The sequence below is a fragment of the Papio anubis genome, chromosome 4, assembly GCF_008728515.1.
Source record: "Papio anubis isolate 15944 chromosome 4, Panubis1.0, whole genome shotgun sequence".
Taxonomy (NCBI): Eukaryota; Metazoa; Chordata; class Mammalia; order Primates; family Cercopithecidae; genus Papio; species Papio anubis.
The window spans coordinates 136,933,816-137,073,013 of record NC_044979.1 but is presented as its reverse complement, the minus strand read 5'-3'; the positions used below and the strand labels follow the sequence as shown (position 1 = coordinate 137,073,013).

Sequence of the window (139,198 nt, the reverse complement as noted above, 5' to 3'; positions counted from 1 at the left end):
CCAACACTTTGGGAGGCTGAGGTGGGTGGATCACCTGAGGTCAGGAGTTTGAGACCAGCCTGGCCAACATGGTGAAACCCCGTCTCTACTAAATACAAAAATTTAGCAGGTCATGGTGGCACACACCTGTAATCCCAGCTATTTGGGAGGCTGAGGCAGGAAAATCGCTTGAACCCAGGAGGTGGAGGTTGCAGTGAGCTGAGATCCCACCACAGCAATATGTCTCAAAAAAAAAAAAAAAAAAGAACACGCCATAATTTATTAATCATTCCCACATTGATCGACATCTGGGTCATCTCTAATTATTTATTATTGCAGTAAATGCTGCAATGAATAACTTCTCAAATATCTACAAGTTAGAATCCTAGAAGTGAAATTGATCAAAGATATGTATATTTGTCATTTTGATAGATATTGTCAGATTCCCTTCTACAGAAATTGCACCCAGCCAGGTGCGGTGGCTCATGACTATAATCCCAGCCCTTTGGGAGGCCAAGGTGGGTGGATCACCTGAGGTCAGGAGTCGAGACTAACCTGACCAATATGGTAAAACCTCATCTCCACTAAAAATACAATTAGCCAGGTGTGGTGGCATGTGCCTGTGGTCCCAGCTACTTGGGTGGCTGAGACAGGAGAACTGCTTGAACCCAGGAGGCAGAGGTTGTAGTGAGCCGAGATCATGCCACTGCACTCCAGCCTGGGTGACAGAGGGAGACTCCATCTCAAAAAACAAACGAACAAACAAAAATTAGCCAGGTGTGGTGGCATGCACCTGTAATCCTAGCTACTCAGGAGGCTGGGGCAGGAGATTCTATTGAACCCGGGAGATGGAGGCTGCAGTGAGCCAAGATCGCACCACTGCACTCCAACCTGGGTGACAGAGCAAGACTCGGTCTCAAAAAAAAGAAAAAAAATTGCACCCATTTTCGATCTCATCAGCAATGTTTTCGAGTGCTTGTTTCCCATTCCTTCTAAAACATAAACGGGTCATTAATCATTATCCTCCCAGCTTAACCTCTCTAAGCAGCTTCCCACTGTCCTTGGAAATAGCGTCTACTTTCCTCACTGCGGCCTCCAAGGGCTTGCCTACATTATCTGACTCCTACCATGCCCTGCTGAAGGCAAGTGTTGGGGACATCTAAGGGATGCCAGCCAGAAGGGTTGGGGGGAAGTTGGCATTTCTTCCCAAGAGGATGTGTGCTTGGGCAGTGGACTTGTAGCCTGTGCCCATCCTATGAATGTGGGGAAAGAAAGCATGGCACATGAATGCTAGGGAAGGCAGGCTGCAGTTTCATAACTTCGGGGGATTGCCATCCAGTACGATGGACCTGGGGAAATTGGGGCATTGGGGTGCCTGTTTAAAGCCATCGTCTGTAAGTGAGCCATGTCATAGGCCAGCCAGCAGAGGACCGTATTCCGCTTTGGGATGAGGCCATTTCTCCATCAGATCAGAGGAAGCCGCACACAGCTGTCCACCAGGAGGCAGTGGGGACCCGGCATGGGGGCTGCAGAGCAGTTAAACGAGCTGGAGTCCAGAGCTGGCAACCGCCCCCTGCGTTCTACCGATGACAGCCTCCAGTTGAACAAGGACCCGCGCTGTTCCCTGGGGCATGGGCCTGAGAGGCTGAGACCACTAGGGTGGGGGGCCGGAGGGACCTGATGTCCTGTTCCCCTGGGATGCCCGGGGGTGGACGAGGTCTAGGTCCCACCCAACCCTCAACCATTCCATCCCTGCAGTCATTCCGTGCCTTCCCAAGGGGTCTGCAGATGTGCAATGGAGTTGGGGGGTCAATCCAGGAACCACTGGCTAAGTGGGGTGCCTGGCACTGGTCCCAGAGCTGTCTTAGCTGTGCAAAGTGAGATATCACCTCCTAAACCCTACGATGCACCTGTAAAGGGAAAATGTGAAATCTCAGGACCCCTGAAACTTATGCCAAAGGGAAAGTTAAGCTTAAAGGCTGAATCACGCAACACACTCTCTGCTCTCTGTGTCTCCGTCTCTCTCTTTGTGTTAGACAAGGTCTTGCTCTGTCACCCAGGCTGCAGTGCAGTGACACGATCATGGCTCACTGTTGCAGCCTGGACCTCCTGGACTCAAGCAATCCTTCCTCCTCAACCTCCCAAAGTGCTGGGATTACAGGCGTGAGCCACGGCGCCCAGCCGGGAAGAAGTATTGATACAAGCAACAACATGATGAATCTCAGATCATCTGGCTGAGTAAAAGAAACTAGACCAAAACCACAAGTGCATATTATATGATTCCATTCATATAACATTTTAGAAAATCTAAATGAATCTACAGTGACAGAAAGCAGCCATTGGTTGCCTGGGGATAAAGAAAGCAGGGATTATAGAGTAGAAGGGATTAAAGAGGGGCGAGAGATAACTTTTTGGGGTGGTGGATGTGTCATTATCTAAATTGTGGTGATAGTTTCATGAGATTGTGTGTATATACATATATGTCCAAATTTATCAAAATCTATACTGTAATTATATGTAGTTTACTATAAGTAAATTAAACTTTTTTGGTTTTTTCGAGATGGAGTTTTGCTCTGTTGCCCAGGGTGGAGTGCAGTGGCACAATCTTGGCTCACTGCAACCTCCGCCTTCTGGGTTCATGCGATTCTCATGCCTCAGCCTCCTGAGTAGCTGTGACTACAGGTGCCTGCCACCACGCCTGGATAATTTTCGTATTTTTAGTAGAGACAAGGTTTCATCATGTTGACCAAGCTGGTCTTGAATTCCTGACCTTAAACAATTCTCCTGCCTTGGCCTCCCAAAGTGCTGGGATTATAGGCGTGAGCCACCACACCCGGCCTCAGTAAATAAAATTTTAATAAAACTTTTTTTTAAAATGCCAATATAATCATGCCTGTAATCCCAGTGCTTTGGGAGGCCAAGGCAGGAGGATTGCTTGAGGCCAGGAGTTCAAGACCAGCCTGGGCAATATAGCTAGACCTTCTGTTTGCCAAAAAAAATGCTGATGTGTCAAAAATAAACATTTTTCATCACTGGCTCAAATTTTAATATCTTCCTTTGCCATGTGTACTGAATGAGGTGGGCAATGGGGGAATGGAATAATCTGGGTCAGTAAAGATGATCAAGACTCAGTGTCAATCCTACAATATACTGCTTTTATTGCTGAAACCGTGCATGCTTATTACAGCAAAGTCAGGACAAGATTGAGACGGGGTCTCACCCTGTCGCCCAGGCTGGAGTGCAATGGCATGATCTCGGCTCACTGCAACCTCTGCCTCCTAGATTCAAGCAATTCTCCTGCCTCAGCCTCCTGAGTAGCAGGGATTACAGGTGCGTGCCACCACATCCACCTAACTTTTTATATCTTTAGTAGAGATGGGATTTCGCCATGTTGGCCAGGCTGGTCTTGAAGTCCTGACCTTGTGATCCACCTGCCTCGGCCTCCCAGAATGCTGGGATTACAGGCATGAGCCACCGCGCCCAGCCTATAACATTTTTATAAATGTTTTTGAATGAATGGAGAAATTAATTACTCTGTTCTGTGATGCTTGATGTTTGTCAGCTTTAAATCCCCCATAGCACTCAGATCTTAGAGACAGAAGTTTGGTCTTCATGGGTGAATTACAACCAATTCCATTTACATTACTTTCATTTCTCTATATGCCAAAGGTTACCTATTTTTTTGTTTTTAGACAGGGTTTCAGTCTATTGCCCAAGCTGGAGTGCAGTGGTGCGATATCAGTTAATTGCAGCCTCCAACTTTTGGGTTCAAGCAATCCTCCCACCAGCCTCCCGAGTAGCCGGGACTACCGGCATCTGCTACCATGCCAGGCTTATTTTTAAAATTTTTTGTAGAGATAGAGTCTCACTCTGTTGCCCAGGTTGGTCTCAAATGCCTGGCCTCAAGCGATCCTGCCTCGGCCTCCTAAAGCACTGGTATTACAGACATGAGCTACTTATTGATAATCTTCTGGATTATAGAGGGTCATATAGGTTTAGATTGATAAATTGAAACCAGCAGATTTCCGGCATTTAGAATGCTTCCTCAACACCTTTCCAAGAAGGCTGGCTATGGCCAGGCATGGTGACTCATACCTATAATCCCAGCACTTTGGGAGGACGAGGCGGGCGGATCACCTGAGGTCAGGAGTTTGAGACCAGCCTAACCAACATGGTGAAACCCCGTCTCTACTAAAATAGAAAAAAAATAGCCAGGCGTGGTGGCGGGCACCAATAATCCCAGCTACTCAGGAGGCCGAGGCAGGAGAATGGCGTGAACCCAGGAGGCAGAGCTTGCAGGAAGCCGAGATCGCGCCACTGCACTCCAGCCTGGGTGACAGAGCAAGACTCCACCTCAAATAAGTAAGTAAATAAATAAATAATAAATAATAAATAATTTAAAAAAGATATATCACAGCCCCATCCTCCCACCCACATTTTTTCCCTTGTGCAGTGACTCAATTGCAAATGCCAAGTTCCTCTTCTTCATCCCCAAGTTACAAAGTGAAAACATAGTGTAGGCGAGTTGTGGGGGGCCTATTAATTCACAAAGTTTAGGAACCCCTGGTGTAGCGAGAACCATGAACCTACCGTCAGGTGAGCTGCTGTGGATTCTGCCGCTCTATGGCTGTGTGCGCTTGCCAAGTCACTTTACCTCTCTGAGCCTTGAGATTCTCCTGAAAATGGAGCTGTTATATCCAATTTCCAGATTTGCTGTAAAAATTAAACATGGGCTAGGCGTGTTGACTCATGCCTGTAATCCTAGCACTTTGGGAGGCCAAGGTGGGAGGATGGCTTGAGCCCAGGAGTTTGAGACCAGCATGGGCAACATAGTGAGACCCTTCTTTACGAAAACATTAAAAAAAAAATTAGCCAGGTGTGGTGGCACATGACTGCGGTCCCAGCACCTTGGGAGGCTGAGGTGGGTGGATCACCTGAGGTCGGGAGTTTGAGACCAGCCTGGCCAACATGGCCAGGCTGGTCTCTACTAAAAATACAAAAAATTAGCCAGGCATGGTGGTGCATGCCTGTAATCCCAGCTATTTGGGAGGCTGAGGCACGAGAATCACTTGAACCCGGGAAGCAGAGGTTGCAGTGAGCCGAGATCTTGCCACTGTACTCCAGCCTGGGCAACAAGAGTGAAACTGTCTCACACACACACACAAAAAAGGTGGTAAGTGGTACTTTTGGAAAGTGCTTTGTAAACTAGAAAGTCCTCAAAAAGACTCTTCTGTTGTCCTCCTTTTGTAAACCCAAAGTGCTCAGCACAAAGTGCTAGGCACACAGGAAGCACTAAATAAATCAGTGGCCAGGTATAGTAGCTCACGCCTGTAATCCCAGCACTTTGGGAGGCCAAGGCTGGCAGATCCCTCAACATCAGGAGCTTGAAACCCGCCTGGCCAATATAGTGAACCCCTCGTATCTACTAATAATATAAAAATTAGCCGGGCGTGATGGTGCATGCCTGTAATCCCAGCTACTTGGGAAGCTGAGGCGGGAGAATTGCTTGAATTCAGGAGGCGGAGGTTGCAGCAAGCTAAGATCACACCACTGTGCTCCAGCCTGGGCGACAGTGCAAGACTGTCTCTGAAAAAAAATAGAAAGAAAGTTATCTCTTAAGTCAAATGTGTCTCCGCATCATTTCTAGCTTCCTGCCTTAGCTCTCCCCTCTGGAGTGATACAGAATCAACTGTCTTCCTCTCCTCCCAGTGAGGCCTTCAGATAGTTCAGCCAGTGGCCAGGACCCCTGAAGCTTCTCCAGGGAGGCCTCCTGGTCCCTGTAGCTGTTCCTCATCAGACGTCATTGGAAGGTTCCCCTCTGTCCCGGTCCTGGTCACTTTTTATTGCACAAGTTCCAATTTGCCTACCTCTTTTTTCAGAGTATGTGTCTAGAAGAAGAACCAGACTGAGTGGTTCTTAGGGTGGCCTGACTGGCACAGAGAGGAAGAGACCACCCACCTCTTCCTTTTTCCAAGCCCCAGACCTCAGTGACAACAGCTCAGCATCCAAGTTCTCAAGATGCTATTTTCAGCCCGCTCTTGATTCATATTCTACTTCCTGTTGGGTAAAACCTTAATTATATAATTATATTTTTTGGCTGGGCATGGTGGCTCACACCTATAATCCCAGCAGTTTGGGAAGCTGGGGCGGGCGGATCACTTGAGGTCAGGAGTTCAAGACCAGCCTGGCCAACATGGCAAAACCCCATCTCTACTAAAAATACAAAAAGTTAGCCGGGTGTGGCGGCACATGCCTGTAGACCCAGCTACTCAGGAGGCTGAGGCAGGAGAATCACTTGAACCCAGGAGGTGGAGGTTGCAGTGAGCCGAGATTGCACCATTGTGCTCCAACCTGGGCACAGAGGAAGTCTCTGTCTCCAAAAAAAACTTAATTTTTTTTCATGCCCACTGCTGCGTTATGAGCAATGTCAATTTAATCTTTAGCTGAACTTTAGCAATTTCATCAGTTATGGATATAGGCAATCAAACACAGTCCTATTACCAGTACCAGTAACTTTGTCACCAGTAGAAGTCACAGGTATGTTCATACCATGTTGCACTTATAGAGAACTCAAAAAAATCACTTATGCTTCAAAATTACGGTAGCTATCACGCCTGCTGTTAGATCTTATTATTTAATGCATCCATAAAGCAGCATATAGATACAGTTTGAGAGATGAGTTTTGCTCTTATTGCCCAGGCTGGAGTGCAATGGTGCAATCTCGGCTCACCACAACCTCCTTCTCCTGGGTTCAAGCGATTCTCCTGCCTCAGCCTCGCAAGTAGCTGGGATTACAGGCGCCCACCACCACACCAGCTCTTTTTTTTTTTTTTTTGTATTTTTAGTAGAGACAGGGGTTTCTCCATGTTGTTGGTCAGACTGGTCTTGAACTCCCAACCTCAGGTGATCCACCTGCCTCAGCCTCCCAAAGTGCTGGAATTACAGGCACAATATTGTTTTTATCAATATTTTGATAACTACAGGCTTCCTTGATAATTCAACATATTTTATTTTATCCATTTAAAAAGCAACATTCTTGGCCGGGTGTGGGGGCTCACTCCTTTAATTCAAACACTTTGAAAGACCCAGGCGAGAGGATTGCTTGAGGCCAGGAGTTCGAGACCAGCTTAGACAATATAGTGAGACCCTGTCTCTACAAAAAATACAAAAATTAGCCGGGCGTGGTGGCGCATGTCTGCAGTCTGAGCTACTCAGGATGCTGAAGCAGAAAGATCACTTCAGCCCAGAAGTTGAAGGCTGCAGTGAGCTATGATTGTACCAAGCACTCCAGCCTGGGCAACAGAATGAGAACAGAATGAGATCCTGTCTCAAAAAAAAAAAAAGCATCGTTCACATGAGGAGTCCCTAGGTTTCATCGGATATGTCAGATATGACAAAAAGGAGTAAGAACTGCCAAAAGTCAAAGGATTCAAAGAGACTTCCTTCCTTCCTTCCTTCCTTTCTTCCATCCTTCCTTCCTTTCAGACATTTCCTGAGGGCCTACTATGTGCAGGACCCTATATGGTCCTGTCCCTCAAGAAGCTCCCAGTCTGGGAAGAGAGAGAGACACAACAACCAAGACTTCTTTTTAAATAATTTTTTAAATATAATAGAGATTGGGGTCTCACTATGTTGCCCAAGGGCTAGTCTCAAACTCATCGCTCAAGCAGTCCTCCTGTTTTGGCCTCCCAAAGTGCTGAGATGACAGGTGTGAGCCACTGCACTTCGCGTTTCTTTTTTGTTTGTTTGTTGTTTGTACAGACAGGAATCTCACTGTGTTACCCAAGCTGGTCTCAAACTCTTGGGCTCAAGTGGTCCTCCTGCCTGGGCCTCCCAAAGTGCTGGCATTACAGGCGTGAGCCACTGTGACTGGCCAAAAACTAGGACGTAAATACCATGTTATAACTGCCATGATAGAAATGTGTGTAGTGGTAGAAATAGAACAACTTGGCCGGGTGCGGTGGCTCACGTCTGTAATCTCAGCACTTTGGGAGGCTGAGGCGGGCAAATCACTTGAGGTCAGGAGTTCGAGACCAGCCTGGCCAACATGGTAAAACCCCGTCTCTACTAAAAATACAAAAATTAGCGGGTGTGGTGGTGCGTGCCTGTAATCCCAGCTATTTGGGAGACTAAGGCAGGAGAATCACTTGAACCTGGGAGGTGGAGGTTGCAGTGAGCCGAGATCAAGCCACTGCACTCCAGCCTGGGCGACAGAGTGAGACTCTGTCTCAAAAAAATAAAAAGAAATAGAGCAACTTTAGAGACCTAACGACCCAAGTTCAAATCCTAGCTCTTCCACTAACTCGCAGTGTGACCTCCTCACATCCTGTTAGCCCCTCGGTCAGTCTTCTCATCTGTTTTCTTCATCAAAACCCTGCAAGATAAGACTTAGCTCCCATTTTACAGATGAGGAAACTGAGGCTTCCTTACGCAAGATCACTCAGGCAGTGAGTGAAACAGCCAGATCACTTGAGGCCAGGATTTCGAGGTCCTGCTTCTTCCTGACTTCCAGCCTGAGCTCCACCAGCCCCACACTGGCCTCTTCTCAAATGCTAATGTAGGAGCCATTAATGTTTCCTTTAAGGGAACATTACAGAAAATGGCCAGTATAACATGGTATTTATGTCCTGGTTTTTGGCTGGACACAGTGGCTTGTTCATACCTGTAATCCCAACACTTTGGGAGGCCCAGGCAGGAGGATCACTTGAGCCCAAGAGTTTGAGACCAGCCTGGGCAACACAGTGAGACCTCTGTCTATATAAACAAACAAACAACAACAACAAAAAGGCCCAGTGGGCCAGGTGCGGTGACTCACACCTGTAATCCCGCACTTTGGGAGACTGAGGTGAGTGGATCACCTGAGGTCGGGAGTTCGAGACCAGCCTGACTAACATGGAGAAACCCCGTCTCTACTAAAAATACAAAATTAGCTGGGCATGCTAGCACATGCCTGTAATCCTAGCTACTCGGGAGGCTGAGGCAGGAGAATCGCTTGAACCCGGGAGGCGGAGGTTGCGGTGAGCTGAGATCATACCATTGCACTCCAACCTGGGGAACAAAATCGAAACTCCATCTCAAAAAAAAAAAAAAAAAAAGCCGAGTACAGTGTTTCATACCTGTAATCCCAGGTTTCCTTTAAGGGAAATGTGAATATATTCTGCATCTGCCCTCTCCGAGCCAAAACCCTCTGCACAGCAAATGTAGAAAACTCTTTCTACAGAGAGCTAGGTGGGCTAACTGGTCATGCCATCCTAGACGGGTGCAGCCCTGGTCTCCTCTCCAAAAAATATCTTGAAATTCTTGCCAGAAATCCAACGTCATGAAATGCATCCGGGATGGTGGCTGTTGTTATAACAGTCCCCAGGGGTCTCGATTACATGAGAACCCTTGGCTTCTGGAGAAGAGACAAGGAAGAGAAGTAGAAGGTCACATTCCAAAGGCATCAGGGCTAAGAACTTTGCATTGAACATTTTCTGTGGCCCCACCGTGTGTTAGATGCCGGGGCTGTGGATACAGACACAGGTATAAATCAGACATGGCTTCTGCCCTTGGTTAAGCTCACAATTACTGGCACAAATACGCAATGATAGTATAATACAGGAAGTGCTACCACAGCTATGATGTCACAGGATGCATGATGGAAACTCAGGGAAGATCAGAGGGGAAGAAGTCTGAAAAGATTCCTGGAAGAGCCTGGGCGTGGTGGCTCACGCCTGTAATCTCAGCACTTTGGGAGGCCAAGGCGGGTGGATCACGAGGTCAGGAGTTCAAGACCAGCCTGGCCAATATGGTGAAACACCGTCTCTATAAAAACACAAAAATCAGCTGGCCATGGTGGCACGCCTGTAATCCCAGCTACTTGGGAGGCTGAGGCAGAGAATTGCTTGAACCAGGGAGGAGGAGGTTGCAGTAAGCAGAGATTACACAACTGTACTTCAGTCTGGGTGACAGACTGAGACTCCGTCTCAAAAAATAAAAAAATAAAATAAAAAATTCCTAGAAGACTAGTTGCCTAATTTTAAGTTACTTAACTTCTCTGTATCTCTATTGCTTCATCTGTAAAATGGGGGTAATTACAGAACCAGCCTCACAAGCGATGTGAAAATTTAATGAGTAACTATGTGAAAAGCACACAACAGGCAAGGCATGGTGGCTCACACCTGTCATCCTAGCAATTTGCGAGGCCAAGGTGGGAGGATTGCTCAAGCCCAGGAGTTCACAACCAGCCTGAGCAACAGAGCAAGATCCCATCTCTACAAAAAAGAAGAAGCTAGCTAGGTGTGGTAGCACGCACCTGTGGTTCCAGCTACTTGGGAGGCTGAGTCAGGAGGATCCCTTGAGCCTAGGAGGTCAAGGCTGCAGTGAGCTATGTTTGTGCTAATGAAGCAGAGCACACAAGCCCCAAAATTTAGCCTCCTTCCTTCAGAGCCAGCAGGAGCTTCTAAGCTGTGGGGGCAGCAGTTACAGCTGAGTCAAACCAAAGCCTGCGGCCACAAGCAAGGAGCTGATAACACTAGGGTGAGTGTATGGGGAAGGAGCCAAATACCTCTACCATGTGAGGGGAGGGAGTACTGGGCAGGGTCAATGGAGAAAGAGAAATAGGGCCGGCCAGGCGCAGTGGCTCACGCCTATAATCCCAGCACTTTGGGAGGCCGAGGTGGGCGGATCACAAGGTCAGGAGATCGAGACCATTCTGGCCAACATGGTGAAACCCCGTCTCTACTAAAAATACAAAAAAATTTAGCCGGGCATGGTGGTGAGTGCCTATAGTCCCAGCTACTTGGGAGGCTAAGGCAGGAGAATGGCATGAACCCAGGAGGCGGAGCTTGGGCTTGGGCGACAGAGTGAGACTCTGTCTCAAAAAAAAAAAAAAAAAAAAAAGAAAGAAAGAGAAATAGGTAGTACCCTTGAAGGTACCGCTGGGCACGGTGGCTCATGCCTGTAATCCCAGCACTTTGAGAGGTCAAGGCGGGCTTATCACCTGAGGTCGGGAGTTCAAGACCAGCCTGGCCAACATGGTAAAATCCCATCCCATATCTACTAAAAATGCAAAAATTAGCCCGGCATGGTGATGCACACCTGTAGTCCCAGCTACTCGGGACTCAGGAGGCTGAGGCATGAGAATTGCTTGAATCTGGGTGGCAGAGGTTGCAGTGAGCAGAGATCGCGCCACTGCACTCCAGCCAGAGTGAGACTCTGTCTCAAAAAAAAAAAAAAAAAAGGAAAAAGGAAAAAAAAAGGAAGGTCTAACTGAAAAAAAATAAAAGATGTTGCAGAGTTAAGGAGAACAAAGAACAGATGGTGGGAGGATTCAGGGACTAGCATTGGCAGGGAGCCTCTAGCACTCCTAGTCTGAAAGAGAAAAGGAGGAAATGATGGGTTCAGAGCTCACAGGAGGTGACCTCGTGGAAGAGGGGTTGGGTGACAGGATCCGTATCTGGAGAGGAAGACAAACACTGCGTGAACTGCAGAAGGGGTGGATGGGAAGGAGAGGGTCAAGAATAGACCTGTTGCACTTTGGGAGGCTGAGGCAGGCGTATCACCTGAGGTCAGGAGTTTGAGACCAGCCTGGCCAACATGGCAAAACCCCATCTCTACTAAAAAAAAACAAAAAATAGCCGGCCGTGGTGGCAGGCACCTGTAATCCCAGTTACTAGGGAGGCTGAGGTGGGAGAATCGGTTGAACCCAGGAGGCGGAGGTTGCAGTGAGCCAAGATTGCGCCATTGCACTCCAGCCTGGGTGACAAGAGCGAAACTCCATTAAAAAAAAAAAAGGGGGGGGGCCGAGGTGGGTGGATCATCTGAGGTCAGGAGTTCAAGACCAGCCTGGCCTACACGGTGAAACCCCGTCTCTACTAAAAATACACAAAAAATTAGCTTGGCATGGTGGAAGGCGCCTGTAATCCCAGCTACTCGGGAGGCTGAGGCAGGAGAATCGCTTGTACCCAGGAGGCAGAGGTTGCAGTGAGCCGAGACCGCGCCATTGCACTCCAGCCTGTACAACAAGAGAGAACTCTTGTCTCAAAAAAAAAAAAAAAGAATAGACCTGTTATCCACCGTATCAGCACAGAGAGTGAAGCCACCAGTATTTTTTCAGTAGTCTATGCAGCCTCAAGTCAAATTTATGTACAGTCGGTGGGCAACATATTTCAGGAAAACAGTGAAAAGATCAGAAGGCTGGGACTCAACAACCTTGTATTCAAATCTTAGTTTTAGGGCTGAGTGTGGCGGCTCAGCCTGTACTCCCAGCACTTCGGGAGGCCAAGGTGGGTGAATCACGAGATCAGGAGTTTGAGACCAGCCAACATAGTGGAACCCCGTTTCTACTAAAAATACAAAATGTTAGCTGCGCGTAGTGGTGGCGGGTGCCTGTAATCCCAGCTACTGGGGAGGCTGAGGCAGGAGAATCACTTGAACCCGGGAGGTGGAGGTTGCAGTGAGCTGAGATCGTGCCCCTGCTCTCCAGCCCGGGCAACAGAGTGAGGCTCCGTCTCAAAAAGAAAAAACAAAACGAAACAAATCTTAGTTTTACTACTTCCCACTGGTGACCTTGGGCAAGTTACCTCCCCTTTAGAAACATCTGTAATTGGGGGAATGACATTCCAGCATACAATTGAATGACATTTCAAACTGTAAAGTTTGAAAATAGATCTCGATTATGAGTGTTCTATTACATCCCTAACTTTTGAATCCCTTCCATAGAATCCCTCACCCATTTCCTGTCCCTTTTCTTTTATTTTTCTTTTTTTTTTCCTCCCCCCGAGATAGTCTTGCTCTGTCACCCAGGCTGGAGCGCAGTAGTGCGATCTCCGCTCACTGAAACCTCCGCCTCCCGGGTTCAAGCAATTCTCCTGCCTCAGCCTCCCAAGTAGCTGGGATTTTAGGCACACACCACCGTGCCCAGCTAATTTTTGTAGTTTTATTACAGACGGGGTTTAACCATGTTGGCCAGGCTGGTCTCCAACTCTTGACCTCTTGATCCGCCCGCCTTGGTCTCCCAAACTGCTGGGATTACATGCGTGAGCCACCGCGCCCAGCCTCCTGCCCCTTTTCTTCAATCTGAAGATGAAGCCGCGCCTGGCTGTACTGGAGGCCAATTTCAGGCCACAGCAGGAGGAACTGAGTTCTAATTCTGTCTTTGCCATGTAACTGAATTACCCAGGGCCCTCCCTAGTCCTGTTCCCTCTTTGGTGTAATAGGGATGAATACAGATGGGGCGATCGTGATATGAAAGAGTTCTGTGAGCTGTAAGACATAATCATCATGAGGTATTGTTACAGGACCAACAGGTGCCTCTGCCCGCTGTGCAGTAACAGACCAGTTACACTGAAGAAGCAGGGTTATCAGCAGAAAAAGGGTTTAATGATGGCAGGGTGCCTAGGAGGAGATAGGGGGAGACCATCAAATCCATCTTCTCTAGGGAGTTCTGGGCTAGGATTTTAAAGGGCATTGTGAAGGGTGAGGGGCTGGAAAATTGGGGTCATTGACTGGTCAGGGTAAGGAGGATGAACTCCTCAGGATATGGAAACTGCAGTCCCCAATGAGTCTACTTCTGTGAGCTCCTTCAGAGCAACTGATGTAATTATGCTGGTATGCGGGACCTGAAAGAATACCTCAAAGGGAAAACGTTTCATAATGTTCAAGTTGTTACCTATGGAGTTAAGGGGAATCGTTATCTTGTGACAGGGTCTACCTGATTCTAGGACAGACGATGGGCACCTATCATAGCTGACAGGCAGAGCTATGAGCAAGCAGGTAGGAGAGGAAGGTGACCTAGTGATGAACGCTGAGTGTGCTGCAAGCTTCCTTTATTTTTGTTTTCCCCCCTCCCTTCTTCCTTGATTAATTTCATAAAGTTTATAGGAGCAGTTTCAATTCCAGCGCGGGTAGGATGGAATCAAACACGGTGCTGGAACATTCCTGCCCGGAAGTGGCTCCGACCTCCCCCAACTCCCGGCCTCCCATGCGCGGCGGCGGGCTGATCGGCGAGACCGGATTGGGCAACTTGGCGTGGGGCGGGGCCACGGGGAGGTGTGGCTTCCGGCCGGCTCCTCCGCTGTTGCCAAGGGAAACTGCCGCGAGGAGGCGGAAGGAGCAGAGAACCGGCGGCCGGCGTCGAGGCGGAGCGCGGGAACGACCGCGGCCATGGCGGCCTCGGGGCCCGGGTGTCGCAGCTGGTGCTTGTGTCCCGAGGTGCCATCCGCCACCTTCTTCACTGCGCTGCTCTCGCTGCTGGTTTCCGGGCCTCGTCTGTTCCTGCTGCAGCCGCCCCTGGCGCCCTCGGGACTCACGCTGAAGTCCGAGGCCCTGCGCAACTGGCAAGGTGAGCAGGGGCGGGCCGGGATCGCGGGGCGAGCCCTTGTCCTCCGACTTTGCCAGTCCCTGGGCTCCAGCCTCCAGGACTCGCCCCTTCAGGCCTCACCGCCAGTCTCCCCCAGTCTCGCTCCGCATCACCATGCCCGCCCCCCGGAGGACCGACCTCCAGCACCGTCTCTTGCTCTCCATGTTCCACACCTTTGTCTGCAGACCTCATCTTCGTCATCACTGTAATCCCTTCCCTGCCCGAATTTGTTCCCTTCCCTGTCGCCACCAGACTGGTCTAGGCCCCAAATCCATTCGCTAGCAAACCCATGCTCGCTTTCCAAGGGTAAAGATTTTTCTTCTCCCCCTCCCGTTTCACATACACACCTACGTCTGCTTTAGGCCTAAGCCCCACTGAAAAACATTTTCTCTCACCTACATCACGACAATTGGACTTTATCTACAAACCCCTATAAGCCCTATAAACGTCCTGCCCTCTTGAGATTTGGAATTTCTTGTGCTTTTTCATTTGTATCTTAATCTTGACTGTCATTCCCAGCTCATGGGGGTACCAGGGTATCTTCTGCCTTTAGAGAGAAGTGTTTGTTTTTCTCTAGCGAGAGACGTTTTGCAAACCAATTAAGTATAAACATCCATTCCTAAAAGACATTCCTAATCTCCGTGTCTTCCTCAGGAACACAGGAAATTTGTGTATCTCCTGCTGTTTTGCAAAGCACACACGCTCATATGTGTTAATTTCATTTAACCCTCACAAAGATCCCATGACGTAGGACCTAGATAAGATTGAGGTTTCATGCAGAGAATGGCAGAGCTGTTGCGTCGTACAACTGAGATAGGAATCTAGATTTTTGTTTTTATTCTGTGATGTTTTGGAACTAGAGCCTTCGGGTAGATAATCTCCAAATTATGTAGAGTTGCTTCTAGAATCTTTTCATGTTTATACTGGGAATTTCAGTTTTGGAAATACTCAACAAATAATGAAGTACTCTTCAGATAATGAAGCCTCTGGAGATGGCCAGACTGAGGTATATGGTTCCATAGCCTGCTTCCCTACTGAAATCTAAAACTGTTCCCCCCACCCTAAACAGACCACCTCACGGACAGAAGCAAAATGCCAACCCTAACCTTAACCTCCTACTTTCTGGAGTTCACTGCTTCCCTGGGTGTGAGTTTTGTGGATATGTGATCATTAGATACGTAAGGGACATTTAAAGGCCTCAATCTAATTCTGTTACTTTACAGTGAGGAAACTGATGCCTAGAGGACCTGTGACATGATTAAACTCAGCCAGCCTGGATGTAATAGAGCCGAGATTCCACTCCAAGTCTTTAGACTCCCAAGTCCAGTACTACTGTCAGTTCTTTGGTCTCCCTCCTTGAGTGTAGTCGTGTTTTGGCCTGCAGGGACATAAAAGTACTTAGAGATAACCACTTCTAAAATTTTTTTAGAGATAGGGTCTTTCTCTGTTACCCAGGCTGGAGTACAGAGATGCAATCATAGCTTACTGCAGCTTTCAACTCCTGGACTCGAGCGAGCCTCCTGCCTCAGCCTCCCAAGTAGCTGGGACTACAAGTACACATCACCACACCTGACTAATTTTTAAAGTGTGTTTTTAAAGACAGGGGTCTCACTGTGTTACCCAGGCTGGTCTTGGACTCCTGGGCTCAAGTGATCCTTCCACCTAAGCCTCCCAAAATGCTGGGATTACAGGTGTGAACCACCATGCCTGGCGATAAGTGCTTTTAGACAAATAAAAGTAGGCCAGGAATGATGATTCAAAACATACGAATTCATTCATAGTTTCAGCACTTTGGGAAGTCAAGGCAGGAGGATCACTTGAGGCCAGGAATTCAAGGCTAGCCTGGGCAACATAGCAAGACCTCATCTCTACAAATAAAAATTTTAAAAAAGGAAAAAGGAGGATTCTTTGATGTCTTATTACATATAAAGTATCAGTCTACCTGTAAGATCGGATAAGCGCTTTCCAGGGAGACTTCTAATTTCTATAACCTTTGTTGTTAATGATAGTGTTATAATTCTTACAGCTGCAGAATAATTCATCGTCCCTTTTTTCTTCCTCTGAACAGCCACTATGGAAGGAGGGGTCAGGATTACAGCAGAGGAGACTGGCACACAGAGTGTTAAGTGACACCCACTCAATCCACCCCGAAGCTGTTACACTTAATTAACCCTCAGACTGCCTAGTGAGGTAGGTCAGTATGAAAACCTAAAAAAGGATTATAAAGCACTTTACAAATTCAGAGACTGCCCTCTACCGAAAAGTATTATTTTTTTCCCTCTGGAAGTCAGTTACCACTAAGAGTTGCTCCAGGCCTGGGGAAGTGTAGGAATTAGATATTCCTGCCTCTCCTTTGAGGCTGTGGGTCCTTCATTGTGGAACGCACTGCTTGTATCGCCTCCTGCTGTGACTCGCTGGCTCTCACTTCTCTGTCACGGGGGCTCTCTGCCTTTCCTAAGCAGCTTATAACCTGGCTTCCCTCCTGGGAGCAACCCACCGCCAGGCCTCTAACCCGGCTCCCTCTGCAGTTTACAGGCTGGTAACCTACATCTTTGTCTACGAGAATCCCATCTCCCTGCTCTGTGGCGCTATCATCATCTGGCGCTTTGCTGGCAATTTTGAGAGAACCGTGGGCACCGTCCGCCACTGCTTCTTCACCGTGATCTTCGCCATCTTCTCTGCTATCATCTTCTTGTCATTCGAGGCTGTGTCATCACTGTCGAAGCTGGGAGAAGTGGAGGATGCCAGAGGTTTCACCCCAGTGGCCTTTGCCATGCTAGGAGTCACCACCGTCCGTTCTCGGATGAGGCGGGCCCTGGTGTTTGGCATGGTTGTGCCCTCAGTCCTGGTTCCATGGCTGCTGCTGGGCGCCTCGTGGCTCATTCCCCAGACCTCTTTCCTCAGTAATGTCTGTGGGCTGTCCATCGGGCTGGCCTGTATCCTTCCTAGCAGAGAGCTGTGGAACAATGCATGTCAAAGGGTGAACCAGGCTGGAGGGTCTGGGGTGTCAAGTAAATAAGAGTTAGGCTTATTTTTTATTTTTTTGAAACAGAGTCTCTGTCACCTAGGCTGGAGTGCAATGGTGTGATCTCAACTCACTGCAATCTCTGCCTCCTGGGCTCAAGCAATCCTCCTGCCTCAGCCCTCCGAGTAGCTGGAACTAGAGGTGTGCACCACCACACCCAGCTAATTTTTATATTTTCTTTTTAGTAGAGACAGTGTTTCACCATGTTGCCCAGGCTGGTCTCAAACTCCTGGCCTCAGAAGACCTACCTGCCTTGGCCTCCCAAAGTGCTGGCATTACAGGTGTGAGCCACCGTGCTCGACTCACATCTGATCATAGTTTTTTTTTTACTTTTTTTTCATATCTGATAATTTTTTATTTTATGCTAGGCACTCAATGCTGTATTAGGGGCTCTAGATTTTGTCGTTTTCCTTTAAAAAATGTTGACTTTTGTTCTGATAGGCAGTTAACTTACTTGAAGATTAGCTTGAAACTTGAGGTTTGTTTCTAAACTGTTTTCGGGAGAGTCTAACATAGCCTTTTTTCAAAGGCTGAATCCTTGTGGCTGCCTAATCAGTGGTGGGTGACTTAGGTCAGCCGACCAGGATGCCACCAAGTCACTGGGGATGGTGACAGGGTATGGAGGAAGCACAGCCAGAGAGGCCCACATGAAGCTCACATGGTCGCACTGAGGCAGGTGCCCTCTATTTGGGATAAAAAGACAAGAGGTGTTAGTCCCTCGGGAGGATATTGGGACCGCCTCCCGCCTCATCCCGCTACACGAGCAGAGGCATGTGCTGGTTTCTGACTGACTGCAGTGGCTAGAAGGGTGCAAGTGATGGCACGGGTGGGTGTAGGAGAAAGGACAGCATTAATACCCTCCTGCTGCTGGGCACATTCATTCCCGGTGAATTCTACAGTGAATAGAAACCTTTGGCTCTGGACCGGGCGCAGTGGCTCACGCCTGTAATGCTAGCACTTTGGGAGGCCGAGGCAGGCAGATCACGAGGTCAGGAGTTTGAGACCAGCCTGGCCAATATGGTGAAACACCGTCTCTACTAAAAATACAAAAATTAGCCGGGTGTGGTGGCGGGCACCTGTAGTCCCAGCTACTGAGGAGGCTGAGGCAGGAGAATGGCGTGAACCCGGGAGGCGGAGCTTGCAGTGAGCTGAGATCCGGCCACTGCACTCCAGCCTGGGCGACAGAGCGAGACTCTGTCTCAAAAAAAAAAAAGCAAAGACACATTTGGCTTTGGGTTTTTGCAAACTCTAGCCAGAGTGTGCGATGTGCTAAGCATGAAGTCTTCTGTAGAGTGAGTGGGAACCTGTATTCTCCCTGGGGAGTGTTCGGCTCTCCTCCCTTTGCTGCCTCAGATTTCACTTAACACGCCAACCTCAGATGGCCTCACATACTGCTATTCCATCGACCTCTCAGAGCGAGTGGCGCTGAAGCTCGATCAGACCTTCCCCTTCAGCCTGATGAGGAGGATATCCGTGTTCAAGTACGTCTCAGGGTCTTCAGCCGAAAGGAGGGCAGCCCAGAGCCGGAAGTAAGTGACAGAACTCTTAAGTGCTGTTAAATATATATATATTTTTTAATTTATTGTTATTGTTATTTTTTGAGACGGACTCTTGCTCTGTCGCCCCGGCTGAAGTGCAGTGGCGCAATCAGCTCACTGCAACCTCCGCCTCCCAGGTTCAAGTGATTCTTCTGCCTCAGCCTCCTTAGTGTCTGGGATTACAGGTGCCCACCACTACGTCCAGCTAATTTTTTGTATTTTTAGTAGAGATGGGGTTTTACCATGTTGGCCAGGCTGGTCTCGAACTCCTGACCTTGTGATTCACCTGCCTCGGCCTCCCAGAGTGCTGGGATTACAGTTGTGAGCCACTGCCCCCGGCCAAATGCTCTTAAATCTTACTGTGTTTTTTTGTTCTTTTTTTTTTTTTTTCGAAGACAGGGTCTTGCCCTGTTGCCCAGGCTGGATTGCAGTGGTATGATCATAGCCCACTACCGCCTCACACTCGTGGGCTCAAGTGATCCTCCCACCTCAGCCTTCCAAGTAACTGAGACTACATGCACACACCACCATGCCTGGCTAACTTAAATTTTTTTGTGGGGACGGGGTCTTGCTGTGTTACCCAGGCTGGTCTCAAACTCCTAGTCTCAAGCATTCTTTCCTTGATTTCTCAAAGTACTAGGATTAAGGTGTGAGCCGCTGAGCCTGGCCTAACCTTATTATTAAAGCAACTCCAGGGCATGTAGAGGGTGTGGCTGGTTTATTGCCATGAGTGATAAAGAAATGAGGTGCAGCAGATTGGAAAATCATGCACAGACGTCTTCTGAGCATTCTGGATTCTGCACAACTGCTCCTGAAGTAGCGACAGCAGGAAAGGGAAGGCATTTGAGGACACTTAACATGTGATCCTGAGTGACTTATAGACAGGCTGGGCAGGAGGGCCCCTATCTAATTGACATTAGCCCCCTATCTAATTGACATACCCACTGCAGGTCAGCCTGGGCTGTGACACACAGTAGCCTTGATAAGAAGTGCAGACAGGGCTGGGTGCAGTGGCTCACACCTATAGTCCCAACATTTTGGGAGGCTGAGGTGGGCACATCTTATGAGGTCAGGAATTTGAGACGAGCCTGGCTATCGAGAAGGGCCATCTGGAAGCACGTCCCCTGCTTAGGAGGCCACCTCCCTCCCTCCCCACTGTTCCCAGCGCCTCCTGCCTCTGAGTTCTCCGCTGGTTTCTGTCCATGCCAAGACCTCACAGTGTAGGATTTTTTCTTTCCTTCAGTGGTCCTCCCCCAAAAAAAGGAGCTTGCTGGGAAAGGCGTGTTCATCCATTTTGTATTGCTATAAAGAAATATGTAGGCCAGGTGCGGTGGCTCACGCCTGTAATCCCAGCACTCCGGGAGGCCGAGGCGAGCGGGTCATGAGGTCAGGAGATCGAGACCATCCTGGCTAACACAGTGAAACCCCGTCTCTACTAAAAAATACAAAAAATTAGCTGGGCGTAGTGGTGGGTGCCTGTGGTCCCAGCTACTTGGGAGGCTGAGGCAGGAGAATGGCATGAACCCAGGAGGCGGAGCTTGCAGTGAGCTGAGATCGTGCCACTGCACTCCAGCCTGGGAGACAGAGCAAGACTCCGTCTCAAAAAAAAAAAAAAAAAAGAAATACCTGAGCCTAGGTCATTTATAAGAAAAGAGGTTTATTTGGCTCACAGCTCCATAGGCTACACTAGAAGCATGGCGCCTGCATCTGCTTTGGTTGGGGCCTCAGGCAGCTTCCAATCATAGGGGAAGGGGAGGCGGCACCACACATTGAGAGAGAGAGGGAGGGCGGTGCCAGCTCTTAAACACCCAGCTCTCATCTAAATGCAGAGGGAGAACTCATTACTGCGGGGAGGAAGCCAAACCACCTATGCAAGATCTGCCCCCATGACCCAGACACCTCCCACTCAGCTCCACCTCTAGTGCTGGAACACTGGGAATCACATTTCTTTTTTTTTTTTTTTTGAAACGGAGCCTCACTCTGTGGCCCAGGCTGGAGTGCAGTGACGTGATCTCAGCTCACTGCAACCTCCACCTCCTGGGTTCAAGTGATTCTCCTGTCTTAGCCTCCCGAGTAGTTGGGATTATAGGCGCCCACCACTACGCCTGGCCAGAGATCCATTTCAGCACGTGATTTGGAGCAGAGGAAACATCCAAACTGTATCAGAAGGCAAGGTGCTTGGTCATGGCCCTTTTTGGCCCACCACCAGCTGCAGAGTAAATTTTCTGCTGCACGCTAGCCTGGATGTGGGGTTTTTGTTGAATAGGAAGCTGCCCCGTGGAGCATCTTCCAAGAGGTGCTCCCAGCTGTCAACAGCTCAGAGCCCTTGGACTATTTTTCTAAAAGGCCAGGAGGGCCACTGGGAAAACAGAAATGTGGACTCACTGCATTATTGCTTCAGACAAGTAATTCCTGGGGTCTCAATGTGGGGGAGACTGTACATTTAGGACCAGGTGTTTTGTGGTTTTTAGTCATTCTCATTGAATCTGGAGAACTGTCTGTCACCAAGGAATCCCCTCTGTAATAGCTGATGGTGGTCTCCAGCTGTACGTCACATACCCCTCGTAACGAGCTCACTCTCCAAGACTGCCCCTGATGAGAAAGTTCTTCCATGCTGATTGCAATCAGCCCCACAGACACTGCCATAGCCAGTGCTGGGTCTGATCCTGCCTCGCCGTGACAGGCAGATCTTAGGGTTTAAGAGGAAGATGGTGTTCCTTCTGTGTTCCCCACGTGACATGGAGTCCAGTCCCTCAGGTCTGGGGCCTGCAGCAGACACTCAGAACAGAGTATTGTGTTTCAGGTAGCCTGACAATGGGTTCTGGGCCATGTCACGACACACATGTTTATTTTGGCAGCAAGATGGCCGTTTGGACAGCTTGTCTCCTCAGAGGCTCTTGTTGATAAAAATAATTTTTTTTTTTCTTTTTTTTTTCTCTGTTTTTTTTTTTGAGACGGAGTCTCGCTCTGTCGCCCAGGCTGGAGTGCAGTGGCCAGATCTCGGCTCACTGCAGGCTCCGCCTTCCGGGTTTACGCCATTCTCCTGCTTCAGTCTCCCGAGTAGCTGGGACTACAGGCGCCCGCCACCTCGCCTGGCTAGTTTTTTTGTATTTTTTAGTAGAGACGGGGTTTCACCGTGTTAGCCAGGATGGTCTCAATCTCCTGACCTCGTGATCTGCCTGTCTCGGCCTCCCAAAGTGCTGGGATTACAGGCTTGAGCCACCGCACCTGGCCTTTTTTTCTTTTTTTTTTCTTTAGGACAGGGTCTTGCTCTGTTGCCTAGGCTGGAGTGCAGTGGCACAGTCATAACTCACTGCAGCCTCGAACTTCTGGGCTTAAGCAATCCTCCTGCCTCAGCCTCTCAGTACCTGGGACTAGAAGCACATGCCACCAGGCCTGGCTAATTTTTAAAAAAAAATTTTTCTTTTTATGGAGATTATGAGTCTTGCTCTGTCAGCCTGTGGCTGGGAGTGCAGTGGCATGATCTCGGCTCGCTGCAACCTTTGCCTCCCAGGTTCAAGTGACTCTCCTGCCTCAGCCTTCCAAGTAGCTGGGACTACAGGCGCCTACCACCACACGTGGCTAATTTTTTTTTTTTTTTTTTGAGACAGAGTTTCACTCTTGCTGCCCAGGCTGGAGTGCAATGGCGGATCTTGGCTCACCACAACCTCTGCCTCCCGGTTCAAGCGATTCTCCTGCCCCAGCCTCCCGAAAGAAGTCTGGGATTACAGGCACGGGCCACCACGCCTGGCTAGTTTTGTGGCTCTAGTAGAGATGGGGTTTCTCCATGTTGGCCGGCTGGTCTCTCAACCCTGACCTCAGTGATCCACCCGCTGCCTCCCAAAGTGCTGAGATTGCAGGTGTGAGCCACTGCGCCCAACCTGAATCCCTTCTCTTTGGGCAGGATTGTCGAGCCAGCCACATAGGCACTGGCGGCTGTGACCTAGTCCTGACGCTCCATCTGGTCTGGAAGCTGCTGTGAGCAGGTCATCCCTACGGTCGTCTCAGTGGCAGACACAGTGTCCTTTCATACAACTCCCTTGCTGTAGGACTGCGACTGGTCCCGCCCTCTCTGGGCCTCTGTGGTCTGATTGGTTGAGGTTAACCTTTCTCCCACTTGGTACTTAGAGCAAGTCACAGAAAACATCCAAGGCATATTGTACTAGAAAGCGGGGTCAACCTCAAGCACAACAAGATGCCGTGACCTTGGCATGACTCGCTGAATGACCATTTTCTCTCTCGTTCCATTCTAGGCTGAACCCGGTGCCCGGCTCCTACCCCACACAGAGCTGCCACCCTCATCTGTCCCCAAACCACCCTGTGTCCCAGACGCAGCACGCCAGTGGTCAGAAGCTGGCTTCCTGGCCCTCCTGCACCCCCGGGCACATGCCCACCTTGCCTCCGTACCAGCCTGCCTCTGGCCTGTGCTATGTGCAGAACCACTTTGGTCCAAACCCCACCTCCTCCAGTGTCTACCCGGCTTCTGCAGGCACCTCCCTGGGTGTCCAGCCCCCCATCCCTGTGAACAGCCCTGGCACGGTGTATTCTGGGGCCTTGGGCACTCCGGGGGCTGCAGGCTCCAAGGAGTCCTCCAGGGTCCCCATACCCTGAGAGAATTGCTAGGGAAGTCATCTCACTTGGCCTTCTGAAGGTCCTCCTTAAGATTCTCCTGACAGAAGTTATTTATTGAACACCTCTATGTGCCAGGCTCTGTGTTGGGTACTTTGATCAGTGTCCCTGTTTCAGTCTCATCTGCACTCACGGCAGCCCTGTGGAGTACGGTGTACTGGCCCAACTTAGATGCAGAAAGCGAGACGTTCTGCCATCAGAAAGTCACGTGGCTCTTCAGTGACACAGACAAGACTCCTCGCCAAGGAACTCGTGGCAGAAGAGGGCAGCGGTTGGCAGTGGCTGCCGATGTCTGTCCCCAGCCCCACCGTTCCTCCCTGTGGCTATGCTGTGCTCGTGGTTACAGTGTCCTTGTGTCCTTGCGTCTGCCCTTCAGGAGCTCACAGCTGGTGTGCTTGGTGGTCCCAGGCCTGTGTAGTGTCTCTCTCCCCTGCCGCGGTCGCCCCCACCCCGATTCCTCTCCCCAGAAGCGGTGGGACGGGCCCCCGTGAACTGCAGCAGCATGCGGAGGGGTCCATGTTGTCTGCCTTTGTATAAAGAAACAGTCTCTGACCTGCCGTGCTGACGTGTGTTTCCTTTGTGGTCTGGCTGGGAAGAGGGAGTGCACTGAGATCTGGGCCGTGGCGATGTGTGGTGTGGCAGCAGAGAGGAGAGATGCGTCAGGCCGGGCAGGTGACCAGGGCTCAGTAGATCAGGAGAGGGGTGGTCTCGTGGAGAGTGGGCAACTGTGAGATGGTTACCAGCAGGAGAGGGAGTGTTGCCAGAGCCCGGAAGCTGGGATTACAATTAGGAGGGCTGCTGGCAGGGCTGTGCCAAGAAGGACATAGGCACTGCTGGCAGTGTCCCCTGAAGCAAGATGGAGGGAAGAAGATCCTGGCTTTACCAGCAGTGTCTCCTGTTAACCCTGTTGACCAGGAACTGGGAGTGAGGGGCGGGGGGTTCTCTGTGAGACAGTGCAGGGCACTGATGAGGAGTGTGGCTGAGCTGTCACTCACCTAGCCAGCCCTTGAGGACAGCTGAGGCTCCTCACAGCAGACTGTGTCGAGAAGGCATGCCAGCTGCCTGGTGTTTTGTGGACCTAATAACACGTGGCCTTTGTTGATCCCAGGAGCTGAATGGTCCATTCTAGACTTGCTTTCTGATAGGTCCTAGGTCTTTGGACATGTATAAGACAGAACCCCAAGTCCGTCCAGCCTGGTGAGGGTGGGGCCGTGACGGGCCCACGCCTGGGGGGGCCTCGGACCTGAGTGAGAAGGGGCCTGAGCTGGGACGAGGGGGTGTGCCACTGTGCCTGGTCCTGATTTTTAGATCTTTGTTCCCTGGGACTTTTCCCTGATCTGGCCACAAAGCACAATGCAGCCTGGAGCCAGCTCGCAGTGGGGCCCTGAAGCCGTGGAGGCCATCCCAACCGCTTCCCCCATTTGCCTGTCAAATCATCCGCTAACATGCGCATGTCTAGAAACCATTCACTGATTCTGTGCCAAGCCGGAGGCTGGGGCCAGAGCTCCTCAAGGACGATAAGCCGCATGTGCGCAGGGAGCCCCTACCACGGGGCCTGGCGCTCAATAAATGTGAGCGGAACGAACGGATGAATAGGTGATGCCCGCCCTTGGAGAGCTCAGTGGAGCAGGAGAAATGGAAAATAAATAATCAAATAATCGTCATTCAGGCCGGGCACAGTGACTCACGCCTGTCATCCTAGCACTTTGGGAGGTCCAGGTGGGTGGATTACATGAGGTCAGGAGTTCAAGACCAGCCTGGCTAAGATGTTGAAACCCCGTCTCTACTTACAAAACTTAGCCAGGTGTGGTGGCAGGTGTCTGTAATCCCAGCTACCCAGGAGGCTGAGGCATGGAATTCCTTGAACCGGGGAAGCAGAGGTTGCAGTGAGCCAAGATTATGCCACTGCACTCCAACCTAAGTGACAAGAGACTCCATCTTAAAAATAAAAAATAAAAATAAAAAAAAAAAGCATGGTGGCACATGCCTGTAGTCCCAGCTACTTGGGAGGCTGAGGCAAGAGAATTGCTTGAACCCAGAAGGCAGAGGTTGCAGCGAGCTGAGATCGCACCACTGCACTCCAACCCGGGTGACACAGCGAGACTCCATCTCAAAAAAAAACATTATCATTCAGTGCCCTGCAAAGCTGTGATGGGGCAAAGCAGCACTTCAGGGGCACAGAGGAGGCCCCCCAGCCCAGCGTGGCCCTGGCCAGCTGGGATCAGCTGGATTCTGAGGACCGACCCTTCCGTGGAGAGGGGGCTGCAGAGGGAGGGTGAGAGGGCACACAGCATGTCCTCTGGCTGTGAGGAGGATGGAGAGCACAGCTCATTGAGCCTAAGTGAAAGCATTACTCCCCGCATGCCAGAAACCCCTCCCCTCCCATCCCGGGACAGGGCAGGACCCACAGCGGCCAGAGAAGCTTCCAGACGTGATCAGTGTCCCTGCTCAGTCAGAGGGCAGCAGAGGGCAGCAGAGAAGCAGAATCATGGCCTGCTCGCTCTACAAACCTCGGGTAGCCTCTGCTCCTCAGCGCGGAAATCAGAAGACAGGCTTGCCCTTATACTCTGAGGCAGTGGTCCCCGCCTTTTTTGGTACCAGGGACCAGTTTTGTGGAAGACAGTTTTTCCACAGACAGGGATGGCAATACTTTCAGGATGATTCAAGCGCATTCCATTTATTGTGCACTTTATTATTACATTGTTAATATACAATGAAATTATCGTACAACTCATCATCATGCGGAATCAGTGGGAGCCCTGAGCTTGTTTTCCTGCAACTAGAGAGTCCCATCTGGGGGTGATGGGAGACCGTGACAGATGGGTAGACCAGTGCCAGTTGGTGGCCCCTGGGGTTGGGGACCCCTGCTCTAGGGAACTGAGTACTGTGTAGGAAAGTCGATTTGCAGGTAATTACAAGGCAAGATAAGGGCTGTGGGAGCTGTGGGTCCAGCTATGTCATTCCTTCATATGCCCATTTGTTTACTGAATCATTCATTTAAAGAACACGCCGGGCGCAGTGGCTCACGCTTGCAATCCCAGCACTTTGGGAGACTGAGGCGGGCAGATCACTTGAGGTCAGGAGTTCGAGACCAGTTTGGCCAACATGGTGAAAAATCATCTGTACTAAAAAAAAAAAAATACAAAAATTAGCCTGGCGTGGTGGCAGGCACCTCTTGTCCCAGCTACTCACAAGGCTGAGGCGGGAGAATCACTCAAATCCGGGAGGCAGAGGTTGCAGTGAGCTGAGATCACACCACTGCACTCCAGCCTGGGCAACAGAGTGAGACTCCGTCACCAAAAAAAAAAAAAAAAGAGCAGCAACTGTAAATCCAGTGGTCAAGGGTGGCCTTCCTGGGAAGGTGACATTTCTGCTGAGACCTGAAGGAATCCGAGAAGCAAGTGAAGAGCTTCCGGGTGGACAGGGAGAACAGAGAACCAGGAGGGAATGGGCCAAGCATGTCCACCCAACATGACATACTGGCTGCAGGAGTATGGCATGGGTGATGCAAACAGCAGGTGCTCTATAAATGTTTGTTGCCCTGGACATCTGCACAAGGACAGCGTGGGCTTGGGAGGCCCCACCCACGCTCATGGCTGATGACTGGTCTGCCTGGCCTAATGGGGAACTCACGGCCAAAGGCCACAGATCCCGGGAGCCTGAGTCCTGGTCACTCCCTCCCTCACCCTTTCACACATTCATTCATTCGCTCACTCATTCATTCTCTCATCAAATAATTACTGAGCATGTATTACATTCTGGCCTTATCCCAGGGGCTGGGGACACAGAGATGACTAAGACCTGGTCCTAGCACTGTCTCTAAGGGAAACAGAAACCCACGGAAATGCCAGGAGGCAAGAGTTCTGGGAGAAGCAGCCAGGCCTGTAGGACCCAGGCAAGGTCTCTGCTGGCCTCAAGGGCTGGCCAGACCAATGGAACATAGAAAAAGATGTTACAGGCTGGGCATGGTGGCTCACGACTGTAACCCCAGCCCTTTGGGAGGCCGGGGTGGTTGGATCACGAGGTCAGGAGTTCAAGACCAGCCTGGCCAACATGGCGAAACCCTGTCTCTACTCAAAATACAAAAATTAGCTGGGTGTGGTGGTGAACACCTGTGATCCCAGCTACTCAGGAGGCTGAGGCGGGATAATTGCTTGAACACAAGAGGTTGTAGTGAGCCGAGATCGTGCAACTGCACTCCAGCCTGGGTGACAGAGAAATACTGTCTCGGAAAAAAAAGAAAGAAAAAGACATTCCAGGGGAAGAAGGCGGTGTGCGCCAAAAACAGCTGTGTCCCACCTGTTAGGACAAGAAAGTGGGGTGTGGGAGGTTATAGAGGGCTGGCTCAGAGAGAAGAACGTGGAGAGGTCACCTAGGCCAGGGTGGGAAGGGCTTGGAAGGCCAACCCCGAGGGTTTCGACCTGATGCTGTGGGTGGTAGTGGCCACGATAAGGTTTCTCTGATCATTTTACTGTGCTCAGAACTGGGACCAGGGAGTCTACGCCCAGTGCCTGAGCCCCAGGCCTCTCCCCGGGGGACGGGCTCTTTCATGTGGCTGGCATCTCAGCAGAAAGGTGAGCTGCGCTTTCTCAGTGCCATGTGACAGGCCCACTCTTCCTCTCTACGCCTAGCCAGGGCGCATTCCTGCGGTTGGCAGGGAAGGGAATTTAAAACCCTTGAGGCTCCTGTGAGTCCTTTGTTGCTCCCAGGTGTGGTCCATAAATTGTTCCCTTACAGGGCTCCAGGTGCACAGAAAGGTCACCTACCAATAGAGGTAGGGGAGGACAGAGCCAGACTCCCCACTGAAAGGAGGGAGCCCAGATGTACCACGACCTGAGTGCCCCACACTCTTCCCCTCTCTGCCCTCCCGAGGAAGCCAGCAAAGAGAAGGAGGTTTGCCTCTCACCACAACCTCCACCTCCCAGGTTCAAGCTATTCTCCTGCCTCAGCCACCGAGTAGCTGGGATTACAGGCATGCACCAACATGCCCAGCTGATTTAGGCCAGGTGTGGTGGCTCACGCCTGTTATCCTAGCACTTTGGGAGGCCGAGTTTGGCGGGTCATTTGAGATTAGGAGTTGGAGACCTGCGCCTGGCCAAGATGGCAAAACCCCGTCTCTACCAAACAATACCAAAAAAATTAGCCGGGTGTAGTGGCGGGCACCTATAGTCCCAGCTACTCGGGAGGCTGAGGTGGGAGAATAGTTTGATCCCTGGAGGCAGAGGTTGCAGTGAACCAAGATCGTGACACTGCACTCCAGCCTGGGTGACAGAGAAAGACTCTCTCAAAAACAAAAGGTAGCGGGGAAGGTGCTGGGGAAAGGCCCAGAGGTTCAGGACAGGACAGGGAGAGCTGGAAAGATGAGCTAGAAAGATGAGTGAGTGACAAACCTTGGCATGTGAACTGTATGTGTATGAGTGTGTGTACGTGTGTGTGTGTGTGTTGGGGGTGTGTGCACACGCAGGCATGCCGTTGTGCACTACAGTCCTTGGGCCTGAGCAAAGGGGCCCCTGTCTGGTTCCTGTGCTTCTGAGGGCCAAGGGGACATACCAGCCTGAAACCCAGGCTCCTGGCTTCTGGAGCATGCCCTGGGTCCTGGAATTCTCTGCTCTTAGGGCTCCTTGCCTGGCTCCAGGGGCTTTGTGGACCTCAACCCAAGTCCATCCTCCTGAGGACAAATCCCCCAGCAGCATCCCAGGCCCAGGGACCGCTGTTGGCAGAGGGTGTGCCCCGAGTGTGGCTGTGTGGGCCGGGACATCTAATGGGAGAGGGTGCAGGAGGCCCCGAATGGTGCAGGCTGAGCAGCGGTGGGAAGAGAAGGGCAGCAAGTGACCCATGGGGCTGGGGAGTGGGGACAAGTGACACCACATCCCCAAGCATGGAACTCTGAGGACTAGGAATGTGAACTCGGCCTTCCAGTTTCTCATGAAATTATTATTATTATTATTATTATTATTATTATTTTGAGACAGAGTCTCGCTCTGTTGCCCAGGCTGGAGTGCAGTGGTACGATCTCAGCTCACTGCAACCTCCACCTCCTGGGTTCAAGCGACTCTCCTGCCTCAGCCTCCCGAGTAGCTGGAACTACAGGCGCCCACCACCATGCCAGCTAATTATTGTTTGTTTGTTTGTTTTTGTTTTTTGTTTTTGTGAGACAGAGTCTTTTTCTGTCACCCAGGCTGGAGTGCAGTGGCATGATCTTGGCTCATGCCTCTTGGGTTCAAGCAATTCTCCTGCCTCAGCCTCCAAAGTAGCTGGGACTACAGGCACGTGCCACCACGCCCGGCTAATTTTTGTATTTTTAGTAGAGGCAGAGTTTCACCATATTGACCAGGCTGGTCTTGAACTCCTGACCTTGTGGTCTGCCTGCCTCAGCTTCCCAAAGTGCTGGGATTACAGGCATGAGTCACTGCGCCTGGCCTACCTAATTTTTGTATTTTTAGTAGAGATGGGGTTTCACCATGTTGGCCAGGTTAGTCTTGAACTCCTGACCTCAAGTGATCTGCCCACCTCAGCCTCCCAAAGTGCTGGGATTACAGGTGTGAGCCACCACACCCAGCCTTGTCATGAAATTATAGTTGTTTGTTTAACAATGTGTTACAGGCTGGGCAAGGTGGCCGATGCCTGTAATCCCAGCGCTTAGTGAGGTGGAGGTGGGAAAATCTCTTGAGAACAGGAGTTTGAGAATAGCCTGCATGACACTGTGAGACCCCTGACGCTACAAAATAAAACAAATTATGTGAGATGGGGATCTCACTTTGTCACCCAGGCTGGAGTGACAGTGGCACAAACATGGCTCTCTGCAGCCTGGAATTCCCAGGCTCAAGCAATCTTCTCACCTCACCTGAGCCCCCCAAGTTGCTGAAACTACAGGTGCACACCACCACACCCGGCTAATTTTTGTAGAGGTTGGGTCTTTCTATATTGCCCAGGCTGGTCTTGAACTCCTGGGCTCAAGCAATTCTCCCACCTAGGCCTCCCAAAGTTCTGGCATTACAGGCATGAGCCACCACGCCCGGCAAAAACAAACAAACAAAAAAAATTTTTTTTTTTTTTTTTCTTTTTTCTGAGTAGTCTTGCTCTGTAGCCCAGGCTACAGAGAATGCAGTGACGTGATAGATATTGACTTACTCAACCTCCACTTCTGGGTTCAAGTGATTCTCCTGCCTCAGCCTCCCAACTAGCTGGAATTACAGGCATGCACTACCACGCCTGACTAACTTTTTTTTTTGTATTTTTAGTAGAGATGGGGTTTCACAATGTTGGCCAGGCTGGTCTCAAACTCCTGACCTCAGGTGATCCACCCACCTTGGCCTCCCAAAGTGCTGGGATTACAGGTGTGAGCCGCTATGCCTGGCCAAAATTTTTTGTTGTTGTTGTTGTTGAGACAGAGTCTTACTCTGTCGCCCTGGCTGGAGTGCAGTGGTGCGATCTCAGTTCACTGTAACCTCTGCCTCCCTGGTTCAAGTGATTCTCCTGCCTCAGCCTCCTGAGTAGCTGGGAGCACAGGTGCGTGCCACCACGCTCAGGTAATTTTTGTATTTTTTAGTAGAAATGGGGTTTCACCATGTTGGCCAGGCTGGTCTTGAACTCCTGACCTCATGATCTGCCTGCCTCGGCCTCCCAAAGTGCTGAGATTACAAGTGTAAGCCACCTCGCCCAGCCCCCCAAATTTTTTTAATTAGCCAGGCGTGGCGGCATACGTGTAGTCCCAGCTACTAGGGAGGCTGAGGCAGGAGGATCACTTGAGCCCAGGAGGTTGAGGCTGCAGTGAGCTATGATTGCACCACTGCCCTCCAGCCTGGGCAACAAGATGAGAACCTGTCTCAAAAAAAAAAAGCAAGATGGAGGTGCTATTGCCAGGGCCAACGCTTGGGATGACTTGGGGGCCCTTGCAGGCTTTCTGGCTGCAGAATGAGTAAGAGTGAGGTTGGTGAGAAGCCACACTGTGCACTGGGAACAGAAGCCAGTGCTAGGAGGCATTGGGGTGTACAGAGGCTTTGGGAACAATAGATCAGGTGTTGCAGAGGGCAGTGCTGAGACCAGGCCCTTTATGTCCCCTGGCAGGGACAAGCATGGAGACCTCCCCTAACCAGCTGTGGCTTGGACGAAATGACAGGTTAGTGTCTGCTCCACTCTGTCCCCGCTAACCCAGGGCATCTCCAATACCCGACAGAGCACCTGTTCTGCTCAGTCAGCTGTCGGTATCTGTCTGCCTTCCTTGATGTCCTCCAAGTTCTTTTGGGGCTCTTTCTTTGCAGCCCACAGCCCAGTGCTCTGTGAATGAACATGAGTTTGAAGCCAGGAAGCAGGGAATGGTCAGTTTCCTCCAGCACCAGCTAAGGAGGTTGCCTGCCGGGCTCCCTCCCCTCACCCCTGCATTTCACACATTTTCAAAGGATGGCACCAGGCCCCGGATTTCTGCCCTCAAGGACTCCTAGGCCTTGACATGAGTCCCAGGGAAGGAGAGGAAGCTGAGTCCTGTATTTTTGTTCACTAAATCTAGAACATAGGACACGCGGGTGCTATCTGACCCAGGCTGGTCAAAATCACTGCAAATGCCAGGGCCACCTTTCATCCTGAACCTGCCTGCAGTGAAGGTCATCCTCAGAAGGTCACAATCTAGATAGAGCTGCCTCCCCCGCCACCCGCCCCGCCCAGGAGAGGTCCACATAGGGGCTTCTGCTGGCAGCTGTCTTGGAGGCCAGAGCAACTCTGTCAGCAGCAGGTGCTCTGTCAGCGGTTCCAACCTTTGCTCCCCAGACATCCAGTAATGTTGAAGGCCCACTGTGTGGGGTCTACCCACAGCCTGGTTGCCATGTTGTGATTCAGGCCCCATCAGGGACAAACTGCCTAGTCTTGAGCAAGTCAGTCTGCCTCTCTGAGCCTGTTTCCCCATCTGTAATTGGTTGCAACAGTGAAAAGCTTGCTTATGTGAAAATGCCCAGTTAGTGTGCCTGTGGTCCCAGCTACTCAGGCGTGAGATGAGAGGATCACCTGAGCCCAGGAGGTAGAGACTGAAGTGAACCCAGATCGTGCCCCTGCACTCCAGCCTGGGCGACAGGGCAAGACCCTGTCTCAAAAAAAATAATAGGCCAGGAGCAGTGGCTCATGCCTGTAATCCTAGTACTTTGGGAGGCCGAGGGGAGCGGATCACTTGAGGTCAGGAGTTCGAGACCAGCCTGGCCAACATGGCAAACCCTCATCTCTACTAAAAATACAAACATTAGCTGGGCATCATGGTGCATGCCTGTAATCCCAGCTACTCGGGAGGCTGAGCCACGGGAGTCACTTGAACCTGGGAGGCAGAGGTTGCAGTGAGCCAAGATTGGGCCACTGAACTCCAGCCTGGGTGACAGAGTGAGACTCTGCTCAAAAAAATAATAATAAATAAATAAATAATAAAAATAGTAGGCTGGGCGTGGTGGCTCACACCTATAATCCCAGCACTTTGGGAGGCCAAGGAGTCCCAACTGCTGGGGAGGCTGAGACAGGAGAATTACTTGAACCTGGGAGGCAGGGGTTGCAGTGAGCCAAGATCTTGCCACTGTACTCCAGCCTAGGCGACAGAGTCAGACTCTGTCTCAAAAATGAATGGATGAATAAATAAAATAAAATAATAAAATAAAATAGCCTGTAAGCAGTAAAGAGTGGTGGGCTGAATGACTGGTGAGCTCCACCCCCAGTGCTGCTGTAAATAAACCTCCCCTTATCCTAGAAAGGACAGTGAGGAGAATAAGATCTTGATGGTTCAGGTTCCTGTATTAGTTATCTATTGCTGCATAATAAATTATTCCTAGACCCAGCAGTTAAAATGGCTATGTGTATATATATAATATAGTTATACATTTACAGTTATATATAATTATATATAGTGATAGCTAGCTAGCTGGATGGATGGATAGATAGATTATTTTTTGAGACAGGGTCTCTGTAGCCCAGGCCGAAGTACAGAGGTGTCGTCATAGCTCACTGCAGCCTCTGACTCGCATGCTCAAGCAGTCCTCCCACCTCCATCTCCCAAGTAGCTGGGACCACAGGTGTGCACCACCATGCCCAGATAATTTTTTATTTTTTGAAGAGATAGGGCCTCACTGTGTTGCCCAAGCTGCTCTCGAACTCCTGGGCTTAAGCGATCTTCCCGCCTCGACCTCCCAATGTGCCGGGGTTACAGGTCTGAGCCACCACACCAGGCCTATTCTTATTATTTGTATTTTAGAGATGAGAAAGCCGAGGCTCAGAGGAGCCTCACTTGTTTGAGGCTTCAGGGTAAGTGGCAATTTTCAGGTCTGGCTGGCTCCAGAGGCCCCTGCTCCTCATGCGGGGGCCCGAGCCTTGAAAAGAGGACTAAAGGGAGCTGGAGAAGTCATTGGTACCTAATGAGCCTCACTCCTGGGGCCCTGCCCAGCCCCATGGCTTCTCTTTGTTTTCGTGAGGAGGGAAGGGCCTTGGTTAGGGCAGAGGCTGTTCTGGAGCCAGACCTGGCCTCAGCTGCTGCCTTCAGTGCCTGGCAGGGGCACTCAGGGTGGAGCATTTCTCAGGTGCAGAGATCATGACCTACACCCCTAATCCCTCACACCACGCCTCTCTGGCCCATAAAGAGGCTCAAGTGCAGGGAAGCCAAGACTGCCCTCAGCACAGGACCTGCCCTGGCTGGTCAGCGTTGCCTGGAGCACCCACAGCCCCAGCTTTCCAGGTGGGTGCCTCCTCAGCATGGGGACAGGGCAGGATTGGGGTATGGGGGCCAAAGCGGAGCCATAGGAGGTGGCGGTCCTGCTGCCCCACCCTCCTTGTCCCTCCAAATGGCTCCAGGGAAGGAGGGCAGACAGCAGGCTGGCTGCATGCCTGGCCAACATGGCGAAACCCTGTCTCTACTAAAAATACAAAACTTAGCCGGGCATGGTGGCATACGCCTGTAACCCCAGCTACTACAGAGGCTGAGGCAGGAGAATGGCTTGAGCCTGGGAGGTGGAGGTTGCAGTGAGCTGAGACTGCACCACTGCACTCCAGCCTGGGTGACAGAGTGAGACTCTGTCTCAAATAAAATAAAATAAAAAATAAAAATAAAAATAAAAAATAAAAAATTTAAATAAAAAGGGGGAAGGAGGAAGAGAATCACACACACAAAAAAAGAGACATCCTCTTCAAACCGAAGGTTCGGACAGCCATGTGCCCTCTGGAAGCCAAAGGCAAAGATGGGTGGTTTCTGGGGCTCCTTCCTTCTCATGCAAAACACTAATCCCTCTGGAAAAAACATGTTCTGGGGAATGAGAATCAGGGTGGTGGTTTTTTTCTTTTCTGAGCTACGGCGTCACCTTTTTCTCTTGCCACACTTGCCAGAACCAACATTGCCAAAACAATTAAAATAATCCTGTAATTGTCCCCAAGAATCTACATAAGCGCCCTGATCAGATCAGGTTTCTTCTTTTACGGGACACCAGTGGCACACCAGCGGCACACCAACAGCAGAAGCAAAGTGTTTCTCTTAGGCCCCGAGAGTTTGAGAACCGCCTCCGGCACAAAAAGTCTCTCCTGGCTGGGCACCATCGGGATGGCATCTTGGGAGGCTGAGGCAGGTGGACCACCTGAGGTCAGGAGTTCGAGACCAGCCTGGCAAACGTGGTGAAACCCCGTCTGTACTAAAAAAAAAAAAAAAAAAATTAGCCAGATGTGGTGGTGGGCACCTGTTATCTCAGCTACGTGGGAGGCTGAGGCAGGAGAATCGCTTGAACTGTGGGAGACAGAGCTTGCAGTGAGCTGAGATCACGCCACTGCACTCCAGCCTGGGCGAAAGAGTGAGACTCTGTCTCAGGAAAAAAAAGTCTCTCTGAACCCATATTATGTTGTGCTGAACCTATATTAGCTCCAGTGGGGATGGCACCAGATTCAGGAGGCTGAAGAATAGCCCCAGAGCCAGCAGATGAGACGTAGGGTTTTACTAGGAGCTTCCACACGGCGACAGAGTCCAATGGCAGTGGGCTGGACAGGGGACTGCAACCCTGCAACTGCTTGCAAAAGGCATGCACTGTAGATAGCATTTTAAAAATAATTATTAATTTTTTTATTTTTTGAGACAGTCTTGCTCTGTCACCCAGGCTGGAGTGCAGTGGTGCGATCTTGGCTCATTATAACCTCCACCTCATGGTTCAAGTGATTCTCCTGCCTCAGCCTCCTGAGTAGTTGGGATTACAGGCGCCCACCACAACGCCCGGCTAATCTTTTGTATTTTTAGTAGAGACAAGGTTTCACCATATTGGCCAGGCTGGTCTCAAACTCCTGACCTAGGTGATCTGCCCACCTTGGCCTCCCACAGCTCTGGGATTATAGACGTGAGCCACCACATCTGGCTCACTGCATTGTCTTTTGATAGAGAGCGAATCCTCTGGCCAGCTGGGCTCACTGATTGTCCCAGCAGGCTTTTTTGGAGATCATCCACATGCAGTGTTAAGCTGGAATACCCATCTCTCTCCCCTTGTCTTAGTTAGTATCCATCAACCTACCCTTTCCTCCTATACCCAGACTCCAAAATAGAGTCTCGCTATGTCACCCAGGCTGGAGTGCAGTGGTGTTATTATAGCCCACGGCAGCTTCCACCTCCTGGGCTCAAGCAATACTCCCATCTCAGCCTCCTGAATAGCTGGGACTACTGGCATGTGCCACCAAGTCCAGCTAATTAAAAAAAAAAAAAAATTTGGACACACGGAGGTCTCACTGTGTTGCCCAGGCTGGTCTTGAAATCCTGACCTCAAGTAATCCTCCCACCTCTGCCTCCCAAAGTGTTGGGACTGCAGGCATGAGCCACTGCACCTCGCCTTTTAAATTTTTTTTTTTTTTAAGTTATCTGTAGGCCAGGCACGGTGGCTCACGCCTGTAATCCCAGCACTTTGGGAGGCCGAGGCAGGTGGATCACCAGGTCAGGAGATTGAGACCATCCTGGCTAACACAGTGAAACCCCATTTCTACTAAAAATACAAAAAATTAGCCGGGCATGATGGCGGGCGCCTGTAGTCCCAGCTGCTCAGGAGGCTGAGGCAGGAGAATGGCATGAACCTGGGAGGTGGAGCTTGCAGTGAGCCAAGATCGCGCCACTGCACTCCAGCCTGGGCGACAGAGCGAGACTCCATCTCAAAAAAATATATATATATTATCTGTAGAGATGGGAGCTGCCTTGTTGCCCAAGCTGGTCTCGAACTCCTGGCCCCAAGCTATCCTTCCTCCTCATCCTTGCAAAGTGCTGGGATTACAGGCATAGCCACTGCACCTGGCCTACCTGCTTTGTCTACCTGCAGAGGAGGATGGTAGATTCAGGGGAAATGGGTAGCATAGATATTCCTCCTTCCTCTCATACTTTAAAAATCCATAGATATCCCTCCTTCCTCCCTTACTTTAAAAATCCTGTGGCCAGGTGCTGTGGCTCACTCCTGTAATCCTAGCACTTTGGGAGGTCAAGGCTGGCAGATCACCTGAGGTCAGGAGTTCGAGACCGGCCTGGCCAACATGCTGAAACCCCATCTCTCCTAAAAATATAAAAACAAATTAGCCGGCTGTGATGGCACATGCCTGTAACCCAGCTACTAAGCAGGCTGAAGCAAGAGAATTGCTTGAACCTGGGAGGCAGAGGTTGTAGTGAGCTGAGATCTCACCACAACACTCTAGCCTAGGCAACAGAGACTCCATCTCTAAAATAAATAAAATAATCCTATAATCTCTGTTACAGGGGATTGATTAGACACTCATGTTATAAAACGTGGATTTACATGAGGATATATTTCAGCTCACTCTAAGGGAAACTTAAACCAGTTGGAGATTTCATAAGCTGATGCGTTGCCTGAATAGGTTAGCAGCTCCTCATCACGGGGCGTGTGCAAAAACAGTTTGGAAGTTATTAGTTGCTGAAGAGGAGATTCCAAATTGTGGGAAGGGGCTGGGCACGGTGGCTCACACCAGTAATCCCAGCACTTTAGGAAGCTGAGGGGGGCAGATCACCTGAGGTCAGGATTTCAAGACCAGCCTGGCCAACATGGCAAAACTCCGTCTCCACTAAAAATACAAAAATTAGCCGGGTACAGTGGCACGCGCCTGTAATCCCAGCTACTCAGGAGACGGAGGCAGGAGAATTGCTTGAACCTGGGAGGCAGAGGTTGCAGTGATCTGAGATTGCACCACCGCACTCCAGCCTGGGCAACAGAGCAAGACTCTGTCTCAAAAAAAGAAAAAAAATTGTGGGAAGGAGTGGGGAGTTCAGGCGTATGTTGTATGAGATGGGAACCTGAGAGTCTGTGGGGGCAGGAGTGTGGAAAGAGATCAACCTGGTGTGTCGGTGAGAAGCTCTCAAGACTAGGATTTAGGCCAGGTACAGTCGGTTGCGCCTATAATCACAGCACTTTGGGAGGACAAGACAGGAGGATTGCTTAAGCCCGAGACTTCGAGACCAACAGAGCAAGACCCAGTCTCTACAAAAAATAAAAAAACTTAGCCAGGTGTGGTAGTGTGCGCCTGTAGTCCCAGCTACTGGTAAGGCTGAGGCAGGAGGATCGCTTGAGCCCAGGAGTTCAAGACCAGCCTGGGCAACATAGTGAGATGCTGTCTTTACAAAAAAATTAGCTGACCGAGATGGTGTGAGCCTGTAGTCCCAGCTGCTCAGAAGGCTGAAGTGGGAGGATTTCCTTAAGCCCAGGAGATTGAGGCTGCAGTGAGCTACGACTGCACCACTGCACTTCAGCCTGGGTGGCAGTGCAAGAGCCTGTCTTGAGGAGGGAAAAAAAGAAGAAAAAGAGGCTGGATGCAGTGGCTCACGCCTGTAGTCCCAGCACTTTGGGAGGCCAAGGCAGGTGGATCACGAGGTCAGGAGATAGGGACCATCCTGGCTAATAAGGTGAAAACCCCATCTTTACTAAAAATAGAAAAAATTAGCTGTGTGTGGTGGCAGGCGCCTATAGTCCCAGCTACTTGGGAGGCTGAGGCAGGAGAATGGTGTGAACCCGGAAGGCAGAGCTTGCAGTGAGCGGCGATCATGCCACTGCACTCCAGCCTGGGCAACAGAGCGAGACTCCGTCTCAAAAAAATAAAAAATAAAAAATAAAAAATAAAAAAAAGAAGGAAAAGAAAAGAACAGATCTGTGGTTCTCAATTTTCAGCCTGTATCAGCATCACCTGGAGGGAGCCACAGATGGCAGGGCCCCAGCCCCAGAGTTTCTGATTCAATCAATTAGGGAAGTGGCCTGAAATTTGGCATTTCTTTTTCTTTGTCCTTCCCATCCTCTGTCCTTCCCGCCCTCTCTCCCTTCCTTTTATTCTGTCACGATCTATAACCTCCACCTCCCAGGTTCAAGCAATTCTCCAGCCTCAGCCTCCCAAGTAGCTGGGACTACAGGCACCCACCACCACTCCCGGCTAATTTTTTTTGTATTTTTAGTAGAGATGAGGTTTCACCGTGTTAGCCAGGATGGTCTCAATCTAATGGCCTCATGATCTGCCCGCCTCGGCCTCCCAAAGTGCTGGGTGTGAATCCCACCCCCAGTGCTGGGATTACAGGCGTGAGCCACCGCCCCTGTCTTTTTTGTTTTTTGTTTTTTTGAAACAGAGTCTGGCTCTGTCACCCAGGCTGGAATACAGTGACACAATCATAGTTCACTGCAGCTTCAACCTTCGAGGTTCAAGCAATCCTCTCATCTCAGGCTCCTGAGTAGCTGGGACCACAGGCACATGCCATCTTGCCTGGCTACTTTTTCATAGAGATGGGGTCTCGCTGTGTTCTCCAGGGTGGTCTCAAACTCCTGCCTCCCAAAGTCCCAAAATGCTGGTATTACAGGCTTGGGCCACCACACCAGGCCTTAATTTGACATTTCTTTTCTTTTTTTTTTTTTTTTGAGACAGAGTCTCGCTCTGTCGCCCAGGCTGGAGTGCAGTGGCACAATGTCAGCTCACTGCAACCTCTGCCTCCTGGGTTCAAGCGATTCTCCTGCCTGAGCCTCCCGAGTTAAATGGGACTATAGGCATGTGCCACAACACCGGCCAATTTTTGTATTTTTAGTGGAGACAGGAGTTACACCATATTAGCCAGGCTGGTCTCAAACTCCTGACCTCAAGTGATCCACCTGCCTCAGCCTCCCAAAGTGCTGGGATGATGGGCTTGAGCCACCATGCCTGGCCTGATTTGACATTTCTAACAAGTTCCCAGGTGAGGCTGCTGCTCTTGATTTGAGAATCACTGAACTAGACGAGTACAAGCTGGGATATGAGTCAGCCTGGAGACTCCCAGCCCCTGGAGGCCAGGGACCAGATCTCATCAACTTCCATTTCTGCTAAGTGACTGCTCAGAGGCACAGGCAGGTGTCCTCCACAGCGCTGTTTGAACAGTTCGTGGAAGCCAGGCAGGCTTCTCTTCATCGGCCCTTGCACAACGGTGCTGGTTGCCTTGGCAACAGCCAGCAGCAGCCAAGCAATTTTGGGCACAGAATCATGGGGCTTGTGTCATATTGGGGAGACAGGGCAAAGGTTCTGGCCCATTGGCATGTGGACGCGAATGGGAAGGAAGAGGGGGAGAAAGGGCGTGGCTTCCAAAGCCCCCTCTCACCTAAACACCCTCTCATTTCCCCAGAAGCTCACTCTGGCTCCCGCATGCAAACCCAGAAGAGTTGAAACTTTGATTGCATAACAGAGAGGAACAAAGCATGGGAGTGAAACTGAGGGGGTAAGTGGAAGTAGGAAGGAGAAAAGCCATCCTAGGCTCTGAAGCCGCTGCATGCACCAGGCCACGTCACACACACAGCAACTCATTTAATCCTCACCCAACCGCCTGGGTCTGTGTGCCCAAGACCCATCCACGGCCACACAGCTGGCCGGAAACCTGATCTGCTATAGCTAAAGGCTATGTTTGCTTTCTCTGTTCAGGGCCGCCTCTTTGAAACGGTTAAACTTTGGAACTTTGGCCGTATTAGGAAGACCCAGGGGTGTGGGGCAGCAAGGAGGCAGGAAGAAGGTCTGAGGGAGTTATCTGGACAATGAAGAGAGCCAGGTGGGTCAACCATCCTCTGGGCTTTGCACTTGACAGCAACTGCCTCCCTCCTGTTTCTCATTTTCTTTTATTATTAAATGCTCTCATTTTCTTTTATGATTATTATTATTTAAAACATAGAGATGGGGTTGGCCGAGCACGGTGGCTCACTCCTGTAATCCTAACACTTTGGGAGGCCAAGGTGGGGGGATCTCCTGAGGTCAGGAGTTCAAGACCAGCCTGGCCAACATGGTGAAACACTATCTCTACTCAAAATTCAAAAATTTGCCAGGTGGGGTGGCGTGCACCTGTAATCCCAGCTGCTTGGGAGGATGAGATAGGAGAATCAATTGAACCCTGGAGATGGAGGTGGCAGTGAGCCGAGATCACACCACTAAAAAAAAAAAAAAAGAGAGAGATGGGGGTCTCACTATGTTGTCTGGCCTCAAGTGATCCTCCTACCTCAGCCTCCCCCATGCTGGGATTACAGGCATGAGCCACCATGCCTGGCCACCACTGACTTCTTATCTAGAAAGCGTAATAAAGATACTTGGCTGGGCCCACCGCAGTGGCTCATGCCTGTAATCCCAGCACTTTGGGAGGCCGAGACCGGTGGATCATGAGGTCAGGAGATCGAGACCATCCTGGCTAACGCGGTGAAACCCGTCTCTACTAAAAATACAAAAAAACTAGCCAGGCAAGGTGGCAGGCGCCTGTAGTCCCAGCTACTCGGGAGGCTGAGGCAGGAGAATGGCATGAACCCGGGAGGCGGAGCTTGCAGTGAGCCGAGATCCAGCCACTGCACTCCAGCCTGGGCGACAGAGGCTCTGTCTCAAAAAAAAGAAAAAAAAAAAAGATACTTGGCTGGGCCGGGCACAGTGGCTCACGCCTATAATCCCAACACTTTGGGAGACCGAGGCGGGTGGATCACAAGGTCAGGAGTTTGAGACCAGCCTGGCCAACATGGTGAAACCCCATCTCTACTAAAAATACAAAAATATTAGCCAGGCATGGTGGCACACACCTGTAATCCCAGCTACTTGGGAGGCTGAGCAGGAGAATCTCTTCTAAAAATACAAACAAATTAGCCAGTCATGGTGGCACACGCCTGTAATCCCAGCTACTTGAGAGGCTGAGCAGGAGAATCGCTTGAACCCAGGAGGCAGAGGTTGCAGTGAGCTGAGATCACGCCATTGCACTTCAGCCTGGGTGACAAGAGCGAGACTCCGTCTAAAAAAAAAAAAAAAAAAAAGATATTTGGCCAAGACCATGCATTTGGTTCCATCTAATTGGAATTTGGTCCCTGATCTCCAGATAGAGATTCTGTGCTTCTGCACTTTGGTGATGTTCTTGTCCCTGACCCTGGGTTATCTCAACCCAGGAAATCTGCAAACTCACTTGCCTTGCACCCTCATGGATGCCTCTCAAGGGAAATGAACTGTCCTGTCCAAAGGTCATGGTGTGGTACTGGAGACACATGAGACATGGTGTCGGAGGCCGGTGTGACATCTGGAGTCCTGGGGAAATGGGAGCACCTCCTGTCTGGATCAACCACACCCCTCTAGCATCTGTGGGGGAAGCCGATCCAGCTTCTCTCAATGCCAAGCTAATCTGGGATCCACTTTTTCTTTTCTTTTTTTTCTTTTTTTTTTCAGAGACAGGGTTTGGCTCTGTTGCGTAACATGGTTAAACTTTGGCCATGTTAGGAGGACCTAGGGGTGTGGGGCAGCAAGGAGACAGGAAGAAGGTCTGGGGAAGTTATTCGGACAGTGAAGAGAGCCAGGTGGGTCAACCATCCTCTGTGCTTTGCACTTGACAGCAACCGCCCCCACCCCTCCTGTTTCTCTGCTCTCATTTTAATTTATCTTTTATTTTTTTAAAACATAGAGATGGGGTTGGCCGAGAGCTCTGTTGCCCCGGCTGGAGTGCAGTGGCACACAGTTCACTGTAGCCTCAGCCTCCAGGCTCAAGCGATGCTCCCACCTCAGCTGAGTAGCTGGGACTACAGGCATGCACCACCACACCTGGCTAATTTTTTATTTTTTGTAGAGACGGGGTCTTGCTATGATGCCCAGTTTGGTTTCGAACTTCTGGCATCAAACAATCCCCCACCTCAGCCTCCCAAAGTGCTAGGATTACAGGTATGAGCCACCATGCCCAGCTCCACTGCTTTTATTTTATTTTATTTTATTCATTTTATTTTATTTTATTTTATTTATTATTTATTTTTTTTTTTGAGACGGAGTCTCGCGCTGTCGCCAAGGCTGGAGCTTGCAGTGAGCCGAGATCTCGGCTCACTGCAAGCTCTGCCTCCCGGGTTCCCGCCATTCTCCTGCCTCAGCCTCCCGAGTAGCTGGGACTACAGGCGCCCGCCACCTCGCCCGGCTAGTTTTTTGTATTTTTTAGTAGAGACGGGCGTTTCACTAGTGTTAGCCAGGATGGTCTTGATCATCCTGGCTAACACTTGTGATCCGCCCGTCTCGGCCTCCCAAAGTGCTGGGATTACAGGCTTGAGCCACCGCGCCCGGCCTTCATTTTATTTTTGAGATGGAGTCTCACTCCGTCGCCCAGGCTGGAGTGCAGTGGTGTGATTTCGGCTCACTGCAACCTCCGCCTCCTGTGTTCAAGCGATTCTCCTGCCTCAGCCTCCCAAGTAGCTGGGATTACAGGCACCCGCCACCATGCCTGGCTAATTTTTGTATTTGTTTAGTAGAGACAGGGTTTTGCCATGTTGGCCAAGCTGGTCTCGAACTCCTGACCTCAGATGATCTGCCCACCTCTGCCTCCCAAAGTGCTGGGATTACAGGCATGAGTCACCATGCCCAGCCTGGCTAATTTTTTTTATTTTAGTTTTTTTGGAGCAAAGTTCCCCCCTGTTGCCCAGGCTGGAGTGCAGTGGCACTGTCTTGGCTCACTGCAAGCTCCGCCTCCCGGGTTCACGCCATTCTCCTGCCTCAGCCTCCCGAGTAGCTGGGACTACAGGCGCCCGCCACCTCACCCGGCTACTTTTTTGTACTTTTTAGTAGAGACGGGGTTTCACCAGGTTAGCTAGGATGGTCTCGACCTCCTGACCTCATGATCTGCCCGTCTCAGCCTCCCAAAGTGCTGGGATTACAGGCTTGAGCCACTGCGCCCTGCCGGCTAATTTTTGTATTTTTAGTAGAGACAGGGTTTCATCATGTTGGCCAGGCTGGTCTCGAACTCCTGGGCTCTAGTGATCCTCCCATCTTGGCCTCGTAAAATGCTGGGATGACAGGCGTGAGCCACTGTACCTGGCCCAGATTATTTCTCAATCTTTTCATTTATGGCTTCTGGAGTTTATGTCATAATTTCATAATTTAGAAATGCCTCTTGGGGATTGTTAACACCAATTCTCCTATGGACTTTTGGGGGCTTTTTCCTTCTCCCTTAAAAAATCATTTAAATATTTTATCTATCTGGAATTTATATTAGTGTAATATGTGAGATGTGGATGCAACCTACTTTTTTCCCCCCAGCTGGCCAGTGAGAGTGCTTTTTTGGGATGGGAGTGGGAAGGGAAAGACAGGAAGGTTGGGCAATGAGGAGGACAGTAACTGAAGAAGAGAAGCTTTCAGCTCTGTGTGGTGGCTCTCGCCTGTAATCCCAGCACTGTGGGAGTCTGAGGTGGGCGGAACACCTGAGGTCAGGAGTTCGAGACCAGCCTGGCCAACATAGCACAACCCCGTCTCTACTAAAAATACAAAAATTAGCCAGTTGTGGTGGTGCGCACCTGTGATCCCAGCTACTCAGGAGGCTGAGGCAGGAGAATTGCTTGAAGCCCGGAGGTGGACGCTGCAGTGAGCCTAGATCTCACCACTACACTCCAGCCTAGGTGACAGAGTGAGAGACCCTGTCACCAAAAAAAAAAAAAAAAAAAAAAAAGAAGCTTCCTTGCCAGTGGGTATAGCAGAAACCAGAAGTGTCATAAATAGTCAGGAACCTGGCTAGGTGCAGTGGCTCACACCTGTAATCCCAGCACTTTGGGAGGCCAAGGCAGATGGATCACCTGAGGTCAGGAGTTCAAGACCAGCCTGGCCAACATGGTGAAACCCCGTCTCTATTAGAAATACAAAAATTAGCCAGGTGTGGTGGCACGAGTCTGTAATCCCAGCTACTCAGGCGGCTGAGGCAGGAGAATCGCTTGAACTCAGGAGGCGGAGGTTGCAGTGAGCTGAGATGGTGCCACTGAACTGCAGCCTGGGTGACACAGTGAGACTCCTTCCCCCGCAAAAAAGTCAGGAAGTTGCTGAGATCATCCAGGTGAACGGTGAACCCACGTGGCCCCAGCTGGAACAAGGACAGCAGAAAAGATGACAAGAGGAGGTTCTGGAGATAGAATCCATAGGACCTGGTTATGGGTTCAATGGGAAAAGGCGAAAGAGGGAAAATGCCTGTTTCCTGATGTTTCCTTAGTAATGCTATAATATTATTAGCAGACAGAGTTTCAGTGTTTTTGGAGTTCTGGTTTCACAAAAACGCAGGGGGCATGGAGTCAGAGTCCAAATTTGAAGCCTCACTGGGACATCCAGAGGTGTCCAACAGGGTGTTGAAAAGATGGCACAGAGTATCAGATATCTGGGTGATGAATTTCTCCCCTGCTCTCTCGTGGGGTGAGTGTGGAGTTACCTATTCAGTCCCTTACTTGGACAGGTATTGTGCCCCACCCTGAGGACTACCGCATTCATCCAACCTGTTGGAGGGGCGGTTCCTGGACATAGGAAACCTGGCACCTGGGCCACGGTAATAATCTCTTTATGTAGGATTTTGCTATTTTCACAATATTGTAAAGATGAAGAGTGGATGGGAATGGTGGCTCACACCTGTAATTCCTACACTTTGGGAGGCTGAGGCAAGGGATCCCTTGAGGCCAGGAGTTCAAAACCAGCCTGGGCAACATAGCGAGACCCTGTCTCTACAAAAAATTAAAAAATTAGGCTGGATACAGTGCTCACACCTGTAATCTCAGCACTTTGGGAGGCCAAGGTGGGAGGACTGCTTGAGGCTAGGAGTTTGAGACCAGCCTAGGAAACATGGCAAAACACCATCTCTACAAAAAAATTTCAATCAACTTTCTTTAAAATGAAAAATAAAAATACAAAAATTTGCCAGGTGTGGTGGCGCATGCCTGTAATTCCAGCTACTAGGGAGGCTGAGGCAGGAGGATCATCTGAGCCCAGGAGGTCGAGGCTGCATTCCAGCCTCAGTGACAAAGGGAGACCCCATCTCAAAAAATAAATAATATATATGCTATATAATATATATTATTTATATAATATATAAATATAACAAATATAACATTTATATTATATATTATGTAATATTTGTATATTATATTTATATATTCTTTTATATATATTACACTCTGTTGCCCAGGCTGGAGTGCCGTGATGCGAACTGGGCTCACTGCAACCTCTGCCTCCCGGGTTCAAGCGAGTATCCTGCCTCAGCCTCCTGAGTAGCTGGGATTACAGGCACCCACCACCATGTCCGGCTAATCTTTGTATTTTTAGTAGAGACAGTGTTTTGCCATGTTGGTCAGGCTGGTCTCGAACTCCTGACCTCAGGTGATCCTCCCACTTCGGCCTACCAAAGTGCTGGGATTACAGGTGTGAGCTACCGCGCCTCGCCTATTTTTAAAAGATGGAGAAGGGACTCTGAGAAGTGAGTTGCACAGTGTCGCAAAAGGAATTCACAGCACACCTAGTAATAATAGTAGTAGTAGTAATAATAACGATGGCGATGAGAACACTTACTAACGCCCTGCTCTAAATCCTTTAGGAACAAAGGTTATACCATTCAATCTTCATTACCCTGTAACGTAGAAACCATAGCAGGAGGCAGAGGTGGGCTTCATTCCCCGACCAAGGCTGCCAGACTTTTCAAACCCCAGAAGCTCTCTGTATCCCTCAACTCCTCCTCCATCCAGGGCTTGCCTCCTGCTTGGTCACTTCCCAAGCCCAACAGGCCAGCCTTCGAATGCGAGCCCTAGGCAGCCTGTGGGGGCCTCTCGCCTGTAATCGCAGGACTTTGAGAGGCCGAGGAGGGAGGATCGCTTGAGACCAGTTTGAGACCAGCCTGGGTATCATAGCGAGACCGCATCTCTGCAAAAATAAAATAAAATAAAATTAGCTAGGTGTGGTGGCGCGCCTGTAGTTCCAGCTCCTGGGAGGCTGAAGTGGGAGAATCGCCTGAGCCCAGGAGTTGAAGGCTGCAGTGAGCTGTGACTGCACCACTGCACTCCAGCCTGGGCGACAGAGCGAGACCCTGTCTCTAAAAACAAACGAGTGCCCTCCGCCGTCAGGCTGGGAGGGAACCCAGGGAGACGACTCGGGCCTGAAGCCTCGCCAATTTCAGGTGAGGAAACAGGGCCGTGGAGGAGACAATGTGGCGATCACGAGCTAGCGGCGGCCCGAAGGAGGAGGCTAGACCTGAGGGCGCACAGCCACGGTTCTGCGGTGACCCCCGGGAGGGTGGGCAGCCGGCCCGGTGAACTGCAGGGTCGGAGCTGTAGAAGCCGCAGCCGCTGTCGCCAGGCGACTCCGCCACCCCTGGAACAACTCACTTTCATTTCTCCGCGGGACGACCCTGCGGAGCCGCGAGGGGGCGTGGCGGGGCCGTACCAAGAGCGCGGATTTGCAGGGGGAAGCGCGGGGCTCCGGGAATGCGCGCGCGGCTCGAGTGGGCGGGGCGGCGGCCCAGTGGCCACGCCCTCACCCCCGCGGCCGGCGCGGGCGGTGGTAGCGCCTCAGTGGTGAGGGCCTGCGTCCTGCCCAGGTGCCCCAGAGAGCAGCCGGGCCGCCCGCGGTGAGTGCTAGCTTTCGCGGCGATAGCGGGGTGAGTGAGGTCGGGCCCCGGGACTTGGGGTTTGCCGGGCGCCTCAGTTCGCCGCGGCCGCCTGACTCTCCCCTTCGGGGTGGGCCCTCGGGCCGGGGCGCTGCGCGTCTCGCCCGACGCTCGGGCGGAAGGCATGGCTCCCACCCCGGCCCTCCTCCGCGTCGCCCTTTCCCTAGAGCTGACCTCCCGTGGCGGCCTGAGGGTCGACTTTTCCACAGCCTGGGCCGAGAGAGCCCGGCAGGCCCTCGGCTGAGGGTCGGGGCTCGGTATCTCAGGGCTCGGGGTCCAGTCCCCGCGCCACCGCCCCCCCCGGGCTAAGCCACTTTAACTCTCCGAGCCTCAGTTTCCCCATCTGTACGATGGGCCTCGGGAGGCAGCGAATTCTGGGGTACTTAACGTGAGAGGCGCTCGATGCATGCTAATGGGACCCAAATCTGACCCTGCAGCATCAGGTGGGCTGAGTGGAGGGATCACGAGAGCCCCCCAGTCCGGCCTGCATCCCTGAGGGCAGTGCCCCTCGCAGGCAGGTGTCTTGGCGGCCCCCACAACACAGGTACTCTGCTCTCCTGGGGGAGCCGGGACACCCTTAGCTCGGGAGAGCAATTGGGTAAGAGTTCAAGGTCTCTTGGGCGCCAGGGGGAGGAGAGTGGAGGTTTCGGTGAGCTTGACCTCGACTTTCTGCGTATTGTTTTTCAAAGCGAGTTACCCTTGTGTAAACTGGTGACCAGTAATAAGGAGTTTGGGGCTGTTTCAATGAAAGTGGCTGTCTCCTCTCTTAAACCCTTAAAGCTGCAGCCTTGCCTTCCCTCTGAGCTTGGCCAAGCTGGAGAGTGATGCCAGCACAAAGGGAGACAGGACTGGACTGGGTGGCCCTGGCTTGGCTTTGATTCTTGGCGCAATAGCAAGATACCTCCTGGAGCCTCTGTTTCCTGATCAGTGGGTCGGGTAGTAAGACAGCCACCCTGCTCTCCCCACAGGGTTAAGATTCTGAGGATCAAGACAGGGTCCTAGAGAGTGGCATCGAGAACTTTAATCCTCCTTGTAAGCAGAACGTTTATGGAACCCTCTGGAATCCAGTATCCCCCACCGTTGTTCACTGCTGTAATTCCTCAGGCCTTGTTTTATGGAGAAGGCATTGATTCATTAACCGTTTGCAAGTTCTACCTATGGAAATCCCTTCTGAGTGGTTATGGGGTTGGCTTGGTCAGGAGAATAGTTCCAAAGGCCCAGTTAGTAAACCAGGGAACCCAGAAAGGTCCACTTCCTTTTTTTTGGGAGGAGGACTGTCTTAGGAGTTCTTATTTTCCTTTTAAGAGAGTGGTTTTTGAGCTACTTGTGCCCTTCATACCATCTAATGTTGGAAACTGTTTCGCTGAGCAGATAGCTTATTATAAAAAGTATTTGTACAACATCTGCATTTCAGACAATGGGATGCTAGCTGCCAGTTGTGTGGTGGTGTGGAAACTTAGGAGTGGTCTTAATTTTCCAAAATTCTTCTGGTCTAGCACTTGAAAAAAATAATAGGTAGATTTGAAACGCAACAACCCAGGGATATTCCTGAAAACCGCAGCATTGACTACAGCCAATGAAAATCAGGTGTGGATCATCCTGGGTAGTAGGAGTTTGCAAATGCCACAGAGGGTGTTTGCTGCCTGACAAACCTGAATTTTAGGACCTGCTGTTGGTTGACTCTGAGCTGATCCACCCTTAACCTCTTGAAAATTAGGATCTGTGTTAGGTAAGTCTGTGCATAGTTGGGAGACAGGCCAATTGACATCAAAACTGCTTGGCAAATCCAGAACGTTTACTCATGAAGTCCATGAACACTTCAAGTTAAAAATAATTTAACTCTTAAGGAACTTTTTTTTTTTTTTCTGAGACAGGTCTCACTCTGTCGTGCAGGCTGGAGTGCAGTGGCGGAATCATAGCTCACTGCAGCCTCAACCTCCAGGATTCAAGGAATCCTTCCTCCTCAGCCTCCCAAGTAGCTGGGAGTACAGGCACGCACCACCACACCCAGTTAATTTTTAAAATGTTTTTGTAGAGATTTGGTTTTGCCATGTTGCCCAGGCTGGTCTCGAATTCCTGGGTTCAAGTGGTCCTCCTGCTTTGACCTCTTAAAGTGCTGAGATTACAGGTGTGAGCCACCGTGCCTGGCTTTCTTACTACTTTCTTTCTTTTTTTTTTTTTTTTTTTCTGATGGAAGCTCATGAACTTATAGGACCTTTCATGGTTCCAGAGAGACTGGCCACCCCTACAAGAGCCTCAGCGTCCTTGTGCTTTAGGGAGGAGCCAGAGAAACAGAGGTCAAGCTCTGGCACTAGCACTGTGTGTGGCCTCAGCTGAGCGTGTTGGGATTTAACTTTTTATTATATGTCAGACTCACTTAAAAATTAAAGTTAGAAAAAGGTGAAATGGAGAAATGACAATTTTCTTTTTATTTTTTTTGAAATGGAGTCTCACTCTGTCGCCCAGGCTGGAGCGCAGTGGGCTCACTGCAGCCTCTGCCTCCTGGGTTCAAGCAATTCTCCTGGCTTGAATTCTGCCTCAACCTCCGGAGTAGCTGGAATTACAGGTACCCACCACCTGGCCAAAGATTTTGTGCTCATTAGCACACAGTCTCCCAGGTGGCTACAGTCTTAAAAGACTTTAAAATGCCAATTCTAGGCTGGGAACAGTGGCTCACGCCTGTAATCCCAGCACTTTGGGAGGCCGAGGCGGGCAGATCACTTGAGGTCAGGAGTTCGAGACTAGCCTGGCCAACATGGTGAAACCCCGTCTCTACTAAAAATACAAAAATTAGCCGGGTGTGATGGTGTGCACCTGTAATCCCAACTACTCAGGAGGCTGAGGCAGGAGAATCACTTGAACTCGGGAGGCGGAGGTTGCAGTGAGCCAAGATCATGCCACTGCACTCTAGCCTGGGTGACAGAATGAGACTCTGTTTCAACTCCCTCCCCCCTCAAAAAAAAACAACTTGTTTTGCTGTGCAGTTTTGTCACCTGGCATTGGGCAGAAATTTGGACCTGCCAGGCAGGTGGGAGAAGAGTCAGAGGTCACTTACCTGCTTGCACAGGCCGCTGATCTGTACCAAACCTTAGTTTCTTCATTAGTAAAGTCAGAGAAACAATCCCCACTCCACCTGCCTCTGGAACAGCTGAGAACATGTTCCCTTTCAACAGTGGGTCCTTCCTCCTCTTCTTGGCACTGTTTGGATCCCTGTAGCATGACACACAAAAAAGCACACATTCAGCCTTAGGATATATGTAGGTTCTGGTTCGGGCACTTGAGAACTCACAGGGAGGGAAGCAAGCGTACAATTCGACAAGAATGGCACGGTGTGTTGCATTCATTCTCAAGATGATGGGGTGAGGCTTTTATTAGTGCTGAGCCTGCTGTTTGTTTCCACAGCAGGGCTCCAGGGAAGAGGTGATGTTTGAGTCGGGTCTCGGAGGATTGCTAGGAGTTCTCTGAGCCCACCCAGGCACACCAGCTCTGGGGGCGTGTAGGGTGTAGGTTGCATGAGGCTGAGGTCGCGTGGTAGCACTTGTCTGAAATGGTCTTAGGAACCATGTGAAGAGATGGGGAGGCGTTTTAAAAGGTCAGGGCTATGTGACTAGCTCGAAACAGTGGTTTTTTTTCTTTCAGACAGAGTCTCACTCTGTCACCCAGGCTGGAGTGCAGTGGTGCGATCTTGGCTCACTGCAACCTCTGCTTCCTGAGTTCAAGCAATTCTCGTGCCTCAGCCTCCCGAGTAGCTGGGACTACAGGTGTGCACCACCACGCCCGGCTCAGGAACAGTGTTCTCTTGACTGAATATTCTCTTACTGCCTAAAATCCTCTCTGGGTGAATGAACAACCATTTGGGAAATTTTTACCGTGCCTAAATTTGTAATTGTACTGTTTTAGAGCTCTACATCTTAAAAGACTTTCCTCCCCAAGCGAGACGTTTACGTCAGTTGTATTCTTGTTGGGATTAGTTTGCACACACCTGTCTGCGTCTCTGTGTGTGTGTGTGTATGCATGAGAGAGGGAGAGGAGATGGTGAAATTCCATGGGGCAAACCATGGTTCTTTGCGGATTGGTGGCTCCAGTTGGTTGGGTTCACTGGAGCCACATTCATCAGTTTGTTTCTTTCTTTGCTTTTCTCTCTATTTATTTATTTATTGTTATTTGTAGAAGTGGGGTCTGGCTATGTTGCCCAGGCTGGTCTCGAACTCCTGGCCTCAAGTGAGCCTCCTGTCTCAGCCTCCCAAAAAGCTGGGATTACAGGCATACGCCACCATGCCCAGCCCAGTAACTGTTAATTCTGAATGCTGGGCGGTGTGGCAACTCAGTTGATGCTTAGATGTGTTGTGAACAGAGCCCCGGGAAACCTGATCCTTCTGGTGGCTTGTGCAGCAAACTGTTGATGTGGGAAGCTTATTTATTTCACTTGTAAAGAGGTGACTTGGATAGGGGGATATCTAAGAACTGTCCTTTAATTGGAGTGCTGGAGGGTGTGGCATTCGGACCTCCTTTGTACAGCATCTGTACATAGCTGAGAGAATTGTACACATAGTTTCCCGAAATGCGTCAGTTTCAAGGCTAACCTAGAATATGTTTGTGGCCAATCTGTGGACTCTTCTCCAAGAGTTGAATTCTGTTTTTTGGTTTTTTTTCTTGAGACAGAGTCTCACTCTTTCACCCAGGCTGGAGTGCAGTGGTGTGATCTTGGCTCACTGCACCCTCTGCCTCCCAGGTGCAAGCAATTCTGCCTCAGCCTCCCAAGTAGCTGGGATTATAGGCGCGTGCCACCACATCCGGCGAATTTTTTTTTTTTTTGTATTTTTAGTAGAGATGAGGTTTCACTGTGTTGGCCAGGCTGGTTTCAAACTCCTGATCTCAAGTGATCCACCCGCCTCAGCCTCCCAAAGTGCTAGGATTACCAGGCGTGAGTCAGTGTGTCCAGCATAAGAATTGAATTCTTTGGGAGACATCTGGTAGGAGAATAGAAGGGGAAAAGTTGCCTTTTGTCTACTTGGATGTAGTAACAAGTAGGAAGATGGGGCGCCGTGGGGCGTGTCCTCTAACTTGGAACAGATGTAATTTATTTCTAGGTGAAAGTTAGGACCAGTGCTTAGTCATTCTATTTATCTACCCTTGTTTTATCTTCGGTACTTTTTCCTACAGCCCTGTTTCTGAGCTCAGCATCACATCACCTCTGTGGTGTTGATGCCAGTGTTCTTAGAGCACTGTGTCCTAGTGATACTTCGATCTTTGTGGGCATGCATCATCAGTGAGTTGGGTAGGTCGGGTCTGTACAAAGGTTTGCAGGGTTGGTTAGGAACATGTGAACTACGATCACCTTTCTGAACTCATGTGTAATGACCGTAGGTCACCTGGGGTGAGTTTTCAACACTGCAAACAGGGATGGCAGCTCTTGAATACACAGGAGAGTGTATTAACCAGTGGTGCCCGGGATCATTCAGAGTGCTGTTTGGCTGGTACACAGTCCAGGCATCAGAATATGTTCCAGCAGGTATTTGTGGTCTTGTGAAGAAAAGCCACTGTTGGTTTTGGTAAAGGGCTTCAGACCCTTACGAAACCACACAGTCTTCCGTGGACACGCTGGACGCATTCCTTAGATAATGTGATTTGCAAACTCAGGAGTCATTCAGTGTCACAGTGGTGATCAAAAGCTCCCGGCCCATGTCCCCGAAACCTGCACAACAAGAGCGCTGTCTGTCTGTGGCCTCACCGACTTCCTGGACTCTGAAGCTCCAGGGACAAAAGACACCTGTCCCTTTTCCCTTCCTCTCCATTCTGCGTCTCCCACCACCACCAAGTCCTGTAAGTTTTTAGTCTTTGAATCTTTTTTTTTGAGACGGAGTCTCGCTCTGTCACTCGGAGTGAAGTGGCACAATCTCAGCTCACTGCAGTCTCCGCCTCCCAGGTTCCAGCCATTCTCTTGCCTCAGCATCCCGAGTAGCTGGGATTACAGGCACGCGGCCCCGTGTCCAGCTAATTTTTGTATTTTTAGTAGAGACAGGGTTTCACTATGTTGGCCAGGCTGGTCTCGAACTCCTGACCTCAGGCAGTCTGCCTGTCTCGGCCTCCCAAAGTGCTGGGATTACAGGCGTGAGCTACCACGCCTGGCCCTTTGAATCTCTTTCTACTGCTATGGTCTTACTGTAGCCCCTTGTCACTTCCTGCTGCACTGACCCTTAACTGACCCATAATTCTCCCTCTCTTTCCCTCCCCACCACGTCCCAGGATCTGCCCATGGTACCATTGCTAGTTGATCTTGGAACCCTGCTTCTGTCACCCCTCCTTTCTCTTCACCCAGGCTGGAGTGCAGTGGCACGATTTGGCTCACAGTAACCTCCACCTATCAGGTTTAAGTGATTCTCATGCCTCAGCTTCCCGAGTAGCTGGGACTACAGGCATGTGCCACCACACCCAGCTAATTTTTGTATTTTTAGCAGAGACAGGGTTTCACCATGTTGGACAGGCCTTTCTCGAACTCCTGGCCTCAAGTGGTCCACCCTGCTCAGCCTCCCAAAGTGGTGGGATAATAGGCATGAGCCACTGTGCCCGGTCACTGTCACTGTCTTAATGCGTGTTTTCTTCTCCATCTGCTTTCATAAAGGATAAACAGTGACTTAAAGGTGTCTCATTCTCCCCTCCCTAGTGGTAATATGGTTGGACTAGAAGGTGGATTCAGTGAACAGGGAACCTCCCTGTCACTTCTGCAAGTGTAAGCTGGGGGCATAGAACAATGCCAGGCATAAGGTAGGCACTTGGATGAATGGGTGAATGAATAAATATGGCTTCTATCCCCCAAGTTTACTGCTGAGCTTTCTCCTGCATATTGACTGAGCTCAGATGTCAAAATTGGGTCTGATCTGTATCTTTTTTTTCTTTTTTTCTTTTCTTTTTTTTTTTTTTTTTTGAGGCAGAGTCTGTCACTCTGTCGCCCAGGCTGGAGTGCAGGTGCAATCTCGGCTCACTGCAACCTCTGCCTCCTGGGTTCAAGCAATTCTCGTGCCTCAACCTCCTGAGTAGCTGGGATTACAGGTGTGCGCCATCACGCCTGGCTAATGTTTTGTAATTTTTAGTACAGATAGGGTTTCACCATGTATCACCATGTTGCCCAGGCTGGTCTCGAACGCCTGGCCTGAAGCAGTCTGCCCGCCAGGGCCTTCCGAAGTGCTGGGATTACAAGCGTGAGCCACTGCGCCTGGCCTGATCTGTACTTTTGAAGATTATTCCAAGGTACAGTAGGAACTTTTGGTAGGATGTTAGTTTTCCATCCGGGTATAACATTTTGTGTCAATGGTGGGGTTGTGCATGATCAGTAGCTGCAACACTAGAAAGATGGCGAAGCAGGAGCAAAGAAAAACCCCTTTGGCTCCAGAAAAATCTCCTGAAAGAGAGGAAGGCTTATCAAGCCCTCGAAGCCACCCAGTCAAAGCAGGCACTTTTGGCAAAGAAGGAGCAGAGGAAAGGAAAAGGGCTCAGGGTTAAGCGACTGGAATCATTCCTGCCTGATTCCTGGTGGCAGAAACATGACAAGGTGCGTCTCAGACGATTAGAAGTGAAACCTCATGCCTTGGAATCGCCAGATAAACACTCGTTGGCCTTTGTTGTACGCATCGAAAGGATTGATGGCGTGAGTTTACTGGTGCAGAGAACCATTGCAAGACTTCGCCTAAAGAAAATTTTTACTGGTGTCTTTGTAAAAGTCACCCTCCAGAACCTAAAAATGCTGCGTATAGTGGAATCTTTTGTGACCTGGGGACTTCCAAATCTGAAGTCTCTCCGGGAACTTGTTCTGAAACATGGACAAGCCAAGGTCAAGAATAAGACCATCCCTCTGACAACACAGTGATTGAGGAGCACCTGGGAAAGTTTGGTGTCATTTGCTTGGAAGACCTCATTCATGAAATTGCCTTCCCGGAGAAGCATTTCCAGGAGATCTCATGGTTCTTGCGCCCTTTCCACCTCTCAGTAGCCCGTCTTGCTACCAGAAATAGAGTGGGCTTCCTCAAGGAGATGGGCACACCTCCATCTTCTGGGGGTGTGTGCATCAGTCAGCTCATCCGCCAGCTGAACTAGAGGCAGGTGCCAAACTGCAGTAAATTTTTATCAATGAAGTGGAAGCATGTGTTGTTTTTTGGATGGAGGGGCAGGATTTTTATCAAGTATCTTCAGAGAAGATTATTTCCTGCTTTATCTTCAAAAACTGGAAAGGAAAGGTCAAAGGAAAGACAGTGGCTGGACGGGCGCAGTGGCTCACGCCTGTAATCCTAGCACTTTGGGAGGCCGAGGTGGGCAGATCACCTGAGGTCGGGAGTTTGAGATCAGCCTGACCAACATGGTGAAACCCCATCTCTACTAAAAATACAAAAATTAGCCGGGCGTGGTGGTGCATGCCTGTAATCCCAGCTACTCGGGAGGCTGAGGCAGGAGAATTGCTTGAACCCGGGAGGCAGAGGTTGTGGTGAGCCAAGATCGCACCATTGTACTCCAGCCTGGGCAACAAGAGTGAAACTCCATCTCAAAAAAAAAAAAAAAAGAAAGACAATAGCTTACGTTCATGGCAAGCACCTCTCATCACAGTCCAGTTCCAAGGAAAAATTCCAGGATTTTCTACATTGGCTGCTGCCTCATCTGAAATCACATTTCATGGAAGAAGGAGTCCTGCTTTGTTACATCTTCTATTCTAGGGTTTAATGTTGGTAAATGAGTAACTCTATCATTTGTACAAGGCTCCCTAAGATTCCTGCAGCAGTTGACCAAGCCCAGGGACAGAATTGAATCCAGAGATTCCTGGGGCCTTGAAGAAGACTTGAAATACACATAGGAAGAAAGGCACAAAAATAAATATTCACTTGTCTCTGAAAAAAAAAATTGTGTCTCAAGTTCCTTCTGTAGTTGATAATTTATTCAGTAATAATTTTATAATTGAAGAATATTCTGACTCTTTCTGAATCCGTCTAGATCAGTTACCTGGATGCTGAAGACTTGAATAAATTTGTTTATTTTAAAAATTCTAGGGCCTGGCGCAGTGGCTCATGCCTATAATCTTAGCACTGTGGGAGGCCGAGGTGGACAGATCACTTAAACCAAGGAATTCAAGACCAACCTGGGCCGTGTGGCAAAACACCATCTCTGTTTAAAAATTAGTGTTTTTAAACATCAGTGTTTAAAAACTAGCAGGGTGTGGTGGCATGCGCCTGTCGTTCCAGCTACTTGGGAGGCTGAGATGGGAGGATCACCTGAGCCCAGGGAGGTCGAGGCTGCAGTGAGCCATCATCAGACCATTGCACTCCAGCCTGGGTGATAGAGTGAGACCGCATCTCAAAATATACAATAATAAACAAAAAATAGAAAATTCTCAAAATAAATGAATAATAGAAAATTCTAGTGAAAATAAAAGGGGTTGAGTATAACCGTTGAGTGTCTGCGCTGGGTGTTTCTGTCTCATGTAACCAACATAGCACTGTGAGGATGGTCATCCCAGAGACAGGCTATGGTAAATCGTGTGCCCAGGATCCCAGAGTGCGTAGGTGGCATATCTGGGTTTTGAACCACGGTCTGTCGGCGTTTCGTAGCTCAGCTGCATTGTGAGTTTGTTGAATTTCAAGTTCCATGCTTTCCCCAACCAAATCAAAAACCGGAGAGGGAACTGAAAGTTGAGAGCCTAGTAATTGAGAGAAGGACTCTAGGAGGTGATGGTATCAAAAAGCCGTCCCGGGAAGCTCTTGTAATTGAGCACACAACTCCGCCCAGAGCTTCCTAGATGCCAGGGCAAAGAAGGATGGGATTATATAGCAAACATTATCGGAAAAAGGAAGCTGATCAGTTTCTCGTTAGTATTTTTCAGCTGGGTGCGATGATCCATGTCTGAAGTCCCAGCACTTTGGGAGGCTGAGGCAGGAGGATCACTTGTGGCCAGGAGTTTGACACCAGCCTGGGCAACAGAGACAGAACCTGTCTCTTCAACAAGAAAATTTAAAAAATTAGCCAGGCATGGTGGTAGGCGCTTGTAATCCCAGCTACTCAAGAGGCTGAAGCAGGACGATCACTTGAGCCTGAGAGTTCAAGGCTGTAGTAAGCTATGATTGCACCACTGCACTGCAGCCTGGATGATGGAGCAAGACCCCATCTTTAAAATTGTTTTTTAAAAAGTGCTTTTCCCTGGGCCTTTACACAAGGATCATTGAATAAAGCAATGGGCAGCAGCCCCTGTACTCAGCAAGTGTTTGTAGAGCGCCATATATATGCCAAGCTCTCTTCGAGGTGCCAGGACTACTGTTGTGTGTGGAAAAGACCAGCAAGATGAAGCATGATGTTGCCCTAGGCCAGGGTGGAGGCGCAGTTTTCAAGAACAGGAGTGTTCCCACAGGTGACCCTTTCTGGGTCCCATCTAGATAAGAGGCTGAGAGGTTCAGGCTCAGTTGTAAATTCTGTAAGGGCATTTATTTGGGAGGTGTGAGCAAGAGAATAGAATCAGAGTGATTACTTTAACAGGCGGGAGTGAAGCTTGAGAATCTGGCAGAGCGAGGAGCGATTTTGTGCCAGAGTGAGAGGCAGCCAGTCCAAAGTGAAGGTTCTGAATCTCTTAGTACCTCCCACGTGCAGTGTCCTGCTTTTTTTCTTTTTCTTTCTTTTTTTTTGTTTTTAATGCAGGACACTTGCTCTGTCACCCAGGATCATTAATCACTGCAATCTCAAACTCCTTAAGCCCTTCCGGGTAGCTCGGACTACAGGCATATGCCACCATGCTTGACTAGTCTTTCTTTTTCCTTCCCCTTTCCCTTCCCCTTTCCTCAGAGATGGGGTCTTGCTGTGTTGCCCAGGCCGATCTCAAACTCCTGGGCTCAAATGATCCTCCTGTTGACCTCCCAAAGTGCTGGAATTACAGGCATTAGCCACTGTACCTGGGCCCCTGCCATTTTTTCCTGTGACATTTGAAAGGGTTTCTTGCCCTTTAGTAGGTGATTTCAGGCAGGGCCAAGAGGCCTTAGAAAGCAGCACGGCTCTGTTCCCATGCTTCTTCCGGGCGGAAGGGCCAGTGTGCCGTGCCATGGAGGGCGAAGCATTGACTCTAGTCTGGGAGATTCTGTTCATTCAGTCATTCAGCAAACAAATACTGAGTGCCGACCTGGCGTGGTGGCTCACGCCTCTAATCCCTGCACTTTGGGAGACCGAGACAGGCAGATCACCTGAGGTCGGGAGTTTGAGACCAGCCTGACCAACATGGAGAAACTGGTTTCTACGAAAAATACAAAATTAGCCGGGCGTGGTGATGCATGCCTGCAATCCCAGCTACTCAGGAGGCTGAGGCAGGAGAATCGCTTGAACCGGGGGGCAGAGGTTGCGGTGAGCTGAGGTTGCGCCGTTGCATTCCATCCGGCCTGGGCAACAAGAACGAAAGTCCGTCTCAAAAAAAAAAAACCAGCAGCAAATATTGAGTGCCCATGTTATGCCAAGTCTGATGAGCACCAGGGTTACAGGGATGCAGAATAGCTCCACCCAGACATGAGACCAATCCCGTGTCCTTCTGCAGGGCTTATGTCATCTTGGGCAATGCTGTCCTCCGATGATGTGGCCAGGATGTCAGCTGCAAAATGAACCCCAAGTCATCCAGTGAGGCTGCGTCTACCTGTAACTTCGCCGTGTCCTAAAAAGGTCTTGAAGGGCAGACAGATGGTTGATAGAATAGCTCTGGAGACCGTTGCCCTGGGTTTGAATCCTGGTTCCACCATTTGTTGATTCCCTAATGTTGGACAAGGAATTTTAACCTTTGTGATAATTACAGCTCCTGTACATCAGAGCAGTGTTGTAAGGATGAAATGAAGTAGCAGACTGTCTATTGTAAGTGCTTACCACATGCTGTTTGTTATTACATGTACATTACATTATAAGAGGGGAAAGTATTCTGTTAGACAACTTACTCTGTTCATTAGTTAAAAACAAGTCAGGGCGGGGCTTGGTGGCTCACACCTGTAATCGCAGCACTTTGGGAGATTGAGATGGGCTAATGGCTTGAGCCCGGGAGTTCGAGACCAACCTGGGCAACATGGTGAAACCCCATATCTTTTTTTTTTTTTTTTTTTTTTTTTAAGACAGAGTCTCGCTCTGTCGCCCAGGCTGGAGTACAGTGGCGTGATCTCGGCTCACTGCAAGCTCTGCCTCCTGGGTTCATGCTATTCTCCTGCCTCAGCCTCCCGAGTAGCTGGGACTACAGGCGCCCGCCACCATGCCCGGCTAATTGTTTGTGTTTTTAGTAGAGACAGGGTTTCACCGTGTTAGCCAGGACGGTCTCCATCTCCTGACCACGTGATCTGCCTGCCTTGGCCTCCCAAAGTGCTGGGATTACAGGCGTGAGCCACCGCACCCGGCCGAAACCCCATCTCTTATAAAAAATACAAAAAATTCACGGGGCTTGGTGGTGGGTGCCTGTAGTCCCAGCAATGCAGGAGACTGGGCTGTGATCACGCCACTGTACAGCAGCCTGGCTGACAGAGTGAGACCCTGTCTCAAAAAAAAAACCCAAAAAACGAAAACCAGTTCAGGAGTGGGGAGTGACTGCTGATGAGTGTGGGATTTCTTTTTGGGGGTATGAAGATGCTCTGGAATCTGGTAGTGGTGATGCTTGCACAGTGGGTGAATATAGTGAAAACCACTGAATTTTACACTTTAAAATGATGAATTTTATGGTGTGTGAATTCTGTCTCAGTTCTTTTTTGTTTGTTTGTTTGTTTGTTTGTTTGTTTTTTGAGACTGACTCTCACTCCGTGGTCCAGGCTGGAGTGCAGTGGCCCAATCTTATCCCACTGCAACCTCTGCCTCCCAGGTTCCAGTGATTCTCTTGCTTCAGCCGTCTGAGTAGCTGGGATTACAGGCACCCACCACCACGCCCAGCTAATTTTTGTATTTTTGGTAGAGACGGGGTTTCACCATGTTGGCCAGACTGGTCTCAAACTCCTGACCTCAAGTGATCCTGCCTGCCTCGGCCTGAGGCATGAGCCACTGCTCCCAGTCTCTATCTCAGGTTTCTTTCTTTTCTTTTCTTTCTTTCTTTTCTTTTCTTTTCTTTTTTTTTTTTTTTTTTTTGAGACAGAGTCTTGCTCTGTTACCCAGGCTGGAGTACAATGGCACAATCTCTACTTACCACAACCTCCACCTCCTGGGTTCAAGCGATTCTCCTGCCTCAGCCTCCCGACTAGCTGGGATTACAGGCACGCACCACCATGCCCGGCTAATTTTTGTATTTTTAGTAGAGATAGGGTTTCACTATGTTGGCCGGGCTGGTCTTGAACTCCTGACTTTGTGATCCACCTGCCTCAGCCTCCCAAAGTACTGGGATTACAGGTGTGAGCCACCGTGCCCGGCTTCTACCTCAGTTTTTAAAAATCAGGTTTATAGGTCATAAGTTCTTGAGCAACTAGATTCCCACCAGTTGTGCTACCCGTTCCCTGTCACCTTGAGCTAGTCCTGGACACCTGCAGCAGCCATACCTTCACTGTGTTTCTGGGCTCCCACACATTTCTAAGCCCTCTTGAAGTTAACTTCGGGTAATGGTCTGTGAGAGGAAGTGATGTATGTCACTTCTGGATGGAAGCATTTAAGAGCCAGGGCCGGGCCTTCCAACAATCTTCTTCCCATCAGGATGGCCCCGGAAGTTGTACATTGAGATGGTGGAATGACAAGAGAAAAAGCTACTTGAACCACGGAGTCACCTTATGGAGGCCAGGGGCCTGGTGGAGTCACCCTGCCCACACTAGACGTTGCTTAGAGTTCAACGTGAAGCCATGCAATGTGGGTCACTGCTCAGGAGGACTTTCCCTGTAGCCTCTCATGCAGGTGTACTATGTGATGTGGTGGGTCTCTTTTCTAACAGGAAGCCCCAGCAGGTGCAGCAGGGCCGTGGTTCTCCCAACCCAAGCACATCTTCACAGCTCGCTGCAGTCAAGTACGCAGCTCTCTTGGTGGTGTCTGACAAATGGAGCGTGAAGCCCTCAGTCCAAAGCAGCATCTTGGGTAACCTAGTGTACCTGTCTCGAGCAGCAGGCACGGTGCAATGTCAGGCCAGCACCAAAGGATTTTGTCTTCCTTGTAAGACAACATGGGGCAATAGAAAGCTGTATGGGAAATCTTGTAAATGGTATAATAATTATAATGCGTTTACAGACACTGCATGACAGTCCTTTGTCACCGTAGCGATGGGATCTAATTATTACTGACTCGTTCGTGTTGTGGGTTTTTAGTAACCCTACTACCCACATTCTAGAATTTAAACACATGCTATGAATATCCAATCGCAGGTCACAGAGATGACCTAGAGCTGGTGCTCAATACACTTTTTTTTTTTTTTTTGAGGCGGTCACCGGCTCTGTAGCAGGCAGGTGCAGTGGCCAGATCTCAGCTCACTGCAAGCTCCGCCTCCAGTTCACATACATTCTCCTGCCTCAACCTCCCGAGTAGCTGGGACTACAGGCGCCCACCACCTCGCCCGGCTATTTTTTGTATTTCTTAGTAGAGATGGGGTTTCACCGTGTTAGCCAGGATGGTCTCGATCTCCTGACCTCGTGATCCGCCCATCTCGGCCTCCCAAAGTGCTGGGATTACAGGCTTGAGCCACCGCGCCCGGCCCACTTTTTTTTTTTTTGAGACCGAGTCTCGCTCTATCTCCCAGGCTGGAGTGCAGTGGCACGATCTCGGCTCAGTGCAACCTCTGCCTCCCGGATTCAAGCGATTTTCCTGCCTCGGCCTCCTGAGTAGCTGGGATTACAGAGCATGCACCACCATGCCCAGCTACTTTTTGTATTTTTAGTTTCACCATGTTGGCCAAGCTGGTCTTGAGCTCCTGACCTCAAGTGATCTTCCCACTTTGTCCTCCCAAAGAACTGGGATAGCAGGTGTGAGCCAACATGCCTGGCCTCAATACACAATTGATTGACACCAGCCTTAAATGCATAGCAATGACCTAACACCAAGGTGAAATGCAAGCAACGCTGGGGAGGGAATGACCAATATGGTGCCCTGTGAGGTCTCAGCCCATGGGCCATCTGGCCTGTCTGTCTCATTAGTACCATTGTTTCCTGTCAGCTTGTGGAAGAGCTGGTTTGAAACTACTTGTTGGACAGAAGGAAGCCACTGACCAAGACCTGTTCTGTGGGTGAAGCTGTCGCCCAGAGCACCCCCCGTGGCTCCCTGGTCCTCTATGCACTAGTAGAAACTCAGTTTTTGCTGAATGGCACAGCCCACTACTAGCTGAATCTGGGGTGGCAGTAGCCAGCATGAGAACCGCCAAGACCATTGTGAGCCAGGAGTTGGGTCACCCCTTCCTTGTCTAGGGTTGCAACAAGAAGTGGCAGAGAGAGTCCCACAAGGTCTCTACATCTCCCTCTGTAAGTTGTGGAAATTTCAGTAATTTGCTTGGTCCTTAGGTCTTTGAATCTGAATCTATAAAATGGATGAAATAATATTTCTCTAAACAGGTTTATCATGTGAATCAAAAGAAATCGTAGAAAGTGCCTAGCCAGGGTGCTTGGCATGTAGTAGGTGCTGAGTGAATGTTGGTTGCATTGCTTGGCTCCTGCTTAGTGATTCTGCAGTAAACACAGTGCTGTGTAGACTAGGCAGACCTTTCTCTCTTCTGCAATTCTGAGTGCTTCTTGTTAAGAACCGAGGGTACTAACCCTTGTTTTAGAGACATTCAGAAACTAGCAAGCGTAGTGGTGTGCGCCTGTAGTCCCAGCTCCTCAGGAGGCTAAGGTGGGAGGAGTACTTGATCCTGGGAGGTAGAGGTTGTGGTGAGCTGTGATTGCACTACTGCACTCCAGCCTAGACAACAGAGCAAGACCCTGTCTAAAAAATAAATAAACAAATAAATAAATGTAAACACGGAAATAGAAAACGTTTATACTGACAGAGGCTCGCTCTGTCGCCCAAGCTGGAATGCAGTGGCACGATCTCAGCTCGCTGCAACCTCCATCTCCCAGGTTCAAGTGGTTCTTATGCCTCAGCCTCCAGAGTAGCTAGGATTACAGGCACGCGCCACCATGCCTGCCTTATTTTGTATTTTTAGTAGAGACAGGGTTTCTCCATGTTGGTCAGGCTGGTCTCAAACTACCAACCTCAGGTGATCCGCCTGCCTCGGCCTCCCAAAGTGCTGGGATTACAGGCATGAGCCACCTTGCCTGGCTCTTATGTATTTATTTTTTAAAGACAGGGTCTTGCTCTGTTACCAGGCTGGAGTGCAGTGTTGGGATCATATCTCACTGTAACCCCCAATTTCTGAGCTCAAGTGATCCCCTCACCTCAGCCTCCTGAGTAGCTGGGACTACAGGTGTGCACCACCACACCTCACTATTTTTTAAATTTTTTGTAGAGATGGGGTTTCACTGTGTTGCCCAGGCTGGTCTCAAACTCCTGGCCTCAATCGATCCTCCTGCCTCAGCCTGCCAATGTGCTGGGATTATAGGCATGAGCCACTGTGCCTGGCCAGCAACAATATTTATAACAGCCCCCAAGAGGAAACAGTCCAAGTATCCATCACCCATTGAATGGATAGACAAAATGTGGTATATCCATACAATGAAATGTTACTCAGGCATGAAGAGGAATGAAGGGCTGATGCATGCTACAACGTGGATGGACCTTGAAGACATTATTCTAAGTGAAAGAAGCCAGTTACAAAGGACCACTTATTGTGTGATTTTATTTATTTATTTATTTTTTAATGTATTTATTTATTTATTTGAGACAGAGTCTCCCTCTGTGCCCAGGCTATAGTGCAGTGGTGCAGTCTTGGCTCACTGCAACCTCCACCTCCAAGGTTCAAGCGAATCTTCTGCCTTAGCCTCCTGAGTAGCTGGGATTACAGGCGCCTGTCATCACACCCAGCTAATTTTTTAATATTTTTGGTAGAGACGGGGTTTCACCACGTGGGACAGGCTGGTCTCGAACTCCTGTCCTCAAGTGAACCTCCCGCCTCGGCCTCCCAGAGTGCTGGGATTACAAGTGTGAGCCACCACGCCCAGCCTGTTTTTCCTTTTAAAGCCGTGACTCTATTTTCCCTTCTGGCCTTGGTGTGTGGCCTCTTCCCCACTCTGTCACCTGCCCTTTTGAGTCCCTTTCCATCAGGAAGCCCTCCTTAACCACTACCAGACTCACCCACACATGAACTGGCTCCCACCATCTGTTTATTTTGGCAAGGAGATAAAGATATGTCTTCCACCAGAGAAGCAGAGGCCACTACTCGATTCAGTTTGCCCTCCCTGCTGGGCACAGGTGTCATGGCCTCCCTTAAGTGCTTATTAATTCCTGTGTTTCAGCTTTCTCTCCTTCCACCCGCTGCTAGGCTTCCGTGCGCACAGTGCTTTGTGGAATTGCTCCTGTCTCTTCAGCTTAGCAGTGTGCCTTGAAGAGGAAGAGCTGCAGAGAAATGTTGAAATAAATTGCTTTTTGAAAAATAATTTGACAGTAAGTCAAGGACCTTAAAAATATTTATTCCCTTTGATTCAGAAATATTTCTAAGACAAATTCAGAAATTCTTTTTTTTGAGACAAATTCTGGCTCTGTCCGCCCAGGCTGGAGTGGAGTGGTGCAGTCTTGGCTCACTGCAACCTCCTCCTCCCAGGTTCAAGTGATTCTCATGGCTCAGCCTCCAGCTAGCTGGACTGCAGGTGTGCACCAACACACCCAGCTAATTGTTGTATTTTTTGTAGAAACAGGGATTTGATGTGTTGCCCAGGCTAGTCTTAAACTCCTGAGCTTAAGCGATTTGCCTGCCTCAGCCTCCCAAAGTCCTGAGACTACAGGCGTGCACCACTGCGCCTGGGCCAGAAATTCTATTTTAAGGAACTTATCAGCGGCTTACAAAGACTTATGTTGAAAATATATCAATCCTGTTTTTCATGACTTTTTTTTTAAACAATTTTAATTTTTTTTTCTGTACTAGAAAATGCACTGTAACTTGACATTGTAATAGTGAAAACATAATGACATTTGAGAATTTATAACAAGAGAAAATGTTCACAATTTAATATATGAAAAGAAGTAGAACAAAATTATGTGTAGTATAACACCAATCATGTTAAAAACATGGCCGGGCACAGTGGCTCACACCTCTAATCCCAGCACTTTGGGAGGCTGAGGCAGGCAGATCACGAGGTCAGGAGTTTGAGACCAGCCTGGCCAACATAGTGAAATCCCATCTCTTCTAAAAATACAAAAATTAGCCAAACATGGTGGCAGGCAACTGTCATCCCAGCTACTCAAGAGGCTGAGGCAGGAGAATCGCTTGAACCTGGGAGGCGGAGGTTGCAGTGAGCTGAGCGAGATGGCACCACTGCACTCCAGCCTGGGCAACAGCGAGACTCCATCTCAAAAAAAAAAAAAAGGTATGTCCTGTAATATACATGTACAAAACTGGTAGAATGAAACCAAATAAGAGTTTGGATTATGTTTTCTTTAATTTTATGTTTTAAAATGTAGCACGTTTTCTTCACTAAACATGCTTTTAATTTTTTTTTTTTTTTTTTTTTTTTTGAGACGGAGTCTCGCTGTGTCTCCCAGGCTGGAGTGCAGTGGCGTGATCTCGGCTCACTGCAAGCTCCGCCTCCCGGGTTCACGCCATTCTCCCGCCTCAGCCTCCCAAGTAGCTGAGACTACAGGCGCCCGCCACCACGCCCGGCTAGTTTTTTGTATTTTTAGTAGAGACGGGGTTTCACCATGTTAGCCAGGATAGTCTCGATCTCCTGACCTCGTGATCCACCCGCCTCGGCCTCCCAAAGTGCTGGGATTACAGGCTTGAGCCACCGCGCCCGGCCTTAAATTTTTTAATTGACAAAGTTGTATATATTTATAGTATACAGCATATTGTTTTGAAGTCTGGTAGAATTGCTCAATTGAGCTAATTAACATATGCATTACCTCACACCTTTTTTTTGTGGTGAGAACACTTAAAATCTACTCTTAGCAGTCTTCAAGAGTACAACACATTGCTACTAACTATAGTCATGTTATACAATAAGTCTCTCTTTGTTTTTTTGGTTGTTTTTTTTTTTGAGCAGAGTTTTGCTCTTGTTGCCCAGGCTGGAGTGCAGTGGCACAATCTCGGCTCACTACAACCTCTGCCTCCCAGGTTCAAGTGATTCTCCTGCCTCAGCCTCTGGAGCAGCCGGGATTACAGGCACGTGCCACCACGCCTGGCTAATTTTTTGTATTTTTAGTAGAGATGGGGGTTTCACCATGTTGGCCAGGCTAGTCTCTTAACTCCTGACCTCAGGTGATCCACCTGCCTTGGCCTCCCAAAGTACTGGGATTACAGGCGTGAGCCACCACACCCAGCCTCAGTAGGTCTTTTGAACTGTATTTAAGTTTAACTTTTTGTTTTGAAATAGTTTCAGATTTGCAGAAAAGTTGCAACAGTGCCAACAATTCTTGAGTGCCCTTTACCCAGATTTCCCCATTGTTAATATTTTACCATATTTGCTTTATTGATGTATGTGTGTGTGTCTTAGATCACTCAGTCTTTATCTTTCATGCCCTTGACAGTTTTGAAAATGTGAGGCCGTGTCTCTGTCAACGTCTCACAGTTTGGTTTGGGTTTGTCTAATGTTCCCTCATAACAAGATGCAGCTTCCACCCTAGGCAACAGAGTGAACAACAACAAAAAAAAGAGGTGACCTGGGTGCTTTTGATACCAATCTACATTCAGATGTGGGAGCAAAGAAATGACTTAAAGTTGAAGTTTATATTTAAAAGGGAAGCAGAGTGTAAGTTTGGAAAATCTGCAGCCTGGCCATGTGACAGAGAAAGAAAAACCTTTTTCAAGAGAATTCAAGCAGGCTGTGGAGCAACCACTTGCTAGAGCGATTTGCAGATTTAAAAAGGAGCCAAGTGCTGATAGCCAAGACTGTGGGATAAAAAAAAAAAGGCCTTGGGCCGGGCGTGGTGGCTCAAGCCTGTAATCCCAGCACTTTGGGAGGCCGAGATGGGCGGATCACGAGGTCAGGAGATCGAGACCATCCTGGCTAACACGGTGAAACCCCGTCTCTACTAAGAAATACAAAAAATAGCCGGGCGAGGTGGCAGCGCCTGTAGTCCCAGCTACTCGGGAGGCTGAGGCCGGAGAATGGCGTGAACCCGGGAGGCGGAGCTTGGAGTGAGCTGAGATCCGGCCACTGCACTCCAGCCTGGGCGACAGCGCCAGACTCCGTCTCAAAAAAAAAAAAAAAAAAAAAAAAAAGGCCTTGAAGGCATTTCAGAGACCTTCCCGGCAGCCCCTCCCATTACAGTTGTAGAGACCTAGGAGGGAAGAATGCTTTGTGGTTCAGGCCCAGGGCCAGGGCCCCGCTGCCCTGCACAGCCTCAGGACACTGCTCCTCACATCCCTGGCCACTCAGCCTCCAGCCTTGGCTCAAAGCGGCCCAGATACAGCTCAGGCTGACCGCGCTAGAGGGTGAAAGCCATAAGCCTTGGTGGCTTCTATGTGATGATGAGCCTGTGGGTGGACAGAGTGCAAGAGTGAAGGAGGCTTGGCAGCCTCCACCTAGATTTCAGAGGATGTGTGGGAAAGCCTGGATACCCAGGCAGAAGCCTGCTGCAGGGGCAGACCCCTTACTGAGAACCTCTGGTAGGGCAGTGTGGAGGAGGAATGTGGGGTTGGAGGCCCCATACAGAGTTCCCACTGGGGCACTGCCTAGTGGAGCTGTAGGAAGGGGGCCACTGTCGTCCAGACCCTGGAATGGTAGATCCATCAGCACCTTGCAACCTGTCCCTGGAAAAGCCACAGGCTGTGAGAGCAGCCTTGGGTTGAACCCTGCAAAGCCACCAGGGCAGAGCTGCCCAGGACCTTGGGAGCCCACCCTTTGCACCAGCACGCCCTGGATGTGAGACATGGAGTCAAAGGAGATTATTTGGGAGCTTTAAGATTAACGACTGTCTGGCAGGTACAGTGACTCACACCTGTAATCCTAGCACTACGGGAGGCCGAGGTGGGAATGCAGTGGCGCTATCTCGGCTCACTGCAACCTCCACTTCCTGGGTTCAAGCGATTCTCCTGCCTCAGCCTCCCAAGCAGCTGGGACTACAGGCACCCACCATCACGCCAAGCTAATTTTTGTATTTTTAGTAGAGACAGGGTTTCATCATGTTGGCCAGGCTGGTCTCGAACTCCTGACCTCAGGTGAGCTGCCCACCTCAGCCTCCCAAAGTGCTGGGATTACAGGCGTGAGCCACTGTGCCTGACTGGCGGAACTGGTTTTTTTTTTTTTTTTTTTTTTTTTGAGACGGAGTCTTGCTCTGTCACCCAGGCTGGAGTGCAGTGGCTGGATCTCAGCGCCCTGCAAGCTCCGCCTCCCGGGTTTACGCCATTCTCCTGCCTCAGCCTCCCGAGTAGCTGGGACTACAGGTGCCTGCCACCTCGCCCGGCTAGTTTTTTGTATTTTTTAGTAGAGACAGGGTTTCACCATGTTAGCCAGGATGGTCTGGATCTCCTGACCTCATGATCCGCCCGTCTCAGCCTCCCAAAGGGAACTGGTTTTTTAATTGAGAGGGTTGGTACTTCTTCCTTCCTGCCTTTGTCCAAGGGCTGCTCGGGGCGTGTGTGTGTGTGTGTGTGTGTGTATGTGTGTGTGTTTCAAAGACAGAGATCTGTATTTAAGTATTAACTCAGGTCGGACACTTGGGATTTTTCACCAGGCATCGTCACCCATCAGCCAGCTCAGATTAATTAACATTAATTTGGTTGGTCTGTTCCCAGGCCCCTGGGGTGCAGGCACTTTCTGTCATTAAGTCTTTGTGACCCAGCCTTGTGTGACACATCTCCCATGATGGGGAGCCACGCCCACAACAGCGCATTCTGTGTTCAGACTCCTTTATTAGAACGTCTTTGCTTTGAGGGGATGTAAACCTCTGTCCTCTGTAACTATTCCTATTTCTGAATGCCAGGCCTCTCCCTTTAGCAGTTTTCTGACCACTTAAAACAGGGATCAAGTGCCTCTGAATCTTCTTTTCTTAGGATTAACCTGTCCAGTTCCTTTACTGTTTCTTTTTCTTTTTCTTTCTTTTTTTTTTTTTTTTTTTTGGAGAGAGGGTCTTTCTCTCCCAGGCTAGAGTGCAGTGGCACAATCATCATGGCTCACTGCGGCCTCTAACTTCTCGGCTCAAGTAATCCTCCTGCCTCAGCCTCCTGAGTAGTAGGGACTACAGGTGCATGCTACCACACTTGGATAATTTTTTTTTTTTTTTGAGATGGGGGTCTCACTTTGTTGCCCAGGCTGGTCTCGAACTTCTGGCCTCAGCAGTTCTCCAGCCTTGGCCTCCCAAAGTGCTGAGATTACAGGCGTGAGCCCCTGTGCCTGGCCTACTGTTTCTCTTGTGACAGGTGTTGGGGACTACTCCCTAGGGCCACTTTCTGACTGTTGCAGTTCGTCTTTGATGTTCAATGTGGAACTCATTTGGAATTCTATTAAAGAATCCTTAGTGTGCATTCCCTTTTGGGGAGGCCATGTTGACTTCGGCCCATCCCATTCTCGTTTCGGTAAAGGAGGAGGGAGTAGCAATGTCCATGCTGTGGGCTTGCTGCCATGGACTTGCTATAGGGATTGTAACACACGCGTGTGTGAGCAGGGGGTGTTGGGGGGACAGCATTCTGATTGCCTCCAGGTGATCTCTTCAGACTGTCGCCCCTGCGCTAGAGGCAGAAGCTGACTTCAGAACTGATCTGCCCAGAATTTGAGAAAAGTAAAGCAAGACCCCTGGCGCTCTCTGTTTCTCTTTTCTATATTTTTATTCAAAATTAATTGAGGCAATCAGCCAGGCATGGTGGCTCATGCCTGTAATCCTAGCACTTGGGAGGCCAAGGCAGGCGGATCACTTGAGGTCAGGAGTTTGACACTAGCTTAGACAACATGGTGAAACCCCGTCTCTACAAAAAATACAAAAATTAGCCAGGCATGTTGGCGGGTACCTGTAATCGCAGCTACTTGGGAGGCTGAGGTGGGAGAATTGCTTGAACCTGGGAGGCGGAGGTTGCAGTGAGCCGAGGTTGTGCCACCACACTCCAGCCTGGGGACAAGAGCCAGACCCTGTCTCAAAAAAAAAAAAAAAGCCCGGGTTTGGTGGCTCACATCTGTAATCCCAGCACTTTGGAAGACTGAGGGAGACAGATCACCTGAGGTCAGGAGTTTGAGACCAGCCTGGCCAGCATGGCAAAACTCTATCTCTACTAAAAATACAAAAATTAGCCAGGCCTGGTGGCAGGCACCTGTTATCCCAGCTACTCTGGAGGCCGAGGCAGGAGAATTGCTTGAACCTGGGAGGCAGAGGCTGCAGTGAGCCGAGATCGTGCCATTGTACTCCAGCCTGGGCAACAAGGGCAAAACTCCATCTAAAAAAAAAAAAAAAAATTGAGGCAAAAGTGGGAATGGTCAAGAGGATGAACCAGCATGAACTCCTATGGAGAGTTTTGTGCCTGTAAATCACCTTGTGCCACCTTTTAATGTTGACACTGGATTATATCCATGCAATGCCCTGGAGCTTAGGGGAACTGTGGACTTACCTCCTTGGCATTCAAGCCAGGGAGCCGAGGCCCCAGAGATGCTGCTAGAAGCAGGCACAGGGAGCTGCAGCTGCAGCATCAGCCCCTGTGGGCCTGGTCAGCTCAATTTGTGCTGAGTCATGCCCGCTGTTCGCCCGCTGTCCCCCCCCACCCCCCAGTCATGCTTGCACATATCTGACTCAGCAGCTGTCTTCCTCTTTCACGTCATTGCATCGGGCGCGTGCTGGTCATGTGTTTCTAAATTAAGTCCTGTTGTGTGGGAAAAAGGCCATCAGCTGGGGGCGTTTGGCCATCTTCAGTGGAGAATGTTCTCCAGGACATCTGGGTCAAGGCCCTGTGACTGCGTTGATATTAGGGGTGCAGGCATCGTTGTACAGTCTTACCTTCCTGTAGCAGCGTTCTGATCACACCACCCCCTTGCCCTGTCCTCACCAGCTTCCCCGGGGCCAAACACCTTAGACTGGTATACAGACCCCTAGGCCCTTACACACTCATCTGGATGTCTCCTTTAAAAGTTTATCTCGGCCGAGTGTGGTGGCTTATACCTGTTATCCCAGCACTTTGGGAGGCCAAGGTGGGAGGATTGCTTGAGCCTAGGAGTTTGAGACCCGCCTGGGCAACTTAGTGAGACCCCATCTCTACAAAAAAATTTTAAAAATCAGCTGGTATGGTGGTGCATGCCTATGGTCCCGGCTACTCAGGAGGCTGAAGCAGGAGGATTGCCTGAGCCCCGGAGTTGCAGGCTGCAGTAAGCTGTGATCACACCACTGCACTCCAGCCTTGGTGACTCCAGCCTGTTCAGTGAATGAATGAACGCTTATCTCTTACTTGCCATCTATGCATCCCCACATATAAACACATCCCATTGCACCACACTTGAGTTACCCCAGACCCCGAGTTTCCCATGTTCTAGGCTCTGGTATACGCTTCCTCTGTCGGTAGCTTCACTCATCCCCCTAATCTGACCAGTGGACCCTGATCATTCGTCACAATCCAGCCCGGATGTTGGCCTCTGGGCGCCCCTTCCTTGACTGTTTCAGACTGTCATGGCTGCTTTTTCCTTCCAGCTCTATTTCCCCTGCACCTGGCCTCCCCATGCAGCCATGACTGCTGGGATAGGTCTGCCCTTTCTCATAGCAGGAGAGCACCTTGGGGCAAGGTTGGCGTGTCCGCTCCTTCCTGAACCAGCACAGTTCCTGGCATGCAACAGGTGCTCCTCAGCTGTTTGCTGCATGCGTGGACATAAGAGTGACAGAGGCATGTCCTTCGACATGACGTTTTTGTACCTGAACATTGTTTAGAGGCTTTTCCAGACTGTAGGCTCTGTGGAATTAGGAGCCTGCCTGCCTCGCCCTCCCTGGCATCCTTAGTGCTTTGGGCCCCACGGGCCAGCGGAGCCCTGGTGCGAGTTCCAGGCCTGCTTTGGTGGGGGTGCTCAGCGCCTTTAGCCACACAGAGCAGTAGCTTGCAAGGCTTTCGGAGCACATCTCCAGCACATCTAAGAATCAGGAAGCAACTCAGTTTCTGGAATGGATTTCACAAAGTCTGTGAATCAGAGGGCCCCACAGGCCCTACTCAATAGCCTTCTTTCATTTATTATTATTATTATTTTAAATACAGAAGATGCTAGTCTTCAAAGAACCTCTTTACTCTTTACTCTTTTTTTTTTTTTTTTTCGAGACAGTCTCATTCTATTGCCCAGGCTGGAGTGCAATGGCATGATCTTGGCTCACTGCAACCTTCACCTCCTAGGTGCAAGTGATTCTCCTGTCTCAGCCTCCAGAGTAGCTAGAATTACAGGGGTGCGCCACCACACTTGGCTAATTTTTGTATTTTAGTAGAGACTGGATTTCACCAATGTTGGCCAGGCTGGTCTCGAGCTCCTGACCTCAAGTGATCCACCCGCCTCGGCCTCCCAAAGTGTTGGGATTACAGGCGCGAGCCACTGCACCAGTTTTTTAAAAAATTTGCTGGGTGAGGTGTTACATACCTGTACTCTCAGCTACTTGGGAGGCTGAGGTGGCAGGATGGCTTGAGGCCAGGAGTATGAGGGTGCAGTGAACTATGATTATGCTACTGCTCTCCACCCCGTGTGACAGAGTGAGACCGTGTCTCTTAAAACAAGCAAACCAAAAAGATGCAGGAACCTAAGATCCTACAGCCTGGGTTCCCTCTGGGTGCAAGCAACTTCTCCTGCCTCTTGAGGCCCTGAGTATGTTGTACAATGACACGATGGCTGAGTAGACTACAAAAGGAACCCTGCAGGGACTTGAGACAACATGGACATGGTTCACATATTCCGGAAGTATTTCTCTAGCTGTGTAGAATTTTAGAGCTGAAGATGATCCTTGATTGGTGACTAGCTCCATATTGCTTTATGGAGAAGAAACCTGAGGCCCGGGAGGTCAAGTAACCTGCCCAGATTCCCACAACCAGAGCCTGTGGCATCTAGACTGCTCAGTCAGTACAGAGCTCCAGTAACTAGGTGCACTTCAGTTATCTGGAGTAGGCGCTAATAACTTATTTCCTGTCAGAGGCCAGGTAATAAATATTTTTTAGGCTTTGCATGCCAAGAAGTAAAATCTAGGATATTATATATAACAAGAGAGGCAACAAGTGTCCACATTTTTTGTTGATGAAATTCAAATAAGGCTGGTTGCAGTGGTTCACACCTGTAATCCCAGCACTTTGGGAGGCCAAGGTGGGAGAATTGCTTGAGCCCAGGTGTTTGAGGCCAGCCTGGGCAACTTAGACCCTGTCTCTGTATTTTAAAATATATATTTTTAAAAGAAATTCAAGTAATAACTAATAACAGTTGAGTGTAAGTTTTTAATACAGGTTTGTTAATAAGAAGAATGGAATGATTTTTGTAGGGATAACAGTTTTGGGCCAGGTGCCAATGGCTCACACCTCTAATCCCAGCACTCTTGGAGACTGAGGTGGGAGAAGCGCTTGAATCCAGGAGTTTGAGACCAGCCTGGGCAACATGGCTAAACCCTGTCTCTACAAAAAAATATTTAAAAATTAGCCGGGCATGGTAGGTAGCGTGCACCTGTAGTCCCAACTACTGTGGAGACTGAGGTGGGAGGATCACTTGAGCCCAGAAAGTTGAGGCTGGAGTGAGCTGTGATTGTGCCACTGCACTGCAGTCTGGGTGACAAAGCAAGACCCAGTCTCAAAAAAACAGAAAACAGAAAACAATTTTGTTTCATTGGGGTTCTCAGTTAGTGTTCCCAAACATCAAAATCTGTTGCAAATACCCACCTGTCAGTGCTCATCTATAATGAGATTGTATAGGTGACATCTTTGAAAATAGCTTTTCACACAAATAGGTACTGCCAAGTTATATTAGGGAGCATAAATTTTGATGGAGCATATTCATCATTGGAAGACAGCATTCATAGGATTTTTTTTAGATTCCCCTCTTGATATTTGCCTTTTTGCATTATTGCATTGCAGATCAGCCACTTCCAATTGAAAGTTAGATGAGAGCTGCTCAGTTGTACGGTTAAATGGATTTTAAATATAGGAATTTCCTTCATACTTAGATCAAGATCTGAAAAATGCTGCTAGGGCTAGAACTGTGGTTTGAGCTCAAAAAAATGTGCAAAGTTTTCTCACTTGTTTTAACCTTGACAGTCTAGGAATTGTATGATGCAGATTGACATTACTTGTGATTAATACAAGGTTAATTTCATTGAAATGACTTTACCACAATATACATTTTGCATATAACTGCTGTTTTGCCTTATAATTTTAGATTGGCCTCATTAAGAAACATCAAGTCTGCAGCAAAAGCCAATTTCCAAAGTCATTTAGTATTTGGTAATAGTGGTTGAGGGCAGTTTTTTCTTTTTTCTTTTTCTTTTTTTTTTGAGATGGAGTCTCGCTCTGTCGCCCAGGCTGGAGTGCAGTGGTGTGATCTCAGCTCATTACAACCTCTGCCTCCCAGTTTCAAGTGATTCTCCTGCCTCAGCCTCCTGAGTAGCTGGGACTACAGGCACGTGACACCACAGCCAGCTAATTTTTTGTATTTTTAGTAGAGATGGGGTTTCACCGTGTTAACCAGGATTGTCTTGATCTCCTCACCTTGTGATCTGCCCGCCTCGGCCTCCCAAAGTGCTGGGATTACAGCACCGTGCCCAGCCCTTTTTTTTTTTTTTTTTTTTTTAAGACTAAGAGGGCAGTACTTTTCAGTTATTCTTGTTCAGAGAAGTTTTAGTATTCACTCTGAGCTCAAAATAGTCACACCAGACTTTACCACTGCTAAGCTGCTGAGCTGCTGTATGGTAGAACAGTTAGGATATTCAGCTTCTATTTTTGACAAAAATCCTTAAGACCAACTTAGGTTAAGTCTGTGAGAGCAAATACTGTTGACATTCCCTTGTTTGATCACATATAATAGATTCAAATTTTTTGCATAGTGTCTGCTGGTGAATAATAGTGAACAACCGTAGGCTCCAACTAAGTCTTTTTCTGCCCCCCACATTCATTATAACACATCTTAGTGGATTCCACCTGAGATGGTACTAAACTTTTCTCAGCTTCTTTGAAAATGCTCTTATTTTTAGTTGTTTCATGCTAATTCTTCAAACTTGGCATTGACTCCCCAAGTAAATAACAACTGAAAAGTATTGGTAATGTCTTGCGATTCATCAAGAGCCAAGGAATTGCATTCTTAAACCCTCTTGGTGGCTTTCCTCTAAATGCTTCCAAGATATGAGCAAATGCTATAGAAATTGCAGGGAAGTCCAAAGGGCTGCGCTTCTCCTGTGGCTCAGTCTTATTTCATACCTGTGACATCTTTTAAGGGAAATTTGCAAGAGGGAGAATTATCAACTTAAAAAAAAATAGCCAAGGAAACCTTGACTCTTCAAGGAAGCAAGGAAAACTACTCTCCTTGGAAGTGACATCAGAGGAGGCTCAGTGCAAGTCAGGACCTCACCACCACTGGGCGGAACCAGGGAACCCCACCCCATGTGTCAGTTCAGACCATCTGGGGAGCAGTAATGAAGTACTCTTCCCTCTCCAAGCTAGGGTTTGTCAGCGGAGGCCCAGGAGGGAGACTGAATCTTGCCTGACAGCAATGAATTGATACCTTCCTTCCCTATCGGCAGGGTGACAGAGAATATTTAATAAAATCAAAAGAGGCTGGGTGCAATGGCTCACACCTATAATCCCAACACTTTGGGAGGCCAAGGTGGGTGGATCACTTGAGGCCAGGAGTTTGAGACCAGCCCCAGCAACATATTGAGACCCTGTCTCTACTAAAAATACAAAAAAAAAAAAAAAAAAAATTAGCCAGGTGTGGTGGCATGCGCCTGTAATCACAGCTACTCTGGTGGCTGAGGCACGAGAATCACTTGAACCTGGGAGGCAGAGGTTGTAATGAGCTGAGATCACGCAATTGCACTCCAACCTGGGCAATAGAGACTCTTGTCTCAAAAATAAAATAAAATTAAAATTAAATAGTCTTAAATAAGATTCAGGATCTTAAAGTACTCAGAATGCCCAGGATACAATAAAATTCAATCACTATACCAAGAACCAAAGAACTCTCAACTTGAATGAGAAAAGACAGTCAACAGACACCAGCATCAAGATGACACAGATGTTGGAATTAAACAACATATAAAGAAGAATGAAACAGATGTCTTAGAACCGAAACATACAATAGCCAAAATAGGAAACTGAATGGATGACTCCGCAGCAAAATGGAGAAGACAGAAGAGAATCCGTGAACTTGAAGTTAGAGTAGTAGTAATTACCTAACCCAAACGACAGAAACTAGACTAAAAACCAAAACAAAACAAATGAACAGAGCCTCAGGATTTTGTGGGACTAATAAAAGATCTAACTTTCATATCACCAAAGTCCCAGGAGAAGAAGAGAAAGAGAGTGAGGCTGAAAAGTTATTTAAAAAATAATGGTGGCCAGGCACAGTGACTCACTCCTATAATCCCAGCACTTTGGGAGACTGAGGCGGGCAGAATCCCAGGAGTTCGATACCAGACTGGGCAATGTGGCAAAACCCTGTCTCTACTAAAAATACAAAAATTAGCCAGGTGTGGTGAGGCACACCTGTAGTCCCACCTACTTGGGAGGCTGAGGCAGGAGGATCCCTTGAGCCCAGGAAGTTGAGGCTGCAGTGAACTGTGATTGTGCTACTACACCTCCAGCCTGGGTGATAGAGCGAGACCTTGTCTCCTTAAAAAAAAATAATAATAAATAAATGAAAAGTTGCTGTATTTTGTAAAAGACATAAATCTACAGATTCAAGAAACAACCTCACAGAGGGTAAACACAAATCTGCACCAACATCTCAGTATGGATAATAAACTTCCTGGGCACTCTGGCTATGGAGCAGTCTGTTTGAGTCCCTCTTGGACACTGCTTTTTAATAGGTCACCTTGGAGAGTGTAGTGTTCCCCGAGCACCTCTCAGTCTCTGGGGGTTGTGCTGTCAGGCAACAGTAGGGTATGGTTCTATGAGGGTTTTCCCTCATCTTGAAGCCACTAAACCTTGGCAGAGGGGTTTGTGAACCCAAATGACCCCGCTCCACCTGCAGGCAGAAGGTGGATGCCAGAGCCTTGTCTAGGTGGCCGTGACGTGACAGTGACAGTCAGCTAAAGGGCTGACTAAATTACATATTTTATTTCTCTTTCCTTCCTTGTTACTGCTTTGATTGGGGTGTCTGACTCATGCCAGTATCAGTGCTGAGTTGGTTGCTCGATCTTGTTTACTGACCAGAAGTTGCAAACAGCAAATGCAAAACTGCGAATACTTCCTGGAAGACAACCTGTTCCAGTGTTGCAAACGGTTGGCCTCAGAGAGCCCTTGTGTTCTTATGTCATTCTCCCTTTCAGAAGCTGGTGAGGCTCCCGCCAGTGCCTCCCAGCCTGTGTGCCCCCTGATTTGTTTGTCCATCTTGCTCGGTGGTGTGCGGGACCGGAGCTGTTGCCCTTGATTGCTACCTTGGCAGGAATCAGTCAGCTACTGAAATTGACAAGGAATTGTGGTCAAGCTGTACATGCATAGTTTTTACCCTTCTCTGTCTGTATGTTGTATTTTATAATAATGAAAACTTATGTAGAGACCTAACTTATAATAAAAGATCAAGTCAGATCTGCTCTATTTAGAGTTGGGGAGATGTGTTTGGCTGGTATTTTGACATGTGCCTTTTTCTGTGCCTAATTTTTTTTTTGAGACAGGATCTCACTCTGTTGCCTAGACTAGAGTGCAGTGGTGTGATTATGGTTCACTGCAACCTCAACCTCCTGGGCTCAAGTGATCCTCCTACCTCAGCCTGCCACATAGCTGGGACTACAGGTGCGCACCATCACACCTGGCTAATTTTTGTATTTTGTGGTAGAACTGGGGTTTTGCCATGTTGCCCAGGTTGGTCTCGAACTGCTGAGCTCAAGCAGTCTGCTCGCCTTGGCCTCCCATAGTGCTGAGATTACAGGCGTGAGCCATCACACCCAGCTCTGTATCTAATTTTACAGATGAGAACATCCAAAGCCTTCTGTTGGTAAGGGGTGTGTCTGGGATCCCAGCCAGCTGGTGTGGCAAGAGCCTGGTCTAGTTCTTGTTTGCTGCTTGGACTGATACTGTCTTTGGCCACATGAGCTCTACCTTGTCCCCTGTTCCTTTTGCTGAAGGTATAAAGAAGAAACTCAGAGATTAAAGCCTCTTTCAGGGCAGAAGGCTCACGCAGGCTTCCAGAACCTCCTCGGAGTGCCTGTAGGGACTACCTGATCTGGAAGAGAGTTGTCAGTCAAGACATGCAGAGTTTTCCCATCAGAGTATGTGGTATAGCAGAAGTGGCTCCCAAACTGTGCCAGGGCACTGCAGCAAACTCACAAGTGCCTCATTCGCAAATGCGGCAGATGTTTAATTCTATTGAACTCCATGCAAAGTGCTAGCTTGGGACAGTTCACAGTTCCAACATGAGATCCTTGCTGCGTTCCTTCTTAGGATTTTACATCTTTGCGAAGCTGGGTTTGCAGTGATTGTTCGGACCTAACTACTTTATACGTGAAACTGTTAGGCATTTTTTTGGCCTACGGATACCGTGAAAAATTTGCTGAGATAGAGGGGCTCCACAAACGAAGGACATTTGGGATCTGTCCAGATAGGTACACTGGAAGCCCAACGTGTATTTTATTTGTTTATTGATTGATTGGGACAGAGTCTTGCTTTGTTGCCCAGGCTGGAGTGCAAGTGGCACGATCTTGGCTCACTGCAACCTCCGCCTCCCGGGTTCAAGCGATTCTCCTGCCTCAGCCTCCCGAGTGACTGGAATTACAGGCACCCGCCACCACGCCTGGCTAATTTTTGTATTTTCAGTAGAGATGGGGTTTCACCATGTTGGCCAGGCTGGCCTCAAACTCCTGACCTCAAGTGATGTGCCTGCCTCAGCCTCCCAAAGTGCTGGGATTATAGGTGTGAGCCACCGTGGCAAGCCCCAAAGTGTGTTTTAAATCTTTGCACTTAATGTTTTTGATTCCTGCACATTTTATGTTGCATGTATCATAATACTTTCACCGATTCCCTTCATTCCCTTGCGTAGTTATTGCGCACTGGATTCTGCGCCAGGGAAGTGTGTGCTGGGGAGGTGATGGTGGAGCTGAGGTCTGAAGAATGAGTACGAACTGCGAGAGGAGGAGCATCTCAGACACCTGTCAGGCTCTGGGGCAGGACCACAAAGGTGCGAGCTGGAGAGTGGCTCACGGTGGGGCTGGAGAGATGGTGGGTGTCTGTGTGTGCATGAAGGGGAAAATGGTTAAGTTTCTTAACCCAGGGACTCATCTGTGGCCTCAGCCCCCAGGTACACTGCTTGGATCCTGGGATTCCTCCAAGCTTAACCTCCTTGAGAGGCCTTCCTTTCCCATCGCATGCCAGACGCAGAGGTGCCTGAGATGCTGCTCTTCCCTCCAGGAGCTCACACTGAGTGAGAGAGAGATCCATGTCCTAAGTAGAGGGCGGTGAGCACAGCCCGCTGGGAAGCTGGGCCTATTTCTCGTTTTGCCCCTCGGGTGAGGTGCTTACCCCTTGTAGCCTCATCTGTAGCTCAGGGCCTTAGATAAAGTGATGGCTGAGTCCTTCCTGCCACACCTGTCTTCTCTCAGAAGTAGTTTGATATTTCAGAGTCAAAGCTGCTGGGAACATTCTCGTTCTGTGGAGCCTCCAGGCTGAGCGCTGGGAGTGCCCAGTGTGCTGGTCGGGGCTGGGGGCCACTCAGGGTCAAGCGCCAACCCTGTTGGCTGCGGGGAGTCAGTCACAGCCTCAAGGAGCAGCTCTTGTTCCTTTCTGTGGTGTCACGCGTTAGTTTCCTTAGCTTCGTGAGACTGTGTGGTCCTGACTCTGATCTCAGGGAAGAGGCTGAAAGAAGCTGGGAGTGCAGGTGTTAGAGACAGGCAGCGTGAAGAGGAGGGAATAGAGTCGGCCTCGCAGACTGTCCTGATGGAGTTGTAGTGTGGTTTTCAGATTGTAAAGGCATTCCATAGTCTGTAAGCCAAGCACTGCCAATCCAGGTACCCGAAAATCAGAAGGTTCTTGCCTTCTGATCACATGTTTGTTTATTCAACAAATCAACATAAATGCTCATATGCCAGTCTGTGAACTAAGCCAAGTCCCTGCCCTTGTAGGGCTGACCCTCTAGTCAGGGAGATAGCTAGTGGTGGGGTAATGTATAATATAATTTCAGGTAGGGATAAGCTCCGTTGAGGGGTCAGAGGGTAGGGATTGTGGCCAGGGGGCAGTTGTAGATTCTATTCTCAGGTGTAGTCTCTCTGAGATGGTGGGTGACATCTGAGCAGAAATTTAAATGAGGGAGTGAATTTTGCAAATAACGAGATGGCCATGTGCAAAGGCCCTGAAACAGAAGGAGACTGGTGTGACCTGCAAGATGTGAAGAAGGGGAGCGTAGTAAGAAATGTGGGTGGTAGGAGACCAGGCGCTGTGGCTCACACCTGTAATCCCAGCACTTTGGGAGGCCGAGGTGGGCGGGTCATGAGGTCAGGAGATCGAGACCATCCTGGCCAACACGGTGAAACCCCATCTCCACTGAAAAATAAAAAACATTAGCCAGGCGTGGTGGCGGGCGCCTGTAGTCCCAGCTACTCTGGAGGCTGAGGCAGGAGAATGGCGTGAACTCGGGAGGCGGAGCTTGCAGTGAGCCGAGATCACGCCACTGCACTCCAGCCTGGGAGACAGCGCAGACTCCGTCTCAAAAAAAAAAAAAAGAAGAAATGTGGGTGATGGGAGTGTGGCTTCCAACAGCCAGATCGTAATGGGCCTTATGAGCTATGTAAAGACTTCAGGGCTTTGTTGTTGTTTTTGAGATGGAGTCTCGCTGTGTCACCCAGGCTGGAGGAGTGGCATGATCGCGGCTCATTACAACCTCCACCTCCCAGGTTCAAGCGATTCTCCTGCCTCAGCCTCCCCAAGTAGCTGGGACTGCAGGCACATGCCACCACGCCTGGCTAATTTCTGTATTTTTAGTAGAGTTTCGCTATGTTGGCCAGGCTAGTCTTGAACACCTGACCTCGTGATCCACCCGCCTCGGCCTCCCAAAGTGCTGGGATTACAGGCATGAGCCACTGTACCCGGCCACTTTAGGTTTTTGTATGAAGTATAATGTGAAGACATTTCAGGGTTTTTGTTGTTGTTGTTGTTTTGAGGTGGAGTCTCACTCTGTTCCCCAGGCTGGAGTCTGGAGTGCAGTGGTGTGATCTCAGCTCACTGCAACCTCCGCTTCCCAGGTTCAAGTGATTCTCCAGCCTCAGCCACCTGAGTAGCTGGGATTACAGGTGCGCGCCACTGCATCTGGCTAATTTTTGTATTTTTAGTAGAGACAGGGTTTCACCATGTTGGCCAGGCTTGTCTCAAACTCCTGACCTCAGGTGATCTGCCTGCCTTGGCCTCCCAAAGTGCTAGGATTACAGGCATGAGCCACCGTGCCTGGCCCATCTCAGGGTTTTGATCTTTTTTTTTTTTTTTTTTTTTTTAGAGACAGAATCTCGCTCTGTCACCCAGGCTGGAGTGCTGTGGCGCGATCTTGGCTCACTGCAAGCTCCGCCTTCTGGGTTCACACCGTTCTCCAACCTCAGCCTCCCTCCTCTGTGTCTGGGACTACAGTCCCTCCTGTAGCTGGGACTACATGCGCCTGCCACCATGCCCGGCTAATTTTTTGTATTTTTTTTTTGTAAGTAGAGATGGGGTTTCAGCGTGTTAGCCAGGATGGTCTCAATCTCCTGACCTCGTGATCCACCCACCTCGGCCTCCCAAAGTGCTGGGGTTATAGGCGTGGGCCACTGTGCCTGGCCAACCTGACTTCCTTTGTAAAGCATCCCCCTGGCCGCTGTGTGGGGAATGGCACGTCCGTCAGGAGTCTCTTGCAGTGATTACGTGGGTGCAGATGTGCGTTAACCTCACTCCCAGCGTCATCGATTTATTAGTAGAAACTGCCATGAGTTATGCAGTCAGCTTGAGTCTGTGTCGAGAAGGACTTCACTTCATGGGCATTAGATCTCTTCTGGAAAATGAGGGGACCGGTCACTTGGGGAATTAGAAGGGAGGAGGGTGAGGGACAGGCAGCGCAACTTTCTTGGCTGCTGCCTTGTGATAGATAACAGCTAGACAGCTAGGGGAGTTCCTCTGTCACCATGGCACTCCCAACTGGTTCCAGTGAGGCCCTGAGTGTCTGCTGCCTCATGATTCTGCGGGACAAGTCCTTCCAGAATCTGTCAAAGCAGATCCTAAATGCCTCTCCGTCTGGTTCTATGAAAATGTGACAGGTGGCTCATAAGCTTGACAGAGATCCTGATATGACTAGCATTAAGCAAATATTAAATGTGTTAATAAGATTAAATATAAATGGTTTTCTCTGGGGACAACAGAATTCACTTTGTCCTTTAATGTCGTATCAAAAAACCTGGCCAGGTGCGGTGGCTGATGCTTGTCATCCCAGCACTTTGGGAGGCCGAGGCAGGCGGATCACGAGGTCAGGAGTTTGAGACCAGCCTGACCAACATGGTGAAACTCTGTCTTTGCTAAAAATACAAAAATTAGCTGGGTGCAGTGGCGTGTGCCTGTAGTCCCAGCTGCTCAGGAGGCTGAGGCAGGAGAATCACTTGAACCCGGGAGGTGGAGGTTGCAGTAAGCCGAGATCGCATCACTGCACTCCAGCCTGGGTGACAGAGCGAGGCTCCGTTCCCCCACCCCCGCCAAAAAAAAAAGTCATATCAAAAAAGCCAAATTGAGGCCAGGCACAGTGGCTCACGCCTGTAATCCCAGCAGTTTGGGAGGCCGAGGTGGGTGGATGACCTGAGGTCAGGAGTTCGAGACCAGCCTGGCTGACATAGTGAAACCCCGTCTCTACTAAAAATACAAAATCAGCCAGGAGTGTTGGCGGGCACCTGTAGTCCCAGGTACTCTGGAGGCTGAGGCAAGAGAATCGCTTGAACCCGGGAGGTGGAGGTTGCCGTGAGTTGAGATGGCGCCATTGCACTCCAGCCAGGGCGACAGAGAGAGACTGTATCCCAAAAATAAAAAATAAAAAAGAAAGAAAAAAGCTAAATTGAGACGAGCTCAAACCATTGGAAAAGCATCTCAGATTAGTGAGAAAGCAAAGACCCAAGCTCACGGGCCTGTCCTCAATGGCCTGTTCCCAGCAGGTTGTGTAGGGGTAGACTGATGCCCACAACCCTCAGATGCCCTAGGTTCGCAGACCAGCCCTGTGGTTTCCTGGTGACAGTGACAGCCATTGGCAGTCAGCTAGAACATGGTCTTTCATTGCCTAATTGCTGACACATGACTCAGGCTTTCCTGATTGAGTCTGGGTGCTCTGCTTGTGGTGAAAGAAACCCAGTCGGTCATCTCCGTGATTGCAAAATGGAATGATGTGAACTTCAGGGCTGAACCCAGCCTCCTCGGTAAGCAGCCGAAGCTGCTGTTTCAGGGACTCTCACTTGGACCTTTGTTGACTCATGTCAGATCTGCCTATCAGGTGTCGGTGGTGGAAGGACCAGTTGAGCATCTTTCGAGGGAACTAGGCTGGTGACATGGGGGTTCCCCAAGACCGCCTCTGATTCAGTGATTCACCAGGACTCACGGAACTCAGGAAAGCTTTTTGCCTACGATGACAGTTTATTACAGCAAAATGATGCAAATTAAAATCAGGAAAGGTCAAGGGCACATAAGGCAGAGTCCAGGAGAGGCCAGGCGTGAGTGTCCAGGTGGTCACACACGAGTTTCCATCATTGCTGGTCACACTTAATTCTCCCAGCAACGATGTGTGAGAGCACCTGTGAAGAACTGACAACCTACGGAAGGTCACCCAAGCCAAGGTTTCCGGGGTTTTTATTGGTGGGTCAGTTGTGTAGGCGTGGAGCGTCTGGGTCCGAAGGCTTACTTATTCCATCTCCAGTACCCACAGACATCGGACCGATACAGCGCGATTCGAAACCCCAGGCACAGGGCCTCATGCCTGTAATCCCAGTGCTTTGGGAGGCCGAACCAGGGGAACCACTTGAGCCCAGGAGTTTGAGATATAGCAAGCCCCTGTCAGTAGGAAAAAAATTTAAAAATGAATGCAGTGGCGCACCCCAGTAATCATAGAAGTTCTACTTGGAAGGCTGAGAGGATCACTTGAGCCCAGGAGTTTGAGGCTACAGTGAGCTGTGGTTGCACCACTGCACTCCAGCCTGGGTGACAGAGCAAGACTCTGTCTCTTAAAAAAGACAAACAAAAAAAGACACCCAGGCATAGGAAAGCCGGCATTCACCAGACATCTCATTGTTAACAGGAACTGTCTTCATAGCCCAAGGTCTTAGGAACACAGAGACACTCTTGCCAGGCAGGATAGTCCAAGGCTCGTGAATATCAGGAACCACTCAAGGGCCAGGCCTGGAGACTTTTGGAGCACGCAGGATTTAGGGCAACCCCAGCCAGCCACACAGTTGGGGAAAGGGTTTGCTGCAAAGTGGTCCTGTCTCGCATGGACTCCCTCCTGCCACCGTGCAGTGTCCTTGTGGGACTGGAGGAAGTTCCAGCACACTGAGTCAGTGGCTATCATTCTGTCTGTCTACTGGGGACTCAGTCCCAGCGGCAGCCTTAGCTTGCACCCCAGGACCACGCTGGGCTGGTGCTGACACCACTGGGGGCCGTCTGTTGTGTCAGCCTCAGTCCAAGGCTGTGGCTGTCTTGGCAGGAACCTGGCTTAGTGAGCCGCTCCTCCTACCCAGTGCAGTGACCATTTTCTGCAGCCCCAGGGGCATGAGGCCCAGCATTCAGGTGGGCACCCCAGCCAGCCTCAGGCATCCTGCTCCCCTGTGCTGACGTCTGCTGTTTCTGTCTCCTAACAGTTTCATGATCAACATGGGGGACTCCCACGTGGACACCAGCTCCACCGTGTCCGAGGCGGTGGCCGAAGAAGTATCTCTTTTCAGCATGACGGACGTGATTCTGTTTTCAGTCATCGTGGGCCTCCTAACCTACTGGTTCCTCTTTAGAAAGAAAAAAGAAGAAGTCCCTGAGTTCACCAAAATTCAGACATTGTAAGTGCCACCTCTCAGCCTCCTCTCTCTGTCCCTCTTCTGTCACCATTCCGAGCAGTGTCCTGCCCACGGGCCTCAGGCTGAAAGAAGCAAGGTTCCTTGTAGCATTTTGGGGCGACTCTTGGGTTTTGCCTTCTTGCTAGATTGTGCTTCAGCTCTCCCTTAATCATCTCCTATGTGGGGTTTATATAAGGCCCTTTTCTATCTGCTGTTTATTTGACCTTCAGAGGAAGCATTCCGAAAATGATACCAGTTTTCAGATTAAGAACCTGGGGCTCAAGGGTGTTAACGGGCCTGCCAAGGTCATGAGCCAGCAATAGCAGCGCTAGAGCTGGAACCCTTTTTTCCCTTTTATTTATTTATTTGGAGACATGGTCTCACTGTATTGCCCAGTGCAATGGCAGTGGCATGATCAAGGTTCACTACAATCTCCACCTCCCAGGCTCAGGCAATCTTCCCACCTCAGCCCCCCAAGTAGCGGGGACTAAAGGTGTGCATCACTGTGCCCAGCTAATTTTTTTTTCTTTTTTATTTTTTGAGGCGGAGTCTTGTTCTGTCATCCAGTCTGGAGTTCAGTGGTGTGATCTCAGCTCACTGCAACCTCTGCCTCCCCGGGTTCAAGTGATTCTCTTGCCTCAGCCGCCTGAGTAACTGGGATTACAGGTGTGAGCCGCCACGCCCAGTCAAGTTTTATATATTTTTTTATAGAGACAGGGATTCACCGTGTTGCCCAGGCTGGTCTCGAACTCCTGGACTCAAGCGATCCGCACACCTCGGTCTCCCAAAGTGTCGGGATTACAGGCATGAGCCACAGTACCCAACCTAGAATTGACATTTTAAAGTCTTTTAAGGCTATAGCCACCTGGAACGCGGTGTGCTAATGAGCACAAAATCTCTGGACAGGCCTTATTTTGTTGCTCTTTTAAACTTTTCATGAAGCTTCCTTTTAAGAATAAGTGAAAAAGATGGATTCGTTAAAAGAAAAACGTTAAGGAAATAATAGTACAGATGGTATGTCGATAGGAAAAAATGATACCGAAGGTCTGCCTAAGTGACTGCATCCCTGTGTCTCCAACATTGATTTCCATAAGCCACACGGAAAAGTCATTCTCCAGACTTTAGGGTCCTGCAGCCACAATCACTTCCTGTGGTTACGCTTGGCTGTGTTTAACACCAGTCTCAGACTGCAGAGGCCTGTGGCCAGGTTTGAGTGGGGACCTGCCAGGTCAGGTCTGGGCTGAGGGAACTCCAGGGGCACGGGCCTGCTGCATTCAGGGACTCCCTGGATTTGGCAAGGGGCAGGTCTTCAGGCGCAGGATTGGAAGCCATTCTCAGACCAGAACCCCTTTCATTCTGTCTGTCTGCAGGGGACCCAGTCCCAGCTGCAGCCTTAGCTTGCACCCCAGGACCATCCCGGGCTGGTGCTGACACCAGTGGGGTCTGTCTGTCATGTCAGCTCCAGTCCAAGGCTGTGACTGTCTTGGGAGGAACAAGCCACATGGAAAAGTCATTCTCCAAGGCTGGGCATGGTGAAGCATGCAGCTCACATCAAATCCCAATTCCCTATTCCAAGCTGGGTGTCAGCCCTTCCCGCCAGAATACTTACAGCCTTCACACAGTAAAGCAGATATTCACGCAACACAATTCTTATACCATGGACAGGGAATTAGTTTTACATCTTTAAAAACTGGGTTCAGGGCCAGGCTCAGTGGCTCACGTCTGTAATTCCAGCACATTGGGAGGCCGAGGTGGGAGAAATCACCTGAGGTCAGGAGTTCGAGACCAGCCTGGCCAACATGGCGAAACCCCATCTCTACCAAAAATACAAAAACTAGCTGGGCGTGGTGGTGCACACCTGTAATTCCAGCTACTAGGGAAGCTGAGGCAGGAGAATCGCTTGAACCCAGGAGGCAGAGGTTGCAGTGAGCAAAGAATGCACCACTGCACTCCAGCCTGGGAGACAGAGTCCATCTCAAAAAACAAACAACAGCAATAAAAAAACTGAGTTCAATCTTATCTCCATCATTGACTTACTGAGCAAATACTTCCTAAGGTCCTACCTGCGTGTCGCAGACACTATCTTAAGGCGTGTGGCCGCAGCTGTGAAGAAAATACATGAATGCTGTCTTCATCAAGCTTACACTCTAGTGGTGGGTGAACCCTTGGCAAGACCTTACCCTCATTCTGCCTCGGTTTCCTCATCTGCCCAATGGAGGCAGTAGTCCCAGTCTCGTGGGGCTTTTGTCTTAAATGAGGAAGAGTTTGTAAACTCACCTAGCACTGTCCCTGAGGGATAGGAGCTGTGTAGTGTTTGCATTGATTGTATTTTATGCCAGGCACTATGACGGGCACGATAAGGACCACAGAGTTGGCATTTACGTTAAGGAAGCTGGAAAATGAGGGTGTTGCAACATACTTTTTTTTTTTGAGACGGACTTTTGCTGTTGTCACCCAGGCTGGAGTGCAGTGGCTCAGTCTCGGCTCACTGCAACCTCCACCTCCTGGGTTCTCGTGCCTCAGTCTCCCGAGTACCTGGGACTACAGGCACAAGCCACCACGCCCGGCTAATTTTTGTATTTTTAGTAGAGATGGGGTTCACCATGTTGGCCAGGCTGGTCTCAAACTGCCAACCTCAGGTGAGCCGCCTGCCTCTGCCTCCCAAAGTGCTGGGATTATAGGCGTGAGCTACCGCGCCTGGCCACAACATACTTTTTAGAAATGCCTTGTGAACTGCTTTATCCTACATTGTCTAATCAGGGCCTCCTTGCAACAGCGCCGTGCGTTAGGCAGCTGGGTTGCCTCGTTTCTGCTCTCAGAGGGGTTATGGGACGTGCCCGGGCCAGATGCCTGGGAGGTTGCAGGGCCAGGCTGGAGAGACAGGCTTTGCCAGCCCTAAGAGAGAAGGAATTCCCTCTGGTGTGGGGATTGGACTGTGCCCTGCAGGAGGGGTGTTGGGCAGGTTCTTAAAGGTAGAGCCACACCCTGATGCTGAAAGGACTTTAGAGCAGAGGGCCTGAGATAGGAAGGGCAGATCAGCTGGAATCCAGCCCATCTTGTCCAGGGCTGGTACACGGTGCATTCCTGGTGTGGAATAGTACTTTCGATTAAAAAAAAAAAAAAAGAAAAACATAGTACTCAAGATAAAGAGACCAGGGTCCAGGACCCAGCTCCTGAACTGGCCCTCGTTCCCTTATCTGTAAAATGGAAGTTCTGCGCCCCCACCCTGAGTGAGGACATGGGTGGGCCCTGGGAGCCTGCGGAGCTGCCACCAAGGGAGGCAACATTCCTCTCATAGCTCATCTGTTCTCACATCACCTCCCTGGCCTTATAAGATGAACTTGAAGTAAAACCCATAGACTGTGGGAGCTGTGGGGTCCCAGAGCACTTGTATTTTGTTGATTCTCACTGTTTCTCTTCACCAGGATGCTGAAACTCCGTTCCCTCCACCTCATCATGATCTTCTAACCTTATGTGTGTGGAGGTCTGAAGTTTCCAGAGTCTTTTCTCTTCCCTCATTAAATCACACTGGATACCTGCTGTGGCCAGGGCTTTTACCTGTACACTGTACAAGAGAAATATTTCTAGTACCATGGCTAAATTGTGGACCCTGAAGTTGGGTGACTGAGGTTGAGTCCTGACTCTCCCACATTAGCCATCTGACATTGGCCAGGTGACTTCATCTTTCCAAGTCTGTGTCCCCAACTGTAAGCTGGAGGTAGTGATAGTACTTACCTCATAAGGCTGTGAAAACGGAGTTAATCAATCATAGAGCTCTTTGTTCAGTTCCTGGTGCGTAGTAGGCTCTCAGATGTTATCGATTGTTACTATTTATTTTTATTTTTTTGAGGCAGGGTCTCAATCTGTCGTTCAGGCTGGAATACACTGGCATGATCTCGGCTCACTGCAACCTCCACCTCCCAGGCTCAAGAGATCCTCCCACTTTGGCCTCCCAAGCAGCTGGGACTACAGGCGTGCACCACCACGCTTGGCTAATTTTTGTAATTTTTGTACAAATGGGCATCTGACCATGTTGCCCAGGCTGGTCTGCAACTCCCAGGCTCAAGCAGTCTGCCTACCTCAGCCTCCCAAAGTGTTGGGATTACAGGTATGAGCCACCGTGCCTGGCTGTGTGTTATTATTTTTAACCTTTTTATTAATATCATCTCTAATCTTACAAGAGCCCTTCCATGAAGTCATTAACAGCCCATTTGCGGATGAAGAAACCGAAGTGCCAGGGATTACGGAGTTTGCCCAAGGCCACCTAACTTCTAAGTCACGGCGGAGTTGGCTTTTGAATGAAGTCGGCAAGCTCCACAAGCCATGTTTTCTCTACTTTGCCATGCTGCTCCTAATTTAGTGTTAATAGGCCTCCTAAGATAGTGTTAGTCTCCTAAGATAGTGTTAATAGGCCTGGCATGGTGGCTTACGCCTGTAATCCCAGTGCTTTGGGAGGCTGAGGCACAAAGATCGCTTGAGCCAGGAGTTCAAGACCAGCCTGAGCAACATAGGGAGACCCCATCTCTACAATAAACAATAAAAAGGATAGTGTTGGTTTGTTAATTACCCATAAGGAGAGTATTCCTTATCTGAAGTGCTTGTGGCCAGAAGTGTTTCAGAGTTTGGACTTTGGAATGTTTGCATTATGCTCACCAGCTGAGCATTTCTCATTTGAAAATCTGAAATGCTCCAAAGATTCTTCCCTTTGAGGATCATGTTGATGCTCAAAAAGTTTCAGATTTCAGACTTTTAGATTAGGGACATTCAGCCTGTAGATGTTATTTTACAAAGCAGGAAGTTGGATGTAGTGGTTCACGCTTGTGATCCCAGCTCTTTGGGAGGTCAAGGCAGGAGGATTGCTTAAGCCCAGGAGTTCGAGACCAGCCTGGGCAACATAGCAAGACCCTGTCTCTATAAAAAATATGAGAAAACTTAGGCTCAGGAAGGTCACCTAACTGATACAGCCAGGCCTCAAGCCTAGACCTCCTACCCTAAATCCCACATCAGTGTCCCTGGCTACCTGTATTTCAGTGAGCACAGGTGATTTATAGCAACAGAACTGTGGGGAGTGATAGGGCTTAGCATGGGGAAAGTATGTGGTCCAGGGCTGTATCAGGAATTTTCACCATGATTTCTGGTGGCTTCTAGAATTGGCATTTATTTATTTTGTTTTAGAGACAGGGTCTCACCCCATCACCCAGGCTGGAGTGCAGTGGCGTGATAATCAGTTCACTGCAACCTCAGCCTCCGGGGCTCAAGCAATTCTCTTGCTTCAGCCTCCCAGGTTGCTGGGATTACAAGCACCCACCACGATGCCCGGCTAATTTTTGTATTTTTAGTAGAGATGGAGTTTCACCACGTTGGCCAGGCTAGTCTCAAACTCCTGACCCCAAGTGATCTGTCCACCTGGGCCTCCCAAAGTGCTGGGATTACAGGTATGAGCCACCGTACCGGGCCAAACACATTTAAAAAAAAAAAACACTTGGTGGGATTTTTGTTGGAATCGGATTGAATCTGTAGATTAATATAGGAAGAGTTGACATCCTATAATATTGAGCCTTCTATTCCATGAACATTGTTTTATCCCTCCCGGGAGGTCTTTTGGACTGTTTGTAACAGCAATTAACAACTTGTTAGAGAGGAGTGGTGATGAGCAACAAGTTCTTTTTCATAATAATAGTAGTAGTAATGATAATAAATGGCTCTTTCTGCCAGGTGTGATGGCTTACTCCTGGAATCCCCACACTTTAGGAGGCGGAGGCAGGTGGATTGCTTTGAGCCCAGGAGTTCCAAGATCAGCCCAGCAACATGGCGAAACCCTGTCTCTATGAAAAAAATACAAAAATTAGCCAGGCATAGCCAGGCGTGGTGGCTCATGCCTGTAATCCCAGCACTTTGGGAGGCCGAGGTGGGCGGGTCACGAGGTCAGCAGATCGAGACCATCCTGGCTAACCCGGTGAAACCCCGTCTCTACTAAAAAATACAAAAAATTAGCCGGGCATGGTGGCGGGTGCCTGCAATCCCAGCTACTTGGGAGGCTGAGGCAGGAGAATGGCGTGAACCCGGGAGGCGGAGCTTGCAGTGAGCTGAGATGCCACTGCACTCCAGCCTGGGCAACAGGGCGAGACTCTGTCTCAGGAAAAAAAAAAAAAAAAAGCCAGGCATGGTAGCATACTCCTGTAGTCCCAGCTACTCAGGAGGCTGAGGTGGGAGGATCACCTGAGCCTGGGATGCCAAGGCTGCAGAGTGCTGAGGTCACACCACTGCACTCCAGCCTGGGCAACACAGCAAGACCCCATCTCAGTAATAATAATAGTGATGATGATGAATGACTCTTTCATGTCCCCTCCCACTTACTCAGGTTGCATCTCTGAACAGAGCATTTCACACTGGGGCAGCTCATGCCCTAAGGGAGCCCTAGGGAATGCTCAGCCTCCTGAATAGCTGGGAGGACAGGCACATGCCACTGTGCCCGGCTAATTTTTTTTTTTTTTTTGAGACAGAGTCTCACTCGGGCTGGAGTGCAGTGGCACAATCTCAACTCACTGCAAGCCCCGCCTCCCGGGTTCACGCCATTCTCCTGCCTCAGCCTCCCAGGTAGCTGGGACTACAGACGCCCGCCACCACACGCGGCTAATTTTTTGTATTTTTAGTAGAGATGGGGTTTCACCATGTTAGCCAGGGTGGTCTCGATTTCCTGACCTCATGATCCGCCCACCTCGGCGTCCCATAGTGCTGGGATCACAGGCGTGAGCCACCGCTCCCGGCCTAATTTTTTTTTTTTTAAAGACAGGGTCTCGCTCTGTTGCCTAGGCTGGGTCTTAACCTCCTGGCCTCAAGCAGTCTCCCTGCCTCAGCCTCACAAAGTTCTGAGATCACTCACTGGGTAGGATCCAAAGTCCCACAGGATCCAGGGCTCCTGTGGGCCCAGCAGCTTTGCTCACCCGTGTGGAGCAACACCGCATGGCGTGCCCTCTTGGTGATGGAATTTGTATTTTTGCCTCCTATGGCGCAGAGAGCGTCCCATTTCTGTCTGGGTCCCTAGCTTACTGCAGGGCCGCCTGTCGGAGGGAAGCTCCTCAGAGAATGGCCGTTGAATTAACCAAGGCTAAATCTGTATGTGTGACTGACTCTAGGGAAACCCGTGGCCTCCAGGCTGGGGTTGGCTTACACAGTATTTTTTTTAAATATATTTTAATTAGAACATTTAAAGGTGTGGCAATGTCAGGCCTGGCGTGGTGGCTCATGTCTGTAATCCCAGCAGTTTGGGAGGCCGAGGCAGGTGGATCACATGAGGCCAGGAGTTCGAGACCAGCCTGGCCAACATGGCAAAACCCTGTCTCTACAAAAAATACAAAAATTAGCTGGGCATGGTGGCGCGTGCCTGTAATCCCAGCTACTCAGGAGGCTGAGGCAGGGTACTCACTTGAATCCAGGAGGTGGAGGTTGTGGTAAGCTGAGATCATGCTGCTGCACTCCAGCCTGGGCAACAGAGTGAGACCAAAAAAAAAAAAACAAAACAGGCAATATCAAATGAAAACTCAGGCTTATAGCTTCCTTTAAAAAAAAAAAAAAAAAAAAAATCAGAGGATCTGATCATACTGGACCCACGGTGATGCCCACCAGGTGTGGGGCAGCTGAGCAGCAGCCGTGTTCTGCACGAGGCCTGTGCGCTGCGTTCACCCTGACCCTCCTGCCAGCTCAGGCTGCTGTGCTCATGTTGCCTCCACTGGCCCTGAGAAGCTCTGCAGCACCCCCTGCACCTTTGCTTTGCTCCTGGAACGCGAGAGTGCTTTGAAGAAAAATAAACCTTCTTATGGAACATTTCAGACACCAGAGTGTAGGTCACAGGAGCGTGGACCCCATATGCCTCCAGCCCCCAGTTTTCATAACTGCCCACTCCTTGCCAGTCTTGTTTCTTTCCGTTGCCCCCTCTGCCGCACCTGTCCTGGATTATTTTAATGCAATCCCCAAATGTCATATTTCATCAGGAAATATTTCAGTCCTCTAAAATTCAAGGACTCGCGGGGCATGGCAGCTCACGCCTATAATCCCAGCACTTTGGGAGGCCGAGGCAGGAGAATCACTTGAAGCCAAGTGTTCGAGATCAGCCTGGACAACATAGCAAGACCCCATCTTTACCAAAAAAATACAAATATTAGCCAAGTGTGGTGGCTTATGCCTGTGGTTCCAGTTACTCAGAAGGCTGAGGTGGGAGGATCACTTGAGCCCAGGAGGTTGAGGCTGCAGTGAGCCATGATTGTGCCACTGCACTCCAGCCTGGATGGCAGAGCGAGACCCTGTCTCAAAAAAAAAAGTAAACTTTAAGGATTCTCCTTTCTGAACATAACACAGTGCCATCTTCACACCTTGCAAGTCAACAGTAATTCTTCAGCATCGTTACATACCCAGACAACATTTATTCATAGTTCCCTGATTGACTGATCAATGTTTGATTTTAATAGTTTTTGTTTGTTTAATTCAGGATCTAAACAAGACCTATACCCCGCAGTTGATTAATAAATTTTTCTTTTGGGAGAGGTCAGGTATATTACGGTATAATTTACATACAGTAAGATGTCCCCCTCCCCACCTTTTTTTGAGACAGGGTCTTGCTCTGTCACCTAGGCTGGAGTGCAGGGGTGTGATCAGGGCTCACTACAGCCTCTGCCTCCCAGGCTCAAGGGGATCGTCCCATCTCAGCCCCCTGAGTAGGTGGGGCTACAGGCATGTGCCACCACACTTGGCTAATTTTTCTTTTTAATTTTAGTAGAGACAAGGTCTCACTACGTTGCCCAGGCTGGTCTTGAACGTCTGAGTTCAAGCAATCCTCTTGCCTCAGCCTCCCAAAGTGCTAGGATTAGGATTACAGGCATGAGCCACTGCGCTGGGCCAAAATTTTCCTTTTTAAGTGCACAATTTTGTGAGTCTTGACAGATGTATGTGATTCTATAATAAGTGTCACATTCGAGATCTAGAACATTTCATCACTCCAAAACGTTCCTGTCCTACCTCTTTGCAATCATTCTCCTCCACCTGGTAATCAGCCTCTGGCAACTGCCAATCTTATTTCTGTCTCTGTAGCTTCACCTTTTCCAAAGCATCACGTAAATGGAATGATAGCGCCACAGGCTGCTGTGCCAGAGGTTTCTCCTTAGCGACACGTCAGATCCCTTTCCATTCCTAAGCTTCTCTTCCATCCCGTTTCTTCTTTGAAACATTTGTATCACTGTTTCCCACAATCTGGATTTTCCTAATGACGTCCCCCTGGAGATTGCTTTTGAAAAGCCACAAAAGATCTCGTTTTCCTGAGTGACCTTCCTTTTGGGGCCTGCTCTTGACAGAAAGCCCGGGAGAGCTGGGGGTCAGGGCTGCCAGCATCACATGTGTCTATTTTTCATCTCCTGAGTGCCGGCAGGTGGGACGTGGATCCAGGGGTCTTGTCACATCCAGTTCAGGGTCACTTTCTCTGTAGTGAGGTCCTTGGCTCCACCGAGCATGAAAAGAGAAACACAAATGAGACTGACAAAGAGGAAAGCATGAGGGGAAGCCTGTGGCCTCGAGAGTAGACGGTGCAGGGGGCCCGCTGCCTCCCGCTGCTGTGGGAACGGCCAGGACATGGGTCAGGATATTTCCGCCACTTCTGCAAGCACAGCTCTGGGTTTTCTGCTGCCACCTGACCTCCAAAGGGGCCTCACCTCCTCTCCTTCCTTTCATGGTCCCTGATGCGACAGGGGTGGTTTCTGTCACTCTGACAAATGCTTGAAACTCCAGACACGGGCTGTCAGGAACTGCCTTGCAGAGCGCATGGCGTCTGACCTCCTGACTTCACTGGGCCCTGTCTGGGTGCAGGAGGGGGAGCTGTGGATGGCACGGTGGGACACATGCTCTACCGGCCTGGGGGTAGTGGGAATGCAGAGGAGGGGCACCCGCCACTGGGGGTGTGTCAGGGATGAGATGCCCCCACAGGAGCCTGGGAGGCCAAGTAGGAGGCTGGGGGAGAGCTGCCTGTGCAGAGGCTGGGAGGCGAGGACACACACGGCTGCTCTGAGGGAGCCACGTGCTGGTGGAGCCCAGGCACAGGTCACCAAGGGAGTTGGGTCGTGGGGGGTCAGAGGTCATAAAAGGTGTTAGGGTCACCAAGGAAGTCGGGTCACAGAGGGAGCAGACACAGGAGAGCATCTTAGAGGGCCTTGGGACCTTCCAAGGTGTATGGATTTTTTCCCCAGCTTTATTGAGGTATAAATGACAAAAATTATATGTATTTTTCAGAGCATCTAAGTTTTTTTCTTTTTGTTTGTTTGTTTTTTTTTTTTGTTTTTTTTTTTTTTGAGATGGATTCTTACTCTGTGGCCCAGGCTGGAGTGCAGTGGCGCAGTCTTGGCTCACTGCAACCTCTGCCTCCCGGGTCCAAGTGATTCTCCTGCCCCAGCTTCCCGAGTAGCTGGGAGTACAGGTGCCTGCCACCATGCCCAGCTGATTTTTGTATTTTGAGTAGAGATGGGGTTTCACCATGTTGACCAGGCTGGTCTCGAACTCCTGATCTCAAGTGATCCACCCACCTCAGCCTCCCAAAGTGTTGGGATTACAGGCATGAGCACCGCTCCCAGCCTAAGCATTTTTTTCTTTTTTTTCTCTTTGAGATGAAGTCTCGCTTATGTCCCCCAGGCTGGAGTGCAATGGCACAATCTCGGCTCACTGCAACCTCTGCCTCCCGGGTTCAAGCAATTCCCCTGCCTCAGCCTCCTGAGTAGCTGGGATTACAGGTGCCTGCCACCACACCCGGCTAATTTTTATATTTTTAGTAGAGACGAGGTTTCACCATGTTGGCCAGGCTGATCTTGAACTCCTGACCTCAGGTGACCCACCTGCCTCAGCCTCCCAAAGTGCTGAGATTACAGGCGTGAGCCACCGCACCCAGCCAGCATTTTTCTTTGTAAATTTTATTTTTCCCAGCTTTAAAATGACATAATTGACAAATAAAAATTTTAGACATAGATTTAAAATTATGTAAGTTTAAAGTATGCAGTGTGATGTGTTGATATACATATCTTAGCTGGGTGTGGTGGCTTACACCTGTAATCCCAGCTATTTGGGAGGCTGAGGTGAGAGGATCGCTTGAAGCCTGGAGGTCAAGGCCAGCTTGGGCAACATAGCAAGACCTCGACTCTACAAAACTTAAAAAAACATTTAAAAATGAGCTGGGCATGGTGGTGTGGACCTGTCATCTCAGCCCTTTGGGAGGCTGAGGTGGGAGGATTGCTTGAACCCAGGAGTTGGAGGCTGCAGTGAGCTATGGTCACACCAGTGCACTCCAGCGTGGGCAATGGAGCAAACCCAATCTCTAGAAAAACTAAAAAAATCAATTTAAAAAAATGATATATGTGGATGACGCTAAAGGGGGGTTGGGGAAACCTGTGTAGGAGGGCAGTGTCTGGAGAGCGGTGGCCCCATGAAGCGCCATTTGGAGCTGGAGTGGAGGGAGCTGACTTGGAAGCAGGAAGGTGGGCTAGGAGGCTGCTGGCCTCAGTCCGGCAGAAATTGACCAGGGCTGCATGTCACAGATGGAGAGCCGAGCGCAAATGTAAGTGTCAATGGATGTGAGAAAGGGCTCCAAGCCAGGGCTTTTGAAAACAATTCTGGGACCCTCATCACCCATCAGAGGTAATGTTCTTATCCCCATTTTACAAATGGCAGTGCTGATCTGAGGAGAGGGTGAGTGACCTGGCCAAGGCTGATGTTAGCACATGAGAGCTGGGATTCCAGCCTGGGGCTTCCTGCACCACGCTTTTGCTCCCTCGGACCCCTGGCTCTTGTCATGGCCACCCCAGCCCACTCCTCCTTTCCATCCCCTTTGATTGCACACAAGAGCAGAGCCACTTTGTGCCAGAGCAGATCGTCTTACTGTTTGAGAGTGTGGCCTTTTCTCTCTATCACTGATGGACTGAATAACCCTCAGTTTCTCTTCTCTGTCTCTGGAAAAGTAGCCGTAGTCCTGGCCACCCCTGGCTCAGGGTCACTGCTGAGGTCGTCAGAAGAGCATCAGGGCTTTTGCGTGTGTGGAACAGCACAGCAGGCTTTCTGAGCCTCACAGACTTGCTCACGGAGTCCTGATGTGAACACATGTTGGAGGACGTGGTTGGGGGGAACAAGGGAGCAGCAGCCCACCAGAGCCTTAGAGCGTCCTGAGGACACTGCCATAGGATCCTTGGGAAGGGCTGTGAGATGCACTCCCTCAACATGCCCGGGGCGCACTGGAGACGGGGTAGAGCGGGGGGAGGTGCACCTTGCTGGGGGAGCAGACAGGAACCCCGGGCGCTGGGCCGCTGTACTCTGGAGCTTTCACAGACCCGGAGTTGAATTGCTGCTTCACCCCCAGCCTCACTGCCCTGTCACAGTGGATAGAAACCCTTGCCCACTGCACGGGGTGGTGAGGATTAAATAAAGTAAAATAGAAAGCTTCTTGAATGCTAGCCAGCATACAGTAGGCACTCAGTAAGAAGTCATTCCCTTCCCCTTTTGTTTCTGACCTGTGGCCACTCACACCTGCTTTCGCCTCCCACTGCCTGCAGCCGGCTGTCTCCGGCAGCTGCCCTCCCCACGCGTTCATCAGTGCCCCTGTCCGCAGAGACAGCTGCTGGCTTCTATCTAAGCTCCAGCAAATTACTTTCTGTTTTCACCAAAGGCTGGCGTTTCAAACCATTAACCCTGTGCCACAAGGCTCAGAAGGTCAAGAAATCTGGGCCCGCCTAGCGGAGCCCACTCTCCGTCCTGCCACGAGTAGGCTGCCCCCAACTCTGCTGCCATCATGCCTCTGTGCCTTAGCCGTCACCCCTTCTCGCTGTGGGCACCTGTGACCCTGGAGCCTGGAGAACGTGGCACTAGACGCTGGGCTCTGAAAGAGCTGGTCCAAAGTAGCTTCCCCATGTGTTGCTAAGGGCAGGGGACAGTCTCAGGAGAAATCGAGTCCACTGTGCAGAAAATCCAACCGGATTTGCTGTTTCCAGAAACGTTCCCTCAGCGTCGCCTGGGACGGGAACAAAATGAACTGCACATCTTGGTTCATCTCGGTCCAAGTGACTCAGTGCTTTTCCCGCCCTCCCTCATCTTCCCCATGCGGTGGACTGCAGCCGACTTCTGATCCTGAACCCAGAAAGACTCCTGCTCCCAATTTAGGCGTGGAGAGCCCTAATTGGAACCATTCATGCTCCATTCTGGAGCCATGTGGTCTCTGCTCCAGGCCGGGCACAGCTGCTACCTCCACCACTGGAGCCTTGGGCTTTCTGGTTTTGTCTGTCTGGTTTTTTTGAGACAGGGTCTCACTCTGTCACCCAGGTTGGAGTGCAGTGGCACAGTCTTGGCTCACTGCAACCTTCACCTCCTAGGCTCAAGTGATCCTCCTACCTCGGCCTCCCAAGTAGCTGGGACCACAGGTGCGCACCACTACACCCGGCTAATTTTTGAATTTTTGGTAGAGACAGGCTGTTTCGCCATGTTGCCCAGGCTGGCCTCAAACTCCTGAGCTGTGGTGTCCACCCACCTTGGCCTCCCAAAGTGCTGTACCGGCGTGAACCACTGCACCCCGCCAAGCCTTGGGCTTTCAGATGGGCTGTTTGCACTCAGGAACCTCGGAAGGGTGCTCCCCAAGACAGAACATCGCCACCGCGAACGGAGCCCACCTTGCCAGGCATTTCCCCGACTGCCCTGATGGGAGGGGAAGGTGTGTCTTTCACGGCACACAGGATGCTCCCTGCTGACGCGGACCCAGGGTCTTAGGCTCTGTTTTCCTGCAGTTCTTTTGTGTGGGGGAAGACGGGGACCAGATCTAATTTAATGTGATTGTGTGGTGCCCTGGCAGCAGGATCAGTGTGACTTCCTTTATGGAGAGCAGCCCTGCCATAGCAACCTGCAGGCTGCCTTCTAGAGTCTAGAAGAGCTTTGTTCCGCAGACATGACTTCCTTTTTTTCTTTTTTTTTAAAATGGGAAAGGGGGAGGGCGTGGGGAGAAGGGCTCTGATATAAACAGTTACCAAGGAGACCCGAGTCGGGGTTGGAAAGGTTTTCTCCTTCCCTCGGTCCATACAGAAGGAGGAGGGGTGTGTGCCCGGCGCAGGGGCTCATGGGAGGCTTCAGTCTGGAGTCCTGAGTCCTGCCTGCTGGGGCTCCAGATGTTGCAGAGTTCTCGGGCTCGTGGGGGCAGACGCAGGCAGGAGCTCGGGGAGATTCCGAGAGGACTTTGGGGTGTCCAGGAGCACTTTGAGGCCACAGGCCCAGGCACCTTTTCCCCACCAGCACAGAACAAGGGATGTACAGGGCCGAACTTTCCATCCGCTGACCCCTGCTGGTGTCCAGGAGAGAGCTGTAGGCCTCCTTTTTCCGTAAGTCCTGGAGCTGAGAGTGAGAAGCCATGGGGTGCACGTACTCGTCTCCACCTGAGGAGCGCGCTCCGAGAAGGTCAGTTCCTGACACTGTCCCTGGCAGCAGACTGCCCTGATGCCCCTTGGCCAGGGGATGCCCACACCCTCACTCTAGTGCGGGGGCTTCCTCCTGGCGGGGACACGCTGGAGGCGTGAAGATGTTGCCGCCTGGAGTTAACAGCAAAGTCAGCCATTCCCGGGGTTGTTGCCCCTGTCTCTGGCAAGGGGCTCAGCCCTGCCTGTGCACTGGTGGCTTCTCTGGTACAGGACTTGCACGCTGCATTTCCCTGCTTCCAAAGGAAGGAATTTGGACTGGAGACCAGGAAAGCCTCATGCACCCTCTTCTCCGCCTATAAATAATCAGGTCCCCCATGCAAATCCAGGGCTGAAGTCCTCCGATGGAATAGAGCCCGTTCAGAGCAGTCCAGTGTGGGCCCCCTCGGGCAAAGCCCGGGAACTCTGCTTCTCGGAGCCCCCCAGCAGGGCCTTGGGTTGGGAAGGGAGTTTCCTGGCACCCTCCCCAGCAGGATGGGTTTAACCAGCAGGAACTTAAAGAAATTGTTCTGTGTTGCACCAGTGACCTAGAGGCACAGGTCCTCCTCCATCTCCTTGGGTTCCCTTTTCCCCGCTGGACCGCTCACACTTCCTAGGCGAACCCTTGCTTTGGGGCAGAGCGGGCTGGTACACGTTATCCACTCTGACGTTCCAGCCCAGAGGCTCCCCTCTCCACTCCCAGAGCCAGCCAGCCTGGCGTTCTGCTTTGTCCAACTGCGTCAGGTCACGTGGAAGCCCTCCTCCACACATCTGTGTGGTCTTAGCACATGCCACTTTGTGCCATGGATGTCTTTGAAATCACAGACTGATCGCCTTCCAGGAATGCCCTTTTTTCTATTGGGTGTTAACCAAGTTCCCCAGTCAGGCACCGGGGAGGCTGCAGAGACCAGATGCAGCACTTTAATAATAGTGTGGGCATGAGAGGGGCGAGGCCTGTGCAGTCCTGTGCCCGTCTAGTGTCAGAGCCAGGATTTAAAGCCAGGTCCGCCCTGCCACGTGGCTCTTCCCATCTTGCTGGGATCCTCCTCAGAGCCTGGCTTCCCCTGGCTGGAGGATTGGGCCTGTGAAGTCACAGGTTGTCTTGTTCTAGTCTCATGCCCTCGGTGCCTGGCACAGGGCCTCCCGTGCCCCCCCCCAGGCTGGCATGCATTACCCGCAAGTACAGGGAGAGCCACCTGGCACTCACGGGGCACCAGGGTTTGCCTCTTGTCCTTTTCTTCAGCAAATCTTCAGATCCACCTTGTTGGAGACGGAACTTCCGTGGAAGCATCTGTCCTTTGAGTAGAGATAGGGGTTGCTTTTCAGCTGATGCCAGATCAGACCTCAGAGTTGGCTAGGGAGTGAGAAGTGCCTTCAACAGCCTCTTAGTCTGCCCCTGTGAGCCTCGTGCTGGACAGAGAACTCAGGGCTGGTCACCCTAGGAGGAGACACAGTGTCCTGTGCCACGTACCAGGCGTTGCGCTCATGGCAGGGACACACGGACACCTCCCCGAGGTTACTCAACCCAGGCCTCCAGTTAAGCCATGGGAATGCACAGAGTAAAGTGCCTTGGCCGACCGGTGTGTGTGCCACAGCGAAGACGGTGATAGGTAGCGTTGCTGCATGAGGGCCAGGGACGGCCTCTCGGAGAGGAAAGTTAAGTTCTGTGGTAAAGGATGAGTAAAAGGTGGGAAGGGGGTCACAGGAAGGACCTTGTAGGCCCAGGGAGTCGCGTGGAAATGTGAGCAGCTTCCTGCAGCCCAGAGAGGCAGGAAATGGGGCCGGGCCACTGCAGGAGGGGTGTGCAGAATCGGCCACTGTCGCCTTGTTTAGAATATCTGCTCCGCCAGGGCCTCCTTACTCAGGTTTAGCTATTCTAATTATCCTTATTGTTGCAGCCTTCAAAATCAGTCAGTCAAGCCCCACATGTACCGTTTCTATTTATTTGTATCGATTGGTTGGTTGATTGACAGGGTCTCACTCTGTCTCCCGGGCTGGAACCCTGATGTTTGAAGCTGCAGTGAGCTATCATCACACCACACGGTCATATGGTCACACAGTGGTGAGATCATCGCCCACTGCAGCTTCAAACACCCAGGTTCAAGCTCTCCCCACCTCAGCCTCCTGAGTAGCTGGAACCACAGGCACAGACCACCACACCTGGCTAAGTTTAAAAAAAAATTTTTTTTTTTTAGAGATAGAGTATTGCTGTTTTACCCAGGCTGGTCTCAAACTGGCCTCAAGTGATCCTCCCACCTTGGTTTCCCGAAGTGCTGGCATTACAAACGCCAGCCACTGAGCCAGGTTCTTGGATGCTCTCTTTAAGAAAATGCCTCTTCTTGGAGGTTGCAGTGAGCTAAGATCGTGCCACTGCACTCCAGCCTGGGCGACAGAAAAAGACTCCATCTCAAAAAAAGAAAAAGAAAAAGAAAATGCCTCTTCAAGTCTTTTGATAGTTTTTCTGATGAAGGATTTGTCTTTCTCCCATTGATTTGTAGGGCTTTCTTACCTTGTCAATCAAAGTCTTTTGCCCACATGTAAGTACATTACAGATATCCTCTGCCACACTGTGGCTTGCCTTTCCTTCCTTTAATGGCATTTTTTAAAAATTTTATTTTACTTTATTTTATTTTATTTTAGAGACACAGTCTCACTCTGCTGCCTAGGCTGGAGTACAGTGGCGCGATCTTGGCTCACTGCAACCTCCACCTCCCTGGTTCAGGTGATTCTCCTGCCTCAGCCTCCTGAGTAGGTGGGATTACAGGTGCGCGCCACCACACCCGGCTAATGTTTGTATTTTTTAGTAGAGACGGGGTTTTGCCATGTGGTCAGGCTGGTCTCAAACTCCTGACTCAAGTGATCCGCCCGCCTCGACCTCCCAAAGTGCTGGAATTACACACATGAGTCACTACGCCCGACCAAAAATGTCATTTTAAATACAAAAATGTATTTTTGTCTTCCAGCTTGTCACTTGATTCAGAATGGCCATATTTCAAATATCCTAAAGATTTGCCACCCAGAGAAAGGTGTTTCCCACCTTGCTGTATTCGGCCAGGGTTTTAACCTCATTCAGCTTGAAAGTCCTGAGCAAGGGGAACTGGGCTTGTTCCTATGGCCCTGCAGACTTGGGGCAAGGGTCAGGAGGAAACAGAAGAACGGAAAATGGGGCAGGGAGGGGATGGTGCAGGGGTGGAAGGCCAGAAGTGGACAGAGGATTGTGTCACCCCAGCCTGATCCTGAGGCTGGCGGGCACCAGGCTGCCCTCTAGAGGGGGCCGACCCAGGTTAGGAATGCAGAGAAGGGAAAAATGAAATGTGGCCCCAGTGCAGGGGAAGCGAAGGGGGTCTTTGAATCCCAGGGGAGCTGACCCCTGTGCAGGACCTTGAGGGCAGAGCGGGAGTCAGCCAGGTGAGGGGAGTGTGGCAGGAAGGCTCTGGGTAGAAGCGCTGGCATGCACAGGATTCTGAGGCCACCATGCGGGGAGGGGGTGTGAATCCGTGCCTCAAGCATGATTTGTGGAGGGGAGTGGCAGGTGACGCTGGAGACAGACTCTGAGGGGACTCGTGTGCCTGGATCCCGTGGGTCATGGGAGCTGTTGAAGAGCGGAGCAGGGCAGTGGCAGATGTGTGAGGCAGGGGCCGGAGAAGGAAGAGGTGAAGAGGTGGAAGGTGGAGGCGAGGTCAGGCCATGGGGACCTGGGCTGTGGGTGGGGAGGAAGAGGGAAGTGGAAACCTTGGCTCTTCCTTGAGGGAAACAAGCCCATATCTATCTGGGTGCCGGAGAGGTCTTGGCTTTGCAAAGCACTGGTGTCGCAAGAGGCTTTACTGTAGGGGAAATGGGAAGGGTGAGCTGGTGCGGGAGGTCTGGGAGCCCTGGTGCTGGTCTAGAGGCCAGCTGCTGGCGTAGCCCCTGGGGAGTAGCACGGGACACAGCTGGAATGTCCCCTTGCTGTGCTGCCACAGCATCCCGTGAAACCTGCATATAAGGACACCCACATCCCATGACACCGTGTCACACGACACCTGCCTCCCACACTCATTGCACACTTTTGTCTTGCAGGACCAGCTCTGTCAGAGAGAGCAGCTTCGTGGAAAAGATGAAGAAAACGGTGAGTTTCCTGCATGCCTTTACTCTTCTCAGGAAGCCTCCGCCCCAGCGGGCACGTAGGCAGGTTGAGTAGACACCTGGCATCACCGCACAGAGGAGGTCCGGGGGCCAGGAGCAGAAACGCAGCCTGGCTCACTTGGGAGTCATTCTTCCTAACCAAAGCCCTGAAGCAGCTCTGCTGTTGCTGGGACAGTTTATTTTCTTGAATGTTTACTTTTTGAACAAACCAGTCTAAGAACAGACCCTCCCTCTAACTCATGAAGCTGCCCTTCTCCCGTCCGGTCCCAGCCTATCCAAGAGCAGAGGTAAATCTCACATAGCTGTGGTCATGGCCCCACTGCCATTTTATCTCTGCTTTGTTTTTGTTACTTTTTTTTTTTTTTTTTGGAGACAGAATCTTGCTCTGTCGCCCAGCCTGGAGTCAAGTGGCGCAATCTTGGCTCACTGCAACCTCCACCTCCTGGGTTCAAGCCATTCTCGTGCCTCAGCCTCCCGAGTAGCTGGGATTACAGGTGCGCGCCACCACGCCTGGTTAATTTTTGTATTTTTAGTAAAGATGGGATTTCACCACGTTGGCCAGACTGGTCTTGAACTCCTGACCTTAGGTGATCCACCCACCTCAGCCTCCCAAAGTGCTGGGATTACAGGCCTGAGCCACTGCACCCGGCCAATCTAAGTATTTAATTTTAGGCATCAGTACTACATTTACATGGTTAAAATAAAAACATCTACTCTTCAGTGGAAAGCTCACCTCTGCCACCCATTCATCCCCACTGTTCTTATTATTTATGGATCCTTCTAGAGTTCCTATATGAATATACAAGTAAAACAGAGACTCTTATTTTCACTTTTCTTATTTTTTAATTTAAAAAAGCTTTATTTTAGAGACAGGGTCTCACTGTATTGCCCAGGCTGGAGTACAGTGGCACCATCATAGCTCACTGCAGCCTCAAACTCCTGGACTCAAGCAATCCTCCTACCACAGCCTCCCAAGTAGCTGGGACTACAGGTGCACACCACCACGCCCAGCTAAGTTTTTAATTTATTCTTCATAGGAACAGGTTCTCAGTATGTTGCCCAGCTGGTCTTGAACTCCTAGTCTCAAGCAATCCTTCTGCCTCTGCTTCCCAAAGTGCTGGGATTACAGGCATGAGCCATCGCATCCAGCCTACACTTTTCTTAAAACACAAAATGTGGCATACGACGTGCACTGTTCCAGATCTTGCTTTTTTTTTTTTTTTTTTTTTTGAGACTGAGTCTTGCTCTGTCACCCAAGCTGGAGTGCAATAGCACAGTCTTGGCTCACTGCAAGCTCCACCTTCTCAGTTCAAGTGATTCTCCCGCCTCAGCCTCTGGAGTAGCTGGGGTTACAGGTGCCTGCCACCATGCCTGGCTAATTTTTGTATTTTTAGTAGAGATGGGGTTTCACCATGTTGGCCAGGCTGGTCTCGAACTGCTGACCTCGTGATCCGCCCGCCTCGGCCTCCCAGAGTGCTGGGATTACAGGCGTGAGCCACTGCGCCCAGCCAACCTTGCTTTAAAAAAAAAAAAACACAACTTAATATGTTTCAAATATCCTTCCATATCAATACAAAGATACGGCCGTCATCATTTTAGCTGTACCGTGATTCCATTTTATGGTCGTCTGGATTCACTGTAATGCATTTAACCCTGTCCTGTTAAAGATGGGCACTGGGGCTGTGTCTACTCTTTGGCTCTTACCAACAATGCTGCTGTGAATTTATGGCTCGGTTTGCACATTTGCAAATACAAAGCAGTTCCAGAAGTGGAATTGCTGAATCGGAAGGTAGATGCGTTTGCAATCGTGATAGAAGCTACAAATCGTCCCCGTAGGAGTCACACCATGGCACGCGCTCAAGAATAGCAATGTGTGAGAAAACTGTTCCCCACAGCCTTGCCAACAGTTTGTTATTAAAGTTTAGATTTTTGCCAGTTTTCTAGGTTTTAAAAAAAAAAAAAATCTCAGTATAGCTGTAATTTACATTTTTATGAATGAGATTCAGTAGATTTTCACCCATCTTTTTTTTGTTTTGTTTTGTTTTGTTTTGTTGTGTTTTGTTTTGTTTTTGTGAGACAGGGTCTCGCTTTGTTGTCCAGGCTGGAGTGCAGTGACGTGATCTTGGCTCACTGCAGTCTCCACCTCCCAGGTTCAAGCAATTCTCCTGCCCCAGCGTCCCGAGTAGCTGGGGTTACAGGTATGTGCCACCATGCCTGGCTGATTTTTGTATTTTTAGTAGAGACAGGGTTTTGCCATGTTGGCCAGGCTGGTCTCAAACTGCTGACCTCAGGTGATCCACCCAACTTGGCCTCGCAAAGTGCTGGAATTACAGGCCTGAACCACCATGCCCAGCCTTTTTTTTTTTTTTTTTTTTTAAATAGATTCTCTCTTCACATCTTTTGCCCATTTTTCTGTTGGAATTGATCTTTCTCCTTGAAATTATTAGGGAGAGAGCCTCTTGTCTGTGATACAAGTTGAAAATATCTTGCCCGTTAAATAGTTTGTCTTTTAGTGAGATTCCATCTCTTAAAAAAGAAAGTTTGTCTTTCTTTTTTTTTTTTTTTTTTTTTTTTTTTTTTTTTTTTTCTCTGTCGTCCTTGCTTGAGTGCAGTGGCCAGATCTCAGCTCACTGCAAGCTCCGCCACCAGGGTTCCCGCTATTCTCCTGCCTCATCCTCCCGAGTAGCTGGGACCACAGGCGCCGCCACCTCGCCCGGCTAATTTTTTGTGTTTTTAGTAGAGACGGGGTTTCGCCGTGTTAGCCAGGATTGTCTCGATCTCCTGACCTTGTGATCCGCCCGTCTCGGCCTCCCAAAGTGCTGGGATTACAGGCTTGAGCCACCGCGCCCGGCCGAAAGTTTGTCTTTCAACTTAGCTGATCGCATTTTTATTTGTTTTGCTGTGTAGATGTTACGTAGTCAACTGTATGATTCTTTCTTCCCCCATGCTAAAGAGATAAAGATATTCCTGTATATTTTCTTCTAGTACTTTTAGGGTTCGTTTTTCATATTCAAAATTTAAAATCTGATCTATTGGGAATTTATCCTGATGTAAGATGTGAGGTATGAATCCAACTCTACATTTTTCGTAGCTGTCTAAACACCATGTAATAGAGTCCATCTTCCCCCCACTGTTTTGAAATGCCAGCTTTATCATATGCTTAATTCCTGGGCTGGGCACAGTGGCTCACGCCTGTAATCCCAACACTTTGGGAGGCTGAGGTGGGCAGATCGCTTGAGCCCAGGAGTTTGAGACCAGCCTGGGCAACATTGGTGAAACCTCATCTCCACAAAAACTAGAAAAATTAGCGGGACACAGTGGTGCACGCCTATAGTCCCAGGTACCTGAGAGGCTGAAGTGGGAGGATAGCTTGAGCTTGGGAGGCAGAGATTGCAGTGACCACTGTACTCAAGCCTGGGCAACAGAGCTACACTCTGAGTCAAATAATAATAATGATTCCAATATGTATACTGGTTTATTTTCATATTTGCTTGTTTAAGTGCTTTGATCTGGCTATCTGTTTATATATCGTGTCATACTGTTCTGATTATTAAAGTTTTATAATCTGTTTTAATACTCAATAGTGCCAGGCACAGTCTCCCCACCCCATTGCTATTATTGTCAGCTTTCCTGGCTGCTATTCCATACCTATTTATTTCTGGGGGGGGAACAGCTTTATTGAAATATAATTTGTATACCATACATACCCATTTTAAAGTATATACTTTAGTGTTTTTTAGGATATTCACAGAGTTGTACAGCTGTCACTACAATCAATTTTATTTATTTTTTTTCTTGGAGATCAAGTTTTGTTCTTGTTGCCCAGGCTAAAGTGCAATGGCGTGATCTCGGCTCACTGCAACCTCCGCCTCCTGGGTTCAAGCGATTCTCCCGTCTCAACCTTCCAAGTAGCTGGGATTACAGGCGCCCGCCACCACGCTCAACTAATTTTTGTAGTTTTAGTAGAGATGTGTTTTCACCATGTTGGTCAGGCTGGTCTCAAACTCCTCACCTCAAGTGATCCACCCGCCTCGGCCTCCCAAAGTGCTGGGATTACAAGTGTGAGCCAACGCGCCCGGCCAATCAATTTTATTGATAGAACATTTTCTTCATCCCCAAAAGAGACCCCATACCCATTAGCTGTCACCTCCTCATTCCCTAGTTCCCCACCTCCAGTTCCAAGCAACCATTATCTGCTTTCTGTCTCTACAGATTTGCCTATGCTGGACATTTCATTTAAAGGAATCACACAATATGTGGCTTTTTGTTTCTGGGTTTCTTCTTTTCTTTTTGAGATGGAGTCTCGCTCTGTCGCCCAGGCTGGAGTGCAGTGGCACAATCTCGGCTCACTGCAACCTCCACCTCCCGGGTTCAAGCAATTCTCCTGCCTCAGCCTCCCGAGTAGCTGGGATTACAGGTGCCCCCACCGCACCTGGCTGATTTTTATATTTTTAGTAGAGACGGGGTTTCACCATGTTAGCCAAGCTGGGTCTCTGGATTCTTTTCACTGGGCACGTTGTGTTCAAAGTTCACCCACGCTGTAGCATATATTAGTACTTCCTTTTTATTGCCAAATAATATTTCAGTGTATGGATTCTTACTTATTTTTCCACGACTTTTAGGATCAATTTGTTGAGGAAAAAAGAGCTGTTCAGATTTTTTTTTTTTTTTGGGTAGAGACTAGGTCTCACTATGTTGCCCAGGCTGAGCTCAAACTCCTGGGCTTAAGCAGTACTCCTGGTGTGACTTCCCAGGGTACTGGGATTACACAGGTGTGAGCCACGGCACCCGGCTGCTTCAGATTTCTATTACATCATGCCACATTTCTCTAGTGACATAAGTAGAGCTGCCATTTCTATGGGTCGAGACTCCCTGTCCACAACCGGGGTGCCTTTCCATTGGCATGAGTCCTTCGTGTGTTGTTCAGTAGCCTCTGACACATCTCTTATAAAGTTTATTTCTAGGTATTTTATATATTTTGATGCTACTGTAAATATTTAGCTGCTATCTTAGGTCATCTTTTGTTCTCTTAACCTGATCATCATAAGCACTTTCTCTTCTATTATTTTTACAGTGATTATTTTAAAATATTCTTTTGGGCAAAACCCTGTCTCTACTAAAAATACAAAAATCAGCCGGGCCTGGTGGCACGTGCCTGTAGTCCCATGTACTCGGGAGGCTGAGGTGGGAGAATCCCTTGAATCCGGGAGGCGGAGGTTGCAGTGAGCCGAGATCGCACCACTGCACTCCAGCCTGGCCAACAGAACAAGACTCTGTCTCAAAAAAAAAAAAAAAAAAAAAAAATCCTTTTGGCTGGGCATAGTGGCTCACGTCTGTATTTCCCCACTTTGGGAGGCCGAGGCGGGTGGATCACCTGAGGTCAGGAGTTTTGAGACCAGCCTGGCCAACATGGTGAAACACTGTCTCTACTGAAAATACAAAACCCTAGCCAGGCATGGTGGCGGGTACCTGTAATCCCAGCTACTCTGGAGGCTGAGGCAGGAGAATCGCTTGAACCCAGGAGGCAGAGGTTGCAGTAAGCTGAGATCCCATCACTGCACTCCAGCCTGGGTGACAAGAACGAAACTCCATCTCAAGGAGAAAAAAAAAATCCTTTTAATGAATTAACAATGACTTGTAGAAAATTCAGGAACTTTAAAAAGTATAAGAACATTTATTGTAATCCATAAGGTTTTTTTGGCGGTGGTTTTGAGACTCAGTCTCACTCCTGTCACCCAGGCTGGAGTGCAGTGGCTCGATCACAGCTCACTGCAGCCTCAACCTCCCAGGCTCAAGTGATCCTCCCACCTCAGCCTCCCAAGTAGCTAGAATCATAGGCACCACAGCCAGATACTTTTTTTGTATTTTTAGTAGAGACGGAGTTTTGCCATGTTGCCCAGGCTGGGCTCAAACTCCTGGGCTCAAGTCATGCTGCTACCTTAGCCTCCCAAAGTACTAGGATTACAGAAGTGAGCTGCTGCACCCAGCCCCATACGTTTTGTTTTATATGAGGTGGGATTCAGTGTGGAAACTAGAGACCGCTTTAGGCATTTTAATCTAGAAGGGATTTCACACAGGGAAGGGGGTGCTTCCAGGTTACTGGAGGGGCTGAAGGAGCAGGTTTCAGGTTGGTCTCTAAGATATAACAGAAGTGACCTGCGAGGTAACTGCTCCCTTCGAATCCAGCCTGAAACTGTTGAGTTCAGGATACACCACGTGTAGCTGTGATCCGGGATAAGAAGCTACTTCTACAGCTGCCTCTGAACACCACATAAGCCAGTAGCCAGGAGTAGGAACTTGCAGTCTGGCTACCAAAACTATTAGAAATACCTCAGGTGGCCAGGTGCAGTGGCTCATGCCTGTAATCCCAGCATTTTGGGAGGCCGAGGTGGGCGGATCACCTGAGGTCAGGAGTTTGAGACCAGCCTGGCCAACATGGTGAAACCCAGTCTCTACTAAAAATTCAAAAAAATTAGCCAGGCGTAGTGGTGGGCGCCTGTAATCCCAGCTACTCGGGAGGCTGAGGCATGAGAATTGCTTGAACCCAGGAGGCAGAGGTTGCAGTGAGCTGAAATCATGCCACTGCACTCCAGCCTAGGCCACAGAGCGCAACTTCATCTCAAAAGAAAAGAAAAGAAAAGAAAAAGTGAAAGAAATACTTCAGGCACTGAAGACCAGGCACTGCTGCAGAGAACCTCACATTTGCATGAGGGGCCAGGAAGCCTTTGCCTCCCTTCCACCCTTCACATCTTGCAAAGCATGTCCAATTGGCTGGACCAAATTGGCTGCGACTCCAGCCCCAAGGGGCTCTGGGGAACAGGATTTCAGGCTTTTCAACAGCTGCTGTAGGAGGAGGGTGGACTGACGAGTATATGAGCCAGCCCCAGGACCTTTCCCTGTTGTCTAAAATTTTATAATAAATATGTATTATAATTAACCAGAAAACACTCCCAGAACTCCCCATTTTAGGGACTTTTGGTTTATTTCTTGCCAGTCTGTTTTCTTTGTGCCTATGGGTATAGAAAGAAAATATATATGTATGTTTTGATACACGTGTCTATTATTTATATAACACAATTGGATTGTACAGCCAGCCATGCATATCTGAGTTCTGAGTTCATGAATTCAACTGCAGATTGAAAATATTTGGAGAAAAAATGTATGGTTGTGTCTGTCCTGAACACATACTGTCATGTTACTGTTCCCTAAACAATACAGCGTAACAACTATTTACAGAGAATTTACATTACATTAGATATTATATTAATAAGTAGAGATGATTTAAAGTATGTGGGAGGATTTGTGTAGGTTACACACAAATACATCATTTTATAGCAGGGACTTGAGCATCCTTCGATTTGTTTCTTTTTTTTTTTTTTGAGATGGAGTTTCGCTCTTGTTGCCCAGGCTAGAGTGCAATGGCGCCATCTCGGCTCACCATAACCTCCGCCTCTCAGGTTCAAGCGATTCTCCTGCCTCAACCTCCCAAGTAGCTGGGATTACAGGCATGCGCCACCATGCCTGGCTAATTTTGTATTTTTAGTAGAGACAGGTTTTTCTCCATATTGGTCAGGCTGGTCTCGAACTCCCAACCTCAGGTGATCCACCTGCCTCGGCCTCCCAAAGTGCTGGGATTATAGGCGTGAGCTACTGGAGGCGGAGTCTTGCTGCCACCCAGGCTGGAGTGCAGTGGCGCGATCTCAGTTCACTGCAACCTCCACCTCCTGGGTTCAAGTTGTTCTCCTGCCTCAGCCTCCCTAGTAACTGGGATTACAGGTGCATGCCACCATGCCCATCTAATTTTTGTATTTTTAGGAGAGACAGGGTTTCACCGTGTTGGTCAGGCTGGTCTCCTAACCTCAGGTGATCCACCCACCTCGGCCTCGCAAAGTGCTGGAATTACAGGTGTGAGCCACCACACCCGGCCGCATCCTTGGATTTAAATATCTATGGGAGGTCCTGGAAGCATTCCCCCACAAATAAGGGCTATACATTGGTTACCCTTTTTAACTTTCTTTTTTCCCGTGTCATGAAAATGTCAGACGTGTGATCTTGAGCAGCCGCGTGTGAGATTGCGTTGGTGACCTTTGCCCTCCTTTGCCACAGTGGCTGTGACAGTGAGAAGCGAGTCCCAGAGGAACTTAGAAGGGACTCAAAGCCAGGGAGGAAAGAGGGCAGCCTGGAGGGCCCCCGCCTGCCAGGCCTGCCCGGCTTGCCCAGTGGGTGTCCACCGGAGCCGTGGCTGAGGTCTGTGGCCCTCACCAACCCTGCATCTGCCTTCCTTAGGGGAGGAACATCATCGTGTTCTACGGCTCCCAGACGGGGACTGCAGAGGAGTTTGCCAACCGCCTGTCCAAGGACGCCCACCGCTATGGGATGCGAGGCATGTCAGCGGACCCCGAGGAGTATGACTTGGTAAGCTGCCACTGCGGGCCGGCCCCAGATGGAGGCAGTGGGCAGGACGGGGAGCAGGTCTGTAGGGCGCCCCTCAGCAGGGAGTGGGGTCCTGGGAAGACGTCCTTGGAAGTTGCCTTCCTGTGAGGGTCACTGCCATCCCTGCCTGGGCTAACTGAAGGAAGGGCCATTCCTGCAGCTGCAGCCACACGCCAGGCGTCCTTTCCCCAGGACCGGCCCTCCCCGGAGCGCCAGCTGCCCTCCTTGTTGCCACCACATCTCCCAAACCAAACCCACCCTCCCCAGCTGCTCCACTCCCCCCTCCTCCGGGGTCTTGGTGACGGGCACCACCGCACAGCCATCTCCAGGCTGCATTTCAAGTTGATGAACAATTTAGATTATCAGTGAGCACCAGGGCCATGTGGTGCTTGGGAGCCCTGGAATGATGAAGTTCCCAGGGTGACCGCAGACCTGCATCAGCACAGGAGGCCACGTTCTGGTGGCTCTTTTGTGGCAAACTTCACTTTCCTCTAGAAACACATCCTCTCCACTCCAGCCCAACACAGGTGGCCTTGTCCTGCCCACCTGACACAGATGCCCATGCCCCACCCTCTGTGTCATTCCTTCTTTCCGATCCCATGACACCCGGACATCCCTGGCCTGGCACCACCCTGGGCAGGACCTGGCCTTCCCCGTCTGGTGCGGGTTGAACCTTGAGCAGGCTCAGTCATAGCCGGGGCGCGGTCCTGCCCCTATCTCTGCAGGCTGACCTGAGCAGCCTGCCGGAGATCGACAACGCCCTGGTGGTTTTCTGCATGGCCACCTACGGCGAGGGGGACCCCACCGACAATGCCCAGGACTTCTACGACTGGCTCCAGGAGACAGACGTGGATCTCTCTGGGGTCAAGTTTGCGGTGAGTCACCCAAAGACTGCTGTGGGCTCCCGGTGGCCTGCGGTGCCTCCGGATCCTTGTGTCTGAAAGGCAGCCCTCCAGACCCCCACCCTGTTCTCAGCAGCCAGGGCAGGCCACTCGTGAGACCCTCTGCTCTGCCCTGGACCCCAGCACTATGAGAGTGTCCCCTCCCTGTCCTCAGCTCCAGGGGACATTGGGTGCTGGAGACTAAAGGCAAGAGGGTTCTGGCTGGACGACTGAGACTTGGCTGGGCTAGGGGAGCTGGAGTCCCAGCCAGTGGGGAGGGTGGGCTGCCTCCACTTCCCCATGGGTTGAGGCTGGCGGTGGACGGGGCAGGCTGTGGGCTGCAGGTCACCCAAACGAAGCCTCTTCAGTGGCCCAGTGTTCCTCACAGTGCAAGGCACCTGATGGGATGGAGGCCTGCAGGTGTTCCCAGCAGCTCAGCCGGCGCTGTGGGGCCTCCCACCCCGCCCCCATGGCACCTCCCGCTGGTCAGGCCGAGGGCCAGGCCTCAGAGCGGCCCCTGTGTCCACACAGGTGTTTGGTCTTGGGAACAAAACCTACGAGCACTTCAATGCCATGGGCAAGTACGTGGACAAGCGGCTGGAGCAGCTCGGGGCCCAGCGCATCTTTGAGCTGGGCTTGGGCGACGACGATGGGAAGTGAGTGCCCACCCTGCCACCCTGATCAGCGCTGTGGGCCTAGGCAAGGGCCGTGGAACGTGAGGGGCACGCACACCCTTGTGTCAGCTGAGACTCAGCGACACGCACCTCCCACACAGGGAAGGGGCTCTCCCGCCTCTGCCCTGCCCCTGCCGGTGTTGCTTTTCGGCTTGTCCAACTCCCTGGAGCCTTCCTGATGCTCTGGGTTGATGTCACTGGGCGCCCAGTCCTGAGCTTTGGGGACGGGGCGTGCCTGGCACCAGGTATTGTTGCCACATCGGCCTGCCCTGAGCCGTTCCCCACTCCTCTCCTCGGCCCAGCTTGGAGGAGGACTTCATCACCTGGAGAGAGCAGTTCTGGCCAGCCGTGTGCGAGCACTTTGGGGTGGAAGCCACTGGCGAGGAGTCCAGGTGAGCGAGGGCCCGCAGGTGCCACCGGTGGGTGGGCTGGGCGGGTCCTGTGCCGAGGGCGGCCACCCTGGAATGGGGGCTGGCAGTGGGTCGCAGCGAGGTCGAGGAGGGACCTTGGTCCCAGCCAAGGACTCACTCTGCCACCTTGCTCTGCACTGCCCCGGGGCAGCGGGGCGCACCCCACCTGTCGACAAGGACACAGTGCGTCGGGCTCTGAGGCTAGGTTCAACTTTGGCAGAGGGGTTCATTTCCTTAAAATCTGTCTCCATAGACTTGGCCAAAAACAGCGTTCCTCTCTGTGCCCTCGATGGCCCCTGGGTGCTGCCCGGGCTTTCTTTACCTTCTCCCAGAATCTCCCGGAAGCCTGCCCAACCCTGCCCCGGCTTCTGGGCGCCTGACCCCCAGCAGCTCCATGCCACCTCCCTCCTTGCTCCCTCGCCTGCCCTCCTTGCGCATCTGCAGCAGGGGCTCCCCCGCCTCCTGTCGTATGTACCTGGGCCCTTGCCCCGAAGGCCATGCGCCATCTCCCCTGTAGTCCAGCCCCTCCCTCTCAGGACTGACCCCTGCTGCTTCCCAGCCTCACCCTCGGTCTTCCCCTTCCAGCATTCGCCAGTACGAGCTTGTGGTCCACACTGACATAGACGCGGCCAAGGTGTACGTGGGGGAGATGGGCCGGCTGAAGAGCTACGAGAACCAGAAGCCGTGAGTGGAGGGAATGTGGCTTGGGGCAGACGGCTCTATGGCCGCTGGTGCATCCCAGACTCAGTCTGCCGTGTATCCCCATATCCCCGCAGGGCCCTTCTCACCAGACCCCGTGCCACGAGTGGGTGTGAGTGTCCCTACACAGGGAAGGCATGAGGCCCAGAGCAGAGAGGGGAACTGCCCGAGAGCCAGGCAGCTGCTCCATGCCCTGACGCAGTGCCTGTCCAGGGCCCGGCCCCGGAAGACTGGCACTCGCCCAGTTTGTACTGAGCTCACTTAGCCACCTTACTCTACACTGCCCAGGGCCGCAGGGCGCGTCCCACTTCTCAACAAGGACACAGCGCACTGGGCTCTGTGGCTACGATCCTCTTTGGCAGCTGGGCTCATTTTCTTAGAATCTGTCTCCATAGATAGACTTGGGGAAAACCTAGCGTTCCTCTGTGCCCTTGATGACCCCTGGGTGCTGGCCAGATTCCTGCCTGAGCCACCCAGGGAAGTCCGTGCCACTGCATCCAACACCAGCTGCCCTGCTTTCTGTAGGCCTGCCCCAGCCTGGCTGGAGCAGGAAGCCCCGCATTTCAGTGGCTTTCCGGAGTGCAGATTTCTGTCTCGTCCACGGTGTAGTCCAGGACATGTGGGGGTGGGGAAGCTATGCCCCTCATATGGAGACCCAGCCACCTTCCAGCCTGTGGCACCGTCAGCTTGGGTCTCACAGTTCTTTTAAGGGCCAGCCTCAGTTTCCACATTTGGAAATGGAGACACTGATGACCCAGCTCTGCCCACGTGGTGGGACTGTAGAGAGAACTGCATTGGGGCCAGGCGAGGTGGCTCACACATGTAATCCCAGCACTTTGGGAGGCCGAGGCGGGTTACTTGAGGTCTAGAGTTCGATACCAGCCTGGCCAACATGGTGAAACCCCGTCTCTAGTAAAAATATAAAAATTAGCCAGGCGTGGTGGCGCACGCCTGTAATTCCAGCTGCTCAGGAGGCTTAGGCAGGAGAATCACTTGAACCTGGGAGGTGGAGGTTGCAGTGAGCCGAGATTATGCCACTGCACTCCAGCCTGGGCGACAGAGCGAGACTCAGTCTCAAAAAGAAAGAGAACTGCATTGGATCGGGCTGGGAGAGCCCTTGATGTAACCGGTGAGATTTCCTCGTGGAGATCTCTTGAGATTCCCTGTGCTTTGTGCAACCAGAAGGGTCCTTGGGGACAGAGACTCAGATTCAAGCCCTGGCAGCTCACTGCGCTTCTCTCCTCCCCACCCAGCCCCTTTGATGCCAAGAATCCATTCCTGGCTGCAGTCACCACCAACCGGAAGCTGAACCAGGGGACCGAGCGCCACCTCATGCACCTGGAATTGGACATTTCGGACTCCAAAATCAGGTACCAGCTGCCGCCATCACCCCCTGAACCCTCACTCTGGGCCTCCTGACCCGGGGCAGGGCCGGCCTTCCGCCCTCCCGAGCCTGGCATCTCCCTCCAGGTATGAATCTGGGGACCACGTGGCTGTGTACCCAGCCAACGACTCTGCCCTCGTCAATCAGCTGGGCAAAATCCTGGGTGCCGACCTGGATGTCGTCATGTCCCTGAACAACCTGGATGGTGAGTGCCACAGTCAGGGCGCCCTGCCAGGTCCAGGCAGCTGCAGGATTGGGCCTGTAGGAAGGCCCTGGGTTGAGCTTCTACTTAGGCCTGAAGCCCGGGTACCTGGGCGGCCCTTGCACCGAGACTCCACGGTTACAGGATCCCAAGCAAATGGGAGGCAGAGTGGCCGTAGGTCAGGCCCTCTCTTGGGGTTCCCCCTACCCTGTCACTGTCATAGCCTTTAAGGGAGTGAGGTGCTGGGGCCTGGAGGCAGAGGCAGCCCCGGTTCCCCCATGGCCACTGTGTCCTGCTGGGAAGGAAGGCCCTGGGGCTGCTCCCACCTCCTCACCGAAGTCGGGAGTCAGCAGCCCTCCCAGGTCCCCAAGGGTGCTCCGTGGTGCCAAGGGGCAGTAGCCATTGCACGAGGCTGCCCGGGCCTGGTGGGGCTGCCCAGCCTGAGCTGTGAAGCTCCCGCAACCCACTGGTCACCGACCTGGGCCCAGACCGTCTCCACCCACCCCTGCTAGCCGATCCTCAGCAGCCGCGCCAGGGCTGCCCTTACTATCGGGTTCCACAACCCGCCTGTGAGGGAGCAGCAGGAAAAGGGGCGGTGCCGTGTCACACCGTGTTGTGTGCCGTGAAAGCACAGCGGGTGCGTTAGTGTGCAGGGCGGGTGGGCCCCCCGCACCTCCCCTAGAAGAGTCCTGCCTCTCATGAGGACTTCCTCTCTGGCTGGAGGCCCCAGACTTGGCCCCAGGGCCAGGGAGGCATCAGACAGCACAGGCCTTGTTTCCAGCACCAGCTGGGGCGCCTGTTCCCGCAGAGTTGGCCCGAGGCGTCAACCCCTCCCGCAGCAGCCACCCATCCCCAGGAGGCGGCCGCGTACCCCAAATCCTGCCTGTGTCTTTCCCGCAGAGGAGTCCAACAAGAAGCACCCATTCCCGTGCCCCACGTCCTACCGCACCGCCCTCACCTACTACCTGGACATCACCAACCCTCCGCGCACCAACGTGCTGTACGAGCTGGCGCAGTACGCCTCGGAGCCCTCGGAGCAGGAGCTGCTGCGCAAGATGGCCTCCTCCTCCGGCGAGGGCAAGGTGCGCCGCCTAGGCTCCGCGATCTCTGCCCTTAGTAACCCTGCCGTTCTCCGAGCTCCATGGGCTCCAATCAGCCCCGTCTCACCCCCGTGTCTCCTAGGAGCTGTACCTGAGCTGGGTGGTGGAGGCCCGGAGGCACATCCTGGCCATCCTGCAGGACTGCCCGTCCCTGCGGCCCCCCATTGACCACCTGTGTGAGCTGCTGCCGCGCCTGCAGGCCCGCTACTACTCCATCGCCTCATCCTCCAAGGTGAGGGCTGGCCCTGCCCTGCCAGCCACACGCTGGAGGCCCAGCCCTGCTGTCAGCACAGGAGCTCCGAGATCCAAGCCCTGAGCCCCAGTTCCACACTCAGCGCAGCTCCAAATGCCTCTCCAGGCTGTGGACTCAGTGGGGCTGGTTTGTGAGATTCCCAGTATCTGTCCAGCCCCGGTCCCCAGAGCCAGTCCGGGAAGCTGCTGGGGATGGGGCCTCTGAGGTTTGGGTGCCAGGTGGGCTGGAAGAGGCCCTGGGTGGGTGGGGATGGCCTGCAGAACGGGACTCGGGGCCAGGGCTGGGCAGGGGCCTCGGCTTGGCGGCGGAGCTCACACGGCCCTCCCCACAGGTCCATCCCAACTCTGTACACATCTGTGCGGTGGTTGTGGAGTACGAGACCAAGGCCGGCCGCATCAACAAGGGCGTGGCCACCAACTGGCTGCGGGCCAAGGAGCCTGCTGGGGAGAATGGCGGCCGCGCGCTGGTGCCCATGTTCGTGCGCAAGTCCCAGTTCCGCCTGCCCTTCAAGGCCACCACCCCTGTCATCATGGTGGGCCCCGGCACTGGGGTGGCCCCCTTCATAGGCTTCATCCAGGAGCGGGCCTGGCTGCGGCAGCAGGGTGAGTGGGGGCCCGCAGGGGAGGGGGTGACGACTGGGAACCCCACGCTCACCCCGGCCCCTGCCACGCAGGCAAGGAGGTGGGGGAGACGCTGCTGTACTACGGCTGCCGCCGCTCGGATGAGGACTACCTGTACCGGGAGGAGCTGGCGCAGTTCCACAGGGACGGCGCGCTCACCCAGCTCAACGTGGCCTTCTCCCGGGAGCAGTCCCACAAGGTGAGACGGGCGGGCACCCATGAAGGCGGGGACGGGGCTGGCAGGGCCTCAGCTGCTGTGCCTTCCCCTCACGGCACCACCCTTGGCCTCAGGTCTACGTCCAGCACCTGCTAAAGCGGGACCGAGAGCACCTGTGGAAGCTGATCGAAGGCGGCGCCCACATCTATGTCTGTGGGTGAGTGGGGTCACTGGAGTAGGGGTGGGGAGGACAAGGCCCTGCCTACCGCAGTTGGCCCAGCCCCCAGCACCCCCTCTTCCTGCCCAGGGATGCACGGAACATGGCCAGGGACGTGCAGAACACCTTCTACGACATCGTGGCTGAGCTCGGGGCCATGGAGCACGCCCAGGCCGTGGACTATGTCAAGAAGCTGATGACCAAGGGCCGCTACTCCCTGGACGTGTGGAGCTAGGGCCTCGCCTGCCCCACCCACCCCGCAGACTCCTGCCTGTAATCACTCTCCTGGCTCCCTCCTGCCGTCTCCTGGGTGGGTTTGGCTTGGCCTTGGCACAGGCACAGGTCCAGTGACAGAGACTCCTCCGGGGCCTGAGGTGCACCCTCCTGAGCTCCCCAGGCCGGGTGAGGGCCTCCGGCAGCACAGCCCAGGGCCTGCACGGGGACACCGGGCTCCATGCCTTGGGAGGCCTCTGGCCCTTGGTGGCCGCACAGAAGGGCTCTTTCTCTCAGCTGAGCTGGGCCCAGCCCCTCCATGTGATTTCCAACGAGTGTAAATAATTTTAAATAACCTCTGGCCCTTGGAATAAAGTTCTGTTTTCTGTATTTGCCTGGTATTGTGTGAGCAGATCTGGAGCCTCCACCTGGATCAACTTAACTCAGACCCAGGAACCCATGTGGCGGGGTCGCCAAGCCCTGCCCTCCCCCCGGAGAACACACATGCTCAGGCTACCTCTGGGCCTCTCTTTATTGAGGGCACTGGGCCCAGGTCTTCCTTCAGGGCCCACAGAGCCCATAAAACCCAAGGGAGAACAGCAGAGACCCCCTGATACACACATACACTCGAGGGGTGCCTCCCATCCCCTCCAACACGTGGGACGCAGAATCCCCTCTGGGCTGGCAGCGGAAGGCCCAGCCTCAATCCTTCTTGCTTCCATGCCACTGACTGTGAAACTTCTGGTGCACAACCCTCAGGGTAGTGAAGAAATTGCCGAGGAAGAGGAGGAGGAAGGGGAAGCCGCACATAAGCACCTGCGGGAGGAAGAGGGTGAGGGCCGGGCCTGGGCCTGGCCCATCCGTCCTCTCCAGGGACCCCAGCTCACCTGCCACTCCTTGCACTGAGGGTCCCGGGCCAGGTTGAACAACGTCAGTGCGTTAAAAAGCTGCCAGAACTGAGCAGGGAGGAGACATTTTACTCAGAAAACCCAGCCCCTGCTGGAGCCCGAAGCCGGTGCAGAGGACGGACATACAGGCAGGGACACAGAGGCACGACTTACGTGTCCAAAGAAAAGAAAAGGCAGCAGGAAGGTGAGGCCCCGCCACATCCAGGACTGGAAGCCCTCTGCGGGGAGGAAGGTCAGGGCACAGGACGGCCAGGGACAGGGGACGCCACCACTCAGACCCGGGACGGGAGGAAAGGAGAGTGTCCAGATGCCAGGGCCACGCCCGACTCACCCACAGTGAGGTCCATGGTGTGCCGCTCACCCAGTGCCCGCAGGCGGTAGAGACAGCCACTCTGGTAGTAGTACTGGAGAAACTGCACAAAGCCTGGGCCGGGCGGAGGACAGAAGAGCGGGGCTGAGCCCAGGGGGGTTTCCTGCCCCCACCCCCCACCACGGGTGCCCCCAGGCCTCAGCACGGACATCTGGGACACTCACTCTGGTACATGGAAAAGGACAGGAATTGGTTCCGGAATTTCTGGTACATGAGACCATCGGGCCTAAGAAAGTGGAGTTCAGTTGGGGACTCTTGGGGATGCCGTGTGTCCCCTCCCTGTCCTAGCTCCTGCCCCTGCTGGGGCCCAGCCACTCACCACGTCAGCATGACTCCCGACAGGAAGGTGGACACGTAGTGATGGAACACCCACCAGCCTTTGATTCTGGAGCAGAGAACGATCATCACCCCCAGGGCCTGTTCCTGCTTCCCAGGGGGTCCCAGCGCCCCATTCCATGCTCCCTTCCCTCAGGGCCCGCCCTGCCCACCGGGAGCCGTTGTTGATGAGGATGCTTTCCCGGATGGTCAGGGTGCAGTAGTACCAGACCAGCAGGAAGTTGAAGGTAGCGTCTGTCACCCTGCGGAGGGAAGGGACCGAGGGTTGGTACCACAGCGCCTGGGGATGGGCAGGGCCTCGGCCGGGCGGGACACCCACCTGGAGTTGAGCAGGAAACGGCAGGTGAAGGAGATGAGGATGAGGATGATGGTGAGGTAGAGCTTGAACTTCTCATACTCGTCCTTGTAGGCAAACCTGGGGGGCACAGGCTGGTGAGACGGGTGGGGTGCTGGTGGGGCCCATGCATGCCCCCACCCTGGGAGGGCAGCTGAGCCAAGGGAAGTCGGGTAGAGGGGAAGGCCGGGTGACACGGTGGAGGGGAAGGCCGGGTGAGGGGGTGGAGGGGAAGGCCGGGTGAGGGGGTGGAGGGGAAGCCTGGTGACGCGGTGGAGGGGAAGGCCGGGTGAGGGGGTGGAGGGGAAGGCCGGGTGAGGGGATGGAGGGGAAGGCCGGGTCGGCGGGTGGAGGCCCAGCCTGATTACTTAGCCTGCTTGCTCAGGAGCGTGACGTTGACGTTCCCCAGAACCAGGCTCAGGTACAATCTAGGGAAGGGGGTGGCAGGGTGAGGAGAAGCCTGAGTGACAGAGAAGCCACTGATACTCAGCCAAGCCTGCCAGGCCAGAGCCTGGGCCACCACCACCCCCCCTCACCCGCTGCTTTCCGCATGGCCTTGGCATCAGGTTCTGACCTTGGGGGCTGCAGACCCACTCCCTGCCATGCTCAGCCTTCCTCGTCGCCTGCTCTGGAATCCTGACCCCTGGGGAAACAGCGTCCCCTGTCTCCGCAGTCTTGCCTGAAACTCCCCCACCTCAGGGCCCCAAGAGAACCCAGCTCTCCCTCCTCGCTGAGGGCCGTCCCCATGTCCCCGATTGCTCCTCTGTGTGATGGCTACCACCTACCCCCCAGCTCCCTGCCACCTCCCCTCCAGAATCTTCAGTACTGGGCTCCACTTCAGTGACCCACACACCTGGCCACATCTGGGACGACCTCCCAAACCAGAACAGAAGCTTGGAGCTCTGACTGTGGGCTGACCCCCCAAGTGCCCGGCCTCCCGGGGCGTTTCTCCCCACCACAACCCCCTATCCCTCAGAGGCCTCCACGCTCTCCAGTTCCAGATCTCATCGGAGCCGGCCGAGTCCCCAGGCCACCCGCCAATTTCACCACTTTCTTGCCAATCCCCTTAATGTCCAGCCTCCACACCCACCAACTGAGATCATCTTGCCCTTCTCTGCCAGAGATACTCCAAGAGGTGACAGCAAAGTCGGTCACTTTCTCAGCACCTGCCCCAGACGCATGGGTTCTTGTTCACACTCATGCTGAACGGACAGAGGCTCAGCGTGGTTACGCCATTCGCCCTAGGCCACAAAGAGCTTCTGCGGCAGCCATGCTTCTCCCTCTACAGAGTGCTCCCGGCACAGTGCTCCCCACTCAGGCCAGCTCCAGCCTCCACTGCCAACCCACCAGGCTGCGGATGTGTCCCCACTCGGCTCCCCATCTGGTTCTTAGCACTAGCCTCTCCACATCCTCTCCCCCAAACCCTCCATCCTGTCTCCTCCCACCCCAGGCCCCACCTGCAACATCTCAGAGAAGATAGCCCAGCTTCTGCTCTGTGGGGGTCACTGTACTGGGAGCACTCCTCACCCTCATCTCTGCACCCTCCATCCTCCACTAGCCCTTCTCGCTCTCCCAGGGCTTCCCTCCATCACCTCTTCTGGCTCTTTCCCCTCTCGGCCCCTCTTTTCAGCAGGTGGATGTGCTTGCGTCTTCCCAGGGGCAAAGGAACCCTGCACCCAGGCAGCAGCTGCCCCTCGACCCGGTGCTAATTTCCAGTTCCTAGTTACTAATTCTCTCCCTCCACTCACGGCCACGCTCTAAAAAGTCTCCCAGAGGGCCGGGCGCGGTGGCTCACGCCTGTAATCCCAGCACTTTGGGAGGCTAAGGTGGGTGGATCATGAGGTCAGGAGATTGAGACCAGCCTGCTCAACATGGTGAAACCCCGTCTCTACTAAAAACACAAAAATGAGCCGGGTGTGGTGGTAGGCGCCTGTAATCCCAGCTACTCAGGAGCCTGAGGCAGGAGAATCCCTTGAACCAGGGAGGCAGAGGTTGAGCTGAGATCGTGCCACTGCACTCCAGCCTGGCGACAGAGCGAGACTCCATCTCAAAAAAAAAAAAAAAAAAAAAAAGTCTCCTAAACTTGGCTGTCTCCCTTCCTTGGCTCTTCTGTCATCCCCAAGATCAACGTCCACCCTGTTCCATCAAACGGTTCTCGCCAAGGTGACCCGACTTCCAGGATGCGCGTCCCCTTCCTTATCTCAGGACTGACCCCGAGGCTACTGACACTCCTTTCTCCCTGCCTTCTGGGCCAGGTATCTTCTCCCAGCTATCTTCCTGCCTGCAGCCTCTGTTGGGATTTTTCGCTTGGCGGAGGGTTTTGCACTGCCCTGTCCGTCCTCCTGGGTGACAGCAGCTGGCCTTTCCAAGCGCACGTTCCACCCCACCCTCTCCCCTGCCAACTGGGCTCAAGGCAAGTGCTGCAGCTCAGCAAAGCCTCTGGCCTCTTGGCTCCCTCTCAGCTCCTGCCCCGAGCTCTGGCCACTACAGTTCTGCTCATGGCCTTTGTGTCTACCTGCTGCTACCTCTCGCCCTCAGCCCGTGTGTCTGCCTCACTCTTTTTATTTATTTACTTATTTATTTTTTTTTTTTTTTTGGGGCCAGTCGGCTCTATCGCCCAGGCTGGAGTGCTGTGGCGGATCTCGTCTTGCAGAAATCCAGCCTCCCGGGTTCCGCGCCATTCTCCACTGCCTCCAGCCTCCAAGGTGGCTGGGATACGGTATACGCCACCTCGCCGGCTAGTTTTTTGTATTTTTAGTAGAGGCGGGGTTTCACGGGTTTAGCCAGGATGGTCGATCTCCTGACCTTGTGATCCAGCCCGTCTCGGCCTCCCAAAGTGCTGGGATTACAGGCTTGAGCCACCCAGCCCGGCCTTACTTATTTATTTTTTAAGACAGAATCTCACTCTGTCGCCCAGGCTGGAATGCAGTGGCGCAGTCTCGGCTCATTGCATCCTCTGCCTCCCAGGCTCAAGCGATTCTCCTGCCTCAGCCTCCTGAGTAGCTGGGATTACAGGTGTGCGCCACCACGCACAGCTAATTTTTGTTTTTAGTAGAGATGGGTTTTACCATGTTGCCCAGGCGGGTCTTGAACTCCCGACCTCAAGCAATCTGCCTTGGCTTCCCAAAAAAGTGCTGGGATTACAGGCATGAGCTACCGTGCCCAGCCTATTTTCTCTTTTTAAATAAATAGAGAGATAGGGTCTCAGTATGTCACCCAGGCTGGTCTTGAACTCCTGAGTTCAAGTGATCCTTCCACCTCTCTCTCTCAGAGTGCCGAGATTACAGGTGAGAGCCACCATGCCTGGCCCACTCTCTTTATTCTCTAAGATTCAAGCCACCCATCCCCTAATCCAGGAAGCCTTCTGTGACCTCCTGGACCGGGTCAGGCGTCCCTCACTGTGCCACCTCATTCCCCATGCTACGAAGCACCTATCACGTGAAATGTCACCCTCAGCCGGTTGTCTCCCCTGAAGTCAGCACTGGGCCTCACTGCTCAGCCTGCACTGGGCCCAGGGAACATTTGCTGACTATAATGAGCAAGAGGGGGCAGCACCCGGCTTCAGGCCTCCCCCCGCGGGAGTGGCTGTGAACTGAGCTGAGAGTGGGCAGTGGGGGCCTCACCCATTCTTCTTGGGCAAATAGGCCTCCATGTCAAAGAATAGGCCTTGGCGCTCTTTCATCTGGTTCTCCAGCTCCTGCGCGGCCCCCTCGGCCTCTGCTGGGAGGGAGGGTTTGCATCTGCGGGTGAGGCCAGAAAGAGTCAGGGTAGGAGGACTCCCAAATGTCCTCCCTGACTCCCACAGGGGCAGAAGGGCAAACACGGCCCAGAGAGGGGAGGAGCGGTGCCCAGGGTCTCACAGTGCCAGCCCTCCCACCCCACATTCAGCCCATGGCAGGTGGGGTAGCGGCTCCTAACTTCTTCAGGGTGAGGGCCAGCTCCTGGAGCCGCTTCTTCTGCCGCGTGATGGAGCTGGTGCAATTGTTCTGAAGTTTCGTCAGCTCCTCCAGCTTCAGGCGGTATAGCCGATGGGTCTCCTGGGGACCGGAGGGGAGAAGGCTCAGGCCAGTTGGGGAGCCACTGAGCCAGAGCCTGCAGGCAGGACGTGGGGCTCAGGCTCCCCCAGGGCTGCTGGGAGGGTTCGCTCAGCGGGAAAGGAGGGAGAACTGCGCCTGCCTGGGGATGAGGTGGCCGTCTCCCCAAGGCAGGCGAGGGCCTGGGTGTCCTCCTGTGAGCCCAGAGACCCCATGGCACCCCTCCCCGAGAAACAGACTAGATGTTTTGTGTTTTTTTTTTGGTTTGAGATAGTCTCGTTCTGTCGCCCAGGCTGGAGTGCAGTGGCGTGATCTCGGCTCACTGTAACCTCCGCCTCCTGGGTTCAAACCATTCTTCTGCCTCAGCCTCCCAAGTAAACTGGGATTACAGGCACCCGCCATCATGCCTGGCTAATTTTTGTATTTTTGTAGAGACAGGGTTTCACCATGTTGGCCAGGCTGGTCTTGAACTCCTGACCTCACGTGATCTGCCTGCCTTGGCCTCCCAAAGTGCTGGGATTACAGGCATGAGCCACCGGGCCCAGCCAAGGTTTTCTTAGTCTCAGCCCATCTGCTAGTTGTCCCTACCCTACAAGGACAGGCTCTCTTTCTCCTACCTTGAGTCTGGAGCTTAGGCCCCAGGGCCCCCTTCTGGACCAAGCGGGCCGCCCAGAGCCACCCCTCTGTCCTCTCAGCTCCTCCTGCCTATCCAGCCTTCCAGTACAGGCGGAGCTGAGCTTCTCAGGCATTCCTGACATCTTCTTCCCAGGTTAAAGGTCATCAGATTTCAGCCCTAGAGCCTCCTGCTCTAAGGCCAGCCCCCCTCACCTTTGGCCCAAGGCTTCCCCGAGCACTTTGCCCTGGTAGGTGAGTCTCAAGAAGGCGTAGCCTAGAGGTGGGGCAAGGGGCAGTGTGAAGAGAGTCAAGCAGGGGCTGTGGCCAGGACAGCGGGGGCCAGGCGGGGAGGCTGGGTCTGCTCAGTCTCTGGGGAGAAGCACCAATGGCAGGGGGCTTGGCAGGGCCAGGGGCAGCTGGGTTTCAATGCCAACAGGAAGGGGTTGGAACCAGTCCAGGAGAGGCAAAGGCCTAACCAAGCCATCAGCTGGCGGGGGCTCCACTCCGTCTGGATCTTGTTTCTCATGCCCAGGAGGGGTCACCACGCCCCCTCGGACCCCAGCACGTGCCACTTCTGCCCACTCACAGTCACCGCCCTCTTCCCTGGCTGGATGAGGCCAGCAGCCTCCTCCTCCCTGGCCTCTGGACAGAACAGCCACGGTGGCCCCGAGGGAGCTCAGTCCAGACAGTTCCTCCCGTAGCTTTCCACTGGCCTCGGAGGGACTCCGATCTCTGCCAGGCCAGGGCGTCCCTACAGGGCCTGGCCCCGCCCACCCCTCCCCTAGCTCTCCTTGATGCAGCCACATGGGCCTGTCAAGTCCCCTCTTTCCTTCTAAAGGCCTCAGCGGTGCGCGCTGTCCCTCTGCCTGGGGCGCGCCCCCATCCAGGCCGAGGACTCCCCCTAAACGCTGCTCCCCCGACCCGGGCTGCCTCTCGAGCGCTGCCCGCTGCGCGTTTGCTGAGTGGCTGACCCAAGACTGGGCCCGCCCGTGTATGACTCAGACGGCCGCTCTCTCCTGGGAGAGGACGGGGTCGGGGTCTGGGCCCCTTTCCAAGGCCCTCATTGGAAGCCGAGGTCGCCAGGGCAGTGGGGTCCCACCGGGGTTCCCGGACACTGGAGGAGGCGGCGGTGGACACCAGGACCCGGGGCCTCTTCCCCCTAGGCAGTGACGACAGGGCCCCGACCCCTGACCCTTAGCTCCCTGCTGCCTGACCCAGGGCTGCCCGACCCTTGCCCCTGAGCCAGTGAAACGCGGCTCGGGGCCACCGGGCGTCCGCAGCGGCGCTAACCTGGATGTTCTGGAAGTCCTGCTGTAGATCCTCCCAGTCCCGCAGGCAGTCGCCCAGCGGGCCCGGGGGCGGGGGCTGCATGGCTGCAGAGCCAGGAGCCAGGAGCCAGGAGCGGAGGACAGCGCAGCAACCCCGGCCCGCCCGAGGCTCCTACGCCGCCGCCCCCGTCCGCTTCCGGGCTCGCGCCGCCACAGGCACCAATGGGGAAAGGCCACGCCCCCCACCCCAGCCAATCTGGGGCAGGGGCGGGGCAGGGGCGGGGCCATATGCAAGGGCGGTTGCTAGCCCCGGGACTCGCGGCCTGGACCTGGACTGGGATGGCTGCAGCCCCCGGGCCCGGACTGCACTGACTGTGCCAGCGGCGTGGTGCAGCCAGCAGGGCTCTGACCCGTCATGCTGAGAGCAAACCAAGGTCCAGGGAGGTGACACCTGCCTGCAACACTTTCGTCCTTGGGAAGCTGAGCCTCTTTGGGGAAGGGAGTTAGAGCTGCTTCTCTCGCTTGGATTTTTACAGGGGCCTCCTTTCTCCCTGCCTCACCTCCACTGTCCCTTCTCGCGGCCACCAGACTGCGCCTCCCAAAACACAAGGCTGATTCCCTATCATGTTCATGCTTAAAACTTTCCAGTGACTGTGTCCTGCCTACCAGGAGGTCCATAATCAGAGCTCTGCAGCTATCCCTGGCTCTGTCCCAACTCAAACCCTGAGGAAAGCCAGGGCTGCGTGGAAAGTTGTTCCCCCTCTGGCAAAACCCCCTCCATCCCTCCGCAGAGCGCGCTAGGTGGTGGGACGGCATTCATCTCTCTGTTCCCAGCCCCACCCATGTGGTGGCAGGGAATGGTTGCCGAATGGACTTGGGGAGGGCCCTGCATGGATGGACATCCTAATCCCCTACCAGTCCCCTAGTCTGTGCCTTCTCCTGATGCCCAGTTTGTTCTGTGGGTGCTGCCAGCTTTGGAGAAGCACATTCGGAAAACAACTTCCAACTGGGTGCCGAGGCCCACACCTGTAATCCCAGCACTTTGGAGAGGCTGAGGCTGGAGGATCACTTGAGCCCAGGAGTTCGAGACTAGCCTAGGCAACAGAGCAAGACCCTGTTTCTACAAAAATAAAAATAAATTAGCCAGGTGTGATGGTGCATGCCTGCATTCCCAGCTACTTACTCAGGAAGCTGAGGTGGGAGGATCGCTTGAGCCCAGGGAAGTTGAGGCTGCAGTGAGCCATGATTGCACCACTGCACTCCAGCCTGAGAGACAGCAAGACCGTGCCTCAAAGAAATAAATAAATAAATAGGCAGGCCGGGCGCGGTGGCTCAAGCCTGTAATCCCAGCACTTTGGGAGGCCGAGACGGGCGGATCACGAGGTCAGGAGATCAAGACCATCCTGGTTAACACGGTGAAACCCCGTCTCTACTAAAAAATACAAAAAAAACCTAGCCGGGCGAGGTGGCAGGCGCCTGCTGAGGCAGGAGAATGGCGTAAACCCGGCAGGCGGAGCTTGCAGTGAGCTGAGATCCGGCCATTGCACTCCAGCCTGGGTGACAGAACGAGACTCCGCCTCAAAATAAATAAATAAATAAATAAATAAATAAATAAATAAATAAATAAATAAAAAAAAATAAAAATAAATTTAAAAAAAGGAAAGGGGATAAAAATAAAAGGAAAACTGTTAAGACCTTAGGAATTTCTAGAAACGTGGATAGGGAGATGGGGGAGGTGTGGTGAGAATCTCTCCTTGGTGAACACAGCCAGGCAGAAATGAGTGGGGAGCAGGGAAAGAAAATCTGTTTCAAGGGGTGGATGGCAGGAAGCACTAGGGATGAGGCAAGGGTGTGATCCCATTCCAGGAGCCTGGGGGCTAGACAAGGCTGGGCTTGGTATCTCTGGGGCTAGGGGACTGCCTATTGGTGGCTATTGTGACATCCTCTGTGAACCAACACAGGCAATCTCTGGGCGCCCCTAGGCAGCCTCCAAAGGGTCTAAGTCACCAGGGGGATGCAGGGCAGCTGCTCTAGCAGCCAGATGCTCTTCTAGAGGCAGCCTCAGGGGTGCAGTTGGGATGGCCCAGGACACCTCAGGGATGCGGGTTCTCAGTGAGCCTGAGCAGGGCGCACCTGTTAGGTGGCGTGAACAGGCGCTTGGGAAGAATCAGTACAGGAGGCTGACATGAGACTTTCAGGCAGTAAAGGCCTTCTCCTTCCAGACAAGCCTGGGTATACACACTGTGACCCTCCACCCACAAAATGCCCCCCAGCGAGGCTCTTCAGTACCCTTCACTGGGCCGCAGAGAAGATCAGTAGAGCGGATCCATGATGTTTGTGACGGAATCTCCAAGGATAGTCTTCTCCCATTCCAGCAGCTGACTCACCAATCCCCGATTTGGACACATGTTGTTTTTGCATTTCTTGACATAGGCCCAGGACCTCTATGAATACAAAGAGAGAAAGTGAACTTCAGGATTGGTCCTGGGCCCTTTCCACTAGGATCAGAGGCAGCTTTCAGAGACAAGAGGCACTTGCACAGTGCCAGCAACACGGCTTAAGGGCTGGACGCAGAAACAGGGCAGCCTGGCATGAATGCATCAGTGCTGGGAGTCATGGGAGCTGGCTCTGCCTCGGGCAAGCCCCTCTGCTTCTAAATCTGGTGACAGAAATAATTCCTAATTCAAACAGCTCCTGGGAAGATTGAGACAACATACATGAAACCACCTGTGGATGGCAAACACTATGCCAAGCCTAGCACAGTCTCAACAAAAGTTTGCATTGTGACTGGACTAATTAATGGAAAGAGGCAGAGAACTGTGGGCAAATTCTCTGAAGAAGGAAAATTCAAGCTGCCCTCCTCAGGCATCCACCTTAAAGTACAGGAAGGGTTGCTGCATGAAGGAGGGTGAGCACCTGGTCTCCCTCTGGATTGAGGACAAAAGAAAAAGGGAAAGGGAAAGGCAACAGTGGTGCCTGAAATTAGGAACAGAAGGAAATGACCGGGTACAGTGGCTCACGCCTGTAATCCCAGCACTTTGGGGGGCCAAGATGGGTGGATCACCTGAGGTCAGGAGTTCAAAACCAGCCTGGTCAATGTGGCAAAACCCTGTCTCTACTAAAAAAATACAAAAATTAGCCAGGTATGGTGGCACATGCCTGTAATCCCAGCTACTTGGGTGGCTGAGGCAGGAAAATCGCTTGAACCTGGGAGGCAGAGGTTGCAGTGAGCCGAGATTGCGCCACTGCACTCCAGCCTGGGTGACAGAGCAAGACTCAAGACTCTGTCTCAAAAAAAAGGGAAGGAAGTGATGTCAACCCAAAAAAGGCCATATATGAGAAGCCCACAGCTAATATCATACTCAATGGTGAAAGATAAAGCTTTTCCTCTAAGATCAGGAATGAGGCAAGGGTGCCTGCTTTCGTCACTTCTGTTCAACATAGTACTAGAAGTCCTAGCCAGAACAATGAGGCAAGAAAAAGAAATAAAAGGCATCTACATTGGATAGGAAGAAGTAAACTTTCCTCTGGTTTGAAGATGACATTATTTCGTATGTAGAAAACCCTAAAGATTACACACACACACACACACACACACACACAGAGCTAATAAATTCAACAAGGTTGGCCGGGTGTGGTGGCTCAAGCCTGTAATCCCAGCACTTTGGGAGGCCGAGGTGGGCGGATCACAAGGTCAGGAGATCGAGACCATCCTGGCTAACACGGTGAAACCCCATCTCTACTAAAAATACAAAAAATTAGCCGGGTGTGGTGGCTGGCACCTGTAGTCCCAGCTACTTGGGAGACTGAGGCAGGAGAATGGCGTGAACCCGGAAGGCAGAGTTTGCAGTGAGCTGAGATTGTGCCACTGCACTCCAGCCTGGGTGACAGAGCAAGACTCCGTCTCAAAAAAAAAAAAAAAAAAGCAAGGTTGAAGGATACAAAACATGCAAAAATTAGTTGCATGTCTATATACTAACAATAAACAATTCAAAAAGGAAATTAAAAAAACAATTCCATTTACAGTAGCATCAAAAAGAATAAAATATTTAACCAAGGAGGCAAAAGGCTTGTACACTGAAAACTGCAAGAAATTAAAGACACAAACAAATGAAAAGACATCCTGTGTTCATGGGTTGGAATGCTTAGTATCATTAAGATGCCAATACTACTCAAAGCAATCCACAAGTTTAAGGCAATCCCTACCAAAATCCCAACAGCATTTTTTGTAGAAATAGAAAAATCCATCCTAAAATTCATATGGAATCTCAAGGGACTCCATAAAAAAAAATCTTTAAAAAGAACAAAGTTGTATGTCTCACACTTCCTGATTTCAAACCTTCTAAAACAAAGCTATAATAATCAAAACAGTATGGTATGGACATGAACACAAAGAGACCAATGGAATACAACAGCCAGCCTAGCATAGAAATAAACCCTTACAAATATGGTCAAGCAATTTTTTTTTTTTTTTTGAGACTGAGTATCACTCTGTTGCCCAGGCTGGAGTTCAGTTGTGCAATCTCAGTTTACTGCAACCTCCGCCTCCTGGGTTCAAGTGATTCTTGTGCCTCAGCCTCCCAAGTAGCTGGGATTACAGGCATGCGCCACCAGGCCTGGCTCATTTTTGTATTTTTAGTAGAGACGAGGTTTTGCCATGTCAGCTAGGCTGGTCTCAAACTCCTGACCTCAGGTGATCCGCCCACCTCTGCCTCCCAAACTGCTGGGATTACAGGTGTGAGCCACTGCACCCGGTCTGTCAAGCAATTTTTGATAGTATGCCAAGACCATTCAATGGGGGAAAAGGACAGTCATTTCAACAAATGGTGCTAGGAAAACTAGATATCCCCATGCAAAAGAATGAAATTGAAAACAGGAAATCAATAGAGAAAATCAACAAAACCAAAAGCCACTTCTTTGAAAAGATCAATAAAATCGATACTTCCTCTAGCCAGGCTAACTCAGAGAAGACACAATTACTAATATCAGAAGTGAAAGAGGAAACATTGCTAAAGATCCCACAGATATTAAAAGGAGAATAAAAGAATATTCATACCCACAAATGTGATTGATCAATTCCTTGAAAGACACAATCTGCCAAAACTCACACAAGAAGAAACAGACAATCTGAATAGGCCTACATATATTAAAGAAATTGAGTAGTGGTGGGCGCCTGTAGTCCCAGCAGCTCAGCAGGCTGAGGTAGGAGAATGGCATGAACCCAGGAGGCGGAGCTTGCAGTGAGCCGAGATCGTGCCACTGCACTCCAGCCTGGGTGACAGAGTGAGACTCCGTCTCAAAATAAATAAATAAATAAAATAATAATAAATTGAATCAATAATTAGTAATCTTCCAAAACAGAAAGCACCTAGCATAGATGGGTTTATTGGTGAATTCCACATATAATGGAATATTTATTATTCAGCCTTAAAAGGAAGGAACTTACATAAGGTACCTAGAGTACTCAAATTCACAGAGACAGAAAGTAGAATGGTGGTTCCCATGTGGTGATGAAGGGGGGAAAGTAAAGAGTTGCTGTTTCAGGTTTGCAAGATGGAAAAGTTTGGGAGATTAGTTGCACAATAATGTGAGTGTACTTAATGCTCCTAAGCTATACATTTTAAAATGGTTAAGATGGTAAATTTTTTGTTATATATATATATATATGTGTGTGTGTGTGTGTGTGTGTGTGTGTGTGTGTATGTTTTTTTTTGGTTTTTTGAGACAGAGTTTCGCTCTTGTCACCCAGGCTGGAGTGCAATGATATAATCCCGGCTCACTGCAGCCTCTGCCTCTCAGCTTCTAGCGATTCTCCTGCCTCAGCCTCCAGAGTAGCTGGGATTACAGGCATGCGCCACCGTGCCCAGCTAATTTTTATATTTTCAGTAGAGACGGGGTTTCACTATGTTGGCCAGGCTGGTCTCGAACTGCTGACCTCAGGTGATCTGCCTGCCTCGGCCTCCCACAGTGCTGGGATTACAGGCGTGAGCCACCGCGCCCAGCCTGTTATGTATATTTTAACCACAAAGTTTTTAAAAGTGGTGTGAGGGGCAGAGCTTGCAGTTATAAGGTTTACTATGTCCTCACTGGGTCAGAATAAGCCCTGAAGGAAGAATCATAAACCACACATCCCCCTTCCAGCCCAGAAGGCATCTGCTGGGACTCTCACAGCAAATGCAGCAGGCAGGAGAGACACGTGCTGTCGACCTCATTCTACCGACTGAAGGGATAGAAGGGTGAAGGGGTGTACTCAGGTCACATGTGGTAAGGGGCAAAGCCCAGGCTGCAAGGCCAGTGTTCTCCCTGCCGCCTCAGGGCCCTGTTAAAAACCCAGACTCTCCAGCCGTGCTTTGGATTCCAGCTTTGCCATTTACAGCTCTGGGGCTTAAGGCAAAGTACCCGGCCTCTCCAGACCTCCCACAAAATGGGGATAAAAGCAATAGCTATGCCACAGGGTCATTGTGAAGGTGTTTTAACGACATATAAATACTTACCAGGCAGGTAGGAGTCAGTGTTTGTTAGTTATTATAGTGTCTCTGGAGTTTTGTTATTATTTGAAGGTCTTTAAAAGACAAAGGTACTCCTAGAAGTTTAAAGGCACTGAAATTGATTTTTTTTCTCTCTTTTTTGTTTGTTTGAGACAGCGTCTGGCTTTGTTGCCCAGGCTGGAGTGCAGTGGTATGATCACAGCCCACTGCAGCCTTCACCTCCCAGGATCGAGCCATTCTCCTATCTCAGCCTCCCAAGTAGCTGGAACTACAGGTGTGCAACACCACACCCAGCTAATTTTTGTATTTTTTGTAGAGACAGGATTTTGCCATGTTGCCCAGGCTGATCTCAAACTCCTGAGCTCAAGCGACCCACCCACCTCCGCCTCCCTAAGTGCTGAGATTATAGGTGTGAGTCACCGTGCCCAGTCTGCTTCTACTTCTTTTGGGCACACACCCAGGAACAGAATTCCTGGATATCCAAGACTCTTTCTAGGCCAGGCGCAGAGGCTCATGCCTGTAATCCCAGGAGGCAGTGGCAGGTGGATCACCTGAGGTCAGGAGTTCGAGACCAGCCCGGCCAACATGGCGAAACCCCGTCTCTACCAAAAATACAAAAATTAGCTGGGCGTGGTGACACACACCTGTAATCCCAGCTACTCAGGAGGCTGAGGCAGGAGAATGGCTTGAACCCAGGAGGCAGAGGTTGCAGTGGAGGTTCAAGAATCACTTGAACCCAGGAGGTGGAGATTGCACCACTGCACTCCAGCCTGGACAACAGAACTAGACTCCATCTCAAAAAAAAAAAAAAAAAAAAAAAAAAGAGCCTTTCTAGCCTGCAACTTCACCCGCAAAGTGCATACACGGGTGACAACCAAACCCACTGGCTAATGGGTTTTATTCTTTGTCCCTCTCCTTCCCCCAAACACATCCCTGGGTAAATGTCAGGGCTTTGCAGGTCCTATCAAGCCCTCTGAGATCACGAACAGGCTGTGACAGGCGGGGCAGACACCCGAAAAAGGCGCTGTCTCAGAGTCAGGAGCCCCGAGATCTGCCTGGGTTTGCCACAATGGGTCCCTGCTTCCCTCTCCTCTCTGGACCCTGCGCCCAAGGCATAGGGAGATAGGCGGGGGTGGGTGGGCGCCTGTGCTGCAGCTCTGGGACTCCAAGCAGTTCTCCCTTGGGCAACACCAAACAAACACCGGTGGACAGACTGACAGCAGTGGGGGCCATGCCGAGGGGGCTGCAGGACAGCCTGACCTGGCCTGAGTCCCTGGGCCAGTCCTGTGTATCCAGCCTCAGGCCTCAAGCCTGCAACGCTGGGGCCTTGCCCTTGGGTGACATGGGCTGGGGGGCACCCTAGACTTGGAGTTATCTGGGATTCTTCCTCCCAAAGCAGTGCCAGGGCCCCACTCCTCCCAGGTCGCACTCTGACCCCACCTCCCAGGGTGTGGCATGTTGTGAGCCCGGCTCGGGGAATGCATACCTGCAAGGTCTGCTCATTACAATGCATGAGGTAGGCTATGATGGCGGCACAGCTGCGGCTGATACCTTGGGTGGAAAAGACCAGAATGACAGAGCCAAGGTGAAGGTGAACATCTGCAAAAAGAAGTGGGGGGTTGGGTCATGCCTGGCCCTCCTCCCTGTGGGCCTGGGTTGCTGTCAGACACTGGCCTCCATGGGCCCATGGTCCAAGCATGAGTTCAAGACCAGCCCACATGACCTCGGCAAGTCCCATGATTTCTCTGGGAGCCCATTTCATTGTCTAACAAGTGGGCATCCCTCAGTCCTGGCTGGAAGTTCCAGAAAATCATGCCTGGGCAACCAGCATCACCTGGCAAAGACCTTCTGAACTGCAGGCTTCTAGCACAGGAAGCTCTGCTACCGATGGGGCGGATGGGACCACCATCATTCCAAGAACAGTCAGGAACTGACAGAGCCAGGGTAGCCTGTGTGCCAATCCTGACTGCCACTCACTGGCCATGGGGCTTGGGGGCAAGTTACTTCCTTTCCTTTCCTTCCCCTCTCTGCTCTCTTCTCCTTTTGCCTCTCCTCTCCACTCCTCTCCTCTCCTCTCCTTTCCTTCTTTCTTTGTTGAGACAGAGTTTCACTCTTGTTGCCCAGGCTGCAGTGCAATGGCACACTCTCAGTTCACTGCAACCTCCACCTCCTGGGTTCAAGCGATTCTCCTGGCTTAGCCTTCCCAAGTAGCTGGGATTACAAGTGCCTGCTACCACGTCCAGCTAATTTTTTGTATTTTTAACAGAGATAAGGTTTCACCATGTTGTCCAGGCTGGTCTCCAACTCCGGACCTCAGATGATCTGCCTGCCTTGGCCTCTGAAAGTGCTGGGATTATAGGCATGAGCCACTGCGCCCAACTTTTTTTTTTTTTTTTTTTAATATAGACATGCAGTCTCACTATGTTGTTCAGGCTGGTCTTGAACTCCTGACCTCGGGTGATCTGCCCACCTCATCCTCTCAAAGTACTGGAATTACAGGTAAGAACCACTGTGCCCAGCCTATTTTTATTTTATTTTAGAGACTGGGTCTTGCTCTGTTGCCTAGGCTGGAATGCAGTGATGTAATCACAGCTCACTGCCACCTTGAACTCCTGGGCTCAAGTAATCCTCCTGCCTTAGCCTTCAGGGTAGCTGGGACCACAGGCATGCGCCACCATGTCTAGCTAACTTTTTTGTACAGATGGGGTCTCACAATGTTGCCCGGGCTGGAGGGTAAGTTACTTGAAGCCACAGTGTCCTCATCTGGAAAATGGGATCACAGTATACTACCTCCTCCATGTGGTTTGGTTGTGTTCTGTACTGAGCCCAGTGCCTGGCACAGAAATATCAGCTCTAATCACAGCACCCCTGAAGCTGTGAGTCCTGCCCAGGGAGAGGAAACCTAAGATGGCACCCGAGGCTGGTCTGGCAACCCTCAGGAACTGAAGATTAGCATGCCAAGTGCAAAATCACAGATTGCCAGGGCTAAAGGAAGACACAGAGATGACGATGGCCACCTTCCTCACCATCTGAATAAAGGAACTGAGCGTGTAGTTTAATCCACTGACTGGCTCAGTGCTACCCAGGGAGGCAGGCTGGATGGGGGCCCTCTTTGGGCCACAAGGCTCTGACACCTCGAGGTGGGACACATGGGAAGTCTCGGCCTCAGGCCCTAGTCGAGTGACATTTGACATGTGCTAGGCAAATAAAGGATGGTTGGGGCTGGGTGCGGTGGCTCACGCCTGTAATCCCACTACTTTAGCAGGCTGAGGCGGGTGGATTGCTTGAGCTCAAGAGTTCAAGACCAGTTTGGGCAACGTGGCAAAATCCCATCTCTACTAAAACTACAAAAATTAGTTGGGTGCGGTGGTGAGTGCCTGTAGTCCCAGCTACTCAGGAGGCTGAGGTAGGAGGATTGCTTGAGCCCCGGAGGTGGAGATTGCAGTGAGCCAAGATTGTACCACTACACTCCAGCCTGGGTGAACAAGCCAGACTCTGTCTCAAAAAAATAAAATTTAAAATAAGGGATGGTTGGGCCAAAACGCCATGCTCCAGCCCCTGGTACAGTGGCTCAGGCCAGGAGCTGTTGGTGCCAGACAGGCAGGCACGGGGTGGGGACTCCAACCTGACTCAGCCCTGCTCTCTCTACACATCTTACTCTCCTTAGGCAATCTGGAGCCACAGGAACGAGTTAAAAATCCATTCGTGATGAATTAAGTAACTGGTGGGCACCACTTGGGTGTGGTGGCTCATGCCTATAATCCCAGCACCTTGAGAGGCTGAGGTAGGAGGATCGCTTGAGGCCAGGAGTTCAAGACCTGCCTGGGCAACATAGCAAGACCCCAACTCCACCAACCAACCAACAAACCAAAACAAAGAAAATCTTGGAAGTGAGAACTGAAAGAGCTTTGTAGTCTTCCTTCCGTTCCACCCACATCCCACAGACCAAGGATGAAGGCGGGGATGGAGAGAAACTTACCTCCTGGTCCCCAGAGCACAGCCTAGAGCCTCCATGAGCATGTGTGCTTGTGGGTAGCCATCACCCTCATTTTACAACAAGCCCAGAAGGGCACAGCCATCTAGCCAGGGCCAGAGCCCAGGACGCTCAGCTCACAATCTTGGGCCCCACTGCCCTCAAGGTAAACACCACTGTTGCTCGTTTCACTGAGGGCTCCCGAGAAGTTGGACGTGTCCTGGAGCTTATCTCACCCAGGTGGGGCATATGCTGAGCTGGGCCCTTTCTCTCCAGAGCATGGGGAGTCGTGATCCAGAATAAGCCTGTGAAGGAGGCTCCACTGCCCCTCTGCTTCCCAGACACAGGCCAGTTGCTACCCGGCCAAGGAACGCTCCTTACCAATGAAGTGACACATGTGGCGTAAGAAGGGGAGAATCTGGGCTTCTGGGGAATCTTCTATCTGGATGTGCAGAAGCCTGTCAGGATCGCCTGCAAAACTACATGGAAAGACCGCACAGGTCATCGGGTGGAATGCAGAATGCAAGCCGCCCCACTGCGGGGTTTTCATCGCAGCAGGAGGGCCACAGGGAGGACGCTGAGCTTGTGTAAGGCGGAATGTGCACAGGTAGCTCAGCCTCTCCTGGAAAACAACATCCAGGCTGGGTGTGGTGGCTCATGGCTCTAAGCCCAGTAATTTGGGAGACAGAGATGGGAGGATCACATAGCCAGACCCTCTTTTTTTTTTTTTTTGAGACAGAGTCTCACTCTGTTGCCCAGGCTGTAGTACAGTGGCGTGATCTCAGCTCACTGCAACTTCTACCTCCCAGGTTCAACCGATTCTCCTGCCTCAGCCTCCCAAGTAGCTGGGATTGCAGGCATGTGCCACCACGCCCGGCTAATGTTTATATTTTTAGTAGAGATGGGGTTTCACCATTTTGGCCAGGCTGGTCATTGAACTCCCAGCCTCAGCTGATGTACCCGCCTTGGCCTCCCAAAGTGCTGGGATTACAGGTGTGAGCCACCACACCCAGCCAAAAAAAAATTTTTTTAAGTACCTATCTTGGCCAGGCATGGTGGCTCACGCCTGTAATCCCAGGACTTTGGGAGGGCAAGGCAAGAGGATCACTTGAGGCCAGGAGTTCCTGACAAGCCTGGGCAACATAGTGAGACCTTATCTCTACAAAAATTAAAAATTAAAAAAAAAATTGTTAATACACCTAACTCACAGGGGTGCTGTGTAGACTGAGGGAAGTAATCTGTTCAGGGCACTCAGCAATCTGCTTGGTGCATAGTACATGTCACATTGCTATTATGATGAACCCAAAACATGGTACTCTCCTAGAATATGGTGCAATCATTAAATGAGGACAGGAAAGCACATTTAATGACCTTGGAGAATGAGCCCACTGTGTTAAATGCAGAGAGAGAGGTAAGAGGGATGGAGATGGTGGGGCTGCTGTTTTATCTGTTTTATTTTACTTCCTTTTTTGAGACAGAGTCTTGCTCTGTCACCCAGGCTGGAGTGCAGTTGAGTGATCTCAGCTCACTGCAACCTCTGCCTCCTCAGTTCAGGCAATTCTCACAC

General features: G+C 51.1%; 4 protein-coding genes, 1 non-coding gene and 1 pseudogene across 14 annotated transcripts; 4 read left to right on the top strand and 2 right to left on the bottom strand.

Annotated features, from left to right (window-relative positions):
* Positions 1 to 13,991: 13,991 nt before the first annotated feature.
* On the top strand, positions 13,992 to 24,069 carry RHBDD2 (rhomboid domain containing 2). Of its 3 annotated transcripts, none has more exons than XM_009202819.3 (5): positions 14,040 to 14,302; positions 16,389 to 16,510; positions 16,849 to 17,256; positions 18,724 to 18,874; positions 23,137 to 24,069. In XM_009202819.3, exons 3-5 carry the CDS (start codon positions 17,094 to 17,096, stop codon positions 23,492 to 23,494), a joined length of 672 nt encoding a protein of 223 aa, XP_009201083.1. In that variant the 5' UTR covers positions 14,040 to 14,302; positions 16,389 to 16,510; positions 16,849 to 17,093; the 3' UTR covers positions 23,495 to 24,069. The 3 variants fall into 3 exon arrangements, with proteins under 3 accessions (XP_003895905.1, XP_009201083.1, XP_009201084.1); XM_009202820.3 differs by having other exon boundaries at positions 16,389 to 16,514; XM_003895856.4 differs by lacking the exon at positions 16,389 to 16,510 and having other exon boundaries at positions 13,992 to 14,302.
* Positions 24,070 to 40,509: 16,440 nt separating this feature from the next.
* On the top strand, positions 40,510 to 119,695 carry LOC101003939 (NADPH--cytochrome P450 reductase). 6 transcript variants are annotated; one of them, XM_009202816.4, is made up of 16 exons: positions 40,510 to 40,529; positions 85,299 to 85,490; positions 103,997 to 104,045; positions 112,349 to 112,477; positions 113,221 to 113,370; positions 113,908 to 114,032; positions 114,353 to 114,442; positions 115,046 to 115,144; positions 116,413 to 116,529; positions 116,630 to 116,748; positions 117,646 to 117,827; positions 117,928 to 118,077; positions 118,430 to 118,700; positions 118,772 to 118,917; positions 119,010 to 119,092; positions 119,183 to 119,695. In XM_009202816.4, exons 1-16 carry the CDS (start codon positions 40,516 to 40,518, stop codon positions 119,325 to 119,327), a joined length of 2,061 nt encoding a protein of 686 aa, XP_009201080.2. In that variant the 5' UTR covers positions 40,510 to 40,515; the 3' UTR covers positions 119,328 to 119,695. The 6 variants fall into 6 exon arrangements, with proteins under 6 accessions (XP_009201080.2, XP_003895904.2, XP_009201081.2 ...); XM_003895855.5 differs by lacking the exon at positions 40,510 to 40,529 and adding an exon at positions 47,223 to 47,333; XM_009202817.4 differs by lacking the exon at positions 40,510 to 40,529 and adding an exon at positions 47,251 to 47,363.
* On the top strand, positions 54,420 to 55,728 carry LOC101004284 (annotated as a pseudogene).
* Positions 75,600 to 75,734, top strand: LOC116274772. The gene has a single exon (XR_004183547.1). It is a non-coding gene; the product is annotated as a small nucleolar RNA SNORA14 (small nucleolar RNA).
* Positions 119,696 to 119,819: 124 nt separating the features above from the next.
* On the bottom strand, positions 119,820 to 127,379 carry TMEM120A (transmembrane protein 120A). 2 transcript variants are annotated; one of them, XM_021935728.2, is made up of 12 exons: positions 127,193 to 127,379; positions 125,172 to 125,290; positions 124,877 to 124,993; positions 121,622 to 121,681; positions 121,239 to 121,334; positions 121,072 to 121,161; positions 120,903 to 120,968; positions 120,748 to 120,809; positions 120,545 to 120,637; positions 120,367 to 120,431; positions 120,193 to 120,261; positions 119,820 to 120,121 (listed from the first exon to the last, which is right to left on the bottom strand). In XM_021935728.2, exons 1-12 carry the CDS (start codon positions 127,271 to 127,273, stop codon positions 120,008 to 120,010), a joined length of 1,032 nt encoding a protein of 343 aa, XP_021791420.1. In that variant the 5' UTR covers positions 127,274 to 127,379; the 3' UTR covers positions 119,820 to 120,007. The 2 variants fall into 2 exon arrangements, 1 of the variants encoding a protein (XP_021791420.1); XR_002520915.2 differs by lacking the exon at positions 120,367 to 120,431 and having other exon boundaries at positions 120,903 to 121,161.
* Positions 127,380 to 129,351: 1,972 nt separating this feature from the next.
* Positions 129,352 to 138,331, bottom strand: LOC116274421 (serine/threonine/tyrosine-interacting-like protein 1). 2 transcript variants are annotated; one of them, XM_031664915.1, is made up of 3 exons: positions 138,013 to 138,331; positions 135,145 to 135,209; positions 129,352 to 129,614 (listed from the first exon to the last, which is right to left on the bottom strand). In XM_031664915.1, exons 1-3 carry the CDS (start codon positions 138,179 to 138,181, stop codon positions 129,483 to 129,485), a joined length of 366 nt encoding a protein of 121 aa, XP_031520775.1. In that variant the 5' UTR covers positions 138,182 to 138,331; the 3' UTR covers positions 129,352 to 129,482. The 2 variants fall into 2 exon arrangements, with proteins under 2 accessions (XP_031520775.1, XP_031520774.1); XM_031664914.1 differs by having other exon boundaries at positions 135,145 to 135,257; positions 138,013 to 138,325.
* Between the last annotated feature and the right edge of the window lie 867 nt (positions 138,332 to 139,198).

What these genes read in the sequence shown, in the direction of transcription:
- RHBDD2 (XM_003895856.4), top strand. Translation starts at nt 14,125, where the DNA reads ATGGCGGCCTCGGGGCCCGGGTGTCGCAGCTGGTGCTTGTGTCCCGAG. An exon ending in GCTGTCCATCGGGCTGGCCT is followed by an intron (nt 17,257 to 18,723) that starts GTATCCTTCCTA and finishes CGCCAACCTCAG; the next exon opens with ATGGCCTCACATACTGCTAT. An exon ending in AGGGCAGCCCAGAGCCGGAA is followed by an intron (nt 18,875 to 23,136) that starts GTAAGTGACAGA and finishes GTTCCATTCTAG; the next exon opens with GCTGAACCCGGTGCCCGGCT.
- LOC101003939 (XM_009202816.4), top strand. An exon ending in AGCTACGAGAACCAGAAGCC is followed by an intron (nt 115,145 to 116,412) that starts GTGAGTGGAGGG and finishes CTCCCCACCCAG; the next exon opens with CCCCTTTGATGCCAAGAATC. An exon ending in GTCCCTGAACAACCTGGATG is followed by an intron (nt 116,749 to 117,645) that starts GTGAGTGCCACA and finishes TCTTTCCCGCAG; the next exon opens with AGGAGTCCAACAAGAAGCAC.
- TMEM120A (XM_021935728.2), bottom strand. Translation starts at nt 127,273, where the DNA reads ATGCAGCCCCCGCCCCCGGGCCCGCTGGGCGACTGCCTGCGGGACTGG. An exon ending in AGGACTTCCAGAACATCCAG is followed by an intron (nt 125,291 to 127,192) that starts GTTAGCGCCGCT and finishes TCCGGTCCCCAG; the next exon opens with GAGACCCATCGGCTATACCG. An exon ending in CTGGCCCTCACCCTGAAGAA is followed by an intron (nt 124,994 to 125,171) that starts GTTAGGAGCCGC and finishes CCTCACCCGCAG; the next exon opens with ATGCAAACCCTCCCTCCCAG.
- LOC116274421 (XM_031664914.1), bottom strand. Translation starts at nt 138,181, where the DNA reads ATGAAAACCCCGCAGTGGGGCGGCTTGCATTCTGCATTCCACCCGATG. An exon ending in CCACATGTGTCACTTCATTG is followed by an intron (nt 135,258 to 138,012) that starts GTAAGGAGCGTT and finishes TTCTTTTTGCAG; the next exon opens with ATGTTCACCTTCACCTTGGC. An exon ending in GTAATGAGCAGACCTTGCAG is followed by an intron (nt 129,615 to 135,144) that starts GTATGCATTCCC and finishes TTGTATTCATAG; the next exon opens with AGGTCCTGGGCCTATGTCAA.